The sequence below is a fragment of the Platichthys flesus genome, chromosome 6 (assembly GCF_949316205.1).
Source record: "Platichthys flesus chromosome 6, fPlaFle2.1, whole genome shotgun sequence".
NCBI classification, from domain to species: domain Eukaryota; kingdom Metazoa; phylum Chordata; class Actinopteri; order Pleuronectiformes; family Pleuronectidae; genus Platichthys; species Platichthys flesus.
The window spans coordinates 12,137,357-12,281,535 of record NC_084950.1 but is presented as its reverse complement, the minus strand read 5'-3'; the positions used below and the strand labels follow the sequence as shown (position 1 = coordinate 12,281,535).

Here is a 144,179-nt window from a genome sequence, read left to right as displayed (position 1 = left end):
TTCCAGACTCATTTATGTTCCTCATATTGTTCCCACGTAATACTCGTGAACTCTCTCTGACCCATTATTAACGATGGCATCTCTCTTGGAAATGGGCTGCTGCTGATTGTTGCACAAACACGTACAGATTGTGATTTACAAAAGGAAACATTTCAGCGCCTCTCATCCCTTCTCTTGTGCCATCATCCTGCAGATAAGTTTCATTCCTTTCCTTTGCACTCACCTCCTAATCCCTCTATCCCTCATTTACGAGTCTTGGACTACCGTTTTATCCTCCACTCCCACCACCGTACTACAGAGATGTGCTTTTTTGACCCAACCGCCAACCACGCCGCTTTAAGATCCAGCTGTTTCCCTTCGCCAGTTTAACTCCCTTTTCTTTTTTTTCCTTCTTCCTTCACGAGTATGTATCCTCCTCGCTTTGAGAGGAACTGTTTGTGGGCGGACAGCGTTTAAAACAATGAATTGTTTTCTGAGTCACTCAATGCACAGGGCCCATATCCAGCTGTGCTTCCTCAAGCATGATACACTTCACTTGTTAAACATGGTCATTAGTTAGTCAACACTTCTCGGGCTGCCCTGGCGAGGAATTAGTGATGACAGTCTCTCCTTCATGCTCCCTCCCACACACCCACAGCCTCCCACAATGAGTTTTCTCAGTTCCCCCCGCCTGCTGCGTTCATGGGAAAGTCCCAGCGCTGGTAAAGTTATGACAAGGTTGAACGGTTGTGTAGGAACGGCAAAATTTAGTTTCAGTGTTTTGAATCCACATAACACAGATGAGGACTGCATGCTTTCCAAACTCCAATCAGTACATGTGCTCGCACGGTTCACCAATCAAGTTGCAAATAATCTCCTTATTCGTATACTCCTTCAGATTAAATTTCCCCCTTTGTCAATCCTTCAAAACAGCTGGCAATAGTAGGAAGACCCTGATCAGAATTTGGAAATAAATCCGAGTGCACATTTCCCCTGTGGAGAACACTTTGGTCTCAGCTGTCTGCTCTGCGGACATGAAACTCAGATGTGGAGCGCTGTGATCCCAGAGGGGGAGTGTCCTTCCCTGTGACACTGAGGCAACCCAGGACCTCCATAGATCAAACATGCTCTGCTTAAAAAAAGCCATGTGTAGCGGGGCCCCTCCAACATTTGTTTTAGCCCGGCCGAGCAGAAGCGTAGTTGTTATCGAAATTACCTCCAATTTGCTTGAGTTGATTATTTTACTTAAAAAGAAGGTGTGATAAAAAGCAAAGACTCAGCAGGAGTTGTTTTTCAGCTGCTGGAAAGAAAGATATGTTCTTCTTTCACACGAAAAAAACATCACATGTGCATACACCACATACTATACATACTGCATATAAATATTTATATATATATATAAAATACATTTTTTTTTTAGTCACTGAAGCACTGTACGCTCCAGTGTTTCTCCTTGGAGTTTCATTTTAGGAATGCAAATGCCTTGATCCCAGACACCCGGTGATTTATCTCCTCATTTATCTTTGCACACATCTGCCTGTGCCCTTGTGTCTGCCTGTTGCTCATTCCTCCCTTCTTTCAGCCAGTGTGTATCCCGTGGGACCTGGGACTCCCCCACTTGCTCTTCTATGCCCCTTACACACACACACACACTCCCACGTGCATGAATATACACAGAGCCGTCGCAAGAAGGAGGGTGACAATGTTCAGCTGCGCTCGATGCTACTTTCACCTCGCCTCTGTCAGCTTTGCTGGGGCCCAGTAATCCAGTCCGTTCACGACCATGCACAGAGGTCTCTGCACTTAGAGCATCAACAATCTGCACACTGTCTCTCCTGCACTCTGTGAGCTGTGCTGGTGCATTACTGGAAGCCATAGAGAGTGACCTGAAACCCACACTTGCTTTTCTGTCAACAAAGATTACACTCAAACGAGCGCAGTGGGAGTTCTGGGCAGACCAACCTGCTGCTTTATGTCTCATGCGGACAAATAGAGTATGTGCGGGATGGGTCTGAGCTTTGTTTCTCTTGTCAGAAACAGGTATGAGTAACAGCAGGGCCTGCCGCAACACCCCCCGAGTGAAGTTTGGTATCTTCACAGCATTGCCATAAAGTAAACACCAGTGGTTTCTTGGCATGTCTTGCTGCTCATTCAGACGTCCCCCTGTCCTCTTGTGCTATGCCCTACACCCTTCTCCTGAAGTGCCCCACATCTCTGCCTTGATTTCCCATTTCCTCGCGCAAGCTTGTCTCGGGCCCTGCAGAGAAGCCGCCGCCCGGTGTGAGGTCAGGTGTTATTTATCACAACCGTCTGCGCGGGGAGTTGACATTTGTACAGGCATTCTGCTCTGCCATTGTAATTGACTCTCCTTGTCTTTTTGAGGACACCAGCAGATATAACTATGTCAGGACACCTCTCAGCTATATATTACCCGTCTCAGTGAGGACGACAACCGGTGAGTTATCATTCTGCATCAGCTAAACACAAGATGGGCAACGCGGCTGGTCACTGAGAAATGGCAGGATTTCACAAATCCAATACAGTTCTCAGCCAGATTCCTTCTTCTTTCTGTCTGTCTTTCTTTCTTCATTTCTCTCGTTCTCTCTTTCTATAAATAAGCATTAAACTGTTAATATAGCATCATTTTTATCATGACTGGGGAGGAATTATGTAGTGTTCTGTTTTCAAAAGAAGGTGGAAGCAGCTTTAGAGGAATCAACCTCCATACTGCACACCATGCTGCAGTTGAATGATTGTCGTCCCGCGTTCAAAGAAAAAAAAAAACAGAATCAGGCCAACTCATCTGATAGCGCTGACATTTGTGGGGCAAAGGCGGCGTGCACATTCTCAGAGGTCATCGGGAAGTAAACACTTATTAATGGTTACCTGCATGAGAATCAGATAAACGGGTCATGGTAATGATTAAGCCAAGGTTGGCCAGGTTATAGGCCATGTTTGCACAAAAGCATGTTGGATGAAAGCAGGTTCAAGCTGGTGCTAAAGAAGTGATTGTAATTGTTCTAGGACAGCGATCTTTGACCTTTGATGTGTGAATGCGGGAGAGAGAGAGACAGAGAGAGAGTGAGAGAGAGAGAGAGAGAGAGGAAAGAGAGTGAGAGAGAGAGATAGAAACCTCAGGATCGCTTCGGTAAAACAGAAATCGGCTGCACACACATTGATCGCTGCGATACACCTCAGAGATTTGAAAAGCCACCCAACTGCAATGCAGGTATTGTGTAGTGGAGTGAGTTGCATAAAGAAAAAAAAAAGAAAAAAACTGCCAACCAACTTAAGTTCACAAGGTCATTTCCAGCTCAGGGATTAAGTAAACCAAACAAAACTACACAAGCTGCAACTTATCAGACTGCTGGCATGCTAGGACGTTTTTTATTTCTTTATCTCCCTCTCATGAGTGTGAGTGTGACAGAGAGGGCCCACAGTCCTCAGCAGAGTCAAACATTAGAAATCCCTTCAGGACACTAAGAATTCATATTTGTTCTTTAATAAGGAACATTACAATCCTTTCTCAGCTGTGGGAGTAGTCAGTTATGTGTGAAATGTCAGAGCAGTGGCTGATCATTTGTTTTTTATATTTAATGTTTCTGCATATCTTTTTTACTTGGTCAGTAATAATTACCCTGCATATTTAACACTTTTTTTCTGCAGGAAGTGATGCGTGTGAGTCATGTTGGCTGGTTATTGAGTGTCAGGATGAGAACCAGTGAACACAGTCTCTAACCACAGCTCTGACCACGCAGGAAATAGCACTTTAACTCCCTGCGTCGGCGGAACATCACTGGAGCTTTTAAGAGGATCGTTTTGTTTATTTTGATGAAATGCAGGGGAACTATTTTTATTACTTTCTCACATTCCTCTGGTAACCAAGCAGAGGAAGTAGCGGAAAACTTGTTTCTCTGTAAATAACTTCAACATGTAATCGCTCAAAACCGCAGGGCAGCTCGGAACACCAATACCAAATATTTTTCAGTTTCTCAAAAAGAAGAGTTGTTGTTCTTTGACCTTCGGACTTCCTGTCATGTTTATTCATGAAATCCCTACTTTACAATTTCTCAGTAGTCACTTTTCACTTTCCGAAACTTTAGAACAGTAGTTGCTGCATAAAAAGTTTAGAGGTTTGACTTAATTATCTAACACATAAATGTCATACACATATATTGTTCTGTATGATGAGAGGCATCTGTTGGACTGTTCAGTGTCTGTGTCACTCCATGGAAATTCAAATTTGGCTTTTCAATAAGACAGCATAATTCATAATAACACTAAAGATAATATAGACCTATACTTTGCTTTCACCATATTTACAATTATTTAACATGGCTAAGGAATTGCTGAATGACAATACAACTTCTAAGGGTTTATAAGTGTCAAAACATCTTGAAACACTGCGCCTGGTGTACCTCAGAAAAATTGTGACATACCCTAACCTCTCAAATAAAGTCACTACCTCCATTTGTTTTAATAAATTCTGATAATGATGAGCACATCATGTTCTAAGGAGGTGATCAGTCATACGTCTCGGTAGACCGACGTACGCTTTGTTCTGGGGCTAAGAGGGTGTCAAAAAACACATTTGACCAAAGCCCAAATATGAAAGGTAGAATGAAGCTGCCAAGAGGCCTGGCATGAATTACATAAGCGAGAGAATACTCTGAGTAGGTATCACCTCACGAAAAACTTCGGCATTAAAAACAGAGGGGCGAAAAAAACAAAAAGAAAGGTCATCTGGTTTCCATTAAGAAGATAAAATGGTTCACTCCGAGCCTTTTACTGGCCGCTTTGTTACTGGGAGGCGTCCATGCAGCTCTCTCCATCATCATCCAGTTGACACAACATTAAAGGCTTCAAACAGCCGCGCTGGGTTCCTTAATCAAAAACTAATTGTAATAGATATTGAGGAGTGCTAACACTCTGACCGCTCAGCTGGTATCAGTGGTCCAAGGCTGGAGATACCATTAAACACAACAAAGGCATGATAGCTGAGACAGGGCAATGCAAGTGTGAAATACAACATGTGGCTGAGAAGGCACAGATACCCTGATACTATAAAGCACTGGTCCAAGGCGAGCCTGTCAAGCCTGGTTATTTAGAAACAAAACAATGGATCTGGAAAATTCCTGAAAGTGGATACAGCAGGGAGATTTAAAATGTCTAAAAGCTAAGGCAGGGATCCTGTGGCACAGTGCCAGGCTTAGAAAATTAGGAACATGTCAGACCTGATAAGAGTTTGGTGAGTTTTTTTTGTGTTATGACACATTTGTGTTTGTGTGTGTGTGTGTGTGTGAGGGGGGGGGTGTATGGGTGTGTGGGTGGGTGGGCCTGCAACACAATATCTACTCCAGCAAATTAATTCTCTTTAATTTGATTAGTTATTATCATTAACTATAACTCATGTTCAATCAGAGGCCTTTTCTCATATATTAACCTTCCGGACAAACTCCCACTTAGCATAATAGGATTTGAATCCAACTTTATGAACAAGGTGAGAGGAGCTCCTTCATCAGAATGATACATGGTGTGATCCTCCTGGACGACTGTGTAAAGAATTAAGGCGAAGCCTAGTCGTCTTCAGCGTGTCACTTCCTTTGACAGGGCTCATTCTTTTCCTGTTAGGGACGAGTCCTGTCCTCAGATGAATCTTAACAGACGCATGGAGGGCAGCGCTGGAACAGAGGACAGACTGTTGATATGGAGACACTTTTTAAAGGCACCTGATTGGCTGTTTTGGTTTTGGAGAGTAGTGATAATTGACCTAAATACAGGAATCACATTCCAGATTTTTATGTTCAGTGCCACAAGGACTAGAGCAAGTGTAGAACAGAAACTTATACAAATACCTCAAACTAGACTAAAATAAACAAAACCCAGCATTTGTCCAATAATGACATGCTTGTCCAGCTACTGTGTTGGACAACACAATGTCACAGCATTAAAATCAGATACATACTGTGACAATGTGCTTATAACCGTGGGTGAACACGTGAATGGAACATTTAACGGAGTCATTATGCTCATATTAAGGTTCAGAAGTTGAATTTGAGTTCATTGTTGAAAAGGTTTTCATGTTCTAATGTTATGACAACACACCACTTCTCTCATATTGTCGATTGCTGCTGAACCTCTTTTAGGTCTCTGTCTGTAACACTTAGGTTTAGCTCCTGTCTCTTTAAGGCCCCCTGCCCAGTGAAACCCCGGTCTGCTCTGATCGATGAGGCGTTTTGAGAGATTCTCTTACCGCAGACTTTGGGCTTTTTAACTTTGCAAACTTTTCTGTATTCAAAAAACTTATAGAACTCACTTAAATAAGGGAGAACCAGAAAGCTTATATATATTCTTTAAAAGGTAAGGTGAAGAAATTGTTTTAAGTTGAAGAAAAGGTTAGTTTTAACTTAAGTTTAGGGTTAGGCAAGTAATAGTTACGATTAAGGTTATAAAAAGTCTTTTGGAATCTAATGTGAGTACATTTTATGTCCTCTGAAGTCACAGTGACATGTTGTGTGTGTCAGTTTTACTCTTGCTCTGTTGGTATAAGCAGGGAGAATAATCAAAGTCTATATGGTGTGTCACTTTGGCTTCAGCATAGTCCGTTTTTCTCTGACCATAAATGTATGCGCGGTAATTGTCTGGAAAATGCATGAAGCCTCCACCTAGCATAACCACCCCTGCTGCACTCCCCTGTGGATAACAAATGGGCCTTTTCTCTGGGAATTGAGGCTAAACGATGGTTCCACTTAGAGAGCAAAGTGACTGTCCATCTTCATAACAGTGCTCTCCATCAAAGAGCAATGAATCCCATCCTTTCCCACTGGCTCTGATTAAACGCAGGCAATGGATATCCCCTTTATGAAGGCCTGCAGACCTGGCCCTCGTGTCAGCCTTGCACCTGCAACTATCAGCTTCTCCTTCTCTTGTAATAAAAAAGCCCCTCACATCTGGTCAGCGGGAGCGGGGCGCTGCTCCAGCAGGGCCATTCAGCTAGCGTCCATCTGAAAGGGACACACCTCCACTTGATTCAAATTACCTCAGGCATTTCTTATTGGTGGGGTCACGTAGAAGCCCCACAGGTCACAAAGTTCACTGGCTGAGGGGCTTTCAACATTGGTTATGCTTTGAACCTTTGCCTTGGAATGTTTTTCCATATTGTTCTAGGATAGTATCACGTTAAAGCAGCGCTCGCTCTTATTCACGTAGTGGTTATGATGTGCATTGATAAATTTTCATTTTTGTCTATGTCCATTGAACAAAATACTTATTGCACATGTGCTTTATGTAGCTGTGACAAATGGACACATCTTAATATGATCCAAGGCTTTAAATGTTGTTATCCGGCTGAACGAATCAAACTAACAGTAAAACAGAATCAAGTCCTCATACTGCTTAAAAAGTCTTGAGATATATTTGTCATTCATTTGCATGTTGGATGGAAGAACAATAGTTGAAAACAAAACTTTATAATCCAATAAGCAAACATTTTGGTCAAATCGGGAGTTTTAAAAATGAGAACATGTTAGTGTCTTGTAAAATGTTCTAGTTCTGCCTCATAGCCGGCACATTGGGGGTACACTGTCACATCCAATTGGTCTTTTGACCAATTGCTTCATGGTTTGTTAACGTTCTTTTTTTCAGTGGGTCACATTACAGCAGCGTCTTGGTGCCACCTGTGCTAATAATATAGTAGGCTCCATCAGTATGGGAGTGAGAACAAACTGGAGGTGAAAGAGCTAATAGAGTCTGATTAGCTCTGCCATTGGCAGGTTAACATCTATTTACAGGGTACAGCGTTAAATCACTTGTGCATCAAGTGTGACCTATTAATAGCACATACTGTACGTGATGTGCACATTTGAAAAATTCACACATTCACACCATAGAGTGCTCTGTCACTAATATAGTGCAGAGGAGAAGTAACCTTTTTTTTTTTAATCCGTCTTGAAGAACAAGTTCTATATATATGAGTGACAGCAGCGGCCATGATTGCCATTAGCTGATCAGGTGGAGACGTACATCTGAGAGAACAGGTTGAATCCAACACAAAGTGCTGGTGTGTGTCACTCTCTCTCCGAGGTATCAAAACACCCACAGTGGTATTGCATTGTTCATACATTAGCTAATGTCATTATATTGTCTGTGAAGTCTAAAGGGCTAATCTCATGTTATAGGATTTGCAGCCACCTAGACTGATCTCATTGGGTAAACGCTTGGCACAGTGACAAAAGAACAGGATGAACATCCAAGTTCTGTAAGTATCAATATACCAATAGCAACCTGACCCCTGTGACTGGTTGCTATAGAACGAATGCAGATGTGGCCTTTTTTTGTCTCCATTTTACTTCACCTTGGAGTTTGTCCCATGAATAACCTTTGACAAACGTGTTTTTGGTTTTGTTTTGCTTGGGCTTCACATCAAGTGTATTGAGACACATCTGATGTCATGTATGTAGTGCAATGAGCCCCGCCTACTCCGGAGCAGTGTGAACACATTGGTTATTGTTAATAAAGGCCATGACATTGGATTTTATACTTTCCCACCTCTCTGTCCAGTTGGTTTGTTTGTTGATTAGCATGATCACGTAAAAAATACTGATTTGGATTTCCATGAAACCTGGTGGGATAGATGGGACATGGCCAAAGGAAGAGCCCATTTCATTTTGGTGCACACGTAGGACTTTTTTTCCGCTTTCTTTAAGTGTGGGATCATTTTTCAGTGTTTTTCCCCCAAAAAAGAATGCATCTCATAAAGATCGTGATATCTCTGAGCATATGTGCAATGTCATGCAGCTTGATTGAATTTAAGGGGACAGTTGGGTCTTCTCTTGGTGGAGGTATGCGCTCCATTGAGTGACAAGTATTCGCATGTAAACTGTATAGAAAAAAATGTAACAGCTTACATCTGGATTTAGAATACTGTAGAACATATGTACAGATGGTAATCATAATCAGACATAAAGGGACAAAGTTGACACCAAAGCTAAGGAGCTTAGTCATAACGCATGTGTAACACCATTTTTAATATTTCAGATTCCTCCTCATCTCATCTTCCAGGACTGTGGGAAAGCAAGGTCACGTTCACGAGCAATACCTCCTTAAACCGGCCTTAAGATGAATATCTTTCTTGGCAGTCCTGAGACGGGCTGAGCTATTATGTTGATCTCTCCCCAGAGCTTCTTTTGAATTCATTACTCCCATAATGCCCATTTGCAATATTTGTTAACATGCTGGGTCACCTGTCTCGCAGCTGTCCATGTTGACTGGATCTGCCTTTTCATCGTCGAGAGCTACCTGCCATAATGACCCGGTAATAAAGTGTCATTATCTTTCCACCCAGTCTAGTGTACTGTACACAAAGCCACCGGAGGAATCCAGGTCCTGTCCAATTCATTTCTGCCGGGTGTGAATGTCAGCGTCCTTTTGTGAGGATTACAGACATTCCCACATTAGGGCTGGACTGATTGTTCTTTATGGAACGGTGGGAGTGGAATAGCGAGTTTGATTTCAGATAATGCAGAACGAGACAAACGCCACCAGACGGAGCGGGGCTTTTTGTGTCAACCTGGCTGCAGACTTGAATCCGAGACTATGACTGTGTCAAGCTGAGGTTGAGGAGATGAGAAGGGCTGTGGTGTGGATTACACAGTCTGTAATACAATTTGTCAGGTTTTATGATGTCAGTGACAGTTGGAATTTCTCTCTTCAACCTTTTATACTCCCGCTCATTGTGCCACCCAGAGCCATCAAAGATCCTAATTTGTCACTTACTACATCATTCATTGGTGGGTTCTGATAAACACTTAAACACGTGTAGATGAAGTAATGACACACTCACTAACACCTCAAATAATGTTTTTGAGAAACTTGGGCTCTTTGCTGAACTTGAACAAACATTAGGTTCACATTTAAAATATAATTACTTACACACAATTCAACCTGCTTCAACCCCAAATATATTTGATTTTTAGTCTCAATTCAATATTCAATCTCGATTTAAGGTATTTTATGAGACCTCTACTGATCGTTATATTAGTATGTAGCTGTTTTAAGTTTCCTTTTTTATCAATCACATTCCACTTGGAGTGAAAACCAGCTGTTACTATGGCTGTTTGTATGTTTGTGTGTGTGTGTGTGTGTGTGTGTACTTCTAAATTGCTTACTCACAGTTGAGGGATGAAATCCACCGCCTGGAGTCAGAGATCTGTAAAAAGGATAAGCTGCTTGATGGCTCTTCTCCGTAGCTCCTGACACAGCAAAAGCATATTTCTTGTATGCAGTCTTCCTCTCTTGATGTCCCAGCTGCCAGATCACCCACCTCCCTGATGTCCCAGATGGTCTCGGATTCTGCAGCCATGCACGCTCCACCGACTGGCCTCAACGCACACTGGCTCTGTACCGGTGTGGCTGGGGAGTCTTCTGGAGGCAGCGGTGGCGGGTCGACCACCCCTGCTTCGGACCTGGAAGCCCCAACACTGTGGACACTCACCCCTGCGGCAGGTGCAAACCCTCAGATCGAGCCGGGGCATTTTAATTGGAATGCGATTGTCTGTTTGGCTCATTTCAGTGCTGACTGGCCATCGCCATTTCCGTCTAACAGTGAGGTTTACTAGCTACAGGGCTAGAATACGAGGCGATATCTGTGTCTGTGATCACTCAGGCACAGGGGCCGACACAAAACGTCTTGTTCTTGCTTGAGAGGAGATGAGATAAGGCTAAATTGAGATGGTTAAACACAAATATGTCTTCTTTTGGATACAAAAACTTCCAATAAAACACAGGAGAAGTGTAAAACATGTGACCTCTAAACGAAACAATCCCTGTAATGCACGGCGTATTGTTTGTAATGACCATTGCTTTGCCGAACGTATTTAATATCTTGTTCGCTAACCGGTGTATTGATTGTTAATGTCATCATGATTTAGTAGAGAAGTAGTCTTGTGGCAGCTTCAACAATTCAAGGGCCCCTTTGTCCATTCATCAGCACCCCTGATTGGGCCCATGTCATGGTTAGCTGCAGGCCCAGCAGATAAAGATCAGCGGATGATTGGGCACACACATTCTTAACATGGCTGACCCGTGACATCTCAGGGGCAGGCAGGGAGCCCGTCATTATGTGTACAATGCATCGCTTTCTTCCCCCTTATCTCTGCTGATGACATTGAGAGTTTCTGCATTAACTCATTAACGAAAAGTCTCATCATTAAAGGCATCGCACAGGCGCGGTGCGGCGGCGGTGACACCACACCCGCCACCGCAAGCAGGAATGTGTCAGAGGCTCAGCGGCATGAGACCGTCTCAGTGTTTTACTTAAGATGTGAAGATTTCCAGATATGTCCCTGTTGAGATATGTCCCCCTGTTGTCTCATATATCACATATGATGTATTGCGTTTCAGTACCACTTTCTGATAAGACACTATTAGTAAGGTGTATGTAACTGGTAACTAATAGTTTTTTCAGTGTCTTTTCAGCTGATAAGAGCAATGTTTGGGTTGCCAGGTTGTAAAAGATGTCCTCCACTAGAGAGCTTTTAGTTCCTAAGTACGACCTCTCCAGTGAACTGTCCTGGACAGATCGAAGGTCTGGATTAAAACCTGTTTATCAACAGATTATTTACATATAAACTTCAGTCTGGATGACAAAGTAAGGAACACATAACCCTTATTATTACTTATATGATTCACATACCTGACCAAATGTATGTATTGCCAAATTCTATAGCAGCATTTTTTATTATCTTCACAAAGGAAGATTTGATTTGGATTCAGATTTTACTTTCTTTAACATTGCGTTTTCCAAAATTGTGATTGAAATTTAATTAATGGATCCTTATGAAAGAAATCAGGCATAACAGATATGTATGTGTGTGTACAGCTTTGGGCAGACCCAAATAAAAAAAGAACTGTTAAATTGAAATGTAGTTTTATAAGTGGACTGTTTGGCGATAGTGGGTATATGACATCAGTCAACAGGGTTTTTCAATACCTGGTAAACCAAAAACTGTTCAATTAACCTCTTTGCATTTTTTTGATTCAAGCTAGATAGTTAAATAAAATCGATAGATAAATTACAACTAAATGCAATGTTCAATACATAAATGTATTGATCCTCAAAATATTCTGTCCTGGGAAGTAGTCTTGATAACGCTCTACACACAGTAAGTGTCTCTGTGTGTATGTCCTATTCGCGTACATGTGTGTGAGTGCGTGCACGTGCTGGATGGGAGTGCTTATGTGCAGCTCATGTGTTCATGCTGTCATTTCCACAGATTCGTCACAGCAGCCTTTTCTCTGTTGTTTATGGTTATGTCACCACAATTACAAGAGAGAAGGGGGGCAGAAATAAAGTGTCTGTGAGAGATTGATAGCTTCGGTCTTTAGTTCAATTGTAAATTAGAATAGCAAGTCCCTCTGGGATACAAGGGCTCTATTTATGATTAAGAAAGAGCTTCCGTAATAGAGTGGTGGTAGAAAAGTTTGCTCCCTCTCACAAACAGGCAATTAGCTTGATGAAATGGGCCTCACTTTTTTCTCCCCGTCTGGTTATGTGAACCCATATTATAATGGGGATACTTATAGTTTATGGTTTTATTTTCACCTTGAGCTGCAAACAATGTGGTGTTTAAACAAACGGTAGCGTTTTTTTCTCTCTTGTATAAAAGCCCTGACACCACCTTCTTTATAAATACAGTGGAATTTTGGCATAAAAACTTTAAGGGGCAGATAAATAACATGGGTGCAGGCATACAGCACATCAATTTGATCAATATGAATTGAATTAAATTTGTTTTGGAATAAATTTTACCCCAATGCTTTTCTACAGCCTGCCATCATTAATGATAATACTTTTACTATATTGGCTGAAGATACAGATTAACTTAACTTTGCTTCTTCTCACAGAAAAGCATCATGTACACAGTGTTCAAGCCTTTACACCTGATCATATAATCCCTACAATCTGAGTTTGTGTACACAGTGTTTCCACCTTCCCTTCCTCTATTAGACCTAATCCCTGCATTGTGGCCTCAATGTGATGCCACTGATGCAACCTGGCTGCACAGATTTGTCCTGTATTGTGTGTTTCCTGCAGGAGATCAGTCACGCCCTGTCTTTCTTAACAGGCTGTGCTGTACTTATGTTTCAGTCATAGAGGGAAATCTGGATCAAGGAGAAGACGCCAGGAGCTGGTGTTAGTTAACACTCTGGAGCAGTCTAATGATCTGATGAGCTATAAATCCTTCTCTGAAATATGCTGTGTAAAAGATTATTGCCTGAACCATTACAGGTAGTGGCTTTACGACCAAAAAAAACTGATGACAATGCAGGTTACTAAAGCAACAGAATACGTTTAGTAGTGTGTCTACATACAGTTAAATGCAAAGAGCTATACGATGTAGCATTTTGTCTGTGTGTGTGTAGGGGGTGGGGGGTCCATCACTTGTTCTTAAGGTGTACACCAGCGAATAACTATGAAATGTTATATAATTAGATTTCCTTATAAAACCAACAATCACCCACTTTTCCATAAGAGTCTAATTTTAAAGCTGTGAGACGACTGAATTGCGGGTTGTAGAATTATAAAGACGATGGTTTCAGTTCAACGTTGTGACGACTTCCTGCCGCCCACTGTGGTCCTTCCTCCACATTACTGGTCACCACTGCCCTGAGCCTTCCTTTACTCAATAAGTAATTTAATGGCCACCGACTGAGGGTTTGTCCTGTTGTGGCCACCCTCTTTCTGGTGCTGTAGCTCGAGGGCACGCACTCCTGCACCAGCTGTTGTCATGGAAATTACACCGGTTTATAAGATTTGCCCTCAGCGCAGGAGACAGTAGTGCTCATCCGGTAGCTCTTGCCTAGCCGATGCTTACACTTTGCTAATAAGTTCATTTTTGTTCCCTGCTTAAATGCCTTCCTGTCTCTCCATGCCAGATGCTGTGTGTGCACGGTGTTTACGGCTCTGTTACGCCGGGCGATTGATCCACAAACAGATGCGAATGTTCTCCACCGAAGCTGAATCAGCCACAAGTGTTTTCTGTGCCGCGCTTTAATCACCTTCGAAATCCGAACGCCCCGTCTTTTAGACCGGTTTACCTTTTTTTATTTTCTTCTTCTGAACCTCTTGAACATTAAATTCACTTTAGGTGAGTCATGACCTATAAAACAGAATGTGAAGAAACCCTCAGTGTGTTGCCTGTGCTGTTCCAATCGTTTACAGCTTCTTCATTCCTGCAAAATGAGTGTGTGTTGTGCTGTTAAGGGTTGAATCACCTGCTGTAAATAGATAAAGAAGCTTTTATCCTTCGTATGAAGCAAAACTAAGACTCAAATACATGAGTCTAATATAATAATTTATCGTGTGTTACCTCAATTGAAGGTCTGATCATTTGGTACAAACCTTGTCCGGCCGTTCTGACAAAGAAAATATTTGTACAATGTCTTGTACTTTTGCCTAAATAACATTCATCACCTGTGACAGGGGGAGTAGAGGAGTATCATCATCAGGGATCTGTTACACTTTGTCTTCTTACAGTTTAACATGAGCCAACATAATCGCTGATGGATGGAAACCAAATGCTGCGACTCCAGTCGCTGACGTCATCCTCCGGCTTCTCAGTGGAGAGAATATTTACTTAAAAGTTACAAACAAAGTTTCATTTCACAGCGGATCAGGATTTTATTTTAACTGTTCACATTCAGATAAGGTACCAGGGAATTCTACCGTATAATCTGAAAAACAGTGATCATACATTTAGCAGTGTTAAATAGCGTAGGCATCCGGGCAAAAATATTTTGCTATTATCTAAGTGATGAATGACTTTTACAAACTGAAAACATCTGACCTGTAGCTGCTCCCTTTTTCTCCACATATATGAACTCCTGTGTTGGTCAATGTTCACTTGTTGAGATAGTAGCTTAATTTAAGTTTTAAAAGTAGTATACAACTCACTAAACTGGCTAAAGTTTATATTCTAGTGTTGCTCACACTGCAGACATATATGACAGATATTTAGAAACACAGACCGCAAACAAATCCTGTCATGTCTGTCTCTGGCCTCTGCGTACTATCACATGTCAACAAATCCTCTCTCCATTTATTGTCTGTGGAGCAGGTCTGAGGTTTGACTCTGGTGACATCATCCAGCGAGTATTGATTCTCATGCAGTGAACTCTGTGAGAGCAGCTCTGCATGTCCTCGTACGATGACACGGTAACCACCATCCTGTGAGTCACTTGCTTCCTCGCTGCTTTTCCCCTTTAGGGTCATTTTCACACCACGAACATCTTCTCTTCTTCTCTCAGTCTTCTCGCTGCTGTGAAGGTTTCACACAGTCCCATTCACATATTCACGTTCCATTTCCTTTCTTATTCTGTTCACTGTCTCCGTCATTTCACAAGGACCAGTGATCACACGGGAATGAGTCTAGAGGGAGATGTTAAGTACATATTGTCAATAGTCAGACTCTGCTGTTTATGTTTATAGTCATATTTATTACATATTTTCACAAAGAGTCATGCAAGTATATACAAGTTCAATCAATTTGGTTTAGTTACACATTAAAACTCCTGTATGCTTTGAATTACCCATACTGTTGTTCTCGTTCTTCTCAGCAATGCAGCTGAATGTGGAAAAAACAGACATACTTCTCAAACAACTTCTGTTTTCTCTCAGCTTATGTTTTTTATTAACTTTAATTACAACACAGTAAAGTAGTAATTTGTTTTTCAGACAAAATCCATTGGTCCGGATTTGCACTTACATACGTTTCTTTATAAGTAGTAAGACTTTCAGTACACAGGATTTTTTTCAGTGACAAAATTAAAATATATTTAATGTTAACACCCTCCAGAAACCTAAAAAGTCGTTTGATGAAGGTAGTTGTGGTTATGGATAGTTAGCCACAATTCCACTATTTCCAATCTGTCATTTCAGATGTTAATAGCACCTCTTAAAATGTAAGTGCGCCACACTATAACACTGCGTAAAGAAAAACAGGCAAAAGACACAGCTCATGTGATATCTTTAAACTTTTATTAGTCATGGATGTGGTCGGTGTAACACTGCAAATTGCATTTAAGCACAACATTGGTTAATTGGCTACTTCAGTCATTATCACATCCTTGGCCGTTTCATAATTGCACACGCGTCCCTGATACATCAAATCCCTGCGTCTCCAAAATGTCCAACAACATCCTGATGAAGTAAACAGTGTGCCGAGGCTCTAGCTGTTCACTCGTGGGTATCAGTTGATGCAGCATGGTTTAGTTGCTCTCCAAAGCATTTCATTCTTTAATGTAAACTAACTCAATACCTGGAGACAAAAGGTTTTCATGTTACAATACAGTTTAATCTAATGACGATGTGACACTGATAATCACCATTTGCAATTAAAAAGTGATAACATGATAGATTGTATCCGAGATTTAAGTCTATCTTCATCTCAACGCATCTGACATGAAATCACTGAAATAGCTGAAGCTGCATGAACACCACCACTACTCCAGTTTCTATACGTTTTATTCATCCCACACTTCTCCCACGTTACACCTTGAGTTACAGTAATTCAATACGCTGTCTGGTGCCTTCAGGGCCACATGTGAACCATGTCTGGTTCAGATCTGAACTGTGCCACAGCTTCCTCTCTCCTGTGGCGTCTCCCAAACTTTTTCTCTGTGAAACAAACAGTGTGAGGCGAGTGGACTGCCCACTCTCCCAGTCTGAAAAGAAGAGGGAGGGCAGGTCACACTCGGGGAGACACATTTCACAAGTGCCCGGTGCAAACCGCAGTCTCGTCCTTGTGGTTGCTCTGCAGCTCCACTGGGACAGATGGGGGCTTAAGCTGCTTTGCCGAAGGGCACTTCAGCACTAGTTCCTGAGGGTTACACAGCACTTATCACACCATTCTCCTCGCCAGACTTTACCAGTAAGTCCTCAGACTTAAACCATTGACCTTATGGCCACCGCTGCTACAATGCCTCCGCCTGAAGTAATCATCACGTACGCTCCATCAATGCAGCCTTTAGCAGCCAAAACACATCATTTATCATTTACAGCGCTCATTTCCCTCCTCACTGCAGTTTTGATCACTTTCAGCATAACAGCCATGATTCAAACAACCAGCATTTACAAATACATTAGAGCATGCTGGCAGTCGGCCTAAGGAGTGATCATTGAGACAAATTGATCCCTATCTGTTTAAATTGGCACTATAATCTATCATCAGCAAATTGAACAGTGAACTATCTGGGATCTATTGCCATTTTAGATAGTGGCCCTCAGGGCAAATAGACAGAGAGCGGGAGTGATCTTCATCGCTGAATGAGCTCTTTATGAAACTATCTCTGCCACAACCACATTTTCAAATAAAAAGAATCTTGTTCAACACCTTTCTCTTGCACTGTATATATGTGGCTTTGTGTGTATGCATACACTTGAATTGCTCATAGACTCACCACATTTACCAAAAGTGGGACTTGATGGATTTTTTTTTAATGATAACATTTTATTATAAGGAAAGAAAAACTGAAATGATAGTTAAAAAGTCAAGTCATACTTCACAATTCTGTAAATAAAACACTTAAGAATCATTTATTCAACCAGTAAAAACTAATTATTAGCTATATAAGAGCATTGGAAACATTTTGGGGAATTCAACATGTAAAATGAATTATCGTCAGTTATTGTATGTCTTCAAATCTAAAAAAAATATATTTTACCCATATTAAACTTAATTGTTAAAATAACTCTATACTTTTGCTGATGTGATATCTCGGTTATATTCCCTCCTGTATTATCATCTACATGATACGTGAGTGTATCCTATAAAATAACTCAAAACTGTGTTTTTCTCAACAAATATTATTTAGGCTTATAACTAAATTCAGCTTCATGTACAAATATACATTTAATTAATTGGTCTGTTTTTACTTTTTCCATCTTTTCCACAAAAGCAACATCCCCACATCACCATGAGGCTCTGAGGAGACAAGAGATCAAAATAAAAAAGACCTTTACTAGAGAGTTAAAGGCTACTGATTGATATGCAATGCAGCACATAAAAATGTCATGACATGTGGGGCACCGCCACCATCAATCAAGTGATCTTTATCAAGCAGGAAAAACACAATCTGGGTGTTAGACGGTTTTGCATAATGAAAGTAAGTTGGAAATGTTCAATTCTATGCCAGAAACAAATGAAACCTGTTGCGTGTTTAAAAAAGAGAAAAAAAGCAGATCATCTTCTCTGTTATCTACAATGGATTCCTCTGTTGTGAGATATATTTCATATTATCAGCTTCTCAGTTGTCAGAAATGACCGACGCTTCTCTTTTCTCGATGTGTTTTTTAAGTGGGACAATTAAGTTTCTGTGCTGAATCCGCAGTCATCTAATTCAATCAGACTCTTGAAGTTGATTAGCCTGGTTAACCTTTGCTCCCGCGCGGGTCTGGAGGGGTTAATCAGGCCGGGAACCCGCGGACCCCCGGGTCAGGATCCCTCTATCTGCATGAAGGACTTGCTGAAGGCAGAGATAAGATTAAAGTCAACTTTTATTTCACTTTCTGCCGTTTTACGCAAGTGTGGGAGCGGATATACCCGCCGCCAGCAGGACGATCTTTTCAAACATCTATGTCTCAATGCGCTTTTAGGAAGTCTCTTGCGTGCAGGATATTTTTACCGCCTCACGGAGGGTGTGAAGTTTTCCTCTGGAATCTTTTGACTCTATGTCTTTGTGACCGCTGCGCGCCTTTTTGCGCATATATGCGGATTTACCAATCCGGGTGCATGCGTCTCTTTAACCTGAAGCGTGAGTGAAAGCATTTTTTCCCCCCCCCTCTTCGTTTTTTCTTTGCACGCCCGCAAATCGCCACTGTTATCTCCGCACCATCGATTAATTTAACTGCACTTATCCCAATCAGCAACATCTCCACTCCTGTGTTCCGGAGCGTGCGCTTTGTTTTACTAACAATAATAAAGTGATTTAGTCCTCCCTCGCTCCCGGAGCATTGGGAAATCACTAAGCATCTAGCTATTTGTGTGTGTGTGTGTGTGTGTGTGTGATTGGTAAATATTTAGTGCAGGCGACTTCCTTCTGTCTCGTATTAATCGATACCAGCCCCGTTGTGCCGCGCGTATTATTATTGTAGTTGTGCGTGTGTGCATGAAGGCTCGCTGAGCACATTCTGCTTTTATTCTTGCTGCTGAATGGAGAACAAATCTTCACACACAGGAAAGTTTCAAATAAAAACTGCAGCAACGTTGGGGCTATTTAAAATAGCAAATCAATCACGATGGGGTGGAAATGCAGAGGCGTGAAAAAGGTGCAATTAATATAGATTTCTGTGAGGTTAATTAAGACTGTAATTCATTAATTATTCTATTCTTTTATTCTGTGCATAACATGTAATTCCTGGAGGTGTGCAGCTGGTAAAAAAATATATATTATTGTTTGTTTATATAATATATACACAGCAATTAAATATTGGAATTAATTACATTAATTTAATAAGAATAATAAGAATTTATAGGCTCCATCAACTGAATATATTTTTTCCCAGTTAATTTGAATTTGATGCCGTTTTAATTACCTCTCTAATCACAGCTCTGGTTGTGCCTTTACTTCCAGACTGCATTTAATTTCCAATAAGCACAATGTCATAACGCTCGCCATGCTTAAAGACAGGTGTCTGTTCTGACTGCAGCCCCCCCTCCCTCTCTCTCCTCCGGCAGCCCACACAAAGCAGTGCGAGCGCGCCGCGGCCACATCACAGTGCAGGAGAGGGGGAAAGACGCACCGGATCTCTGCTGCTGGCTGTCCTCACAGCCACCTCTCATCTCCAGAGGCAGTCAAATGAACCTCCCTGCTCGGCTCGGACGTCAACGTTGTGTTTCCAATTCCTCGCTCAACAGCACATGACGTGAATCAGTAGCTTTGGTGTCGGCTCGCCAAAGTTTTTGCATGATCAGACATTGCAGTTTTTCCAATAAACAACGTGCTGCTGTGTTTTTTTCTTCTTTTTTTTCGTGTTTGCCCCCGGAGAGGAAGCTCTGCCCGGTTCAAAAAGAGAAGACTAAATATATTCTGAATAAGAGAGTGAGAGGGAGAGAGAGAGAGAAGATGATGCATCCCGGTACGGACGAATCTGCAGCATATGCATTTGGTAGGTTTGTTACTATCAGAACCTCCTGCCTCACTCACACCATCAAATACACAGGCTGGCTTTATGAATGGGTGTTTGCAGACTATAGCCGGTATCGTTGTGATCATCGTATAAGTTCACACTCTGGTTAAAAGGCGATATTCTGACAGTCTCTCGCATTCAGCGCGCACTGTGGATGTGTCGTTTACGCACGTTATTAGACGCTGTCTGCCGCCCGGTCGCTCATCCACACGGGATGTAATGTCGAGCACGGGAATAAAGCGTGGGTACTTTTGCTCATTCATCATAAGAAAGTGTGCAAAATGTTATACTTACCGTTTCGGGGCCAATCCGCCTCCTCGACGAGTCGATCTCTTGCGCGCGTAATTGTGTTAATTATTATTATCTACAGACTGTCCACGCTCGCGGGATCTGTAAATAAAAAACCGACAAAATAGACATGCACACAAAACATCGTCGGCTAATTTGTTTTAGAATAAAAAGACACAATTGGTGTAAATACCACCGCTGGGCTTGCCTGAAGTGGCAAGGGGAAAAAAGGAAAAGTAAATCCAACTTTGGCAACTGTCAAAGCTTTGCCGTCCAAGTCATGTAAAACAGAATTTAAACAAACAGGCGTCAGTTTAAAATGGTGCTCGTTAGTTTGGTCGATGCGAGAGACGAGACTGAGGCGGTTTGCCTGTCGGATCGCTCCTCCAAATTGAATCTTATTTGAAAAGCAAAACGAAATCATACGCTAGGGGGCACCCATATACTGTAGTACATCCTGGGACGAAGATACACGCTGCTGCTGCTGCTGCTGCTGGTGGTGGTGGTGGTGGAGGTGGTGCTGCTGCTTCCTCTGTGGATTGACACACAGATCAGGCTCCATGCTCATCCGTGTGGAAGTTTTACCTGCGGTTCAAATTTTGATGGCCTCGCGGTGTGGTGAAAGTGACTGATTAAATCCAAGCGTTAACAACAAAAAAAGGATAAACAATGTTGGGCAGCTACTTTTACATGCATCCTTCACTGTGTGTTCATTACCTTTATTATGAGGCAACACCTGACAGCCATCACCGTTAACAGCTTTGTTTTACAATGTTGTTTATCAGAAAATAGCTCCGTGCATGTCATCCTAACCTTAACGTGAAGGGCACGGGCCTTTGACCTCAAGTGACACTTTCGGTGAAACGGTCTCTATTTAAAGCTATAGTGCCTTCACGTTTTGGCCACATCGGCTCCTGCGAGACCCCGATTTGTATTTATTCTATCCTTCCTGACCCTGCATGTGCGTTTGGTGTGTTTGTGGTCAGGGGGATTAGAAGGGTACAGCGGGCGGCCACAGGATGTCAGTGGACTATCATAACATTTATATAAGAGGTGTGGACTGTGATGAATGGGATCTGGTTTGATTAGAGGCACTAATAGGTGTATTAGCCCGTACATATATAGAGAATGCAGATGGCCTTCAGTATAATGGTCCTGATCACTCAGTGGGTGACCCTTCTCAATGTCTGGCTCTTAAGTGTCCACCTGCTGTTTTGTTTACCAATATAATTTCAAAATAATGTTTATAATCCTAATATAACGCTGTTATATATATAACAGCCTAATTTTCGCTCTTTTAGTGTGTATTTGTTCCAAGGTGTAGTTTGTCTATATAGCTGCCTAAAGGAAGAAAAATAAAGATACAATGGAAATATATATATTTTTATTGTACGAATGAATCATCTCCAGAAAAAGGATGTTGCAGATATTTACGGGGCTGCAGAATATACAGTGGCACGATATGAGGCAAATAATACAAATTAGATTTAATATTTCTAAATATTATTTCCCTCTGAAATTCTAAGATTTTACCGGGCGTGCATGTGAGTGCACAGTCTCGAGTGAGTGAGAAACCCATCTCCCTTTAGGACCAAGCGGCCCTCTCGACCTCCACGCTGGCTCTGGCAAGGTACCAAGTAGCACAAGTGCCGAGCAGCCAATGAGGAGCAGGGGGCGGTCCCGCAGCTCTGACCAGTCAAACACACTCTCCTTCCTTATATGGCAGCAGATCTCCATGGTAACGTGTGCTAAGTTGCAGCAGTCGTGTCAAAGTTCACTATATAGAGGCTCAGATCAGAGAGAAAGCATTCAGCCTGCCCGGCTCCAACCCAATCACTTCCTCACCTCCGCCTTTTTAACATATTCCATCACTTTCTATCTTTATTCTCCTCTCCTGTTATTTCTCTGTGCACGGAGGAAGGCTCTGCAGGTTGTGATCTCTGCGAGGCTTTTTTTGTTTGTGTTTTTCGGTGCTTTCGCTTTTTTTCCGCTGGAGAGAGTTGGTCCTCATATTCCCGGACTCTGAGATCTGTTTTTTGGCTTCAGCAGCGCGCTTGTCTGGCGCTGCCTCACAAGTAGAAGAAGAAGAAGAAGAGGAAGGAGGAAAAAAAAAAATCAGAAGAGGAAGAAGACGCGATTTTTTTTTTTTTTTTTTTAAACCCAGTTGGTGATTTTCTTCAAGACTTGTGCTGGAACTTGATAGTCGGCGCTCACCAGTTGTCCTGAGCTGCTGCTGCTGCTGCACCAACCTGCTCCATGATCCGCTGATAGTCCTCTGCTCCCTCGGCTGACTATCTCAATATTTGCCCTCCTCTCCCATTGATGGCTGTGCTGGATGGCTGACTGTAAGCGCCCCTGGACTTGGCCTTTAAGCGCAAGGCAGCGACTCAGCTCGCCATCGCATCAGTTTTGAAAAAAAAAACCGTGCTTCGCAACGTCTCCCACAGCAATAAACCGACAGTTTCCCGGAGGTTCACAGTGGATCCGACGTAGGCTAGACTTGACGTGTTCCCCCCGCGCGCCTGGCTGTTAAATCACAGTTTCCTCGCGTTTCCCCGAGACGTCTGTTCCAGCGCGACACCAAAACGGCAGACAAAAAGTTTCTTTACGTTGACTGATAGATATGGCAATGGTAGTGTGGAGAGGCTCCCAGGACGATGTGGCTGACACCCAGGGCTCCCTTTCCTCGCAGACCCAAGGAGGACTATCCCTGCCCACCCCTCAACCAGGCCAGTTGAATCTGTCATCCTCTCAGGTCGCCCCTCCGACCCCTCAGACTCCGGTGCAGGGACCCCCGAACAACACGCAGTCCACGCCGACGAACCAGACGACGCAGCAGTCGGAGAAGCAGCAGCCGCAGCACATCGAGTGCGTGGTGTGCGGGGACAAATCCAGTGGCAAGCACTACGGCCAGTTCACGTGCGAGGGCTGCAAGAGCTTCTTCAAGCGGAGCGTACGGCGGAACCTCACGTACACGTGCCGTGCCAACAGGAATTGTCCAATCGACCAGCACCACCGCAATCAGTGCCAGTACTGCCGCCTCAAAAAATGCCTGAAAGTCGGCATGAGACGGGAAGGTATTAGGATTTTTTGGTTTTCTCATCCGTGTATGTGTGTGTTAACATGTAGGCTCTCCAGCCATGAAACCGTGTCGCCCTGTAAATGTCGTCCTCCATAGCCCTGTTCCCTCTCCCTCTCTCTCTCCCTCTCTCCCCCGACTCTTCCCTCCAAGGCTCTGCGGCTGGAGCGCGCCATGGAGCCGCTCTGTGATGTGCTGGAGCCGGGGCTCGCCGGATCGTCCCTTTAGCGGCGCCTCGTAGCCGGTGCATTTCACAAATAGCTCAGAACCGACCCATGGCGATCGAATTCACATTCAGAGGAAGGCACGCGGCCGCAGAGGCACATCTGCACCGACTAGATTACACAATATACAAGCCCTCTGCGCTATTATGGCGAGTGTCGAATTAAGACATAGCGTGTTCGGGGCTGCATCTCCCCACGTCCTGCTCCCCCGTGACGAGAAGCCGGACACCGGCTCCACTCGAGCGCACAAAGCCTCCGCACCTCCGCAAGAATTTATCCGAATATCAGGGTCGAAAATAGGCCCGTGTGCCCGGCAGAAAGAGATGAATTGCTAAGTAGGTTAAGGGTTAAACATGCAAGGTCTCTCTTGCCCTCTTTGTGTTCCTGCACAGCCAGCTCATGTTGCTGTGGCTGAATAACATCATTTTCGAGCTATGTGTTCAACGTGTTCGGAGCTCATCCCCAGTGTGTGCCCTCGCATTCTGTGTCATTATTATCACCGTAACCCGTTTAAAACTCCTGCGATGATAGAATTTAAAGGTACATGTGTGTTAATGTATATATTCCAAGATATATGTGTGTGTTTGTCTGTGTGTGTGTGTGTGTGTGTGTGTATGTGTGTGTATGAGTGCGTGTGTGTGTGCGTGCGAGTGAGTGTGTTGTTGTCATATTCAACCCATGTGTCCTCTGCCATCTATTCCAACAGTTGTATGATAATTTGTAGAATTCAGGCTTCAATATCTGCAGTTTCTCTTTTTACTGCAGCGGTGCAAAGGGGACGGGTGCCACCCACACAGCCACATCATGGCCAGTTCGCGTTGACAAATGGAGACCCACTCCACTGCCATTCCTACCTATCCGGATATATCTCTCTTCTGCTGAGAGCGGAGCCCTACCCGACGTCCCGGTATGGCAGCCAGTGCATGCAGCCCAACAACATCATGGGCATCGAGAACATTTGTGAACTAGCGGCCAGGATGCTCTTCAGTGCCGTGGAGTGGGCCAGGAATATTCCCTTCTTTCCAGACCTCCAGATCACAGACCAGGTGGCTCTGCTGAGGTTGACGTGGAGTGAGTTATTTGTGCTCAACGCCGCGCAGTGCTCCATGCCCCTGCATGTGGCTCCTCTCCTGGCGGCGGCTGGCCTTCACGCCTCCCCCATGTCCGCGGACCGAGTGGTGGCCTTTATGGACCACATTAGGATCTTCCAGGAACAAGTGGAAAAGCTCAAGGCTTTGCACGTTGACTCTGCTGAATATAGCTGCTTAAAGGCAATTGTGCTCTTCACCACAGGTAAGACAATAGACCGGCACACTCCCAAGTTCAGCCTGTGTGACTGTCACTAACATGCACCCTGACATCAGCTAAATCATTGCTGACCTAAATATATCTGCACTGGCTGGAGGTTGTTGCTTGTCTTAGATGCACACGCCTGAACCCCTGCTGCCTTCATGGTCAAGGATTTTTTTGGGGTTCGGGCCCCAGGCTATTAAATTATAAAAAACACTTGGTTAATCAACTGATTCATCAGACACATACACGAGGCTAAACTGGAAATTGTAGCATGACCACGCAAGAGATTTCTTAATTAAACTGACAGCAAAACACAGGAACGTGCAGCCCGACTGAATAAGCTCCAGTGAAATAAGTCTGGTATCACACACACGCACACACACACGCACACACACACACACACACACACACACACACACACACACACACACACACACACACACACACACAATAATTACCTTGAGCATCATAAAAACAAACCTAGCTCTCGGCTCACTTTTTTTTCCTCCTGTTAAACAGAACCCAATAGCTCGCAGATGAATTGCATCACTTTGATTATTTTTTTCCGCCATTTATCAATGTGTGTATAGCCCACGTCTTGTTTGTATGGAATGACAGATATAAATGATGTCAGGCTCCGAGGGGGAGGGGGATAGAAGGAAAAAAAAGGAAAAAAGAAAGACAAGCCTAATGTCCCATTTGCACACAGTAAAAACAAGGCGCAGGTTTCAACGCTCTGCTGTCGTTCAGTGGGGGCCAGGAAATAAAATAAAAAAGCCAGTAGGACCCATGCACACCCTGCAATTGCAAAACATGTCAGCATCTAACAGCACGGGCTGATGCTGAGCAGTGACAGGAGAGGCGGCTTTCATTTTTATTTGCAGAAATATTCTCTCTGCGCCTTGTAAGGACTCGAGGCGTCTCTGGACCTGCTCCAGAACTGCAGGTCATGACCCAAACTTCCCCAGCTATTTTGTTACATTAGCTCCGCCATTACAAGGGGGGGGGGGGGCTGGGAGGGGGGGTGTGTGTGTGGGGGGGGATACGTGTGGAAGAGATTTACAGGGTTTCAAACCGTATACACTGAATGCATGTCTTTGAAATGATATCATACCTGCGAGCCATCAGCCTCATGTATTTCATTTGGCTCGAGCCAGCTCGCTATTGTTCTCGTGGTGGCTTGTTAGCCGATTCTAAAATAATCACATTTCAGGTCATTGGATTTCATGATGCAGCCTCTATAAGGCCACGGTGGCTTAATTTGTCTCGTCCACATTACCTGCGTCCCGGAGGCTCGAACATGAGAGCGGTGCGTCGGGGCTGCAGTGACACGCCTTTTCTTACTACTTTTTTTGGGTGGTTTGGTTGTTGTCGTGCGTAAACTTTACAAACTTAACCAATGCGCGCACAAGCGTTTTTTGTTGGCACACAATCAGCAGCCGCCCACATGCAGCAGCACAGATAGTGATTATGCGTCTCTCATGGTATACATGACGGCAGCTCCGTAGGCTATGGGCCCTTTTTTTTCCAAGCTAAATCTCTGCTCCACTAAAGGTCAGTAGGTCTCCCTGTCTCTCCCTCTCTCCCTCCCCCTCCTCTCCGCCTCGCTCTGCCGCTGACTGGGAGAGATACAGGCCCATGTTAAACACACTCTTGAGCTATGGATCTGCGTATTTATTCGCGTTTCGTGGTTTAATAGAAGGGCTTTGTCGAGAAAAGGCACCGAGTTACATGCGCCTGTAACCGCAATGAAACAAGGGGACACGGAATCTATTTGCATTTGTTTCTTAGCTGTGGCAAAAACATATATAATTATGTTTAATTTCTGTTTGTTTATATTTGAAAAAGATTATGTGTATTTTTATAGTTATATATGCTGCCACAAAAGTGTGGAGCTATAATTTTAACTTGATTTTTTAATAAATTGTCTACCGCCATGTTAATATATCGAGCAGTTATTTATACAAATTATTCCCATACACTGAAAAAATGTCTGCACATTTGACTTAAAAACAATATTGGAGATTTAATAAAAACAACTTTTACATATGTGATAGCAATAATAATTTGTGACCGTAATTGCTTTTTAAAGGCTGTGACAGGGCCATCAGTTTGCGCCATGTCTGTCACCGCATGGTGGATAAAGGCTCCTCGTGAGAGAAACACTTTATTAATGTTTATTTGCTTTCCCCCTCCCCTCTCAGATGCTTGTGGCCTCTCAGATGTGGCCCATGTGGAAAGTTTGCAGGAGAAGTCCCAGTGCGCCCTGGAGGAATATGTCCGGAGCCAGTATCCAAACCAGCCAACACGGTTTGGGAAGTTGTTACTCCGCTTGCCTTCCCTCCGCACAGTCTCCTCCTCGGTCATAGAACAGTTATTTTTCGTCCGATTGGTAGGTAAAACCCCAATTGAAACTCTCATCAGGGATATGTTGCTGTCGGGGAGCAGTTTTAACTGGCCTTACATGTCAATTCAGTAAACCAAGAAGGAGACGAACAAACAAAAGGTGGGGTTGGAGGCGGGGGGGGCGGCGGGAGGGGGGGGGGGGTGCTGCGAGACTACAATGATTATAGCTGCTTTTGTGGAAGGAATAAAAAAGCAACCGGCTGTTACACGGGGCTGGCTTTCATGAAGAAAGACATTGACGTAAATGACTGTGAATCCCCCCCCCCTACTCCAAAAAAAGAAAAAGAAAAAAAATTGAGACATCCACTGAACTTTCAAAATGGCAGATACAAGCTCCCAGTGTTCATGCAGAACAACCTGTGTCGATCCATTTTTTAATGAAAGAGGAAAATACGAGGGAAAAAAAGGAAATTTTGTTCATCCTCATGAGGAAAAATTTAAGTATTAAGTGCATTTAAAATGATGATTTGGGTAAAAGGAGAAAAAAAACTGGAGAAAGGGAAAAATACGAAACGTGAATTTTCTTTTTCTCTGATGACTTGTCCTGTGTCCATGTATAGCTGTGTTTTGTACTTTCTTTGTTCCTCCTTTCTGGTTCCAAACCGGCCTATGTGATTTCTGTAGTACAGGTGTTGTTATTTTCTAAGACAATGATTTTTATTTGAAAATGGTGAAATAATGTTTGAAAAAAAAAAGGAAAAAAAAGTTCTATAAAGAATTAAAACCACAGCAATAGGAGTATAGGCTTATAATCTAGGCTTAATGCTGCAAGCGCACTTATAATCTTAGGATGACCATTACCATCTAGGGAAAAAAGTTTTTGGGGAAGGGGGCTCATGTTCAACTTTATGATCCAGCGCAAACATTTTTGCTCTTTATTAATATGAAGTTATTGGACCCACTTTTATTTTCCACTACTTATTTAAAAATACAAAAGGTTAGTTTGACAAAATTTTAATTCTTTGGCCCCATGTCATTCAGCTCTAAATATTTGGCATCAGTTCCCCAATTGGATACAACTTAATAAAAAAAATAAAGTCCTACAAGTTGCATATACCGATAAAGTTTTAAGAAACATTTCGCCACATGTGCACGTAAGAGCGTTTGCAGTAGTTGAAACTGCATTGAAAGCATAAACTGAATTGTTTAAGGATCTTTTGCAGAGGTCAAGGGTCATAAAAGTTTGAAGCCTAGCCAGAGTAGTGTTTTAATAGCAGTATTATTAAAGCGTCCCTGAAATGTCACCCTTTATTCACTTCAAGCATTAAGTGCCTGACAAGCATGATGTGATTTCTTATCAAAACCTTGTTTAAAGTAGGCCTACAACATTTCTTTGGGGGGGAAAACAGACATTTAGATTTGAGACTTCAGTCGTGTGTTTGACTTGAAGAAGAGGAGGAAGAAAACAGACACTGATTAGAGGCAGTATTCTTGTAAATATAGGTCAATTCATTTCAACGAGTTTTTTCCTTTATACAAAGTATATGTGATTAAGAAAAAAAAATCTGTGGTTGCCATTTTTTTTTCTCGGTAATACAACGTCTTCAAAATTGAGTGGCAGACTTAGCTAGTAGCACTGAAAGTTCTGTTTTTAATGTATATACATATTACTACAAATGTTTTCTTTTTCATGTATATTTAGACTGTGAATGCATGGCCACAGGTCGCTAACCTATTTTACCTTTGATATATAAATGTAAATGTTTTCTCTCTCTCTCTTTTTTTTTTTGACTGTATAGATATAATCTGTGCATTCAGTACACTAGCCCTTGTATTTAAAGAAACAGAAAAAAAAGAAAGAAAAGAAACGACGTTCATTGTTAGGCTGCAGACTTAAAACAGGGTGAGCAGGTTCGGAAAAGGAGTATGATATTTTAACTTTAGTGTTATTTGCTCCTTTTTGTTCTGGTCTTTTGACAGGTGCCGTGGTGTGCGTGAGCGTGCGCGCGTGCGTGCGTGCGAGAATGAGTGCGTGCGTGCGTGCGTGCATTTGGAAGCTAGCAAAAAAAAAAGTACATTTCTTTTTTTTTGTTGTTGTCCTTGTTTTGGAGGCTTTTCTTCCACACACAGAGAAACACCATGTTGTGGTTGAATTAAAAAGGGATCACTGATTGAACACTGATCTTTGGCTGTTCGTGGCCACATATGGACCAGAGAATGATACATGATTGTAATTATGAACAGTTTAAACTGACCCACGTTTTTATATAAATATATAAAAATATATGACTGCAGGGTATTGATAACGTATAGATACTTTTTTTATTATTATTATTAATTGCAAGTGATATATGTGAGTGTGTGTGAAAGTTTATAGTTGAACACAATTCTTGTTTGTTTGTGTTAGCTTATTGTAAACAAGCATTCTGCTGTAAATTTGTTCTTGGTATTAAATTATAATTTATGAATTTGAAATCAACAGCTTTGCCATGTTTCCTTACTTTCGAACGTGCGTGTGAACTTGTCCTTGCGCGTGCGTGCGCGTGTGTGCGGTCGGTTGGGTGGCGGGGGGGGCGGTTGGGAGGAATTGGGGGTGGGGGGGTGGAGCGGAGTCAATTTGCTGTGGCAGGATGTTGCCCTTTTGCCCTATGAAAGTGATTAATGAATTACAAAATAATTAATCAATCAGCCAACAGGCCCGTCCAACGCCTTCACTCGGTGGTTTTTTAGCCGCAGAGGCTTTTATTACAATACATATTTTTATTAACACTGTTATTATTGTCTACAAAAAATGGCCGCTCAGTAATTCAGCTCATGGGGAAGATAATGGAGTGACGGTGGCTGCCTGTCAAACTGTAGAACTGCTCCACAACAGATGTAATAAGGTGCTGTGCCTCGACAGATAATACGATTTCATAACAGTACACACCCTCCTCCTCCTCCACCTCCTCAGACGGGACAGGGACTGTGCAGGACAAACCCAACCCAGCCTCCCCGCCGCTTGATTTGCGGAATACACTTTCACCTTTGAACGCAGGCATAAATATTAATGGGACGAAATCATAAATATAGTGCGGATATAGCATGAATGGAAGCCTCCAAATAATTGCAGTTATTCTAAAAGAGAAGGGAGGGAAGAAAAAAGTTCAAATTAAATTTTCGGAAAATCTAATTGCCTTCTATTTATATTACTGACTGGCTGTTATGTGCATTATTATGGTCTACAGATATTTTATTTTACTTTCAGCCGCATCGCTGAGCTTCAATAACAACACTGCAAGTTGCTGAACGCTGTATAATGCATTTTGCCTTCTGGTATGTGTACCATCCATATAAATAAGTACAAGTGTGTGTATATATAAACTTGTGAGGGGTTTAAATGTCAATCGCTGACGTGCGTGTTCTTGTCAAGCTATACACATTTGGCCTATCAGAAATTATTAGTAATATTGGCTTAGTTGAGAGTTAAGCTTGAATTAGCCTTGTTGTAAAGAGAGAGGCTTAATCAGGACGCCAACTTTACCACGGCTTCTGCTACTGCTGCTGATGGTGATGATGGTGATGATAATGGGAGTGTGTGTTTGTGTTGGTGTGGTTGTGTGCGCGGTGTGTGGTTGCGTGTGCTTCTGGTGCTGTTGATGAACATGATGATCATGATGCTGATGGTGGTTTCTGCTCGGCTCCTCGCTGTTTGCTCACGCGCTGAACGTCTCGCTGCCCCTGAGGTGTAACATCACACACTGGGACCAGTCTGAGGCCGTTTGATAAGGCGAGGTATAGACATCTCAGCCTCCGAAACCACCGTCACCACCAGTATTTCAGTGGAGCTGTATTTGCAGCATCTGCTCCATCGCCCTCCAGATCTTTGTTCCGAATCGTCCGCGGAGTTGCATGCAGCGTCCGGACGAGTTGGACCTCAGCTCGGCTCGGGCTGATCTCAGCTGACAGAGCGTGATGCTTGTGCTGGACTCTGTAATTCCTACTTCTACTGCCTCATCAGGGCTGCACACAGAACTAATGAGCTGGAACTCGTTGCGACGTCACTTATATTTACGTCCGTGTGACGTGAAAACTTTTTTGACACACGAGCCGGTATATGGGACTTCATGCAGCCACCCACTCACCCCAAAAACCCGCACGCGGTCCCTGAGGGTGCGGGCGTGCGGGGGACGCTGCGGGGCCGGGCTGCGCGTGCAGTCGAGTCTGAGGCTTTACGTTGGTTCAGGTTTACACACCGAGGCTGAGAACTTATTCAGAGCTCTATTAGTGGGGCTATTTGTTTAATAAGATGAGGATACGGTTTGCAGTCTCTGTCTGATACACACACACACACAAACACACACACATACACACGCACAGGCGTCTGCACAGCGACCAATATGCACATTATTTGCACCTTGGCATCACTATGACAAATTAGCGCATATAACATGCGTTTTTTATTGCATCTGGGCCGAGACACCGCAGCTCATTTACAATGTATCACACGAGTCAAACGTTTAGCAAGGTGGGACACCTGCTCTTAATGTGTCACTGCATGGCTTTAAATAACTAGTCATATTATTAATATTATTAGTAGTTTGTTATAAAATGCTGCTGAAGCCTTAATCAGCTGAGAATGCGATTCTCTGTGATGTTCTTTGATGTTTAAAAACAACTTTATATTCTTATTATATTTATAAATTAATAAAAAATGTCTGAACATTCTTCCACGTTATCTAAGGCCATTAAAATAAATTGCTTTTTCCCCACTTCGGCTCAGGGCACACACAGGGCTTTCCCTGCGTCCTGCCCGTAAATGTAAGAAAAATGTGCCATCTACCCGCGGTCGCTGGAACTGTAGCTTTATACTGAGACCTCGGAGACCTCGGCTCCTTTCTTTTTAACACAAAAGGAATACAGAGCAAGAAGGCGCCGCAGAAGCTGCCGCAGGCGACTACACTGTAACTAGAAATGATCGTTTCAAGCACCTATCATCCCTCTGTAGATCCACTGTGTGTAGATCCACTTTGTAGATCCACTGTGTAGATCCACTCTATAGATCCACCCTGTGTCTACTGCGTCTGTGTGTGGTGCAGCAGAAGGTTCGGGCCGGTGTGCGGCCACTGACCTGAGTGTGATGTGAAGTTTGACCATGTTCAGAACAAGAAGAAGCGAAGGAGGTTACATGAAAACAAGGGTTGTCTTAGAAACTTTATAACCATATTTTTTAATATTAAAATAACACAGCCCACCCACCCCATTCCTAAAAAGAAAGATTGTATGACTATTATTAAAAGAAATGTTAATAATAATAAAACAACATATATAATAATTGTATTAATAATGATGATAATAATTATTTAACCGCGTTTGAACGTGGAAAATAAAAATATTGTGGACACTGTCCCAACCAAAACATTCAATACTACAGCCTCTTTAAATAAGATTATGAAGTAGCCTGCTGGATTTCTCCTATTTAAAGTTTTAATTTATGATCCAAAAGGGTCCAATCAACAGCAAGATGGCAGAGTTTCTTAAATAAAGAAAATAATAAATAAATACTGACTTTAAAGTGGTGCAGCGCTTTGTGGAGATATAAATATAGAAGATAAACGATGTAAACTTGAGCTGAAGAGTGTGAATATACCTCATGTGGAATTTCTCCACAGCTATTTTAGTTTCCTCAGAAGCCAGGCGCGTTCACGGTGAGCATATCTCAGTGCCAGTGGAACACAACAGTGCCTGTGATCGTTTGAATATTGCATCCCAAGCAAACCCAATCACAAGCCACTAGCCTGTGTGAGCATGAGTGGCGCTTAAAGTCTATTATAGTGAGAAATGATTTTAGGACTGAAAGAGGACTAAACTCTGATGGAGACGCGGACCAGTGAGTGCAAATAGTATATCTGCCCAAAGCTCTACAGGAGGGAGACCGCACCTTCTCTACAGAGCACGAGCAAACACACGCACGCTCACACACCCGCACAGACACATACACACACACACACACACTCAGCGCTGAGCCAGAGGGATGATTTGAAGAGACCGCAAACACTCTCCTGGATATTAGACTGCAGCCCCTCAGCCTCCCAAACCAGAGCGCATTATTTCATCAGGACCACTTCATAGGTATTGATCGGTATAGGCCTACATCTTGTATCGATTTGCTACTATGGGGTACATAGATACTTTATTAAGATCCCCATTAGGTGCACCGCAGCGCTTGTCAGTCTTCCAGGGGTCGCGGTGTCAACGTTTCAGGCTCGTCGCTCTCGAGGAGTTTTGGAGCCTGGGAGTGAAGACACGCACGTGCGCGCACACACACACAAAGACCGAGTTTAAGTTGGACATCACGTGCTTTTGAATTGCATCGTGTGTGTGTGTGTGTGTGTGATTAAGAATCACCGATTGAGTCAACTTTATTGACAATTGCGCAGGTCTGAGTACAGTGTTCAGGTGCGTGTGCAAAACCCGATGATGATGATATTACACATTAGCTTATTCGGATAAAGTTACTCTAATAAAATAAACTTCCCTATAATAAACCCCACGAGGCCTTGCGGGTCTCGCTCGTGTCACTCCACAAACCACAATGCCCTCACGCGCTGATGTCTTTTTATTTTCTTCTTGTGCGTGTGCGTGAGCGTGTGCACAGCCTCAAACTGTAAAATGTATTTGTTGTAATTCTCGTTTATGCTGGTGGAGGCATTTACGGTTATTCTCCCGTCCACTCTTCATCATCTTCATCATCCTCATCATCATCAACCTCGTTTCCAGCAGAGCGTCACTCAACCACACATTCCACAGGTGAAAGAGAAAAATATATTTCCTGCAAATTCATAGAAATCTGATGCAGATTTTCTCCACTCTACTAAAAAGGGGGTCTGATCCTGACTGTTCCTAAAAGGCAGCGTGAGAGCGGTTTTATTTATTCTCCTCTCGTGGAGTTGGGTGCACACCTTGTTCCCTCCGCTCGTTTAAATGGCACCGAGGCTGCGTCTGACATTTCTGCAGAGCGGATCTGAACCACCCGGATAAACACAAAGGCCTCCATAGTCAGAGCTGCGGGCTGACATCACACCCACTGCGTCTTCACGCACCGTTTAGGCGCGTCTGCTTTCTGTGGCTGCACAAGTTGGATATTCGCTTTCTTGATAAAAAAAACCAAAAAAAATAACCTGAAGAGGACAACACAACAGAAAATAAATAAAAAGTTTTTCATTGACTACATCCAACATCCACCCACTGCTACAGGGGATTCATACAGTGAGGTTGGACTTGTATTTTCCAATTTCATCTGCTCTCACAGGAACCTTCTCCTCAATATTAAAATGTTTTTTTTTTTATCTCTCAGCTTATAATATACTTATATAATAAAAGTGTGAACTATATGCTCGGGTTCTTTCGTTCGGCACCCACACCTTCTCGTGTCAGGAGCACCCGCGTTACAGACCCTGGACCCCGGCCTCTTCGTCACAGCATAAAACATTTCTGCAGCTTGATGTGTTTTCTGTCCATGTGCACGGTCCGCACCCTGCAGACCAGCACATAGAAATCAAGCGTCGACAGTTTTAACACTGAACATTTTTTTGAACGCATCCTGCAAATGCGCAAAGGCCATCGAAAGAACGCGGAGGACAAATGAAATCATCTCTGTGGTTTTCTGCGGGAGCCTCGTTTATTATCATCACCATCATCTCCCCCTGCAGCGACCCAGGAGCGTCCCGGGACCTCCGTTTGGGAACCAGACGCTCAGCTGATAATCGTGTTGTCTTACATGACAGTGAAGTCACTGTACTGTACTCGAGTCGCGCCTCTCACCCACACAGCCCCCCCCCCCACCCCTCCACCCAGTGACCCCCGCAGGTCCTGGGACCCGCTCCGGGACCCCGGCACCCCTCCACCCCCTCCCCGCACTAATGAACAGCCATAACGCGTCTGACTGTTGGCCACAAACAGACCCGAGCAGCAGCAGCGGTGTCGCAGGCTGTTGTCGGAGCACGAACACAGAAGAGAGTTCAACCTCACGGAGGAGAGAGAGGACAGTCTGCCTGCTGCAGCGAGATGGCGCTGTTCTGCACGTTTGACCCTCAACTCTGCACCGGCGGCTTGTTGTGTGTTGGTGCTCCACCTGTTTCCACCCCGTCTCCTTTCTCTTCCTTTTTCTTTTATATATTTCAATCTAAATATAATTTTAAAATATATCAGAGCGATGCAGTGACAGAGCGGTTGAACCGAGCGCTCGTTTGAGTTTGGAATTTCCACTTATTTCATTCACAAATCTGATTGAAACTGTGCGAATAAACATTCAGAAGATAATTAGTTATTCTATCACTAATTTAATAATTTTAATAAAGTTTAATTGAATAAAAACGAGGTGTTTTAGCAGGGTAAATAATACGATGAAGAAAGTGCAGATAAAGTTGAGACATTTCATGTTTTGCACAATTAACTCTCAACACTTCACTCTGCCCCTCCTATCACTGATATTTCGATTTTTTTCTTTTTTGAAGAATCATATGCTCGTGAGAAATATTTGGTGAAAGGTGAAATCTGATGTGTCGCACGACGAGTTCTCTATCGAATTTTAGTTTCACCTCAAACACTTTTTTTCAGGCCATCGAGCAAATAGATGTTGAAGGGGAAACAGTTTCCTTTTTAAACCATCGATAAATGTGACCCTGTCTTTCATGATTCCATCTGCTCACAGCTTGTTTTCACTTCACACATCTCGAGCACGTTCTGCTGTCACCAGCTCCTTAAATGCTTCTCATTTATTTGTCACGTTCGTTAGTTCGTTTTGAAAAATAAATATATAGTCTCTTATTTGGTGATCATGCCTGCGGCCTTTTGAACCACGGATATTCGCTTTGTAAAAGTGTAATAATCTTTACTATTTTAACATGAACTGATTTTAATATGAATCAATACCTCGCAATACCAACTCTCTTCTGGATTACTGAAAACAAAAGAAGGTTCTTCAGATGTGTTTTCTGTTCATTAAATCGCTTTTTCACTGCAGGTGCTGCTCTTGTATTGACTTCAAATGTTCCGATGTTTTTAAATGAAATTAGCTTCATATTATTTTTAATACATGAACAATTATTGCGAATTAAAGCTTTGAAAATGCCTCAAATTGGTTTAATTAACATTGTGATATTGCATTTGATCTGAAATGAAGGAAACTGAAACGAACTTATCTCAGATCTTATCGATTCTTATATCATACTGGATAAGAACTGATTTAATAATATTTGAAAAATAACTAAATGAAATTCAGATTTTTATCATTACTAAATAATCAATATTATACAACAGACACACACATTCAACTCTATCAAAGCACTTGTGTGATTGTTTCCTTTCATAAATACTTAAATACTTAAATTATGAACGGAATAAATGAGGTAAAATGAAAACAAACACTTTTAAAACTGTTTGAATAATAGTTTGTTCCTCTTTCCGGGATATAAATCTGTATAAAGGTGAGTAACGTGAGTCGACGGAGCATCCACACTCGATGATCCTGTGTTCTCTGCTCCTCAGAACTTTTACAACCACATGTAAACAAGTTGTCAGCTTGGGAATAATCTACTCTACTCTTTTTTATCGGAGAGAAAATTCAATCTCCCAAGTTTAGCTCAGGCAGACGAGGGGTTTTTCTTTTTCTTTCTCTCACTCCTTCTTCTCTTTTTTCGTTCCTTGTCATTGGTGGGGCTGGACTATGGTGGACAATAATGCGGCAATTGTTGATGCTTTGTGACCCATAAAATTTGAGGGTGGCTATTCTGGCTTTGGTATGTAATTATGCAAAACACTTTGCATAAAGACTTGCCATCCGATCTAATGATAGAGCCTGCAGTCTCATTTCCAGAGAGGGAGGCACCGGCACTGCGAGCAACGCTGCAACGAGCTGCCATAATAAACCAACACAAACTGCACATATAACACACGCCATTGTTCAGATAATTCTGTTGTGGTGTGGACATTTATAATCCAACAAAATGGGAGAGTGTATTTAAATTTAACTGCTCCTGCAGATTGTGTGTCTTCATCTGTCTGCAACCATGTCATCAAGCAAGGATGCACATTTATACTTTTTTGTCTTTCTCCACAGTCAGTGGTGAGTTTTGAGGTAATTTGAAATGTAAAAGCTGTGGAGTATAAAATAAAATAAATGTAGGCATGGAGGATTTGTATTTGATGTGTCTGCACTGAGGAGCAGTGGAGCCAAAGGACACAGTTCAGGTTCATCTCTGCTGCAGAGGAAACACATTTCATGGCTCTGGAGAGACGATAAATAAAAACCATGGCTCAGGCAACATCTCCTCAGTTTTAGTTCAGAGAGAAATAACATTTCTGTGCAATAAAAATGAGGGAGAAGAAATAAAACCCTATAAAATACTACATGGTGTATGGTTTTTTTTGTGAAAATTTCCAGGATGTGTATTAAAAGAGCGCCGCATGCCTTTGAGGTGATGTGCACTATATGGGATATTCTGTGTATGCACATAATAAACACTTGTGCTGCCTGACAGAGGTGTGAATCTGAGAGCTTTTCTACCAAATGAAGTGCCAGCAGAGAGAGAAGTAAAGAGATCTGCAGCTGTCAGGGGTCAGCCAGGCAGAGATTGCTTCTAGAGATCTTTTGAAAAAATCACACGTTTGAAGGCTTAGTGCTTTGCTGTCTTCGCATTTCAAGCTCAGATCAGTGGAATCAAAAAAAGAAGAAGAAGAAGAAGAAGAGAAAAAAAAGAAAGAGGGAGAACATGGGTTGGAGAATTCTGATGTTGGGATGGACATGGGACGATAGCTGTTTTTTTTTGGAGACAAGCCTTTTACCTGATCCTTTACAGGGAGGGGGAGGAGGGGGACAGCCCAAGTGTTTTTGTTCTAACATTAAAACATGTATCACACAATTAAAGCTGCACTGTCTCTAATGTCCCTCTATGTGTGTGTGTGTGTGTGTGTGTGAGAGAGGAAATGTAATGTACAAAAGCTGCTCGGCACTACCATATGTGTGTGTGTGTGTGTATGTGTGTGTGTGTGTGTGTGTGTGTGTGTGTGTGTGTGTGTGTGTGTGTGTGTGTGTGTGTGTGTGTGTGTGTGTGTGGACAGTTAGAGGGAGTGAAAGGAAACAAATATGGAACCTCCCTTCAACGCAACTGTTTAGACACAGGAAACAGACAGAAGGAATTGAATTATTGTTATAATTATTAAACATGATCAAACTCTTATTCTTTGCTGCTTTGCTGTGGCTTTGAGTGACTTTTGATTATTTCCTCCGGCCTGATCCAAACTGAATATCTTGCTTTTTGGAAATTTAGTTCTGATAAACTGAGTGAACGATCATTCTATTAGTTTTTCACATGATTGAAAATAAGTTCTTCTCCATCACATGCACGTTTCAAGTTAAGTCATATGAAAGGAGGCGAGTGTGTTATATGCATTAGTGTGTGTGTGGCTCCTGCCGTGGGAACGCATGTCTCATGATAACCAAGAACTGGGGAGCAAAGAGAATTTAATCTCCACACTTTTAATTTACAGTGTTACAGAGCACACAGGCTCAGGTTTGTGAGCTGTGAGTCGCAGGATGAAATTAAATCAAAAATATATGAAAATGTTAGTGATTAATGTATCTGTTCACATGACCCTGGTGCAGGCGGCTCACTGTCTCTGTCCCTCCCTCCCTCTCTCTCTCTCACACACACACACACACACACACACAATAACAAACGACACAGGGCAGAGTCTGTTCAACGCTCCAGTGAGCAGTTGAACATTGTGTCAAGGTGTTTGAGTCCAGCTGCCTCAGCCAATCACAGCTCAGGATAAAAACACAGTGAATCCTCCTTTAAGTTTAGATCTTTGCATCCTTAGACATTTTCTAATATTACAAAAGACAGAAGCTTTGTTATCTTTATTCTTTTATTTGTATTATAAAGGAAAAGTGGACTGGCTTTTTGAAAACTTTTCTCCATTCATTGATTAATTCATTCATGTATTTATTTGGCCTTTTCAGTACAGTCATAATAATCTACTTTCAATTCATATTAATATCCAGTACACACACACACAGTAAAGCACGTAACTAATCCCAGACCTGAGCCAGTGAGACAGGATGTGACACTTTGATTCTCAGGTTAGAAGTGACAGACGAGCACTGACGTTATCCGACAGCAGCTTCTCACTGTACCTCAGCATTCTTTTTTAAATGCTGCTGGAAGTAAATCAGTTTAAAGATGAAACCAGAGAGAATTGAACCAAAGAGAAAGTGTTACAGTCACAAGGAACAAGGAACAAGGGTCAACTTAGCACATTACGACTGACGATTTGATTAATAATCTTGACTTTGAGTCTTTCAATAGTGGAAATTCTTCAAGCAGCTTTTTTGTTTCCTTCTAAACCTTGAAATCCTCACACTTTCAATCAGGAGTGAGTTGTGGAGAAACAAATCCGTCTTCACGTGAACCCATAACTTCTGAGTGTGTTTTGTAACCACTTCCCCCCCCCCCCTCACTCACATGCCATGTGATTTCTTTTGCCTGCTCGGAGGCAAAATATGCAAATCCCATCAGATTTATAACACTCGGCGGCTTTCATTTGTTCATGTGCTTCTGCTGTGGTATATTATTATTTTCAAGGGTTCTCAGCGGGACACAAAATGATCATAAGTTATTCTTCCACCTGACAAAAACTACTTCATCCCCCCCTCCATTTCAAAGATGGGCCCCAAGTAAAAGTGATAATGACGTGATTTATTATCGTCGGAACGGGTGACGGCGAGCTGATTGCTTCTGACGGACCTTCATGCAATGCTGCATATGAAGCAAAATATAAATTGACAGGGAGTGATTTGGATGAAGTAAGAAAGAATGTCTTTCATGTGACAGCATCACGCGCTCATTAAACCATCCGCAAAACAGGTGATACAAACATTTTCCGTTCAAACGACCACAAAGAGGAGAAACCGCTGGACTTTCATTCATCTGGAAGTGAGAAGTGAATCCTGTCTGAGAGAAGAAGCTGCCAGCGAACTCTTGCTGTTAATGGTGCTCCTCCATTTTTTTTTCAACTTCCAACTTTCTTCACGTCAATTAAAATCATTTGGCGTGAATCTCAGCAGAGTTTGTTGTCTGTTTCCAGATCTTGAATAGTTTTAGTCTGGTAAGTTTTTATTCTGGTTTCCTTTTTCATTGTCAGGGTCTTATTTGTCTTGAGATCCAGTGGCTTCCACAGAAAGACCTCTGATTGGGCCTGGTGTTAAAGAGCTCTGATCTCGGCCGTGACAGCTCCAGTCCAATCAGCCTGTTCAACATGCTGCTTTGACTGTCACTTTCAATTTTCACATGACCCCTTGGTCCTAGACTGGGGGATAAGTGGCAGAAAGTGGGACTGAAGGCTCATATTATTGCTCTGACAGCTTCACTCATCTGAAAGTAATGCAAAACGCAGTTCATATTTATACTCTGACCTAATGCTCAAACAGGGAATGTACTGTATCTGCGTCTTGGATGCAAAGACCAACACTGTGGACTCGTCCAAAAATGCACATTGTATCCGGAGAAAAGAGAGAACGAGAGGAGAGTTCCCTCCTTTGACTAACTGTTGTGCCGACAAAACAACATATGGAGGATTCTTTTTTTATGCTGCTACACGTGCACAGCTGATCATCCTCTCAATATCCCTCCTGAAATGTTCCCTCTGAGTCATATTCACATGTAGGTCAGAAAGAGAAGAGCGCTATCAGTGGCGGTGGATGTGGTCATTATCAGACATGTTGCTAGACAGGAGGGAGGGGTTCATTGTTCGCTGCCTGCTCGCTGACTGAATAAGGTGTGTTCATTGTTCACTCTCTCCGTGTGAAAGCCACTGGCTCCAGTGTTTTTCTCCTCTTTTTTCACTGCCTGTGCAAATAATGTGGGGACTATGAAAACGAGCAAATGAGACAAACTGAAATTGTTGGTTTCGCCTCCCACCATGAAAACATGCACGATATTTTGTCATTTTCTCAAAAGGCTTTCAATGAAGGATGGTGTTTTAAAAAAAAGAAAGAATGTTGGTAACATTAAAGCAGCAAACATGTTAGAAATCACCCAGAAGAGCTTTTAGGTTTGATCTTAATAAATATACATGGTATACGTGGTGTTATTTCCCATATCTAAAGGAGAATGTGATTTTTTTAAACCCTGCAAAGAATGTGGGGACTATAGAAATGAGTAAATGAGACAATCTGAAATTGTCGGTCCACCTCCCGCCATAAAAACATCCACAATATTTTATAATTTTTCCAAAATAATGTCCCTGAATGATGGTGTTTAGCATGTTTGATTAGACGCGAAGGAGCAGACGTGTTGCACAACATCCAAAAAAGCATTTAGGTTTGACTTTTAGAAATAACAATGTGAATAATACTAATATAGATGTTGTACTATTCAGAAAATCTCCAGCAGTTCAGGTTATGTTTTTTTTTCTACTTGTATAATCCACACTTCTTGTCCCCTGCCTGCCCTCCTAATCCCCTGGCATGTGTTGATGACATCACATGGCTACTGGCTCCAAGTTCTCGTCTCCCTGCAACTGTCATTAACTCTGGGAACAAATGAATAATGACTGGGAGACTCTCTGGCTCCCACCACTGACCTTGGGTATTATTAGAATGACCTCTCTTTGGCTTGACCAAAAAAACAGAAAAAAAAACCCTTTTTGATATCATTGCCGGTAGTACACTAGGAATGATGGCCCTGTCTGCGGGCAGGGGGGGGGGGGGGGGGGGGGGGGTAGGTGGGGGGGGGAGCGGAGCATTACACATGAGGGGGGAGTGGAGGAGGAGGGGGAGTCCGTCGGAACCACCAGTGTCGTGTAAGGCTATACTCTGCTCCCACTGGCTGCTTCATGAATACTTCATTAAGAGAGAGCGGGGCCTGAAATACCCGGCTCACAAGTCGCCTGACCTCTCTTTACAAACAACGCACAATATTTGGGTTGAGCCGGCTGACATGGTCAGATGACATGTTTCCACTGTAGAGCGGAGCCTTCTGGGACCCTCGCCTCCGTCAGCGGTGTGATATCATCTGTGTGGAGAGGAGGCGAGCGGTCAGGTGTGGCGGTGCGGGAGGAAGCATCTGTCACAGAGAGACACGCTGGAAGCCACGAGCTGATACTGATCACAACCTGCACACAGACGAGTGGGATGTACTGTCAGAGGTGGAGAGTAACCGAGTACATTTACTCTACATGTGCTGTATTGAAGTTACTCATCGTTACTTGAGGATTGAATATCATTATTTGACATTTTATACCTTTACTCCACTACATTGATTTGACAGCTCTAGTTACATGCAGCTAAATAATTGACATACTAATCACATTGAGTTGTATAATATGCTGCAGTGTTATAGATTAAACTACCTCAATAAAGTGCAAGATGAAAATACTACATTTAATGCCAATGTATCAGTGACGGTGATCAACAATACAATTTGATGTTTATGAAGTTATGCACGCTAATTATTACTCACATAAATCTCTGTAAGTAGGACTTTAACTTGCAGTGGAGCATTTTCAGATTTCTGTGTTGTTACTCAGACTCCAGTTAAAGATGTGGCAGTTCAGCAGGGATCAGTCCTTTTAAATCTAAGAGTGTAAAGAGAAAACAGAGAAAGAAAGGAAAGAAAGGAAAGTTAGATTTGATATATTTCGCCACACACATAGAGTGATGCGCACAAATATCATGAGGTAAAAGTGCAGTGTGACGTGGGTTTGCTTCAGCAATGGGGCTTTACTCTTACTTCCTCCTAATGCAACATGAAGTCAATAAGACAGGAAATAGTTTACTTCTTTAAACTGAACTCCATTGATTAGACGACTTTAGTTACATGCAGATAAATAATTCACATTTAAATCACATGTGTTGAATATTATGGATTGTTATAGTTTTAATGACCCAACAATATACAGGGAATTTCCCCTCAAGAAAGTGCAAAATTAAAATGCTGCATGAATGTCAAAGTATATGTGATTGTTATCCAATTATACAGCACACATTTAAATTTTTTTTATAAACAATATCCTAAGAATTACTTATGTAGAACTCTGGATGTTGTCAAAAAGAAAAGAAAAAATACAGTGGTGCAAATGGTAAACAGATAGACAAGGAAAATAACGATGGAAACAAAAGTTAGATATTTTATTAAACACATAGACCAAGTTAACTTGAAATATAAAGCATTCTTTTAGAATTAACTACCAATATGTCAATAAAACGTGTCAAAAGTGCTGTAGCTATAGACCAAGCTCAACAGCTGAACAGATGAACCGTTATAAAAATAAAGATACTGCTTTATAAATATCAATGATCCAGTCACATAAAAAATGAGTTTTTTTCTCACTTTTGACACTTTGACACTTCCTCATTTGAATGCAGAACTCCTACTTGTTGTTTGTTCATCCTTATTTTGGTCTGTCTACATGAAAGTGAAGGATGAGCAGTCCTCCATCTCCAGAGGAACTTTTCACGGAGACGTTATTCAGTAAAGTAGTGAGGAGGAGCCTCCCGCCCTCCACTCCCACTCAGTCAAAAACAGATCTACTCGCCCTGGATCTAATTACTGAGCAGGCAATAGGAAATTAGAAATGCATTTTAACGCACGACGTAAACATCTTCATATATTTTCCAATTAAGCAGCAACAAGGTAATCAGAGGATGAATAAAGGGACGAAATGAAAGTGTCAGATTGTTAATCTCAGCGTCAGTAATGGAGAGAGTCCGAACAATCACACAGGGGCTGCACCGTGGAGCCGTGACTCGCCCACTGCAGCGAGTAAATACCTGAGATGAGAAGGTGGAGACACGGAGACTGATGTAATCAGTGCTGCCACATCAAGGACCCTCCATCATTACAATCTGCACACTGTAACACAAGAGACACACAAGGGACACACGAGAGACACACGGGGGACACACAAGAGCTGCGGAGAGCAACACAACCTGCAGCAACACACAATCACAGCCTGTGATCTGCGTCTGAACGAGTCAGAAATTACATATAGGCACTCGGTGCTTCCTCGATCCGGAGTTGGACAGATACACGCGCGCACACACATGCACAAGCACGTGCATCAATCGATACAATTTTACACAAAATGGCTTTTGTCATTAACGACTAATGCGTGTTGTTGGTGCAGTTGTTCACAGGTTTGCATGAACACGAGGGGAATGAAGACGCTGTTTGAGGTGGTGACGGAGAAGCGAAGGGTTGAGGAGAGATGAAGAGGAGGAGGAGGAGGAGAGGAGAGATAAGGAGAGATGAAGACGAGAGATGTTGATGCAGTGCAGCTGACACCGATAATAACACACCAAATCTCCACAGAAAGTTCAGTGATCGTTAGACAAACACACACAGAAATATCTAATACAATAATCAGAGCATATCGAAAGACAACGTGTAAAGGTCCATTCCGTCGATTCACCACAGCACGCGTTCAGGGATCAAATTAACAAACTTCAATTATACGTGAAGGCGAAAATTGCTAAATTTAGACACAACATCCTCAATTCCTTGTGTAATTCAATGACTATTTAAAGATATGATACGGAAATAATTTGTCCAGTTGTTGAAAAATATGTATTTTATTTATTTGTTTGTTTGTTTCATTTAAAATTACATTTAGAAATCTTCGGCTTGAATCTAAGATTTTAGCCGGATTTCCAAGAGGATATATTAATCTTAACATAGATAATAATTTGTTGAAGCGTAATACTGATAATAACAATAATAATGATAGTGACATTAATCCCCTCCATGTAAAGTACTTTGTAAATGTGTTTTGAAAAGTTATGTATAAATAAAGTTTATTATGATTATTATTATCTCTATTTACTGTTTATTGCACTGACATATCTGTGTGTGTGTGTGTGTGTGTGCGTGTGAGTGCAATAGCAGCAGAATAATTCCCTCATGTCCACAGAGCCACACACGCGGCGGAGCTGGAAACAGGGAATCGCAGGTTCCCGGTCCGCACCGCAGCGGTCAGGGCAGGGACGCTCCTGACGAGCAGAGAAAGAGGAAGAGGAAGAGGAAGAGGAAGAGGAAGAGGGACGGAGGATGCAAGGGAGTGGGCGGTAAACGTGCGTAAATCTGACCTCGTACAGAGAAGTTAAAATGTTCTGGGCAAAGACCACGAGTGTGTGTGTGTGTGTGTGTGTGTGTGTGTGTGTGTGTGTGTGTGTGTGTGTGTGTCTGTGGTGGCCAAGACGATAGAAACGAGTATCAGAGCAGTAATTAGACTTTAGTTTACGGCTGGCTGCTATGGCCAAAAACAGTAATTGGAGCACATCTCTTCTTTTTACCCAGAGACGAGTGTCTCAGCCCGGAGGACGGAGCCGCTGGTGAACGCAGTGATGAAGACCATTGTCCAGAGTGCGACCCTCTATTAACATCTCTGGGCAGCATCTGGATGCTGTCACCAGGGCGAGAGGGACAAAAGTCACTTATTTATCAACATACTAAATCCCCTGTTTAAAGGCCCCGCCCCCACCCATCACCAATAAAAGGATGGAGGCCATGCTGCCCTTCATCACTGCACCTCTTCATCCTCCCCTTTGTTTTGCAGGTGTCTCCAATTACCTGCTAATTTGCCTCTAATCTTAGCACAATTCTTGTTAAACATGTTTACACCCCCACCCCCCCACCCCACCCCCCCAAAACTGAGGTCTGTAAAAAAAAAGCTTTGCAAGACAAAGCAGTGATGTGCTGGTTGTTATTAATTTCGGTTCAAGAAAGTACTGCAGCCCACGAGGGAAGCGAGGGGGGGCGTCTCTGGGCGATTCGCTCAGGTTGTTGGGCGGCTTTTCATTTACGAAATGTTTCTATCGGTGAGAGATGAGTGCCAAGGACCGATTCATCACATGCCGACACCGGGAGTGTTGCTAAGAGACGGAGATGCTGCACAACTTCCATCGTGGAGCTTGACTCTGACCTTTATGCTAATTAGCTTCTGTGTTTGAAAGCAAGCGTGATGTCACTAATATCTGGCCTACAAAAAAAAAAAAAAAAGCTTTAATATCTGGAGTCCTCTCAGGTTTGAGAAAAAAGAAATACACTCTGCAAGATAAATTGTAAGAGTGCAACAAACCCAGACCCCGGCACACGTGTTAAGGTTTTAATTGAGATAAAGGAATGTCTGAATTATAAAGTTAAAATACGCTCAGGGCTGCTGCTACAAGTCTTTAATTGAAATTTCTCTTACCTTAAAACAATGGCCTGAAAATGTTTGTGGTATTTCAGAGATGACGTGTTTTCTAAATATAGCCCCATATGAAAATTCAACAGTTACATTGTGAGAGGCTTTTCTCTCCAAGATATCTTAATACATCCGTAAAAAAATATAGAAATATAGTATGAACAACAGCAGCAGCATCAGTAAATAACTACTTATACAGAAGAAAGAACAAGCCTATTTACAAACAGTGCATCGTAACTGAACTCAGAGAAGGTGCTGCATCCTCCTTTAAGACACTTGTCATTTCCCTTTGTGCAAAAATCTACTTGATAAATCAGACGTGTGACATTTTGTCTTGCGTGTCTTACAGCAACATAGATTATTCACGTGTGTGACATCAACCACGGTGCATCTTTCTTGACCTGTGTGTCATTTAAGAACACAATGGTAATGATGGCTGGGGGGGGGGGGGGGGGGCTGGTTTGGGTGGAGGGGGCAGCGAGGTTGCGACCTGTAAGGGGGGCTGTATCAGGTTGTAGCAGGTTATCTGAAGTGGACGCTGATAATGGCCTTTCAGACATGCCAGGTTTGATCCTTTCAACGCAGGGGGGGGGGGGGGGGGGTTAATCAATAGCCTGAGTAGATCAGTGATATGAGGTTACTGTACGAGCAACTAGTAAGCAGCCAAACAACAACAGCAGTTAATTGGTCGGACAGAGAGAAAAGGTCCTGGTGTCAGTGGAGAGATGTTATGAGCGTCATGTCGTCAGGCGTTAAAAATCAAATCAATTGCGTATTGATTGCACATTATGTTATCGGCTCTTTATGCAAAAGAAGCATCTGGGAATTTATAGGTTGTGATCACAGCCAGAGCCTGCACCGATTCACTGGCGGGTGCAATAAACACGACTTCAAGGCACCGGCGCAAAATGACCATTTTAATCAAAGATGAGTAGAGTATATGGATCTCTTTTGTCCTGTGGTCCTTACACACAGGGCGAGAGAGCGCGAGAGAGAGAGAGAGAGAGAGAATCAGAGGAGAGAGGGAGAGAGAGAGAATCAGAGGAGATAGAGAGAGGGAGAGAATCAGAGGAGAAAGGGATAGAGAGAGAATCAGAGGAGAGAGAGAGAGAGAGAGAGAGAGAGAGAGGGAGAGAGAGAGAATCAGAGGAGAGAGAGAGAGAGAGAGAGCAGTGCACTACCGTGTTCAAAGCCAACCTTGTCAATAGTACTCACAGTGGGCAAGGGGAGTGTAATAGCACTTCCCTGATTCTACATTGATATCATATAATCCAGTGTGCCCTGTTTCAGTATCATATTTATCTAACCTGCTGGGGGACAGGGTAAGGGGGACAGTGTCCCTGCTGCTCGGAGCAGACACATTACACACCGCCTCGTGTATTCTTATTGATTACTCCCACCCCACAGCCCAGGGACCATAATTTAACTCAGCAGGCATTACAGTTAATACTGGAATTCAAACATTCCATCTACACTTCAAGAGACAAAAACAATTGACACTTTAAAAATGTGCAGGGCCTCTCTAAATGGGATCTGAAGGGAAGGGATCTCCATTTTCTGCTCGGTGCTTCTCTTTCCCCTCCTCTCCTCTTCCCCGGTCTGTGCAGCTCCTGTGTGGTTTCTGAGGAGAACCGAGGAGGAGAAGGGATTTGAAAGAAGGAGGGGCACGCTAGTCCCAAGAAGGTCATTCAAACTGTTTCATATTTTTAATTTTACAGAATATTATTTAAATAAAGATTCAGTTTGACAACGAAAGGGAAATACATTGTTATGGTATATTCCCTTACTATAATAAAGGGCTGGGGATGTAGCACCTTGTTAAACCCCATGAGGCAAATAGTGGTTTGTGATTAAGGGCTATAACAATAATTAAATTACTTGTCTGCATTGGCATGAGGTGCCTTGCTCAAGAGCACACGGGCAACAGAAGAAGCATGTTTCTTATGTGTTAAGACTATTTGAACCTAAAGAGTAAAGAAAATCACTGAACATCTGTGAGATTAAATAAAAATAAAAATAAATTCAGTAAAGAAATTGTATCTGATTTCTATGTTTCAATACGTAGGGCTGGATGTAACTTTCCAGCTGCTCCTGCATTAGAGCCTCTCTGTCGCCTTCAGCTCTGAGTCGTTAGGATCCGTGTTCTCCGAGGGGTTTTAAGATCATCTCATTATTCTAATGTTTGAGTCGGTTAAAGAGGCGTTCAGTGACATCCATAAAGTCATGTTAAGAGCGATAACAGCAGGGAGCTGAGCTGGTCACTGTTAGGATAGAAGCTTCAGAAGGGGGGGTCAAATTAATACTGTGATAGTTATCACATCATTTTAATAGTGGTGTGTTCGTTTTTTTTTTTCTTACAATGAATGTATTGATGATTTGTTGAACTACTATATTCCATGATTTTAAAATATGTGTTCCCAATTAAAAATAATGAAACTGACTAAAACATACTCTATGCAAAATCTAATGTGATCTTGTCTGCAGGTAATCCCCTCACCTAAAATCCAAATTAAAAATGTAAGGATTATGCAAAATGCTGTCAAATCCACATCATCATTTCAAATCAACAATCCAACCTAATTTTTATTTTTTAATAGACGAACGGGAGGTGGACGGTGCCTCGCTTCTTCTTTTTTTTTAAAGCTAAAATGAGCATCAGTGGGGATTAATATGCATTAATTAAATTGACTCTGTTTCCTTTAATGAGAGGGAAAAGGATTTGATGTTAATGCTGCTGATCTCACGGAGGCTTCAATCCACCTAATTAACCGGTATTTCTGCAACACACTGAAATAATCAATAAAAAAGATATATCATCACCGCTATGGATCATACGCTCAGATATCCAGATAATTAAATGCATCACATGCGCGCTCACCTCAGCAGTAACAGAAATGGGCTTTTACGGTTTGGGAAACATGTTTTTTTTTCTTGGTGGAGCAATTAAAAAAAAGAAATAACCGGCTCTTTTATCTCGGCGCTTCCTCCTAGCGTGGCAGCACTCACTGTTGCATCTGTGTGCTGTGCAGAGATAGAGCGTCTGCAGAGGGCCAGACTCCAGAGATCCATCCATCTCAATCTGAGGCTACAGCTGACACCTTACAAAGAGGTACAATTAATAAGGGCATTATCCAGCAGTAGGCAACAATGGAGTCCTAACGCAGAGACACCAACCTCGGGAGGCCCGCGGAGGAGAGAGCGAGGGGAGCGTGTGGGTTTATGGGTGGGGGGGAAGGGCGAGCCAAAGTGCTTCAAAATGGGATGCATTACAGCCAATGTCTTCGGAACATGTATTGCAATCTATTACAACTGAGCCTTGTGATAGATGGTGCCAGCTGCCTGGTGCTAAATGGGTCACTTCCAGCAGATCATCGCTGTTTCAGCAAAGTGGGATTTTAGCTGCAGAAGTTATTTAAATGATCCAGGATCTTTTCAAGAAACGTTACTGAGGTGCTGCCAGACTTGAGGTTAAAATGAAGTTTTAATAAAGTGTAGAAAAAGGTGACACTTGCTGCTGTTTGTTTGATGACAGTTGTTCAGATTCCAGCGGTGTCAACAGGAGGAAATGTGAGATATCAAATACAGCAGAACTGATAATGGCGCTCTCATGAAAGTGTCCTATTAGTGCAGGTTGAACGCAGCCCTATGGTTCACAGGGGAGAGGGCGGAGATACCGCTGCACTGACATTTACAGCAATCCAGGAGTTGTTTGTGGTCACTGGACTGGAGACAAACGCTGAACCCAAAGGTCAGAGGTCAGGGCTACATTTCTTCCACAGTGGAGGCCCCACTGTTGGAAAAGACAAACACAAAACGCAGCTGTGGCGTGAAGTGCTCCTGCTGTGCGGGAAATCAATCAAGCGTCGTGTCCAAACACAACCGGGAGCAAATACAGAGCAGGATAAATGTTGGTATAAAAATGTGAAAAAGAATAAACACCAGCGTGTGCAGATCAATACGAAATGAAGTGATCAGCGAAACAATCGTCTGGAGATGTCTTCTTAAGTAATGAACCCTAATCACTCTTAAGTCGGCTCCAGTGTTTTATATGGAGTCGAGAAAAGTCGTCCACGGTGATCGCTTTATATTTTCCTGCTCGTTCCACAGGGGAGAGGACGAGCTTGGTTATGGATTAACACTGGAATCAATAACAAGATAGGAGTCCGGCTCTCTAAGCTCAGGGAAATTAATTCGAAATGCAGTCAAACTCTTATCGACCCGCAGCCCAGGGTCGCTTTCATTGCAGGTAGAGTTGATAATCCACCAATATTGTGATGAGCAGCTAATCTCGTGTTTTAAATACGACCTCGGTCGCTCCTAATAAAAAAAGTTAAGACTGGTCGACCACTGGTTCGCCCGTGCAGCGAGCTCCACTGGTGGCGTTGTCTCCTGATCCATTATTTCAGGTGATCTTAAGGAGTTGGTTTCAATCAACTTTGATATATTGGTCATCGATTGCTCTGACCGTCGTCGAACTCTCATTGATATTGATCCCCCATGTGAAGCGTGTGTCAGAGCTCAGATCAGAAAACTCTTATTTTGAAATATACATTTGCTCTGTGTTACACATTTTTATGCTCTAAATAAAAATAAATCACTCAGAGAGGTCATTGTAAAAAGAAAGTGTGTCGGTGGTAACTTTTTAACACTTTGTTGATGCAAAAAGATGTTTAACTGACTTGTATGAGTAAAATGCTAATCTTTACATTACATTCGACAAGGGGGGGGGGGGGAGTGGCGTGACGTAAGTTTCAAACCAGAAAGAAAACAAAGCAGGTTAATTGCTGATCAGCGGAGTGGGACTGTAATGAGGCCCCGCTGCCCACGGCCGGGGCTCCGCTCACCATATATACCGGGGACTTCCTCCATGGCTGGCTCCACTCTACTTTGATGCTTGTTTGCTTTTTGCACTGCTGGGACCCGTCATTGTTGGTTTTAATTACTTCACCACCGAATGCTACAGATGAAAGAAAGGTGTCGGTAATTAATAGAATTTCCATAAATTTGAATGACTAACCAGTCTCATTAGCCGGCCCCTTTTGTCTCGACTGAAGTTGCCCATGTCATCTTTCTCCAGCTCCAACTATACACGGTGATATCACTTAGGGCAAGAATCACTTGATACGCACCCTATTCCCTGATAATCAAATATCGCCGCAGGCTGGTGGATGCTGCACATTGTGAAGTCCTGCTCTGATGATCGAGGTCAACCTGAAGATATATACGCCGTATTAAACTATATAAAAAACTTTTTTCAATTATTCCTTTCAGATGATTTTTTTTTTCAAAGTCAAAAAATCTAATTGTGGGAGAACTGGTCTTTGATGGTGTGTAATGGGGATCAGGGCTGCGTGCTCGTCTCCGGGCCTCTAACTAAATGAGTTGCAGTGCTGCTGGCACTTCCTCCTTTGGATGCTAGTCAGCTTGGCAGTAAGAGAGCTGTGGTGTGTTCACATACCGACACCAGAGAAAAGGACAGTTACACAGAGGGGCATCTCAAGGAGGAAACACCTGTTGTTTGAACATGTTTGCATTGGAAAGTGCCGACTGGGGCGTCAACTCGGGTCAGAAATATGTTTTAATGTGTTTTTGACATGAACATGTATGTATGTAAACTTTAGATGACTTTCACCGATTTACAGCAAAACTCTGGATTAAGATTGTGCATATATACATCATCTTGCCTATAAAAAAATCTGTTTTCATCCAATCGTATTAATAATTCATCACATTACACCACAAAACCCGACTACTTTAAATATAATAAAGACGTCCTTCCATCAAGATTGTGTTTTTTTTTCTTTCTGTTTACCTACATGGTAAAGATAAAACTATTCTCAATTATAGTAGACCAGGTCAGACGCAGGAATGCAAGTCTTTGTTGCTTTGTGACGGAGCTCTATAATCTTGTGGGGAACAGCCTATCATTACCAGGCAGTGTGGTAATAGACTGACATGGATGCCATGGGGAGTAATTGAGTCCACACATCAATCAGCAGGGAAACTCATCTTAACGATTGCAGAGAAGTGGCTTGTTTGTCCTCAACACCACAATAAATGCTAACATGGAAGCAGGCGCACAATACCTGCAGCTGAATGAAGGGGTAGTTAGCCATCCTGAGAGATTCATTAGTCCGCTCCCCTACTTTGCCCGTGTCTCTCTGTGCCTTCTGATATGCTCAAAGCGGTTTAGTACCTGCAGATGTATACTGATGTTCTCCGGCTCGGATGAAATGCTGAGAGGTAATTACCCCTGGTCCGTGGAGAGGGTTGGTTTTCAAATTCACACCATTCAGTTTGCATATCAACACTGTGTTTTCCTTTCAAATGGGACATTAATGAAGGACATTTTTTCATAAATGGGGAAATGAAAGTATCAAAGGGACACGTGGATTATTTTACTTTAAATCCAGTTCTTTTAAATGATCCACGACCTTCTGTTTTATTTGCAGACTTCTGATGATTTGATTGGATTTGGAAACACACTCTCTTCCACCAGAGTTTCCCTGCGACGTCTCTGTCCGCCGACTTCTGTGCCAGTCGGTATAAAAGACGCAGCTGGATGCAGAGAATATACCATCTTCCACTCTAAAAGGGAAGGGTCCCAGCTGATTAAGGAGGGCAGGGGAAGACTTTGGCAGGCCAATGGGAGAGGTCAAGGATAGACCAGCCGGCTTCACTCCCCCACCACATCATTTTTGTATGACAGCACCATACCGAGGTTGGAGTTCACCGAGACTTTTCATGAACAGAGCGCTTAACGTCAAACACAAGATTAAAGCGGGGGTGTCGCATCTCGGCAGGACCAGATGAAAATATCAACTGCTAAGCCCCCCTCTGAAAAGCCAGGGACAGGTATCTAATATTAGAGAGTAAAGCCTAGTTAGCAGAGGCGGTCCGCTGCTTTCCACGTTCTCAGTGCTGGTCAAAAGGCCAGGCTGGCTTTGGGATTGCTTTATTGGTGAAATATATTACAGTAGAGGCCTGCAACTGCCTTATTAAGGAGGCAGGGGAGAGATGCCCTCGTGACATATAGCAGAGACAGAGGACATTTCCATATTACAGAATAAAACACAATCTGAGATTCTCTTTTATTTCACGTGCACCTAAAGTCAAGGTAATCTAAATTTCTGCACCTACATTTGCTCTTTGGTTAATTATTTAGAAATAATGAACCAAACGGAAAAAAAAAAGAATATTTCATTAGCAGCTAAAGGCAAATTAAAGTGAAGAGTAGAAAATGAATCAAGCAAATACTACAGTGCCATATTTTTTCAGGTTTTTATCCATTAAAGTGCAGTGGAAGTAACATTTTTAAACGGCATTTAAAGAGACATTTTGTACGACACAATCGACTTGTTTTCTTCAGGAGCAACAGAAGCTGGTGCCACAGCTCTTTAAGTGGCTTGGACGCATAAAAGAGGTTTATCTGCTCCTCTCATTTCTTAAGCCACATAATCAGATGACCTGAGGAGAGCTGGAGAGAAACAAAGAACACCTACTGCACCGTCTATCCATCTATCTATCTGTCTATCTATCTGTCTATCTATCTGTCTGTCTATCTATCTGTCTATCTATCTCTCTATCTATCTATAGGTAACATAATTCTCTCCACACTTTTAAAATAAGAGACAAAGTTAGCAAGCTGAACTTAACAACCACAACTTGATTTGTTTTGAAATACATGAAATATTCACTTTTTTTTTTGTTTCAAGCTATCAAACGAAACTTTCATTAAAGAGAATTTTATAAATAATTAAGTACAACTTATTGTACACAATAAAAACTTCAGGATTTTGATCCGGAAGAGAATCCAATTTGTTTCAAAGTTGGAATGTCCCCCACACCATGTCATTCCTTTTAGGCTGACATTGTAGGTAAATAAATGGCTTTAAGATATTTTCTTTCCACATGATCCTTCACAATACCACGTTTTTCTTTTCCTGTAACATAGCACTATTTATAATCAGAAAGTCTAGTAAGACATGAAGCTGATCTCGAAGGCTTTTCTATAATCCCTCCCCTGGAAGTAGTCTTTACTGGAAGGCTAGTTTGTGATGGGCTCACCCAGTAGCACAATGTTGCATTGGGAGACAGCGTTCAGCTTAAGCCAACTTATCAACTACATTCAAAGCACATCCATTGAGCTATGTGGGGAGACTTTTTGCAGATCTATTAAAAATACTCTTATCTGTATTTAGCATATGCTGTGTATGTCAGTGCTGGCAGCTTTAGACGGATTTACACTCAAAACACCTCAAGCTATTCTTGAGCTGAAACGGCCGATAACATTCGCAAACTTCTGCAGACAAGCAGGTTTTTACGAATAGATAAATTCATTCAACACATTTATATCATTTTATTTACTTATTGTTATTTTCGGGGGGGCACAGTGGCCCTGTTTAAATGCCATTTGGCCCTTTTTTCTGCACTTTTTTTTGTCCTCTTCTTTTAGAAATGATTTTGCTTTCCACCTGCTTCTGAATAAAAGCTGATTTAAATATTAAGCAGGAGTTTGTTTATTGCCTGACTAGAGAATAAAAAGTCACACTGAAGGATGTGCCCTCCTCACATGAACATAAAATAGCATCTCGCAATGTTGCCACAACACGGGAGATCGTTTTTTTTTTGTGAGGTCTTTTCTAACTGTTGGAGAAGGAATTTGTTTTTATAATATTTGTATTTTCAGTTGTAAGATTGTAAACAGAGATTGAAAAAAAAAAAAATGGTTTTGTGGCTTTAAAACAAACAGTGAAACATGACAGTCAGTGTAAAAGATTTCGTTGTTGCTAGTTAACAAGAACTTTTGGAATCCACCAGCAAATAATGTGGAAATAATCCTTGCGCGGGGCTTTCACCGCGTCTCAGTGCAAAGTCCTTCAAAGGAAAACGCTGGGGCAGCACAGAGCCTCACAGTCGCTCTTTCTCTCGCGTCTCTTTCTTTGCAACACACAATCCCTATTTACTCTGCTGAGTAATTACTATAAGACTCGATATTTACTCTGACTAAAATGTAATTTAAAACATAAAATTGTGGAATTTTGAAAAACATACCAATTAATTTGAGTTTTCTTGTCGTACAAGATCTAATTTCCCTGCTGGAAACAATGAGTTTATTCAATAAAATTAATCTGGGCTATGTTTTCCTATTTGTTGTTCTGAAATATCTTTAATTTTAATTATTTTTCCCTTTACGTGTGAGTGTGTCAGTGTGTATTTTGTCAATTGCCAGCAAACCTTTATTTAACTCTGCTCTCTGGGACGTGGAGGTTTGGCCTTTGAAGCGATTGAGAAAGAGCTCCGTTATTCATGCTGCATTCAATGCTGAGAACTGAGACTCCAAAAACAGCAGTATCCTCTCGTACCTGTTGAGAACACTTTCATCCTTAATGGGCTCATTAGCCACATTGTTAATTGAGTGCTACTCAGGCCAACATCAAACCTAATAATAATTGTTTACTTACTTAGTTACTTACTTATACTTTCCCCAAATAGATCCAACTGTGGCTCAATGCTGCTGCCTCAGAAGGTGCATGTTTATGGAGGGACACACATTAATGAATGAACTCAAACTAACTAAAGGAAAACCCTCATCATTAAAAGTCTCTACACTTTGCATTGTTGTGATTTGTGTGGAGATTTTCAAAGAACTTACCTGCTGCAATTTGGTTGAAAAGAATGTGATTTTCTTTTTGGAAGGTTGTGAAAAATATATATTTTTAATTATAAATCACTGCTTAATTCAATGTTTAACATTTGAAACTTTTAAAACAATTTTTGACACCTTCTATTTAATTTTTTGCAAGATTATAAAGCAAAAAGACAGGATGATAGCGTTATTTTCCAAGGAAATAACACTTTCAATTTAAATACTGCAAATATACAAATTATAAAAATGATTACAATAATTTAAATAATAATAAGACACATTTAAAAACATTTATATTTATACATTAAGACATAGCTATTTTATTTTCCGAGTTCTTCTCCTGCACGTTTTCTCCTCCCCTGCGCTGCTGCCACATTAGTGGATAATGGGATCCGAAAATGGAAGCTAACTCATTGGAATTAAATTTATCAGCATGTGCTCAGAGGTAATAAGCTGTCAGTTATAAAATGAAGATTTGTATTTAGATATATGATAGGAAGAAAAATGAATAGGCAAAATAAATGAAGCTGCTTTACAACTAAATTACTTATTTGGAGCCAACAGACCAGGAAAAGAATCACGATGATGACAATGATTATTGGAGATAATATTTTCCCCACAGAGGTGAAGGTAGAAAATTTGAAATCGTTATGTAACGCGGGCTCAGAAAGAGTTACCAGGAGGGAGAGCGATCGCAAGAAAGGTTTTGATGGAAGGGACCAAACCTGGAGGCATCATCAAACATTATGATGTGGGGAATCTAATTAGTACTGAGGGAGGACGTTACACCGAGATACACTGATAAAAACTCCACTTTATTAAACTGCTCAAACTGACACACGAGGAGTTATTGTTTATATGCAGAATTATTAAAAACAGCTCCACTAACCAGCCCAGAGAATTACATGTAAAAAAGTTCTGTTTACAATCATCCGTCTCGACCAATCTGCAGTTGCACAGCAGTGGGGAAGCTGAATATGCATTTCAAACTGGAAATTTCATCCAGGAAGGATTTTTCTATCTTCAGATGCCTGCAGCTGATGAAAGCTGGTCTAAGTTACACCTAAGCTTGGGGCTAAGGCAGCTGAATTTCAGTTGATTAGGAACCCATGCATGATGAAAGTTTTCGTAAATGACACCATAGTCAAAACATTTCAAAGGGAACAATCCCTGCAGTATGCCAGGATCCTGCTCACGTGCCAGAAATCACATGAGAGGAGCAGATGAGAGGAAAGTGAAAATACAACTGGGCAAAACACAGGCAAATTCAAACACATGAAATCTAACGATATGTGACAGTAACTGTCTTATTAGTACTTACTCTCCTCTGGTACGCCAATGACTAATTTGTTATTTCTGTAATGTGACATGTTGTTATTTACAAGTGACTTGACGGCTGCGATTGCTGCTGTTTGCCTGTTTTGTGTGTTGACACAGTTTCTGCGCGAACAAAGACTTTTTGCAGATTTCTGGACGAGATTCACGCATGGACACAATTTTTAAAAAATGTGTCTCCGTAGAAATAAACACATTCGAAGCAACAGAATTAAAATCCTCCTGGAGGGTGGCTGCTGCCGCACAATCGATACGATCAGAAAGCTGCTGTAGGGTTTAATATATATCACTTATTGAGAGAGAAAGAGATGATAGATATGTTCTTTCATCGGAGCGGCTCGGTGTAAACAAGCAAAGAAAAGTGTATTAAAAAGGCTGTGTCTATAGGGCCCATGTCTGACGCCTGTCAAATCATTAAAAGGGAGAGGTGCTCTTATCAAATGCTCGGGATCAGTAATAGTGGTGGCACATCACTGAGATGAGGTATGTCTTCCATGGGGGCAACTCGAGGGCCTTTTGTGAATTTATAGAGTGCGATAAAATCAGCTTCATATTTCTCCACGAAATCGGCTGATGAAAGCAGCCGGCGAGAGAATTACATGGCAAGAGTTTTGTCACCAGACCCAAAGGCTTTATGGGCTAGGAATTGAAAAGGTAATGAGAAAAGCCATGCTGCAGGTTGGCTATGTTTAATAAGTCATCATGCAGCCTCCATCTATTGTTAGCCGCACAGACCACCGGCGAGATTGTGTTTCCACCGGAGTTAATTCTCTGCAGCTCGCAGGCATTTCAATGGATATAATATGAGCAGCCCGGTGGAGCCGGCTAGCAGCTCCTAGACATTACACAGAGTCGTGTGATAACAAAGAACAAAGTCTTCAAAATGACTGTGTTCTTATGGTTGCTTCTCTGTTTTAAAGAGTAGGTGATTGCAATTAAGACAGATGCCTTCATGAAATATTAGGGTTTATTTTTTAAAAGGTCTTCAAAGTGAAATCCTCCTGTCTCGCATTATGCATGTGTGCAGACGCATTGAGGCGGCAGCAGCCGTCAGCCTGATAGAGAGTGACGTAAACACTGCGATGATCAGGATACTGAGCATGATACTTGGCAGATTTATTTATTTTTCCTCCTTTTCTTTCCTGTTTTAAAATTGGTTCAATCCATAACTCATCAAACAAATTTTCCAGCATCCCAGTGATGTCTTTATTCTCCTCACAGACTTCCTGTCTCTAAGTAAACTCGGCAAATAGGCACAAAAAAGAAAAAAAAAAAAAACACTGCCTGAAGGAAAATGAATTTAAATGTGAGATGATGATGAATGGCTGGACTGATTTTCTGGCGAGTATTAAAGCTCCGCGGTGACACTTGACACACATTTGATGAAAGGGAGAGTGAAACTACAAACATGAAAAGCACTACTTTTTTTACAGTTTGTGTAATTGCTGCGTGACACATATAATGGGCCATATTTCCCATTTTGACAGCACACTCCAGAGGCATCTTTTGTCTTTATGTCATTGCCTCTGGGTATGCATGAAAACAACATTATCACTACACTCAGAACTGGCCGCAGCGTTTGTTGTACAGTTGTACACTTCCATCTCCTAACACGAGCAGACCTGTTCTGAGAGACAGGCTTGTCACACACTCTGATCAGCGAGAGTCAGTCGCAGGGATTTCTGAGGCGTGGGGAGTTTTTAACATGGAAATTGGCTGTGAACCCCATCTGCACAGGTCGGCACATCTTTGGGCAAAGCTCTGCTACTGCTGACAGGGAAAATGAACCATCAATTCCTTATAATGTGGCCTGATTATTATCCTACTTACCCCCTCCAAACTCAAACTCAGGGAATTTCTGCACTCTATGAAATCTGTAAACTCAGAGACAGGAAAGACCTAATGACTCGATTTTTTTTTTCCTTTCCCCACAAATGGCAGTCACACAGAAGCACCATCAACACAGCAATTCCAAAGAAAAATAAACCCATCGATTCACCACTTTTAGAAAAGGGAATGGGTCTATTTTTTGCCAACACACTTCAACACATTACACAATGTCCAACACATGAAAAACCACGTGACAGTTTTTGCTCTGAAAAGCAAGAACAAGCCACATAAGGAAGTTTGACTATCAAACTCATTCTGGTTTAAAATTTTCCTTTTTATGACAAAGAATATCACTTTAAAGATGAACATACATTTCTGGCACCATACAACAAATAAAAAAAATATATCCTACCTGAGGAGAAATGTTGATTTCCCACCCAAAGAAAACAAGGGAAATAAAAAAATAAAAAAAAGTAAAAAACAACTTAAATACAGATTTATATGTTAGACTCTTAACCAGTGGCAGGGAACTCTGACTGTGACACATGATACAAACCAGAGTTTGGATGTGTGGAGTGTGTTCAGCAACTTGGGGAAGGGATCTGTCAACGATCTCGGATGTCTTTATTTGACACGATTGGTTTTTGTTGGGTTTCTTGAGCCAGTCCAGCCCGCTGGTGTCCCTTTCACCCCTGAAAGCAGCTGGGCCCTGACCCCTGCAGCACTGGCCCTCAAAGCCGAGCCCCATTCAGCTCGAGGCTGCACGGAGGGAACCTCCCTGTTCCCTCCCACCGGCAACATCCCATTCAGCCGCAGAGATAACTTTATTCATCTTGTGCATCATTGTATCCAGTTGAATACAGAAACTATGCAGACACTCGAGTGAATTGAACTAGCGTGCGTGCATGTGTTAAGGAGAGGAAAGAAGGAGGAGGTGTTATGTCTTAATTTCTTCATTTTGACAGAAAAAGTGCACGCATGGCTTCGCTTCGGGAAAACCACGTTCCTGCGTTTCATTTCCGTACGAGAGCTCATGGTCTGAAGCGTCACACGTGAGGAAGACGATGTTCACACGTTTAAAAGTCTAAAATGTATAATCAAGCCACAGAGATCCAGTAGAATTGGAGACAGATGACTCCTGTGTGTCACTGGAGGGAATTTACATGAAAAGTGCCTCACAGGTATTATTTCCCCCCCCTCCCTCTCTCCTTTTCTAAAATTTGGTAGAGTCCGCTCTCTCATTTCTGCTCCAGCGATGGGCAGCTGGCAGGGACAGTTGAGCTTATTTTCACCTGCCTTACACCAGAACAGCGCTAGGACCACCCTGCTCTTCTCTCATCATTCATATTCAAGCCAGGGCCTCTTGACAAGTCTGCTGATCTCACTCAATGTTTTGTGATTTGGACAATACGTTTTCACTGTGTGGGCAAAAAATGCTGAGGCCATCAGACTACTTGAGGCCGGTCTTGTGAGACTCAACTGAGGCAGAAGCTCTGAACCATTCTTCCTCTGTGTGAGTTTCGCCCGTCAGTGGATCTGCCTGATCCCGACGAGTCTGATGCTGCAGTCAAGATCCCCTGTTTCTATACTAATACTTTCTTTAAACTATAAAGCTCATTGTTAAGCAGTACAAGTACTTGGAATGTATGTAAAAAGTTTTTTATATGAAATCCCACACTTTATATTATGTTGCACTCCTACAGTTTTAAATATATTTTTTAATATTGATGGTTTTGACATTTAATCTTGTTGTGAAGTTTTCTATTTTTGCTTTGTTTTGAATAGGATACAATATGGTCAACAAACAGAAAGTTTGCTTTAAGATTGACACAAATGATATTTTTCTCTGAAATAATGAAAAAATATAAATAAAGCTTTAAATTACATATTATTAGAAATATAGCAGCGAATCGAAAATTATACAAAGATATTTTGAATAGACGTCAGTTATGTTTGGTTTAGTGTTTAGTCTTAATTTATACTGTTCAGAACTTTTACTGTTTAATGACTTGTGTGATTTTATTACACTTTAAATCGAAAAAAAAACACACAAATCTTTGAATAACATCTGATATAAATGTTGGAAACATCTGTCCCATCCTCACCACTTTAAACTGCCCTGTGCTTTTCTGCTACACGAAGCGCAATGATACTCACTAAATATGATTCTCCGTAAAAAAGTGTGAATATTTGTGATGTAGCCACTGCTAAAAAAATCCTTTCGGGGATTTCAAAATCTAAAAGAGAGCGAGGTTTATACATTAGCGCTGTAGTTGCAAAACACTGTTGATATTCAAATGATTATTGTGCAAAATCTGGGATAAGCTTCTGTGTGAGAGCTCTTCTAAGTGCCTACAACTATTGCTAATTCCCCTCACTATTGTGGGCCGAACAAAGGCCCTAATCCCATTTCACTTTTGCAGAAGGCTGGGGCTATTTTCCCTCTCATAAACCAACAACACTCCCCCTAGCCAGAGCTGAGAGGTTCTGAGAAAGGGGCCAGTGTGTGTATACTTCAAGGCTTTTTTGTCCAACTTGGCTAGTGCTCTGCATAAACTTTTAAGTGGTCCCAGTAGGCCTCCGACACCTTTTGGCAGAAAAAATAAGCTACGAGGAACTGTAAAAAGGAAACCAAACACTCTCTTAACCTGGACAATACAAAAGAAAATATATGAAGTCTTTTATAACTCTGATTGGGTCTGGGCTGCAAAGAGTTAACATGTTTTTTTTCAGGCACTAGTAAAGGAACTTTCTTTCTTCTGAAAGCAGCTCTCTTTCTGTGCATTGTAAATCCTTTAATACATTATTTATAACATGGTGGTCCACTATCAAAGCGAGTGGAGGAGAACAGGACTCGGTTCTTGTACTTTGTAGTTTTAGCTTCAGCTCGCAGCGGAAAAATAAAACCACTTCTGTGACTTTGACATAATATTTCCCTTTGTTATTCAACCCACTTCATTTCTACCTTTCAAATGTTATGCTTTAATTAAAATAAGAAGCTGTTTCTAGGATTATTTTGGGGCTCACTCAATTATAATTACATCACAGAGTCCGAACAGCAAATGTGGACATCAGCAAGAAATAAAATAAAACCCACTTTTTCCATTTAAATGTGATGCATAAACCAGATTATTTAATCTCTATTATTGACTTCTCTTCTTTGAATAAATAGAGAGATGAATATGAAACATTTCGCCTGTAAGACTGGATTTTAAAACTTTCTATTCCACTTTTTCAAATAATAGCCAAACAGGAGTTTAGGTAGAAGTGGAAACTCTCTGGAACAGGCAGCAGCACCACAAGCCCAGTTGTTTGGTGAGTAAGTGATGGCTTTATTCAGCGGCTGTGTCATGTGGTGCATGTGAACCAGCATGCAGAGCAGCATGTGGCCCATGTTGGCTCATGTTAGATCGTCTACTTGCACTTTTAAAAAAGAAAAGAGAAAGAGGGGCATGGCAAATACCAATCAGCCACGTCTCCTCTTCTTCCATCCGGCAAAACGTTTTTCCCTTAATCTTAATCAATGAGACACCCATGAAGTGCAAACAAATCAGAAACCTTTCAGTGTACACAACACAGTGTGATCTGAGAGGTAACACACGGTGTGGACAAGCTGCACCTCCTCTTCCTAAAGAGCTGCTGCAGGGATGAGACCTAAAGAAAAACAGAATCCTATTTGTGCCATTGACTTCCAGTGTAATAAAGAGCATCTCTTTGCTAAGATGCCCACTGGAATCCAGAGCTGTTAGCTTAATATCCACTGGGATCCACTGAGGTGAGTGTAGCCTTTCACATACGATACTCAGTCCTGGAAAAGTGATACGTCTTTGCTTGACGTTAATGGTTTGTAACATCCCCGTTAAAACCCGCCCTAATGATATTTCCCCTGCCAAAGTTGACAGAGAGAAAAGCCATGGTTAAAATATTATTTGATTTCTTTACATGTGCATTCGGGGAGTCATGTATCATGTTTACTACTATTTGAGCTGAAGACCACCTGAGGGTCTTAGTGGAGGGGGGGTCTGGGGGAGGGGATAACTCGTTTTACCTGTTTTACACGAACTGGTTTTAAATGAACATCAACAAAACAAAAGAGTTTCGTAAAATCTAAAAGATACAACTTTTACATTACTATATACAGTTGTAATACAGCAATACTAATTTGTATGATATTAAAGTAAAAAGAGAATCACAAAATCCATGTTGAATACGTTCAACATATCATCAGTATGAAGCTAGTATCATTTAAATCTATTGCATTTTAGTTTTTCCTCTAAACTGCAAAAACAATGTTGAAATATCAAACATCAAGGAAAAGATTAGAGTTCAAACTTCATGTTTTTCTTACCAAGCATTAGAAATGTTTCCCATTTAACAATTTCTAACCATAACCCTACTTAAGTAGGTTTAGTTATCTACCAAACCAAACCAAACCATAGCATGACGAGATAATTATGGGATGAATCAATTGAAAACTTTGTTCAGTCCAGTATCTGCTCAATGTGGGTATATGCAGCATCTTTATTCTGCCTCACTGCTCTGTGTAAAATATACGGACACGGGATTGTTCTGGCAATTATCTTGTAGTGGAGGTAGGAACAGAGCTGGATCAACATCTGTGCAGATGGAAGACCTGGCATGACGAGACAGAAGGTTATGTTACACGTCATGCCTTTGACCCTCGGGATCGCTGACATACTAACTTATTATATGATATAAAATGAGGGGTCACCTTAACGACAATAGAGCAGAGTGTTTAAAAGGATAATCTGATAAAACAATAATCACTATGAACACTTATTGAGTTTCTTTTGAGTAAATTGTTGTAATTGTGTTTCGACAAGACAGGTTAACAAATTAAATACTAAAAACTAACACCACTTCTGATGGGTAGCATTAATACAATTATATAATGAAACACAGAATCCAGAATAACTATGTAATAACATAATGTTAGCAAATTTTAATCAAAACCACTTGTAGCTTAAGGGATTCACTTTACTTTGCCATCTATACTCACTTATGTTAACTTCTACAGTTGGACTGAACTGGGAACATGTCTTTAAACCGTTAAACGAGTGGCCTATTTATGATGTTTGTCACTAGCTAGATCATTGGTTACTTCTCTGTGGAAATACAGCTGATAGAGAAGAATTTATGGGAGAAAAAGATTCCTTTCCCCCTGTGCTCGGGATCTTGTGACTGTCTTGAAAATACAAATAGGTAGTCATCAGCCGCCATTTTTCATCCGCCTTAGTAGTTTTTTTTGGACCAAAAGGTGAAAACCCACTCAAGGGTTATCACACCCGGCTCGTCACCATAACCAAGCAGTCAGATCTTCTGATGCAAAGACCAGCTTCACACCTGTGAGTTTGAACAAGTGAGTGTTTAAGTCCATAAAACACTTTTGCAGTTTCAGGGGTAAACAGCGTTGCAGCCAAATCCAATACAACTGAAGTAAATGGTGACCACATCTTTAATTGTAAGAAAACAACAGAGACAAACATGAAAGGCCTCCACATTGCTCCTGTGGTTTCATCCAAGTGCCGGTAAGCCCAGACACTCAAAATCGACTTGAAACTGTCATTTACACCATGTAAGCCTAAATGTCCACTGTTATACGCTGAGCCACTTGACCACATCCAACAGTGATGGTGCACCAGCACAAGCTGGATTGTATTTCTCAGTGTCTCAACGTGATGCACTGAGCCGATGAGGCTCCTGAAGACTAATTTTGACTAATGTAGAACTTAACATATAGAACAACTGAGACTGATGGGGTTTGTCATTAGTTTTGGGAGTAATACTATTAGTTTTTGACCTGATGATGACGCTACATGAAAGTCTGGGGATCACTAAACTCAGTAGGATTCTGGTCCTCTGTGGAACAGGAATGTTTATAGAAAATTTCATGGCAATCCATCAAATAGCTGTCATGGTATTTCATTCTGGACCAAAGCAATGGATCGACCGACCAACCAACAGACCAACATCCACGTCCCCAGAGCCATGCTGCTAGCAGACTAACAAACTGTGTCCACATGGCCACATTTGGGCTTTTTGCCGCTTTGGCACGTTTGATAGCAAAAAGCTGGCGGACAAGTAAATAACACAGACAGAACGTTCCCATTTCTATACCTTTCTATATCGTCATTATGGTGGAAGAGTGTTGAGCAAAGCCTCAATAATCACCCTAGTTTCTGTAAACTTTGTTTTTTTTATCTTCTGTAATGAGTTGGACTTTTCAGATTGCTGATAACTAATTACACAGAGTATTTGTGTGATTTAATACACAGATTTAGAACAATGTTTGATCAGAACTACGTCTGATTAACTGCAATTTTCTATTACAACCTTCCAGTCGAGGAACATTTACGTGCACTGCACTAACCCATCCACTTTCAAATCCCTCCACAAAACTCACCTCTTCAGAGCTGCTTTCAAAGTATAATGATGTTTTAATAAGTTTATGTCTTTATATTTATCTAAATTCTATGTAGAGTGTTATGGAGTCTTTGAAAAAATCTATTTAAATAAATTCTTTATTTTAATTATAATTATAATACACTTAAGTGAAATTTAAGTTTTCTTGCTTTGCTGATCAACTTTATCTTTGGCTGCATTGTCGAGTTGTTTGTATGATTAAAGACCAGAGTTTGTATTTGTTCTGTTTTTTTGTTGACATTTAAAACGACAGGTAAAATTTACATTCTTAAGTGTGATTAGATTAATTGGAGCCGGTCGGAAATAATTATCAGTTTGTAAACTCAAAATTATCAGTTGGGTGAGTTTTGCCATATTTCGTTTGTGAAAAAGTTATTAAAGTAACGGACACTATTTAAAACTTTAAGTTACACAGAACACACACAATGTGGATGGATGACATAACACTTGTGATAGGAAGACATTTCTTGCCCTCTAGCTATAAACCCATTAAAATATTTCAAACTTGTGAAAATAACAAACATAAACACAGATCAGGGTAAATACGGAAAAGGTTAAAATAACCAAATAGGATTCGGGCTGGTCAGAAATAGTTATTGACTGACCATTCAAATAATATTCTTTAGAAACTGAATGAATAATGCTGCGAGTTGTGTTTGCCAATTTGAGAATAGCATTAGCAAATGTTATCTATATTAACATTACACAAATAAATACACTATGTATAATGTAGCTTTTTCGGGACTAATCCCTTACACAGGATTAGTCTCGTTTGACCTCTTTACGTTCCTTGTTTAGGTTTTTAAAGCTGCACAGTTACTTTACGGTTGAGTCTTACAGCTCCTACTAACTTATTCCATTAGGTAGCTGTTAAACCCGATGTACAAGGTAAAGGACAGGTGAAAAGAACTAAAAGATTTTGAAAGACCCAGATTTACCTCTAACTGCCGCTTGATCTGTCGACTATTAACCAACGTTTTATTCCTTTATCTTCAGGGTCTAAAATACAACAGCTGCATCTGCCAATGTATAAATACATTATTAAACAAGATGATTGAATAGCTTATATATTACAAACTTTTTTTTTTAAACTCTTCTAACTATTTAGGAAAACACAAATACATTTAAAGATATAAACCCATTTGCAGGAATAAGTTGCTATTGTCTGTGCGAGAAATAAAAAGTGAGAAATAATAATTTGAAAGATTACGATTTTTCTTTTCTCCGGCAGAGTTGTATGAAAATGCGTTTGCCTCCGAACGTGTACAATACAAAAGAACCACTTAGCCCCAGTAGCTTATTGGTCTTATTAAGGTCTTAACTGGTGTGATAAGTTGCAACATCCAGGTGGTCATTAAATAAAATCTCTTATCTGGTGCTCACTCCTGGAGGAATTAAGCAGTAGTTTGGTAAAGCACATTTTCACCTCAGAGTTTAATTAATATTAAAGCAGTGGCAAAACAATAGCCCCACTGCATTTGAAATCTTAACCCCAGGTGCCCTCATTTGGAGTTGCTAGCATATCTCCATGCTGCACAAGTCTAATCTCTGGCCTGTCAGCGTGACCAGGTGAAAAGTGGCGTTAATTCTATATTGGAGCTGGGCATGTGTTGAGAGCAGCAGAGACAGGTAGAGCATGCCATGGGATTTTGCGTGTGACCTGACAGGGATTGGCAGGCGGGGTGTTAATTGGATAGGTGCGCCTGCCCATTTGTGTTGGCCATCCCATCGCAGGAGACATTGTACCGAGTTCCTGACTCCCAAGACAAGCTGCTGTGCTCCTCTTAGACATGCTTTGAATACAGCCTGCGAAATTATTTGTTTTACCCAGCAGCCACGTGACTTTCCCCAGACACAAAGACAAGGGGATGGGAAAGACAATGCGGCACTACAAGGCAGGTTATTTGGACTGGTTACAAGTCAGGCTGTGTGTTTGTGTGCACTTAATTCAATAAAATAGTATATTTATTTATTTAAGATAGGACGTTAATTGAAAGTAGCTGTGAGGCAAACACTGGTAATTACTGTAGAGCTTGCTATAGGTGTCACATTATCCTTGACTATTACTGACATAATACCTGACGGCTCCTGTTGTTTACATTGCAGTGATACACATCAAAAATGATCTTTCAAGTTGTTGCATTCCTCTAAAACAACTCTTTTTTTCAACTCTAAAGTTTAAATGTTTCCGTCCTGCTGAGAAAACGGGTAAAAACATGACATTGATAAAATACTGTTTGTAGAAATGTCAAACAAACAAATTATTCTCTCCCTGTTGCTGATGAACAAACAGTTGAAATAAAAAACACTTGGGTTATCAAAGTCAATAATCATTGATTGAGTTTGCTAACCAAGATTAATATTGATATTTTCTTCATTGCTCTGAAAAGGAAGTCAAAATAAGGAAAATAAATGTTGGTTGAATTCAATTGAAAAGATTAAATTTGTGTATTTTAGAATTGCCATGTGAAGCTAGCATGTCTCTTCATGAATATGCTATAAAGGCAATATTATTTAAAGGGAGACTTAGATTTGTATAGTCTTATCCAAATGTTGAAGAGCTCCTTGGACCTCAAAAAGACTAACATCGCTTTGCTAATTGCTAAAATAGTTGTGATTGATTTTAAGCATCCTCAATTGTCAGGTAATAAGTTCCACTCCACACGTCAGCTTCTAGTAAATCCAAAGACAATTTGGGTGAACTTCGTTTTGAAGCAAAATTTTACAAATGCCATAAATCCATTAACAAAATGCATTTTCCCAACATGACTGAGATCGGGTGAAGGGACTTAAACACTGTCAGATCGAAGGTTCATCAATAGCACCTGTTCACCAAGCTATACTGGTGAAGCATAGTGGCCAGAGGACGTGACGCTATGTTCTCAGTTACACATCTGGTATTAATAAACATGGGAGAAGAAACATGTTTTTCCAAAGTATAGATATAGTTTTCTTTCTTAATGTTAATTCAGTAGTAGATGCAGAAGTAGAACAACTTAGAAAGGCATGATGTACTTAATAAATAACAAACGTCTAAACAACTGCAATGTGAAAAATGGGTAAACAATGTTTTCAATATCAGAAAACAGTAACTCTGCATTGGATTTTTGTACAAATGCAGGATTGTACATTGCTATGCAACATGAACTAGTGACGCCTGCTTTTATTTGAATATGAATGCTCTTTTAATACAGCAAAGGGTTATACACAACCTCCAATTTAACCTTAGCCATTGTGCTCCATGCAGACCAGCTTCCCCATTGTTAAAGATGCTGCATCTTATTTTTTTAATAAGCAAAAAGGATTAAATTAAACCCCAATGCAATCCAAATGAAATAGGGATTTCTGGATGCATTCATACAAAATGTGTCTGGAAAAGATAATTCCACTTAATGGAAGCATTTAAAGAAGTTGGCCGACGCCTCCACTGCAACTTGGATGAGATCATGTGTTTTTTTTCTTTTATTGCCATCATAATTTATCTTAAAAAGCTGGACTCAACATTTATATGAATGTTAACCACCATTTATACGTTCACTATTTACTATTTACACATTTTATATAGGGAGTATTTCTACAATGTATTAACATCAAAGTTTATCTCTCTTCTTCATATTATTATCATCATCCCTAATTTGATTATTTCTTTGTTATTCAGTCTTATTTTTCTCCCATCCTTTCCTCTCCATTTCCTGTCTCTGTGTAGATCTCTCCCAGTCGGAGTTAGGGGCTGGAGGGAGCTGTCAGATTTGCGGCTGATATCTCAATTAAGCAAAATAGGAAAATCTATTGTTTATGGGGGTGTGAGAGGGTATTTCTAAGCCGCGGGCTTTAAAACGGGAACAAGAATGTGTTCGGTCAGCTTGAACAGCGCAGGAGGATTTCGGGGAGGACTCCTCCTTTGTGACACATGCAGCATAGACATAATGAATTATATTATAATTACAAAGCACAGTCTGTAGAAGTGGACAATATAGATATTTGGCCAGGGGGTGGAGTGTGCTGCTCCACAGAGACCGGGCCACTCCAGACTGCATTTCCATTCAGATCACTTTAACTTAGACAAATCTCAATATAAATGAATGGGGCTTTGTCCGCAAAATAAAAACATTTGAACAAGGACGCCTCATCTTCTCATACGACGGGGACACATAAGCAATGTTACACACGTCTGAAAAAGATATGGAGTTGCTAAGATATGTTATTTTTTTTTGACTTTGTGGAAAAGTGCTCATGACATATTTATTCACAAATAATCCAAAATAACAGACACAGAACAAGCATGTAAAACTCTGACGTTAAATAAATGTTTGTAGGCAGACACACTTCACTGGTCTGTGTGTTGTGTGTGTGCTGATGGTGGAGTTACTGTATACTGTGGAGAGACTGTGCAGGGCAGAGCGAGCAGAGAAGCAGAGGGGAGGGAAGCTGGCAGTGACTGAGAAGATGAGGATTTGACGGCAAGGTGACAAAGAGTTCAAACAAAATGAGGCTTGTAGATTAGCTGCACTCCCCTCAGTGACAGGTGTCATCTCTTGGGGCAGTCTGTCACTCTGCCTGCTGCCACTCTTTATAATATGAGGAGAGAGAGAGAGGGAGAGGGGAGGAAGAGAGGCAGGACCACTTGCACTTCACAAGGCACGGCCTCGCCTGCTCTACCTGCCAGCAACCCAGATTAAAGCCTAAGTGGCAGAGGGAGAACGGGACGAGCACCAGTACAGTTTATTTACCTCGCTAGTGATTTTACTTTAATGGTTTCATCACAGTCTGAAACTTCACTTAAAGTTGAGAATCAAGGACAATATCTTTTCATAGGGAACCCATAATGTCCATGATTACCCTTCATATGCCTGTGGGTATACTAATCTATATTGCTTCACATCTTTAATCTGTGCCTTAATAATCAATCACTTTTCATATCACTGGATGTATTAAGACATTACAGGGAAATTTGCAAATCAGTGAGTTGGGCTTCTTCGCAGCAATACTGGATTTTCATATAAATTTCATCAATTCATGTGTCAGGGATTTAATTAGCTGCGTTGGTCGGCCAAGAACAGGTAATTCCATCTGGTTAGCATCATGTAATTTTCAATAATGTCTGCAATATTGATTCCATATAACTACCTCTGATTATCTTTGTCATTACTTACGATCGCCACTTCTGTTTAGTATTAGTTTAGCGTCTTGCGTAGCTTTTTATTTATATTGTTATTTCTTGTCTTATCCATAGACTGTTTCTCAATGATATTTACATAGCCTTCCTAATATCATGATATACAGCAATAATGTGGATAACAATCGATGTTATGTCATTTACAAATTCTATAATTATGATTGTAAAAGATAAAACAACTCAACCACAAAATCAACACATATAAATAGGTAAGAGGAAAGCGTTACCAATAACCATTTACTACAGGGAGAGAGAGAGAGCAATATAGATACAGAGAGAAAGAGAGAGAGTATTGTTTTTAGCTTTTTTAATAAAGAGTCTTGCCCAGTGAGTTTTGCCCAGACCTTTAACAAGTCTTTGATACATGAAGGTATTAACTGCAGCTTAGAGGGAGCCAGCTCACATCATCCCGGTGACATGCAGGCTGAGACCTGCTGCTCTCTGCCCGGGACTCCAGCCATCTGCTCCACAGATTGCACTGAAACCGGCACAGCGAGCGCTGCAGCCACCCCTCTGGGTGAGAGAGTCACCAGAGGGTCAGCGACGTCCTCACGACTTTCTCCCTTATACGTTGTGACTGCTACTGCTTGTTTATGTTGACGCGGGTCGCCAAGCAACAGAGTTAATAATCTCATAATCTGCGGCGAGTGACAAACTGAGGGTTCGCTGCGCGGCGATGGGAGACTTCACAAAGAGAGGGAACGGGAAATTAAGAAGAAGAGGGAAAAAAAGCATGAGAAGTTCTTGTTTTTTGGTTTTTGACAGATGAGGGATGCCCCCTATTGACTTTGTCAGGAAGCTGGAAACAGAGTAAAACCAGGGAGCAAATGGTGATTGCAAATTGTGTGGGGAGATAACCCGAGTGCCAGCATTCTCACTTACAGCCACAATGGAGGGAAACAGGTCCCTATAATTTTATACGGACAAAGGAAAGACTTGGGTGGAGAATTCAGATGGCCGGTATACATTAAGGTTTTTAAATATTCATTGCACGGGTTGGTAGGGAGAGAAGGTTATGTGTGCGTTTGGTGGCCTCCCTGAATAACAATCACGCTGCAAAGAATCCGACGAATAATGAAATCGACGATGAGTGGTATAATTATAACAGTTTAACCATTCCAAGTTAGAAACTGAATAAAACAATAAACATTCTATATACATTTTCTATAACTCGATTCTGTGTTGGGCTTAAATGAATTTCCCCGATAAAGCGATGTCACACACGTGCAGCATGACGGCATCTGCGCCCTTTGCATTGAAAAACAAGTCCTGCGCCTCACAGTGGGTCTCTGGTCTGTGAACCTGTGTCCGTTGGGGAAATCGACCACCCTGGGCACAGTTGTGCTGGAGTGAGTAATGAGGCAGGCTTTCCATGATGGCTGATAGAGGCTCCCATTAACAGCCACGCTTCAGGGTATTCTCTGTGTTGTGGAATGGAAATGAGATCTGATAGAGCCATGTATAATTTGTTGTCACATCAAAGTGACACTTATTAGCTTTATTTCCTTATCATTGTTACATCTACAGTACCTCTGGGTAAATAGCTCAGCCCGGCACACTGCTGCTAGCATGCGTTTGTGATCTGCCTCTGAGTACAGCCAGGATAACTTCCATTGATTGCAGGTCTATAACAACTGGCTGTGGAAACTTATGTCTCCTATCGATGTGTTTTCAAATTGGACGAAATGAGTGGACTCCACTCCACAAATAGATTTCCTGGAAGCTTAGCGTCTCTCTCGGCTTAGAAATGGTTTGGGCATTTTAATTCTTTTGGGAGAGCAAACATGGTTGTCATGTTCCTTCTTTCCTTCATTCCCTTTCATCGCCGAGGTTGATAATCTTATTAGTAATATCTTCTTGCAGGAGGAAGTTTGCTGTGCCACACTGGTTTTTTGATATATTTTATTCAGCAGTCATCATTTTCACACAGACACACACATTCGCTCGCGCGCACACAAGCAAACACACACATTTTCCATTAATCTCACAGCCATCCTGAAGTGGATTATTTTGAATTTATCCAGCAGCCCTCTTCATATCATTGTGACTTTGAATTGGGATATAGCCGGATGGACCAATATCAGAGCAGAATTATTTCCCCAACTCCAGCAGAGAACTGAACATTGAGGGGCTGTATTTTACCATTGCATCTATAGATGCGCAGCATTATAACTCATGAGTGGCACCTCATTTCACACAGCCTAATGGCTTGACACTGGGAGCACACTGGGGATCCAGACAGGGGAGCTTCCCTTCGTTTTTTTTTTTTTGGTCTAGGTTTTATGAGATACCAGGATTAGGGTTGATTGAAAGTCACAGTGAGCTGCTGCTCAGCACTGCAGCACAGATACATATGAGGTTTTACATTCAACTTTTCCATCTGATAACTTAATTCCATTAATGAGACACAGGAAGAACATGTCGATTCATGTTTTGGTAAATTCAGGGGGCTCAATTTGCTGTGCGGAGAAAAAAATCTGACAAGTCAAAGGGAAGTTCAGAAGTGGCTCTCTCTACTTTGCCTAAAAAAAAAAAAAAAAAAAATATCACTGCAGCAGTCTTGTGATATTGAACAGATTCAGATAGAGAGAAGCCGTCACCGAGGCACATTCTACTCCTCAGTGAACTTATCTTACCCGCCTGCATGTGACAGACAGTGGAGCCCTCCAGCTTAGTTGTCATACACCAGTGACAAGTCAGAGCTCGTCAGGTTGCATGATTGTATAATTGTGTTGTGACACCTTGAACCCGCCGGTGGTATATAACCGTGTTAATTTTCTGATAGCACACGGTGGGATGTTGGAATCAGAGCCATGATGGGTGTAATTTGTGCCTCTGAAGGCAGAGTGAAAGGAGCCGGGTCATCAGCAGGATAAATACAAATTAAAATTGATGCAGGTCTCATTTCTGCTTGACCAGTTTGTGTTGGGAGACTGCAGAGAGCGGGGGAATGGTGCACTTGCCATTCCTGCCTTTTGCCCCCTTCATTTCAATTCAGGGCCTGAAGGCAGAAAAGCTCCAAGTAAAATGCACCTGCCCCGAGATGCACTGCAGTATCACAGGATTGATAGTGAAGCTCAAAGGGCTGGAAATACAGGATGCTTTTATAGTTGGCAAATTCAAGCTCTGCTACGATGTGGATAAACGGTTTCTATCCCGTAATCTCATGTGTCCAAAAAGAAATGCTGTTTGCAAAAATAAAAGAGGAGGAAGTGGAGGGGAAAGTGTTGATGTTCTTTTTTACCTGCGGCAGTTGGAAGACTGTACACTTCAAATGAAAAGCTAGGGAATGTTGAAACAATAAATGAGCGATGGCTTCATTTGGATTCCTGTATTCGCTGTTAGTTGCTCTCTTGGGCTGTGTATTGCATATGTGTGTGTGTGTGTGTGTGTGTGTGTCTGTGCGTGTGTGTGTCATACGTCCAGCAGAACCAAAGAGGAATCCTCGTGAACTCCTGTCACAGCTTCTCTCACCGCGAGTTCAAGAGCTCTTCATTACAGCCTGTGCGCATCTGAGGGAGAGGGAAACAATGCTTAGAGCCCGGTGCACATAACCTTTCCATTCAAACAGCTGCTCAAACCGTCTCCCTCCACTGCAGATCATTCGGTTCCTTGCTAGTCAAGTGTGCGCCACAGAGTCAAAAAGCCTCCCATCAAAAGTGGATAAAAATATATTTCGCTGTGTTGACCAGGGAAGGAAATGGGCATGATCATTTCCGGAACAAAATTCATATTTTCATAAGCGATACGGGAGCTGTTATTGAAAACGATAAGCACAACATTTTAACCGCCGTCTTTAAATCACTCATCGCCGGCTGTGAAATATGTACATTTATGAAAACAAGCGGTGAAACTGGCCCGACAGTGCAATGCCGCCGTCAAACAAAGGCTCGTCAGTAATGTTTCATACCAATCCACTGATATAATAATTATACTATCCCCAGTCTTTAGTGGAGGTTGATTGTTCTTGCTGTGAGCTAACACACTTAATTGTGGTATGCAAATGAGAGCAATTACAAAGCTTTTAGGTGAAGAGATGACAGCTGAGGTTGGTTTTATCGGAGGCCTGGCCCAAACAGTCGTCATGGAAACCACATAGAATAACGCAAACTGTCAAACGGATGTAATCTCCTGATATGTACAGAAGGGAGAACTTTTTGATTGCCGAACAAATTGTCAATTTGTGCCGCGCAAAGGGAAAGAGGATCCGTTTGAGGGAAGGAAATGTTGGAATGGATTCAATTTCCAAACCAAAGCTTCATAAGAATGTAAAATGTGCTCTCATACGCGGCGCGAGACGCTTTGAGCTTTGTGTCGTGTCAACAATTAGTAATAAGTATCAAAAAGGATTTTTCATTTTTTTTTTTTTTTTTTTAAATAGTCATCATTCGGCACACGTCTGTTCATACTGTTAAGATTTGAACCAAAAACAACCACCATTTAACATCTGTGCTATTGATCAGGAATCAGTTATTGGCAATTGATAAGCAATAATTGTATTTAGTGGAAATCTACTCTTACTCTCAACTGTCCAGTCTGTATTTAGAGTTGAGCTCATAGCAGTGGCTTTGATCATTGTCATTGTGTGCACAACATTTCTGTTAAAATCCTCATCATCAAATCTTTGTGAAGTTTCACATATCTTTTGTAAATATCTACCTCTTGCCACCTGATCCAGCTGTATGATTTCTTTTATTATATATTTTTTTTCTAGGATTTAGTTTTTTTAATCAATCCCAAATTAGGCGTTCACCATCTTTGTTTATCCCAAATTACAGCAAATGATACAATCACAAATGCAAAACCAAAAAAAAGTTGCGCTCTAAATTTTATGTATTACAATTACTCTTGTGCAGGCTTTCATGAATTAAATATGAGTTGTGTCTGAGAATGAGATGTTATAGTGGTAAATGACAAGAGGCAGCCTGTAATTGAGGTGGTGGCAACACGGGCCTGCTGAACTAATCCCTGACTCGGTCATGTGACGGGCTGCGCACCAATGGCGGCAGTTCTTTTCACCACAAAGCCGGGGCAGCTGGGAAAATTGATTTCTCATCTGAGCTGTATTTGATAGCTTTTGAAATCAAAAATTGAAATGAACTAACCTACGCCCCATCATTACAAAAGAGCAAATTAAAGTGCGCTGCAGCCGGCTCCTCTGAGCGCTGGAAGCAGAAACAAACCTGAAGATGCAGCCGGCTCCTCTCGGCCCGTGACTGTCACGCTCTCTGCTCAGTGTAACACCAGGAACAATTTCAGAAAGTGCTCTCTGGTTTATTTCTAATACAACCCAGCAAATAAAATTTTGAAAATAATTCTGAGTCTAAATAATTGTTAAATGCAAATAAAATATTATGTTGTGTGGTTGCTTTATGCATGCCATTCTGTTTATGCATGCCATTCTATTCAAATTGGATTTTCTCCAAATATAATAATATTACATTTTTTAATTAATGATTCAGAATAAGATAATATTTAACCTGTAATATACTGTGCCTAATAAAGAGAAACGCATTAAATGTTCAGTTGAATACACAACTTCTAAATGTGTGTTGGTAATTTGTGATTAAACGTTGATTTAGAAAAAATATATATTTTAAGTTGTAGGTAAATTCCTCTTTAAACACAGCAATTAATTCTACTATACCTGTAAAAACTATCATTGAGTGATTCCCTATTCATTACTGGAACAATTCACACAGCAACCCAACACACACACACACACACACACGGGACTGGAGTCTCTTTGTGAGAGTGAGTGAAAGTGGACAAGACGTGGAGCGAAACAAGGTAGCTGCTCGCGCTGACAGACGACACGCCGAAACAGATGTTCCTGCAGGTGGACGAGAAGATCAATAGGCGGCGGAGAGCAGCGAGATAGTTACCTGAGCTGCTGGAACTTGTAGCAGATGCTAAACAGACTGATGCCCTGAAAGGCTGATCAATGGACAGGAGGCAGATGGAGGAGAACATGGAGGAGTGCTGGGAGGCGCTGTTAGCAGAGCGGCAACATAAAATAATGGGAGTCACATTTGATATGCAGATGGGCGCCTGTCCACAACGTTAACCCATCAACACTGAAATAATAGGCTTCAACTTTTTTTGGGGTGGAAACTACAACTCCAGCCAAAACTCCCTCCAGTCGGTTTCCCCGCCCGACGCTAATTACCGGTGGATTTACCGCGTCAAAGTCAGGACCACGTAACGCTGATTATTTGTCCCATATATCATCATTCCAAACAGGTAGGTGAGGGCGCTGGAGTGACCAGTACATAGTGTGAGAAACTGGAGATTCAGCGGTTTCACTGGGCTATAAAACTTGCCTAATTAGCAGTGGTAAGAGGAAGAGTCAGGCTGTGATCTAACAGACTATCACCTTTACCTCCCATTAGTGAATTAAATACACACTGAAAATCCCACAGCATCTTTTGGCCACCACGGCTGGGTAGAGCTAGAGTGTTGTCAATCAAAAGAAAGCACGTGAAGGCTGATTTGCAGTGACTTGGCTGAAATTATATATACAATTTAATAAATATAATCAGCAAGAAAAATCAAAAATAATGAACATATCAATTACATTCAGAGTGTGTCACAGTGTTCTTAATGCTGTGTAAATTAAATCTCTGAACGCCCGCAGCTTTGAAACATGTGCGACGTCTCTCTCAGCTGAAAACACTGCACACCTGCATGAGCACAGACCTGCAGACACACACGCTCACTGTTCACACACACACAGACACAGACACACACACAAACACACCGATCTTCTGACATCCAGCATCCCAGTGGCCCCCGCTGTCCGAGAAGCAACTTGAACTGGGCGATAACCTGATAGACTTTATCTTGTCGTGCCTGGGTCTCAGTGAAGCCTGGAGAAGACACTTCAACTGCACAGCATCCCCCCCCCAGAGTCCTAACCTTCCCCTCATCTCCCCTCGCCGGGATCGGTGCCGGAGAGCTGTCAGCGGCCTGTTGCTTATTGATGTTTCTGCATGTTTTATGTCTTTTGGAGATATGACGGCCCTGACACAGTGCTGATTTCAATCAGCGTGCCACACACGGCACAGAGTGACAGCTTGGGAAAGCAGGGAGGACAAAAAAAAGAGAAAGAAAGAATTGGTGGGGATGTCATTGGCTCGGATGAGCTCCGGCCTCGTCTCTAACCAGGGATTCTCCTCCCTTCTAATGAAAATGTTTCATTCACTCTCATCTCATGCCTCTCTCGCCGATGAATTCAATAGAAGAAAAAAGAGAAACGAATGGTGAGGGAAAGAAATTCAGCTTTTGTCAGATTGGGGAGGCAAGAAGAGAGGATGACCCCTGAGCCAAAGGTTCTGACACTGCATCAATCCCTTTAGGGGCGAGGCCTGCTGGACGAGCTCTGGCTGAAGATTACTGCAGCACATCTGAGGGATGGCTGCTCTATCTATTTCACACATTCTATGCAGAGGAGCGCCTTGTATGCTTTGGATCCTGAGCTGCCCAGTAAATTAGGTCTGAGATCATTCCATGGAATGAGGGGAGCCATCCAAGGCAATTCAACTCCAAACCATTGACAGAGAGCTTACCGAATCCCTGGAAAAAAAAACACACAAAAAAAAAAAGAGGAAAGACGCATCCACTCCCTCTTTCTCTTTATGATACCAACTACAATGTACCATGGGTAATCCCAATAAGGCTCTTTACTTGCAAATTCAAGTATATGCACACATGTACCGATAAGACGCTCCCACGCAGCTTTCTCACATACGTGTTATTGACAAGCATATCACATCTGTTCAGCTCGCGGCGCTTTTGTCCCGATCTGAAGTCATATCTTAGACTTATTAGGTGGCGCATCGGAAGAATTCGGTGCAGCGATAATTGTGAATTCTTGTCAAGATTTCAGACGGCAGTGGGAATAACGTCTGCTGACCTGTGTTTAAATCTATGTCTAAAAACCTAATTAAACATTATACATGTTTTGCTGGTTTATATCAATTTTTTCTTACTCGGAAAAAATTTATAAAAAGAAGAGGAAAATTTAATATATATTCTCCATTATAAAGGTTCTTAAATTATTCTATATGTTACACCTTGTTATACACGTGTAATATCTCTGCTTCACTTTTTTAATGATTGTTTTTCTTGGCTCTGCTTTCCACCGTGTGTCCTCTGACTCTAACTTAATCTACACCGGGCTTTAAAGTGAAAAAAAAAAAAAAAAAAAAAAGAATCTCCGAGATCTCATCGTCTTCTCAAGCTTGTTTTTGTCTGAATCTGATAAAGCACAATTTATTCCCTTCTGTTTTCACTGAGAGATATCAAATTAATAGCCCTATAGTCGTGGAGCTTTACTTTGAGTGCGTAGTCATATTTCACTTTCAGTTTTTTTTTCTTCTTTTAACGGCACAAAATTACCGCAGCCATAATGAGATTGAAAATAAAGACTAAATTAGCTGTCATTAAATTATTTCAATTTCCCTCGCCTAATAGGAGATTGTGACAGGTGTCATAGTTGCCGTTCTGTTTGGCTCCGCAACATGTTACAATGGATAATTGATCCATCAAAAAACATCAAGCCGAGGCAATAACTGGCTTGAGACTGGCGTACTGAACATGCAGAAAATCGAATTTAACCCCGTGTTGACTGAGACACTCCCCTGCTCTGTCGATCAAGCATGTCTCTCTTTGACAGCTCTGTTCGCATGTTGTTAAATAATCTAAAGGGGGAAAAAAAAGAAACATGAAAGAAAAAAGAAGTCTCAGAGGAACTGTCACAGAGAAAGGAAAATGCCATGGGGGGCGAGGAATGCCTTCAGTCAGACAGCTTTTCACATTTTAATTTCCGTCTGCGGGACTGACTCATGGTAGCGCCTGAGTGAGTGGGTCCTGGGAGTCAGGGCTCGCGCTGACCCCAGAGCATAGACAAACCCAGGGAGATGTCAGCTGAGAGCTCCCGAGGATCACCAGGCTGCCAAGCGCTTTGAAAGCTGCTGCCAATTCAGCCTAAGTTTCAGCTGAATGGTCGCTGCAGAGGAGGGGAGCGACAGCAATAAAAACAGGTTGCAAAAGGAAGAGAATTTGCTTTCAAAATGTATTTGGCCTTTGACCTTGCATCCAACCCCAGTGGCCCCCGCCTTTGAAGCAGAGCATATTTTTTTTGAGGGACACTGATAGAGAGGAGGGTTTTAGGGGTGGACTTGGGGCCTGTCAGTATAAATATATTAATAATCTGACAGCTTCATCTGCTTTTGAGGGCCGGACTTGACAGCTCCACAATGGCCCGCGCTGTAGTCCTCCTCGTACACGTCTAGCTTTCCTGTCTGAACAACACAGAGAGTTTATTAAGACATCACACTCCTGTGAAGTATTGATTTTACACCGGTCTCTGTCACTTACTGTATTCGCCCAAGCAGGAGCTCCAAAACAAACTCTGACAGCTGCGTGTAACCTGCTGAATGTGTGTGAGGGAACTGCTCACTTCGGATAAATGTGCTTTTTATTTTGTTGTACATCTTTAATCTAATACTGTCTGGCCAAGTCCCAGGGAAAAGGCTTCCCCCCCCCCCTGGAAAAAGGCTTTGATTTGTCTTTTTTTTTTAAAGGTAGAATTGAAATATCTGACAGTGATAAATAAAGGAGAAATGCATTAGAGAAGAGATTGTTGCAATTAAGTTTCTGCAGCTCCGCAGAAGGAGCGAATGCTATCTCGAACAAAGGAGGGGGATGTGCATCTGCCTGTGGAAATGCGCCCCGCCTCTCAGACAGTGGGTCTGTCCATAGAGAGACAGAGGGAGAGCAGGGTCAGAGGGAGCACAGGTAATTGAGGTGTCCCCTCCCCTCCCTTTTTTTCCAGGGCTTCTCACCCCATCCTTTCACCCCCCCCCCCCCCCCCACCCTATCCACACAGCGGGCACAATTACGCTCCCCATCACCCCACCAGCTGGCCCCCGTGATCCCACACTTCTTACTAAACGCGACTCCAGCGGCCCTTTCCCTCTTAACCTCTCAGCACCCGCTCCGGGGGAATGGTGAGGCTGCACACAAAACCCGGAGAAAGAACTCAGACGGTTCTGCTACTTTTAACACTTTGCAAAAAAATAGAGAAGTTGAGTTAAATGCAGGGCTGTGCATTGAGAATTAAACCTGGTTTGTGGCAGGTGCACGGAGCTGACACTTGCTGTATGAGGCCACACACTGCAGCTCTCACACATGATTTAATTGCACCAGCAACTATGGAATTTAAGTGCTAATAATAGGCTGTGGAAGAGCTCGAGTAAAATATTGTCATAGTGGGTAACGAGAAGTTGTGAGTGTTATAATAATGAACTGTACACTTTAAATCCGACACATTCAAATAGATTTGAAGAAAATGGAAATCCTTCTTTCTATACGGAATAGCCCGTCCTACATCTCGTCTGCTAACAATTTAAATCAAACTGTAAAAGCTATCAACATGCATGTTAATTGAGTGGCTTGAAATAGATTTCAACACCCGAGCATCAGTCTGATCGTATTTCTCAAACATGCTCCGGGTGTCTCTTGATAGGCAGTGTTTTCACTCCATCCCTTCACGTTAATGAGCGGGGAGGCTCTCTTGTGCGTTATTACCTGAAATCATACCATATGGCAAAATGTAAACAACATCTGCATATTCATGTCATAACTTCATCTGTTTAATTAGTTCCAGCAAAGCAGTTTACCCTCTGAGGCCCTGGCTGTCAGAGCAGTGACGGTGGAGCCGTGCCCTGCTGTCGGTCCTGACAGTCCTCCATTGTTCGGCTGACGCTGCTGCCCGCTCTGTTTAATGCCTGCTGCATCTTTGCAGGGCCACGGATCAGGTGAAGGGAGTTAGGGAGCTTCTTTCACGCTGATGCCAAACCTGACACGTCCCTCCTTAGCAGGGGAGATCCGCCAATTATTTAAGGATATTCCGTGGTACGTGAACACGGCTTGGTTAAAAGCCAAACTCTCGCTAAATGACACCGTCTCTGACACGCATGCGAGTACGCCCGCCAGCAACGTATATATGTGTACGTGTTGAAGTTGCTCTGTTTGCACAATAGACTAAAACAGTGTCCAAAAGAATGAGACACACACTGTTCAGGTCAATCGTATTTTCTTATTATAATCGCAGATACTATTTCCTTTTTTTCTAATTAAATTCTGGCAACGACTAAACCAATACAACAGACTTATATCATGAAATATATGCACACAGACATATGCTTCAGTTATAGGTGGTATTTGCTATGTAACACTGCGTCGCAATATTTGTACGCATTTCATTTGGCATTCAATATTTCTGTATGTTGTGAAAACAATGCCAGGAATTTTACTCGTTCAATTTTATGTGGTGTTTTTCGTCTCTTTCTTTTTGGGACACTTGTGATGAAAAGTCCTACGTACAAAGAAAAAAAACATAAAGAAAATCAGGGCAATGTGCTATGAGAAGCTTGAGTGGGCATTTAATTAAATTCTCCTTCATCAGGCGCTCGTTTGTGCACAAGCATTAATACTTTTGACCCCGTGCAGCCCGAACACTAACATGCCTGAGGAAGGAAAAAGAGGAGGGAAATGAAAGAGAAAAACATGAAGGAATATCTTATTAGGGGAGTCAGGCATGTTTTGGCCCTCGTTTCTTGATGGCTGCTCCTGGTGTCGCGACCTACTGGCGTCGAGCTAATACGACAGTGTACGCCATGCCATTGTTCGCAATCAATAACTAATTATCAAAGTACTGGCTCCGACTCGTATTGTCCTCTTTGCTTGGAGCCCCTTGTTGTGGACTGAAAGACAGAAAGGGGGAAGAAAGGGGAAAGGAGGGTGGCTTATGGCTGCACAGAGATGCTGCCGCCACAACATCCTCGCAAGCCTTTCAAGATACCCTGTGCCGTCAGTTTGAATTACCATCGCCTACTAATGGATTTGAATTAGAACAGAAGAATTATTGTTGCTGCTGTATGTCATAACGATATCCTCAAAGTAATCATGAGAGACAAAAAGAGAACAGCACAAAACACACAAGCAGACCAAATAAGAAAAGACAAATTAAGCAGACTCCTGCGAGGGACTTGGCAAACGAGGCCGTGGACAATGGGGAAAGAGAATTAGACTGCTACCAATCTGTACCTTTCATTATTTCAATCTTGTTTGCAAGTATGAACCATGAGTTTAACTAAAGAAAAAAGGCTTCTTTTCCCAGAAAGGCAGCATGAAGTAGTGCTTTATTTTGGAGCCATATCTTCACGATCAACAGGTTCAAACGAAGCCCTCTAATCACTGATACAATGTCCTTTTATCACCTTGTCATTGTTAGTTGGTTTTTACAAATGAGCTGACAGAAATAGAGGAACCCAGTAATTCGTAGCTGGCAACACAGGGTGGATTGTGTGCTGGTGCCTGCCTGTCTCTTCCTAATGGAATGGCCGGTCCTGTCATCGGACAGCACAGTTCACTTCTCCGCAGTCCTGTTGGTGCCACCGGCACCGGAACTGAGGGGCCGAAGCCCCCAGGAGCCCAGGGGGTGGCTGGTGCCCTAGCGGCAGGCAGGGGTCAGCCTAGTAAAAGTGCTGCCCCGAGGACAGCGAGTCTAATCCCACAGCAAGAGCATGGCAGCTGGAGCGGCCCATCCGTTCAGACTGTGTAATGATATCACTTGCACTGGATCTGATGTCTGACCTCATTACCAGAGTTTAATTGCGTTGCTAACAGAGTTTCAGTTCTTCTTTCCTCTGTCCTCTTTTGGTTTTTGACAGCCCTCCAAAAGAATTTCTGTGATACCAACAAAACCAAATTAATTTCTAATGCATTTGGATCTGTTTACTATTTGGTCATTATAATTAAAATCAACAGAACTACACAGGTTAAATATGTTTATCAAATGTAATCAGCAAAAGGAAAAATATTATAAAATGAAATCAAAGAGTGACATTTGATCATTTGTGCATTTTGTGGGAGCTCCATGAAAGTTGGGAAAGTTCAGAACTATAATGCACACACACATATTGCATACATTTCCTGGTTAATTACAATTTCAAGTCAATCTGCCATTTCAACTCAAACAACAACAATAAAAACATTTAAATGTGAATTGTTTGTGTAAAAAAAAATGACAGGTGGTTATTGAAAGGGGAATAATCTGAAATGGAAAGGAGTGTATTAAACCCGCAGTTAATTAACACCTTTTAAATATACCTGGTCCTTATCACATTATGTACATTACAGAGGAGTGTGAAAAAGCTTCACTTCATATGTAAATAATGATGGCGCTGTTCACACTTTTAATTAGGTAATGTTTTTTGTTTTTTTTACACTCACTGCACCATTATAGGCAATGATTTAAAAGTGACAATTTTACCATTTCATTTTATATTGGTATTTTTTAACTCATCAAATTTATGTCAAGCTTCATTTTATATACATTTTTTGGGCTAACCATAGAGCAAAGGCCATTACGTCTCAGGAGAAATATTTATTTTCTATTTGTGCAGCAGTGTTTTGATGCTTTGAATCCAAAAAGCCGCCCCCCAGCCCCAACTTGTTGAGAGCCGTGTGACCCGAGAACCAGCCGTAACCTGCCCTCCACCGGGAAGAAAATAACTCTTTCATGCCACGATACCACATGAAATATGAATAATGAAAACAAACAGAGTTGTGGTGTAAATAGGAAGCCTGACTGGGGCTCGGATGCTGCAGATAGTGGCTCCGTCGCTGCACTATCACCAGCCCTCTCCCTCCCACACAGCTCAAGAGGTAGCTTCATCTTAGCTCCCGACTCGCCGCCCGAGCTGCAGCCCTCCGTAACCCGCGCACCCTCAGGAAGCTAGCACTGGGTCGCGGGGAACAGGCCACCACTGTTAATGGGGTTACTCTTTGAAAACATCACAACACAAGTAAACAGGCCACTCCGTTGTGTATTAAGTGCAGTGAAACTTGGAGTAAAAGTATCATGGTGGGTAAAGGTTACTGGCAGAAGGTATCCGAGTGTGTGTGTGCAAACAGCGGTCTTTGTACAGGTGCTGGGAAAGAGAAAGTGGGCTGTATTGAAAATGCCTCATTACTACCCTTCCCATTTCTTGGGCTCATATAGTGTAGCAATGTGCCCTTGAAAACAGACCCCAATTAATTATTTGCATTGTGCATGTGGATAGATTTTCCAATATTCTCATCATGAAAGAGCAATTATAATTCCATGATTCATATGCACACTCCATTTGAAGCAGCTATCCTCGCCCATTGTCAGTTGTCAGAGTAGAGGATAAACCATGAAAAGGCCTAATCCTGCTACGGGCAGCAGGCTTTAATGAGCAGCGTGTCTCAGGCAGAGCCATGTGATACCCTGGCTGGGGCCAGACCAGTGCAACATGGAGGTCAGCTCCTAATGGAGGGTTCCATGGCTTCCCCTCTGGAGAAGGGCGGAGCCCACTTACGTTGACCTGTTAAGTCAAGTTGTTCTCCTCTGACCCCCCGAAAGATGCCTGGATGTGGGAGACTGTCAGAGAAACTAAAGCAAAAACAGCCATCCCGCCTGCAGGCTACCAGACTCGCTGGAAATGAAAGGAGGACAAAAAGAAAACGCCAGCTCAGAACAAGAGACTGGAGCCTGTGAAAGATGTAAATTCAAAGCAAAAGCAGTAGAACTTTAACCTATGGGCTATTATACAGCAAGTGAAACAAAGCTGCCTCTTGGAATTAGGAGGACAATAGGGAGTTCAGGCCAGGGGCATTTAACCATTGGACATCTAGTGTATCAGATCCCAATCTTAATGACATCAGTGACCGAAGCTTTGCAGAAACTCTGATCTCTGGTGGCATAAAGAAAGGGCCACGGCCAGAGGGGATTAGCAAAATATATGGGAAGAAAAACCAGAAAAAATATGAAAAAATAAAGGATAATGAAAAGAGGTTATGAGAAACTAGGGGAATATTATTGCTGGACTACACAAAGATGCAGAGGGGAGGAGAAAAGCTGTGCAAATAGTCACGGGATTGCAAAGTCAATAATACGGGCAATCTTCGCAGACAGAAAGCTATAATCAAAAAAAAAAATCTATATTGAGGGTGAATGCCAGAGTTTTTCAAAATGTCAGTGGAGTGTGTTTGCAGAAGGGCAGGAATGACAGATGAAGAGCAGGGAGGTGAGTGGCAGGGACAGGAGGACAGGCGGACTCTGTGCTGATGAGGTCCTGGACACAGAGACCAGGCAAAGTGCAGCCCGGGGGCCAGCGGAGCACTCTGCCTCAGCCTGCCCCCTACAGAAAAAGCCAAGAGGAGTCAGCGGCGCTACTGCTACCTAATGGGAGCCATTCACTTAAAATCCAGAGGTTAACAAGACAGTAGGCAGTCTGGATTGCTAAATGGTAGCAGGAGTGATTTGTGAAGACACTTTAAATCGACAATTTTGGCAATGATAAAATTACTTTTCCTTCCCCGGTGCGGTCCTATGAAAACACAAAGCTTTGTGCGACCAGGCAAACACAGCAGCTGCAAAAAGCCGGTGATTGTTTGGAAGAAATGCAGTTGTGTGTGAATTTGAGCAGTTGAGTCATTTTAGAGATATAGATATTTTCCATTTTCATCTCTTGACAAAAATGCAGTGAAATGGAGGGGCCACTTTTTTTCCCCCGATTTCCATCTTGTGAAATCCTTTTCATACGCAATTTCTATTCTTCTTCTCAGGGTCTTTTTAAGCCATTATAAATGTTTTTTCTCTCTCTCTCTCTCTCCCCCTCTGCCTGGCTTTAGTCGTCTTGAATAAAATAAGTGCAGATTTGCTGGAAATCAGTGGCTTTTGTGTGTGGCTGCAGGAGCATGGTGAAATGTTTGGACACTAATACCCATTCATTTCGCTAGCTCCATAAATAAAAGCTGCCAGCTATGCGGCTGCCGTGAAGTGGTATTCTTTGGTGCCCAGCAGGATGTCCTGTTCACATTAGCGCAGCGGGGAAAACTGGCCGGAACAGCCAGACAACTAAATCAAGACATTGTCAACTTCTGACAAAATTGCTATGGGGGGGGGGGGGGGAGAACCGGTTTTAAGAGCGGTTGTGCATGTGTGGTTGTGTGCATGTTGCGGTGCGTCTGTGTGTGTGTTTGCAAGAAGGAGAGATGCGGGGAAGGAGAGCAACAGAACGAAGGGAGCGTGAGGGAGATACATCTTTTCAAAATGCTGTATGTTCTGTAATATAATTCCTAACAGAGTAACAACATGGGGCTGAGGTGGATGAGGAAGTGTTGCTTCAATGGAATTGACAGTGCTAAGCTCAAGAAACACTCATCTCCTGCTGTGTCCTCCTCCCCAAACCAGGCCAACGTGCTGCTCAAGGATCAATTTTCCAATATGTTTTGCAAGATTTCTAATTTTTGATATGATAGAAAATCACCTGCAATGTAAGTCTGAGCTGCAGGTGGTGGATTTCGACTTGTTTTTTAGGTGACAGGGCTCCGAGCTCCAGTCGTTTCGAGCCACCAAATGAACAACTGAAAAAACAAGGCTCCCCCCTATCATTCAAAAGAGCGAAAAAGATCAGAGGTAAATCTTTGAGCATCTGTGCTAAACACCAGGTCAGGGCAAACAGCACACATGTGACTGTGATGGAGCAAAGTCCTTTTAAACAAAAGTCCCAGCCCTGGGCAAGATTTGCAGGTGGTCGATTGCCTGGTCTTCACAGAGGTTAGCTCCGAGGGAGGTGCTGACGTCTGCATGTCTGAAAGAGGGTCTCATCATCAGAGGAGGCCTCAGTGCCAACAAGACCCAGATAATGTCAACTCTGACCCCAGTTAAGTACATAACACAGCAAGAGCTCTTGGATGTGCTGCCCAGAACAATGTACGGGGAGAAGGGAAATGCAGCGCCAGGGCCACAGCTGGGACATACCATGCCAGTGGGCCTGCCATTTTGATTAGGGGTAAGTAAGCCTTTTAACTTAGTTAGACTGAGAAGGGGAAAAAAGACAGGGTGGAGTTTCTATTCATATCTTTTCAGCCTTATAAAGCCTACTTGACAACACAGTGGTTCAACACTTCCTTACAATGGGGAAGTGAACCATTACGGTGGATGTCAGAGGCCTAATGTGTGCTGCAGATTATATGTAGAGAAAAAGAATGCAATGAGGTTTGGCAGTGTCACTGCGAGGTTGCGGCTGGATTTTGTTGTATCTTGAGGCATCCTGGAGCCCATCCAGACTGCCCCCTCTCTTTTGGAGTTCTGTGAACTGGAGATGAGGAGCGCTGCCTCTTTCTGCAGGCTCCAAGTTGGGAGTCCTTGCTGTAGGGTTCAGTGGACCTTGAGAAAACACCAGTGAATCCGTCACCATCATCCCTCCTGGGACAAAGCTGGCTGGCCACTTCTGAAGCTCCAGTGACCCAAGGCCTGAACCCTGCTGCTCTCCATTCCCTGCCCTGCGCAGCCACTGGGAATCTATGACCTCAAGTTCAGCGAGAATCACACACTTGCGTGGCAGCTTCAAAAGCAACGGCTGGCTCTGTCGTGTTTTTAAACTGTGTTGTGCCCTTTATGAGCTTGGAAGAAATTAACAAAACCTAACGTTGATAAGGACACTATCTGTAGATTGAACGATTTTGTCTCAAGCAGCCGTAAACATATAGCTCTATAAACTCTGCATCAAAAACATATCAGGAAAAAAAAAATATGAAAACCGTTTTTCCTGCATCCAGGCCCAGATGGTTCTTAATTGGTTGGCAAAGGGAGCAAGAGGTCTTTTTTTGAGGCGTGAGTGTGTGATTGTTGCTGCTGAATTGCTGCTGTGAAAGGCTGGCTGCGTGATGTGGAGATGGAACAGTGTGAGAACAGGTCACACAAAGGAGCCACCAGCCTCGCACGCGGGGGGATACTGGGGGTGCATGGTGTATGTCTGTTAGAGGAAGGAGGGGAGTGATGGGTGGGGGGCATGAGGAAGACAGCTCAAGATGAGAAAGTGGAGACATGTAGGAGGTGTGGTCATATATAAAATCTGGCAAGAGACGGAGGAGGTCATTAAGTGTTTTATCCGGGGATAAAACAGCAGGCATAGTACTTAAATTCACAATTAATATAAGAAAAAGTTGTAAGAACTAAAATTACTTATAAAACATATGTCTGATTACTTTTAATGCACGTCAATTTCCTTTTTTACCACTTACTGTATTCACCACAAACCAGTTCTGGTTTACTGCACCCCATGAACCGAACAATTAGTGTAATACACTCTAATTAAAGTCTACATCTTGGAACATGCAACACATCACAACATGCAACCCAGGCAGGTTTGGGAGTGTGCCAATTGTTGACTGCTACAGTGACAGCAGCAGTGGTATCAGGTCAGTTTACATTATTAGCTCACAGAACATACAAGACTAGTATCGTGTGATGAACGTGAGTGAAAAGCAAGAGCACAATGTCATTAAAATACCACTATTAAATTATTAGTAAATTCTAAGAAATCCCTCATAAGAAGTTGTGGACAAAGAGAAATCAACGTGAAAACTCAGTAGACTCTCATCTCTGCTAAAGGATAAAGGAAAGATTCATTAATTATTCACAGGGAAAATCTGTGAAAATGTAACAATATCAAAATTTCAAAGAAAGTGATACAAATATTCTGAATCCTCAAAAAAATAGAATGTGTTCTACCCTGACCGGTAAAGATTCCATTCACCACATGTCGTTGATATCTGTCCAGTAGTTTTTGCGTGATCTTGCTTACGAATAAACTAACCAATAAACAACAAACATGGGTGTAAACATAACCATCTCGGTGGAGGTAATACATTTTGACTTTCTGCCTAAAAAAAAATGTCATCCCGAAGATCTTCCACAGCAAATTGTTTTCCGTTCCATCAAACTCAAATAACTTAACCTGATATGAACACACTGCTGACTTCCCCACTTATATTATTACACATATTCCTTGCAGGTTAAAATATATTTAGATGGGCTGTCGTTGCTTAATAAAACAGGCTCTGAGCGGTGAGATATAAGCGGAGGACCACAAGGCCCTAACACTTGTGCAACACCTTCTAACAGGATGTCTTTATGAGCAAGGGGCAAAATTAAGCTGTGTCAAAATGGCAGGCCATGGGAGAGGTTGCGGTAGACATCAAATCAACAGCGGTCCAGTACAGGATCCTATTATCAATGACACTGTATGGGTGCCCCCTGGCCAAAAGTCCCCTGCACTGCAGAAGTTAAGGTGTTGCTTGATTCATTAGTGCCTGTGTCTGTACTGCGGTGATGGCTCCCTCATTGTCTGGAGAGGGGTGAGAACTGGAATGTCTTCCCTTCCTGTCAACACTATGTCACTTTAATTTCTTTTTCTGACGCCCAGTCTTGACACCTGCAAAGGTTTGACCGAGCATGGTAGCAAGGGATCATAGGAGAGTCCTATTTAAAGGGAGTGGTTGACACTGTTGACATTTCATTCTCCTCCTTCCTTGCCGCCTCACCTTTTCTTGAGAGAATAAGAAAAAAAAACGCATGGCATTGCAGGCAGATAAGTTGCTCCTTGTTTGAAAGGAGCAGATAATGATCAGTCATAACTCAGATGTTCTTTAAAACATTTGGCCAGACAATGACACTATCATCAGCGTGTTGGAAACTGATCACAGATGGCCAAGGGAGGGATTCTGGATATTAAAGTATCTTGCCGCAAATTAAATTAAAGATGCAATCTCACTCAGTGTTATTAACATGACTAAGAAGCAGTGAATTCCATTGATTAAAATGTACCACAGTCACAACTAAACAAAATTGTTAAAAGAACGGTTGCTATGCACATAATTGTGGAGTGCATGTGTTGAAGTATTTACAGTATGAAGTCACCCATAATACACTCGTAGAATATAATAGCTGTCAATGGATGCATAGTGCTAATAATGTAATGTCCCCCTCCCTGAGGGAGCTGATCTCCTCATCTGGGTCACGCTGAGTATTAAAAGGGTTAAGGGTGCACAGTAAATTTATTGTGGGTCTTCCAGCACCAATGGGCCAGAGCACTAATGGATGACCTTGGGGTTTGGCTGTTCCAGACTTGAGGAGATCATGTCTCACCACCTCCCCACCACCAGGATGACCCCAGCCCTCTCTGCCCCTGGCCTCAACCTTTAACTCGCTGATCTTTGACCAAATTATTAAGCAGACACCTGCTTTCCGGTGTATGGTCAGGGTGGGGGGAGGACTCGCTCTAGGGTGCTCTAATTTGATGTAGATGTGTGGTGTGACAGTATCGCTCAAGACAAACCCATATGTTAGACTTCCCAGCAGAGGGACTCTCACCGACACCTGCACGCAGCCTCATCACGTGAGCCTGTTTACACCGGTGTGATATAACTTTAAAAACCTAATTAGCCCCGATAATCTATTTTTCAATCTATAGCGTTATTATTTGAATTTGTACAAAATGCTTGATTTATGACCACATTATCACCACACAATGCTCGCGTAAAATTTATGAGGACAGGTCCCCAAGTGAGGGGACTAGTATTTTTGGGAGGTAAACTTGGGCCCTACGGCAGCTGGTTCTATGGGGAAAAAAAATGTCCAGTTTAATATGATATATGTACAATAACTCTCAGGTACAGCGCTCTAGGGCAGATCTAGCCAGTGTGGTAACCTACACTCACTAGTAGATTTTAATAACAAATGAAAAGATCAGTCCAACGAATATTCTACTCATGTATTTCACCTTAATAGCTCATTGAAAAAAAGGTGAACTATCCACTTCAATGCATCATTCACATATAACTTAAAATAAAAATAATTTGTTTTATAACTATTTCTTTCTTTTACGGTCAAATCAAATCACATATTCATTCGACACACACACACACACACACACACACTAACCCTGAGAGTGGAGGTGAGACAGAAAAATATTGGGAATTTATCAAATATGAAATATAGTCCTCCATCAAGGGCACTGATGTACAGGGACCCGGCCCAAAGACCGCTCCGGACCTCGGGGACGAGAACGTGTCAAACTTGAGGCAAAAAGGGAGCGAGAGAAAAAAATGGTGCCATTAAGGTATAGCTTGGAAATGACACTGACCCAGGTCTGCCATCGTGCATTGTCCCACCATCTGCACAAATGTGAACTTTGCCTTTAAATCCTGGCTTCTCAATTAACATGTCCAGCTGGGTGGAGAATTCCGTCAGCTCCCTAATATCATTACTGCTACACCAGACTGTGATATAAATATTAAAAAAAGGGCCCAGAGCTCTTTGCCTGCAATGTGAGAGCTTCCACTTCTTGTGTTATAATGAAGTGCACCCACGTAACAGGGCACCGGCAGAACACGTGGTCTTATTAGGGCTCCGGCAGACCGTAAGATAGAAAGGATAAATGTCTTGGGCCACCTTTCTTTGTGAGTTCTTATTCTCTCCTACTAACGGGGGGGATCTTAGACTCAGGGCTGCACCTACATGGCAAAACAACATGTCCTCCAATGCTCCACCACGGCAGAGACTCAAGCCTCTTTGAGACATTCTAGTGGTCGCAGACAAAGAGGGTTTAGAAAGCATCAAGTCTTCTTCCAAAATGCAAGCTGTGTGGTCTTTGTGATAGCCCCATTACAGCATGAAGGACTCTTACTTTAGGCTGTATGTCTGCATGTCTCTGTCTGTGTTTGCGTGTGTGGATAACTGTACTTTCCAGGAAAAGAGATCTTAAGAGGAAGTCTTTGAATGTAGGACATTGGCGCTGTAGCAGTTAATCTCCCCCCACGGCTTTACAGACGGATGTGGATTTAGGAGTTGGCATCATAACTGACCAGTGCTGTTTGATTAGATAACAGGGGATCTACTGCAGGCATCAGTGGTCCACCGTGCTGAAATGAAACAGTTTGCTCTCCACCCGCTCTGCTTAGAACACGATGGGGGTTATTCTTCAATACGCTGATGCCACAAGCTGCCAAGCAGCGTCCACCGCAGCGCTACCACGATCACGTTGATACGATGGAAAGCACCAGCTTGTACCAGATGTTGGGAATTAGCGGTCCCTTTGGCTGTCATGGCTTGTGCCCTGCAGCTCTCCTTGAGACTCACCGTGTGGGCTTTGCAGGTGCTGAGGAGCTGCCAAAAAAGGAGCATGGAAAGGTACTTGGGTTTAAAAGGAATGGTAACTGCGCTGTAACAGCTAACACTGTATTCCGCGCTGACCATGTTTTTGGCATTTAATCCAGTCACAGTGCAGCCAAAGATGCAGCCTGGCTCATTAGGCCTGGGTGGACACGCTGACCACAAGATTCTCTACAGTGGATGCTAAAAGAAGACGAGTTCCACATGGACGAGTCGTCTGAGGGGACAGACTGAGGAACAGGAGGCTCCACATTCGCTGCGAATGCTGCACACCCGAGCTCGACCCTTGCCTTATGTGGTGGAGGGCCTTTGTTCCCTAAAACGAAATATAGTCTGAGTGCATAGGGGTGGGTGTCACTTCAGATACAGATGCATTTGGGGTCTGCACGGGGGGGAAATAATGTGCAGCAATGATATCTTTGATCATTGCTAGAACTCCCCAACACAGGAACTGTGTCGAGTGTGGTTATCATCAACCCATTTCTATTCCCCCAGCACAAATCATTTCATGGCTCCTTCATCCCATGTGCCAGAACTGGGTTTCAAAAGCAATTTCAGCTGAAAAATAAGGTGCTTTTCTTCAATTTCAAGCCATTTGTATCAGGGTTAGTGTTGTTTACCTAGCTAGTACACTGGTATTTACATACCTCTTTAAAGGAAAAAATGTCCCGGTATGATTTATGGACTGCAGCAGGAGCGCAATTTTCTGTGTCGTACACCTAATCTGAGAGGGTATGGAGAAAGGTCACATTGACCATACAAATACCATGGCCCTTCCACAGAGAGTGGGTGGATATTCATTCTCTTTAAAAAAATGTCAGTTAGGTCTGATTTATGATATGCAGAGCACACCGGGCTCGACAACCTCTCTGCTTTCAGCCCCATGTCTGGGTCGATGTTACATAGAGAATAAGAGAATTATGTGTCCTAAATGATTGTCTATGATAACAACATGGATATAAATCTATATGCATTTAGGTGACAATAATGAAATGGTTGTTTTGTCTTAGTTTTATTGTCTTTTCTTTAGTTTGTGTAAATTACAATGAAAAGAACAGAGAAATGACATCTTTGTTATAATTTCAAAGAGAACAAAGGGAAGCTGAAAAAAATGCAGGGAGATGCTGTCAGGTGTTAGGATCAATGCAATGTTTCAGAGTTGTAACCTTTAGCCTCCCCCTTGACTCTAGTGTGATATGATACCATGAGACTGGGAGAGATGGAAAATACATTTTCACGTGGATCCCTGAACACAATACCGCTCCGAGGCCTTCTTTCCTTTCCTCTCTTTAATTTCCCAAAGACATCTTTCCTCTGCGGTGCAAGGCATGAATTTGATCTGCGCGAGAGGAAAGAATAAACCCTTTTTTTTTTCAATCCCTCTTATGATTTATTAAATTATCATCGCTTAGGACGACCACATCCTGCCTCGGCTGATGTTTATTGCCCACACAAAGTTAACAGTCAACGAGAACGCCTTTAATTTATTATCCATTAAAACCTGACATTGTAAGGTGTGTGTTCATTAATATTAATATCCAGTCTGTGTTGCATGGTATAGCCGTGTGTGGCAAGGACGCTTGTCTCCGCCGGAGAGAATATAGGGGAAGACTCCAACAAAGGTCAGCCAATTCACAGAACTGCCAAAACACAAGGCAAAATAATAAAGGGCATCACAATCAAGATATCATCCCGGGACAAACTGATGGGTTGAAAAGACGCCCACCAAAACAATGAGAGGCTGACACAGTGTGTGCAAGTTGCAATACAAACTGCAGCAATTACCTAATGAGAAAAGTGACACTATGAATAACTGTAGTGTATGTATATCTTTTTTTTTGTCAGGTTCAACTATTCATCAAATCTCCTGGTTTTCCATTCTCACAGCAACAGCCTGCACAAGCTGCTTCTCTGCTCCTCGTGTGTTCGTGGTTTCAGAGTTTTGTTCTGGTGCTGTGGCCCATTCGACTACATGGGAAGAAATGGATCTATATGATATAAAAAGAAGAAAAAGTATTCAGTGTCAGTTTTGAGATTCTGTTTCATGTTCGGCATTGTACGCTCATTATTTACAGTCTGCTCGCTCTGTGCATGGACGGACCAATTTATGGGGAAGTAGGGGATCAAGTTCAGGCCTAATGACGACCCCTCGCTGACCTCTCCAGAGAAAACAAATGGAGCCCCAAGGTGATGTTTCAATATCACTAACTACTTGGGTGTCCTGGGGAAAGGAACAGATGTAGCCCTGAGGATGAGGAAGGGGTGAGGTGCGGGTCAAGGTCACCATACGCCAAGGTTAGGGTCAGATAAGCACGGCTGGCTCGGGGTCTTCACATGCCCACGGGCCATAAAAGGGAGGCGTGGACAGTGACTCAAGAGCTATGGATCAAGTGTTATTCCACAGAGGGCCTGGGGGGGTGGGTGAGGGCAGGGGCACAGAGGTTCGGCACTGTCATATGCCTGGGTTATACAGTTGCTCTCATTGCCTGCATGCTCTGAGCTGCTGCTGGCAGAACACTTGCTAAATGATGTGTTTATATCGAAGAAAAGCAAACGCGTGGTTCCTCTTGTTAATAAAATCATTTTCTACCTCTGCCTAATGTGTTTTATATACATACATACAGTATATTTACAGTATATGTGCTGTGCTGCAGTGACTATAATGATCTCTAATTGGAAAAAAAACCTAACTGAATTACTTCAGGTTATTTGTTAAGACTATGAAATGTCAGACTAAGCCATTAGTTGCAGCGGGAGATCCCATGGTATTTGGAGGGAATAAATTAGCTCTGGCACATTTATTTTGACTTAATTAATAAGATAACCTAAGTGATTTATTTGATTCCCCAGACTGTATGGCACAATAATAACCTAGAGTACGCGATAAATTTGCTAAATGTGTTCGACGAGAGAAGGACAACAGGAACAGAGTGAGACTGCAATTACTGTCATATTCATGGGGAGGAGGATGCTAATAGGGAGATTTTCTGCTCCAGATCAAATCAAATGTAAATGTATCCTGGTGGGTTGTGTTTCCTTTAATTAGAAGGTGCAAGTAGTTTGATAAACTCTTAAAGATTGTGGTTCTCCTGGTTGTCAGCTCATTACATGCATGCTCAGTCGGCTGTAGCCTCAGCCTAAAGCTTCTCCATGTATATAAATATATATATATATATATGGAATACCATGCAGTATTAACAATACTATAATATGTGTAATACGCCCTCACTGAGAGGATATTAAGAGATTTAATGTCTTCGTAAGTAATGAAGAGTGTTGATCCTCTGTTCATTTATTATTCATTTTTCACCAGGAAAACAAAGTGACCTTTCATATAATGAGCAGATTAAAGAAGATTCTACACAGAAGGAAACAAAACAAAGTCTGTTGCATTCTTCAAAAGCTTAGGAAAAATTTTTTTTAGAAACTTTTTATTTTGAAAGTTAATTCAAGGAAGTTACCTCTTCCTTTTTTGTCATTTCTCTACTTGAAATCATACTAATCCAACAAAACCGGGTTGTACATTCCTGCTAATGGAAACAGAAAAAAAAACAATCACAGTTTCTTTTTTAGTTTTCATGATGTGTAGAAAGTTATCTTATTATAATTACAAAGAAAGTGTTATTCTCTAAAAATAAGAGAGCTTTGACAGGTAAGTTTTACTGACACAATAGGATGCATTCACAGTGAGACTGTTCATTGATAAGAGGATTTCAGAAACTGCTCTGATGGATGAAGGTTAGACAGGTGACAGAACACGCTGTCCAATCAGTAACAATGCAGCATCTTTAATATCACAACTTAAAAGCTCCACTAAAAAAGTCTCTCTTTTTTTAAAGATACACAATACATCTAATGTACACTATAAAGGTGTCTGCCTCTTTTTTTTATCTAACAGGTAAATTTCATTGAAAAGTTCAGGGTTGAAAGGAGTTTACACATTATTATTTCTTCCAAATGCTCTCACTCATCAGTTTGTGTATTGTATGGAATTATATTGCTTTCTTTTTTTCTTTTCTGTCTATAACAAAAAACAAAAAAAACTATACATTTAAAACAGTTTTCTAAAAGTGATGGATATTCTGTACAACACCTTACAGTATGTAGTTTCATATTCTTAAATAATATATAAACTGTATTCCAAAATTATATATACATATAATGAAGGTTAATTAATTACAAAATTACACCAAATTGTTGTGCATCAATTTAAATATTGCAAATATTCTGTGCAGAACAAATCTTCTACAAGGTGTTAAAACTAAGGCTGATAAATCCATAATTTTGATTGACCACCATATATTTATTAACGAGCAGGGGCTCAGTGCATGGATTAACTACAAGACTAAAATATCCGCAAACATATCCAATATAACTAAAGCTGCTGGTACCAGGTCATTACTGATCATTGATGATGTGTTCATTCTGTCATTGTTGTGGAAGCCTTCTTCATTAGAGCTGTTGTTTTAATGAGATCTTGAGACACACTGTTGACAGCGAGTGTATTAACATTAATAACCAGATGAAAGTCAACTGACTGTTGTGCTGATCGGCTCAGTCAGTCCACATGTCCCTGGGAGAACAGTCAGAGGACCCACATAAGACATGAGGAACAGATAAGTCCATGGCTAGAGAGCGAGACAGGGAGTGAACTGAGGATGGAGCAGAGAGGGAGAGGGAGAGATGACTCCACAAAGGTCGCTCATTTTTTGTAGTCAATAATTGACATTTAAACACACGTTTCAAACGTCACTGATAAAATTACGTGAGATAACGGAGAGCGAGCTGCTTACACTGGCATGCAATTATAACCCTAATGAGATGCAAAAATGCAAATGCCTTTGTGCATGCTCCAGCCTCCTTTTGTGGGGTGCCGCGGCGTCTGTGGTGGATGATAGATGCCACGCTGGTGGTGGTAGACAGAATGGTGACATGTGGGAGTGGGAGCAAGCAGAGAACAGAAATGGGGCAAATATGCCACACACCCTCACAAAAGTAAATCCCATAACTGCCCCAGTTAATGCTTCCCTGAATGCTTTCCAAATCTATACAGTTAATTAATTGATACGGATATTCTTCCATTGAATGGGGACTTCTGTAGTTTACAGGCTGTTTGTGACTGTTTTGAAAAAAAGATTGACATTAAAACATCCACCCTTAAATAAACATCCATCCTTGAAGGAAATAAAAGATAATATAAGAGGAAATTTCTGCCGCCTGCTCCCCTCGTTTGTAGGTTCATGCTTTCCAGACCTGTCGCCCACCCCACTACCTCTGGAGGCTGATAAGAATGGGACACAAAACATGCTAGCAGTCATGCTGTTTGTTAGAAGCAATTAATTTCTCGGTGGCCTTCATTCCATTCAGGGTAAGCTTTTGTGCTCTAAATCCCACTATTCTGAGCTTCTCTTGTGCCACGTAGGAGGGTATGAGAGAGTGGAGGATCGGGAGAGAGAGGGAGAGCCCGAGACAGAAGCTTTGGATGACAGATTATCTTGGGCCAGTTAAGCATGTAATTGCTCAAATGAGTTAAAATCCCTTCAAATATCTGTCTCTGCACCTCATCACACCACTTCATACACTCAAATATTTGACAATTGACAAAGATAAACCGAAAGGGGTCTTCAATAGCCAATTGCGAAGACTTTTTTCTGCAGATAAAGGAATAATATTATTCACTAGATTTCTATATGGGTTTAGAAAATTAATAGAAAAAAAAAAAAAAGCAGGCCTTCGAATCTTGACTGACTTGCCTTAAACTTTATTTGTTAATTAGTGCAAAGCCTCTAAAAACCCTCTCTCTCCTTCTGCAGTGATATTCTGGGATGACGAGATTTACATGCTGGAACCTGCTGCTTCAACATGCAGTCCATAAACAGTAATGCTCCAGATCAGAGAGCGGGCTGGACATGTCGACACTAAGGGATTGTTTTAGAGAGCAACAGACACAGCAGTGCACAGATTCAAATCTGGAGAATGTGTGCCTTCCTCTTGCCAAGCCTTTTTCACATAGCCACAGTTGCTCCAGACTCAGGCTGATGGATCCATGCCTTAGAGGGAGAAGCTGCTGCATGCCAGACTTCTCAGGGTCACTGAATGGACTGTTCTCTTGTGCTTTCATTTTTCAATTTAATCATTAGTCTAATCGCTGCCTTACAGAGATGTTCCCCACTGTATCACATCAAAGACTTTCTACGAGTTGCATTGTCTCCGGCATTTAGATGGGACTCTGCAGTATTAAGATGTGATTATAGCTTGCTTTAGTGGAAAATAAATAATTCTTTATGTCAAGTAATCATCCCTCGAAAAAGATTTGGGATGAAACAAAGACTGCTTTTGTGTGCATGATGGAAAACAAAATGTGATGAACATGATAAGCAGGGGGAAATATGGCGGGACTTTTTGCCAGGTGTATTTGGCCCTTGCCAAATGCCACCCTCAGAGCAGAGAGGGTGTCCTGCATTGCTTCCCTGAATGAATGCTAATGAGGGCGTGTGTGTATGTCTGAATGTTATTCACACCACATCAAACTGGGCCTGCAAAGAGGTGCAAAACTGGGGCTGGCAGCCTCCCAAACCAAACCAACCTGGAAGAATGTCAGACGTTACATGTGCCTGGGACACAGAACATGCATGGATTATTGTAAAGAAAAAAATAGACTCGGCCGTCAAACAAGGTGTAGCTGTCTCCTGGAGAACCGCAAATGTTTACGTAAAAAAAAAAAGCTGTTTAATTTTACAGCAAGAAAAATGATTAATGGTAAAAAGCGTGAATGTGGGAATAATGTTCCCATATTCAGTTTTGTGGCTTTGATTCACATCTTAGACATCTCAGTATTTTTTGGATTCCTCTCAAAAGAAATTGAGGTGTGAATTTTTCTGTTGAAAGTTCTTATTTACATATAATTTGACATGAATTTAGAGAAACTGCTCCATGAGAGGATCACCTGCTTTCATGAGGTTCCAAAGCCCGTCGTTGATTTCTGTCAACTATAATTGCCCAGTCCTGGCTAACATGTCCATGCATGAAAACGCAAACTGGGCTAAAAAGTGTGATGGAGATTAGATTATATGGGAGATTGTAGAGATAAATTCAGAACTTTGATTTACATTCCACACCAAGAGTTTAAACAAAACTTTAACCCGCTTTCACCATGCACAGCACAACGCAACACCAGATAGACCCGCCACCCAATTACAATCATTTAGTGCGGTCTACTTCGCTAAGGTGAGACATTCACTGGATTGGCTTCACATTCGCTGACAGCTGACGGGCAGACAAGGTCACTGGATGTACAAGCTCTCATTTAAAAACATAGACACAAGAGCAGAACTGAGGTTAGATGGGTCTATCAGAGCTGTCAATCAATTAATGACAATTATTGAGCAAGGACACCCGTGGGTGGTGAGAGAGGGAATGAGAATGACCAAGGGGGAACAACACGGCAACGGGACAAATTATGGAGATTGGAAAATAATGACCAAAAGTGAATGATATTACCGGCCCACACATGCAGATCGCTTTCTTCCCAGCATGTGTAAAGTGTGTCAACTTAGCATGGTGACAGGGATATGAACCTGGCTTTGCTAATCAAACCATCAAAGAAGATATTCAATAACTTATTAGGATTCATATCAAATTCCAATGAGTTTCATGATCTTAACTAAATTATGCGCAGAATCAAATGAGCCCTAAATCATTTCCTTGGGAGAGATGTGCCTGCTGAACACGGGTGTTTTCATAACACGTGTGTAGTAAAGTTGGTGTAACACTGCACATATCGAAAGAACAACTGAGGAATGACACGTCCCTCATTGAGAAGGTGGTGGTGCCGCCTCTGTGCTCATATAAACAAATACAGCACAGAGTTGTTCTCAGTCTTAACTAGGAGAGAAGAGGGAGAGAGAGAGAGAGAGAGAGAGAAAAAGGAGGGAGGGAAAGCATTTTGAAATTCTCCAGCTGGCAGGCTTTAATTTTCCACCATTCTAATTAAAATGCAAATTAAATTTATAATTAGCAACCACAGTATCCGAGAAACCACCTTGTGTGCAGCCCAAACATATGGGGCAACCAGCGGTGGGCAGCACTGTCTCTAGGAGACAACAGAGGTGGGTGGCTGGACCGGGAAGTGTTTGTGGAGGACGGAGCTACTGATCACTGGGCTGGTGACAAGGGAGCAGCGCTGTGCTTTAACCTGCTCCTCTCAGCCGGGAGCCCTCTAAGCTCTCCAGGCCCGGAGAGGCAGGGGAGCACGTCCCAGTTTACTTTGCTGTCACTGCCCATGTCACAGGTCATTGCTTGTATCACCTCAGCGAGGCACAAGTGCGGCGACCAGCACTGCTGGGGTCAGCTGCTCCCGATCGAAAGGTTTCTGACAGAAAATTAACCTTTGCTGACTCTCCAATAATTAATTTTTCATCGATGGCAATTCTTTGTAAACACAACACCACAACATTTCTCCACCCAGGGAGGTTTGAGCCACGACAACTTTGCATGTTTTTTTTTAGTATTATAAGTATAAGAGTCTTGCTATGATAGTTTGTGAGGTGAGAAGCAACAAGCAGGATTTAAAAAAAAATAGAAACCTTTGCCAAGGCCCAATAGTCCCTTAAATCAAGCTGAAACAAATTGCAAAAAAACAAAAGATATTAATACCATTTTTCATCAAGATCCATGACTCAATGAATGAAAACAGAACCAAAAAAAAAACCCTCTAACAACACATCTGAACATGCTCAAGAAAGTGATTTCTTGAGCATGTGAAAAAGTGAAAAAATTCCAGTTTCCACCCTAAGATCCAGATCATCACTTTAATGGAATTGTTTTTTCTCATCAAGTTCTATGGAAATCCTTCCAGTAGCTATTGCATTATCTTGCTTCCAATCGAAGAAACCAACCAAGAAAAAAAATGGTCAGGGGTGAAAACATAACCTCCTTTTGGACGAATACTCTCTGGACAATTCTCAGCAGCAGGGACGATGATGGGCATAGTTGACCATCTTTTGTTGTTGGACAGAAGTTAGAGCCGGGTCACTGCGGGTCAGGGAAACACTTTCTCCAAGGTGCCCCGGCTTTTCCACCGACACTGCTGAGACGGCACCATCAATCATCCATCAGTTGTCACAGCCTGAAACTATAAGGTCAGAACAAATCCATGTCAAAAGAAAAAGGCCACATCTTACCATGCGCTTTCACTCAACTGGACAGTCCGCCGGTGACACTGTGTCAAGAGACTGCTCTATAGTCCTCCTCTGTGACTGACTTAGTTGATGAGAAGGTCTCGCATGCCCTCTTCAACACCCCCATCCCCTTGTCACCTGAGTTGGACCACCAACTTCCATTACGCAGTTAAGTGTCTTGACCAGAAGACGGACTTATCTTGGAAGCTGTCAGGTGAGTTAACTCGTAAAGCATTTGGGTCGACAATTGGATGTGTCCTGGTGTCACGGCTGACACGGCTCCCTCTTACATTCTAGAGTCAAGCAGGAAACATGTCTGTGGTCATGTGTATTCGTAATTACATCAACTTAAAAAAGGATTTCTTGTTTTGAAGCAATTGCAAACAACCTTCATCATTCGTTGAATTTTGAGGCTCTCACTCTTTAGGTTTTCATAGACCAAGGCAAAAACTGGGACCAAACATATGATGAGTTGAACATCACAGGATCCACTGGATTAACTTTGTGTTCAGCCACATTGTCAGTGTATGACGTCTTTCTGTGCGTCTGACTGGTCTGACGAGTCGGGCACAAAGGAAACCTTTCTGTTAAGTTATCCGAACTGCAGTGGTGGACAAAAAAGTCAAAATGATCTACGACTCAACCAAAGCAACAGTCATCGTGGCACAAAACACGGTATCTAAATATAATCCTCCATTGTTTCCCTTCTCTAAGAAATGTTCCTGCTAGCTGTTTGGTTGTGCCACCTGTTGCCTTGTTAATCATGCCGAGAAGATACTCATAAATCATAACATTCTTCAATTAATCAAGCTGTCAGCTTCTAGGTGAGGGGTCATGCATGGCAGAGACAGAGGTCATCGGTGTGGTGTGAAAGGGTCATGGCTGCGTGGCATCTCTTATTCTTGGGAAGTGTCAGTAGTGGAGCCAGTGGAACAAAGGAGAAATCAAAGTCCAAGGGACACGAGAGAGGGGGGTGGTGGCGGCGGAGGCGGCGGGGGCAGCCAACGCCAGAGCCAGAGAAAAGAACCAGGGTGCAGAGCATAAAGCCAGTCAAATTGACCTGTCATTACATCAAGAGAGCCGTGCCAAGCCGCTACATTATCGCACTCGCCATACCCTTTTAGATGACAGAGTTCCCGCAACTTACCAGGTTCCTGCAGCACCCCATTTGCATAATTAACAAGTCATTCATGTGTCATTCATTTGACTTCTATTCATTTGCAGGAGACTTCAGATTAAATAGGACGCACTGTATCTGGAGATTTCAACGTGTCACATGCTTATTACTCCAAAAAACAACAAATTAAAGTCCATTACTAATGTGTCTCGTCATTTCAGGCTTAATGACAAAGGAACACGAGCAATCGTAGGCACAAAACAAGGGGGTTGTATTCACATGCTTTTGTGTGACGGGCGAGTCCATCTTGAGAAATGCCTCAGGTTGAAACAGATCTGGGAGAACAGGTTCAACAATGGTGGCTTGACTCAAGTCAGTGGACTTCCAGAATGCCCAGTGGCAGAACTGACATTTCTCTTGTTTCAGTGAAATTGCTGCAACCACACAGAACTGTAGAGAAAGAGATAACTTGATGAGCTGCTTCTCAGTGGTGGAAGGAGAGTTCAGAGTTTTTTCTATGGAGAACAGAAGAAAGACCAGACTGTTAAACTACTAAAGAAAAAGTCTGACAAAAAACTTTATTCTTAAAGTATTAAAAATTAAAACCGCTCATTTTTATTTAGAAATATGTATTAATTGGACAAAAAATCCCAAATGTAAATACACCAGGATCCATAATACAATTATGAATCCTGGTGCATTTATGAGTAGGTATTAATTTACTGCTAAAAAATATAAAATATTTAAATATACACATCATATATATAAACTCAATTTTACATATACATTTTTAACTGTAAAATAACTAGTACCTAAAGCTATTAGGTGGATGTGGTGGAATAATAATAATTAAATAATGCCTCCTCTGAGGTATTGAGGAGTAGAAGAAGACAGCTAAAGAAAATACATACTATAAAATGGAAATACTGCAACAAAGTACATCAAATTATATATTCTCCAGAGATGTGATAGAGTCAATGACAAAACAAGTATGGTGGGTCGAAATCCTGTGCACTTAATCTCTATGTATGTATGATTTCTAGGAGCCATATGGCCTCCATGGGTTTCCCCCCTGCAATATACTGTTGTTTATAATGTATCGAGTATTCTTTTATTTATTTTTCTGACATAAGCCACAAGGAAGACATATATGCAGGTCTGAGGTCTGTAAATAAGCGGAAGACAATACTTGTCGTTTTCAAAGTATGACGATTCCTTTGTTCAGCAACAGAACATCAACCTGAATCTATGTACTAAACGCAGATTGTGAAAACAAGTGAAAGAATAAATGCGCCTCTTCCCAACTCTGCAGCTCATGAGGGTGAATAAAAAGCATAAATTTCCGATGTGGAAATTATTCTTAACATGACTTTTTCCCAAATTGCCCCATTCATTTCAATAAAAGCATGCCATTTGCAGATAGGCGCCAATCTTTTCTTGTGCTACACATCTTAAAAGCAAAGTACAAGTACTTTAACCCGACACCCTCTTACGCATGAGGTCACTCATTGCTGATAATTACAACATCTGTAATTTCCTATCCTAATGTGCTATACATCAAGGCTGAACTTTAGCGAGCCCGGCGTGTCAATCTGTTCTATGTGTTTCCCTTTGCATTAGTGACTTTGAATGACATTTAAGTCTCACAAACATCGCTACCTGCCTGTCACTGCCCACTCATCCGCCACCTTAGAAATTGCACAAGATTTGAGTCATTGATTACTGAGAGTTAGGAAGTCTAATGCGAGCGTATGTGGGCATATTCAAGACATCTGTAATGAGTCCATGTTGCCACTTAAGTCAAGCACTGCTCTTTTGTCTAAATGGGGAACTAATGCTGCAGAGACTTGAGAGAGTCGCACAGTCTCAGCATCGGGGCAAACTTCTGATCGTTTATGTAAAGACGTGAGAGCACTGTTACTTTTTAACCAAACAATCACACGTTTTCAATGCTTCAGATCAGAATAGCTGTGCAATACGAGAAAGGACCAAAACAATGGCTAGGTGGCGTCTTATACATTTAAAACATGCAGGACATCCATGCACCGTTGCCAATGGTCCTTTTTTTTAACAGTTTGATTAAATGCTTTAATCAATCACAATCCCGGCCTGTTTATTAATCACTTTATCAAGCAGTTGATGCATTGCTGCTTTTAATGGAGTCCATTTATTTTGATTTCTCCTCTCTACATCTTATCGAAAGGGCTCTCCCAATCTAGACTGATAAAAGGGGGGATGCAAGGATGCTGGCCGCAGCAGCGAGAGCTCAGATGAGCCAGTCCCTTAACTTCATTACAATCACTCTGCACAGACTTAACCAATTTATTAGTGGCAATATGGGCCCAGAGCAATGGCTAGGTAAACCACAATAGCTTAGCTCAGATAAACAGGCTCCTCATTTGTCTCTTCACCTGACATCCTGGTGATGTATGATCCTAATAAGATTAATATCCCCTGGATTTATCCCCTCTTAGTTCCCGCAGGGATCTTTTAATGTAGCTCCTCAGTGATCCAAGACGGTTTCCCTACCTCTGTGCTGAAAGAAGCAGAAACAGAAATAAAGCAGTTTGGATAATTCTGTCCAGGCTGGTTATAAACTCCTCAGATGTAAATGTTGACAGTAACAACCAGTTACTGCACAGAGACGTGGCGGCTTATTCTTACACTTGAGCAATGAATGAACATTCCTGCCTCCCCTGAAGGAGGCTGGAAACCAATCCCCAAAACAGAAGCATCTCTCCGTATGGCATTTCAAGTTTCTGTTGTATTCAATAAGGTATTAAAGTAGCCATTGAACCTGTCATGGTCTGGTCAGAAATGACCACAATTAGCCAACAATCCATCTCTTTTTAAGCCCCCTTCCACCCAGCCAACCCCTGCCACGGCCCAGCCACTGCCGCCTCTGGTTTGGATTCACACGTAGACTTTCTGTCTCATCCATATTTCCCCCTGTCTGCCCTTCAGCTTCTCCTCTTCTCTCCATTGTGCACTAAAAAGCTATTGTCTGCATCATCTGAAACTCTGTTCACTGTTACAAGGCAGCGGAGACAAACACGAGAGTGCACAGGTTTGGAACGCTGAATAGAAAATTGTACTTAAGTGGTCTTCTCTTGCCCATCACCTCTAGCCTCTACCCTCCTCCACAGGAGAAGGGCTGCTGGGGTGGGCTGCAAGGGGAAGCCAGCAGGGCAATAGCAAACTTGAAAGCAGCCAACATTTGCAGCACTCTTGAAAAACAAGCATTTCACACCTGAAGCCTTTCATGCAGGGCCCCGAGGCATCCCCTTCAAGCCATTTAATTGGCTATTGCTTCAGAGCTCGTTCAACGCGCCCATTATGGTGAGGCGACAAGCAGCCAAGTATGTCGAATGAAAAGGGTCCTTCTCCCAGATGGGCCTGGTAGCATTAAAAACTGCCCGATCACTTCTTGCTGTTGACTGGCAGAGGCAATTCTGATGTAGACATGTCTGCAAATACTTGCGATCAAAAGAGCGATGGAGACAAAAGACCGGCCTTCACACCGTCTTTGAAATTCAGAACTCTGCCACGTAGATTATAACGTGTAGAGATCATGCTGTGATACTGACGTCCGCATGATATAAATCAAACTTATCCCACAACAGATAGCTGTTGCAATATATGACACTCAACTTCAGCAGTCCCGTTTATCAATGGTGACATTTGAACAAGCTGTGAAACATTTCCGTGGTTATTGTCAATTGGTGGCAACATGAAAATACCCTGCAGCATGCCTCCGCACATCAGACACTTTGATCACTTACAGCATTTGAAATGAAGACATTTGTGGCTCCTCTCAACATACATTTCATGCTTTAATCTCAGCCCCGGGACGTGAGGCTCCAGGATATGATGTTCCACTTTTTTTCGGGGTTTGGCAGTTCTACCTTAAAGATATGCTCCTTTTCTCTCCCTATGCCATCTGCCATCTGAAGTTTCACCCGCACCAGCCTAAGGCACTGGAGCCCTCGTTGGCAATGTTTTTGAGGGCACCCTGACTCCCCATGGATGGACAGCCTTGGGGGAACCAGATAAAGTAGGTGTTTAGTCTCTGGGCTGCTGATGAGGAAGGGATTGGCTTTGAGCTAGGTTGGGACTCATGGGAAATCTGGCGTGCAAACTAATTACGTTGCACTGCCAAACTGCCTGTGATTACAAAATGGAGAGGCGGTGAAGGTGGCGCTTAGACTTTATCAATTGCCCAACTATTTCTTTCTGAAAGAAAACAGCTCAAACTAATGAGATTATTTAATGATGTTCTTTTTGTAGACTGAATTGTTGTCTTTTTCATTCTTATTTATACCAATTGTCAGAGATGGACGGATGGCTAATAAATAAATGAATAAATAAACAATCCCTATAAAAGAAACGAAGAACAGACCAGAATCCGTCGATTTAAAATTTGTGTCACCTGAAAAAAAATCTGAATTCTCAGGATGGTTCAGTGGCAGCAAATACCTAATTACTTCTTCCATGTTTCCCCACCTGCCTGTCACACTTTTGGAGAAAGCCACTTAAAAACCGGTTAGTTCACAAATGATCTGCTATATTTGTATTAACGCCTCAGCTGGTGACACAGGCAGCCCCTGAAGATACACACCACACAAATCATTAAAAGGTACAATGGGCTACTAGCACACTTCCCTCGTCATGGACCAAATCAGACTTCAAAATCTATACTTGATATTTATACACTAAACCAAATCTTTAATATTTTTTAATTTAATTAATTAAAGTTTGTAAAATAATAAAAAATCTTTTTTTTATTATTTGCCCAGTTACACTTAATCCTGAACTTAAAAAACGAAAAGACAGTTGCAGTGCAAGAAATAATAAAATGCAGTTAAAGCCCCAGTGACAAACTTTTTCTTTTTTTCTTCATCTAAATCTACTTCATCACGAATAAAGTCGGGTAATAAAAACATGTTTCTGAAAGGAAACAAATGTAGAACCTTTGACAGCAGCGATATGAATTCTGCTGCTGAGGACAGCTCTCCTTTTTCAAAACTCCTCTTGTTGTCAGGCTGCAGGTGGAAGGTGGCAGTAAAGCAGAGCAAGGATGCTCATAATGGCAGATAAATCTTCTGCGTTGCCTCCATTATTTGTATTACTTTATGTTTCATTACATGTGAATGTGCTAAGCAGATGTCTCGGAGCATGGTGACTTACATACCTTAAATTCTGGCTCATAACCCATTTATACAGTGGAGCAAGTCACCAGCTCGGTTGAGGAACATTTGTCAAGGTCGGAGTGACAGCACACAACAAAGCAATATCATCCTTTAAAATAACTTCACTCATTCAGTCCTCTGATGGAGGACTCGGCGTATGGTGGGTTAAAAGAAAGGAAGTGATTTTATAAGGGGAACTGTGGGCGCAGTCATGGATCTAATCATCGCGGGGGGATGCAGGTAACATCAGTCAGTGACAAGGAGCAACATGATATCAGACACAGGATAGATCACTGTCTGTGTGGTATACATAGCACCACTCTTCCTGAGACCTCATCCTTCAAAGGGGCAAACTGGTTGTGGTTAGGGAACTGAACTTGGGACAAGAGGGCTGCAGGTTCAATATCTGCAGTCAGACACCGGGCAAGATACTTAACCTGAGCTGCTTCAATGAACATCCCAACTAATAAATAGATGGCATATAAAATGTCAGCACACGGCGGCAGATAGTAGCGCCGCAATAATAACACACAGCGTCTGCTCAGACTCCTACACAATCTCGATTTATATACGCCAATACATTCCCGGAAACTTGTGCATTAAATATAGTATTATACAATTTAATATTAAAAAAATTAATATGTGAACACTTTTACATGTTATCAATGATTTATTTTTGTTTCATCAAAAAAACTTATTTTCTTTGTACGACAGATTCTTTTAAATTCATTCAGATTTTCTTTCATATTTGGGATATCTGTTCTTTCATTCGGCAAAAATAACTTTGTTCTGAAATTACGAATGAAATGTGCCCAGAGACAAATATATGTCCCTGTTGCCTTCATGTAGAATACCTGTCTGCTGGTTCATGCCTTGAGTAAGGTATAGTGTCTTTGCTGTACCTTGGCTCTCAAGTTTCTGTCCAGCGTTCAAAGAGCAATGGAGGAAAATCAATAAACCAACAGGACAGCTAGTCTCAGAGGATTTCACTTTGGATTAAGAGTAGAGGGGGAAAAAGGCAGAATGCGATACTGAGATCGCATTATGACATTATTATCAAAATCCTCATTGATTACTGATGTGTAAAAATAAAAGGTAATCCTACAAGTAGTAATTGAAATGAAATCCAGCAGCTCGCGGTTCGACTGGGAATGATAGCCAATGACATGACATTAAGTAACGTGAAACAAGGGGCAGTGGTTTAAGTGATCTGGCAGGCGGTACGATGCCCTCCTGTCAGGATCGATCAGTCCTGCTGAAATTTAGAGCAACACTCTAAATTGGTCTTAATGGTGTGTTTCATCCTCCAGTCTCCTCCACACATTGACTGGGAGCCAGTGTCCTTCATCACACCGGGTTCCTGCCCTCGCTTTCAGTCTGGGCATACCACTGATCTCTGCTCAATGAGGAGAGGGAGCAAATCAGGCCAGGGGCACCCACAGCATCGAGTGGCTTATATCCCACCTCCAATAGTCGGGGAGGTTCCCCCTTTAAAGGCGGTGAAATAGGCTGCAAAACAAGCCCCCAGCCCCCACTGTGTGCCAAGCAATTTTCTGATCTGATCATAATCCACTTGGTGGGTATGTGAATTATCAAATGGCATGGAAGAGCATACATAGAGTCAACAATATGAACTAACTGCATGGCAGGGGCCTCTGTCTCCAGCTTTGATGGGGCAGACCCGTGAGGGGCACAATGAAAAAAAATGGGGAAAAAAAGCCTCTATGCACCTCTCCCACTCTGCAGGAAAGTAATCTGCTTACATCATTAGGCTAAGCTTGCTGAAACAAATTACCAGATGTTGTGTTCCTTTTTCTCCCGTCCTTTGTGTTAGCATTTCGAAATGCTCGCCGCCATTTTTCCTCACTAGCGCCCCCCTGTCCGACACCTCCACACAATAAGGCCATTTGCAAATAACAACAATTGGAAAGAGAAAAGTCCCTCCTAGCATTCACGGCCCCTATCTGGTTCTGTTCGCGTCCCTCCGTTTTCCGAGTGATCCTGTTGTGTAGCGGCTAATAAACTGAACAGAGAAGAAGAAGAAAATACCAGGGGGAAAAAAGACGAATGAACTGAAGCAATTGAGGTCCCCCACCCGCGGTTGCACTTGGTAGGGATTTTTGAGGGTCTAGTTTAGCTTATCACATTATAACCCGTTTAGAGATAAAGACATGTCCCAGCGCTTATTATAACTCTGTAGCATGCTGAGCATGCAAACACACATTTTCAACTCGCCTCCTTTTTCAGATATTTCACAGAGCAGTTGTAACAGTAACTCCAAAGTCAACAGAGAAGAATTAGACACTGTGTGCAATGTCCTTGAATACTTTTTAACTGTAATTTGGATATTTACACATGAAATTCTGTATTATTTCTGAAAAACGATGACAACATAATTAATATTTATTTTTCTAAATTACTAATAAAATGAAGACTGAACAAGCAAAATACAAAACAAATGAACTGTTCTGTTTTTCCATAAATAATTTAAAGATCAAAGTGGTCAGAATATTGGGTTTATACTAATTCAGTTCATTAAAAAGAGATTGTTAATTTTAATAATACTTTTTGGGTAATTGTGAACTATTGAAAATTATTAATCGTCTTTATTATTATCATTTTATTTTGTGTGACTTTAAATAATGCCTTCTCTCTAATGGATTATTAATCTTTATGTATACAAATTTAAAATTGTCCTTCTTTGTCTTTTCAATGACACTTTACTACACTGTCTACAATATTTATAATTGATAAATTAAATGCAACTTGTTATTTATTCTATATGTGGGCAGTGGTATAGCAAACAGAGAGTTCAGTCCTTACAAGACAACCTGGACATTTAAAGAAACGTCTGTGCGACAAAGCAGGAGAACTGACCGCCCGGCCCTGACCTTATTTTTCCTAACACACAAAAGAATACATAAACAGATATATACTTTAAAATCAAATTGCTTGTGAATTTACCTCTTATCAACAGCCTGGCAGCGAATGTGATTCATAGCAGTAATTTAAGTGATAATGCACTCATTCACTACACTAACAAACACATACCTCCTGGTTATCTGTGTGTCGGCGTTGCCGCAGTGCTAGTCGCCAAACAGGAGGCAGAAAACTCAAGATGGTGTTGATTGATAAATTGACAGGTTAATTTTCGGATGGATAATGAGAGTAAGACCCTGGGAGACGGTGGAGAGAAGTCTGCAGCCCTTTGCTCTACCTTGGATGCAGTGCCATCTATCTATTACTGGTAGAACAGCAACTGGGAGCAGGTACAGCCGGGCCCTGTCAAACGTCTGCACCATCTGGGTTAAATGAGGTGTGCATTTCTGCGTCTTTATTTTCACGTTAGTTTTCTTCAGAACACTTCAACGATAGCTTCATAGGAAATTAGATCATATTGAATTTGAGCTGTGGCTTAAAAAACTAATATAGTGTGTAAAGCTTCAGAAAATATTCTAACATCGAATAAAACATCCAATCGTCAAACGCTAAATTGTATTTTACAGTTAATTACATTATTTATACACATTTTAGAGACAAATAAAAACTGTGAAAGTAACAGATTCTAAGGCTTCAGTGTGAATTTTAAAAAACTTTTCCTGAAATCTACCATTCGTCCTTACTGAGACTTCTTTCTAGCATGAGCGCATTTTACACAATATTGTGATATTTGAGAATAATGTCATTTTCTTTGGCTGCAATTAGCAAAATTGCCAATGAATGGTTAAAAAAAACTTGACAACCCAACTCTGGAGCTTAATTAGAGGGCAAACTGTTAGAATGGAAGAGAGGGTTTAACTAGAGGTTAGAAGGGTTTCTATATCTTACACACATTTCTGCTGCTTGTCACTGCAATGTGCCAAGTCTGCAAGCACTCTAATTAAGCCTCCTCCACCGGCGACGCTATATAGCTATTCCCCATGAATCAGCATACAATGTAATGCTAATCAAATGCCACTATTTTTCTTTCAGACCTAATGCCCATTATTTCTATCTTGTCCACTCCACCTATTAGTGAATTTATGTGTCTTCATTTAATAAGGCAGTCGTAGAAGAGCAGCATTCATCATTCAGAATAATCCTGTGTCAGTGCATTAAAATAAAACATTGTATGAAAACTGCAAATCACAGACAGAGGCAGTTAAGTTAACTTCGGATAAATTGTTACTGAGTTGACAAGTGTAGTTATTTTTCCATATTCTAGTACAACCGGACAGAAAGGTGACCCAGTTTATTTTTTCCCCACTGGCTCTTGTTTTAAAGACGCTTCCCCCTGGTCTCTTCTTGATTTACCCTCGAGTGAATTCTCTGGATCTCCTTCTCTTTGCTTTCTCCAAATTGTATGAAAGTTGTATATAAAAATATATTTTTTCAAAATGCATAATTAAAAGTAATATATTGATTAAAATATAAATCAATCCTTTAACACAGAATTGAACAAATTCAGGATGAAAACACATGTATTTATATGATCTGGTTTCAGGGTAGATTTCCCATTGATTTTAGGTTGTAATTAACCTTTGAGATTACGTCCAGCCTTGAAACCTACACAAACAGTTTGTGTGTAGAACAATAACCAAGTGTGTCTCCCGAGCGGCCGCGTTCAGCAGAATGTTCAGAGATACGACCGCGGCCATGAAAGAGGACAAGTCGGCGTTGCCATAGAGGCAAATATCGGGAAATGGGGGGAAGACACAGCATCTTTTTAAGTAAAACCTATAGTTAGTAACAACTCATTTAGTAGAAATAGTAATAATGAAAAATGTATCATGATAATAATAATAAAAATAATAATAATAATAATAATAGGAAATTTAAGCAAAAATCAATCAAACAGTAAAATAGGTTGTTGCAATATATAAAAACAAAGCTGTTGTACAATATCTAAAAAAAGATGAAAACCGGTAAAACACTCGCCTCACATTCCTAATTCAACACAAATCATTAAGAAAATGAATTATAGTTAGCACATCTTCAATGCTGCTCCACACTTTTTGCTTTTTTTCTGTGCATTTTGTCCTGAGCTATTCCCCGGGAGGACGAGTTACGGCTTCGGGCGTCATTGAATGGCCGCGATGGCCGTTGATTACCAATAACCACATGGTCACAACTCGGGGTGCCTCACTCCTCCCATTCATTTGAACAGTGTTCTGAGCTCTGACAGACACCACGAGAACGAAAGGAAGGGTGCAGAGGACAAATCTTGGGGGATTCACCCCATCTGAGGCTCCAAAGAACCCAACAGCTTGATCCCGTGTCACTCCGAGGGCATGGCTTGGCTCTCCCTTGATTTGCCTTTGAAATCTAAACGTTTAATTGTGGTCAATGAAAAAGGGTTCAAGCAAATGAACGGTTGAAGAATATGAGCGGAGGGAGGGGCTAGTTCGGAGTGTCAGGCTGTAAAATGAGAATACATAAAAAGCAGGAGGGTGAAGAGAAAGAAAAAATCAAGAGGGAATAATGAAATTAGGGATGGGGCGAGAGAGAAAGAGAAAGCAAGCGCCGGAGAACTTGAAGCACTGACCCCTATCGTCCGTGGTGAAAAGCAAGAGATTAGAAAGTGTTTCATGCTAATTTCCATGGAGATTTCTGTAATTTCTCAAAAATTACTTCTTCCCGCTTTGATTTGTCCACACTGCCTGGCCCCCTGCCACTGTTGTCGGGGTGGTCTGCTCTATCATGTCTCTGCTCTTGTGGGCCCCTCGATGGCCCCTCGCTGCAGCCAGCCGTCGTGAGATTACTGAAGCGGCGCTGACATCTCTATCAGCTCGCGCCACCGTCATGCCCTCTCCCAACCCCCCACCATCACCCGATCCCTTTGCCTCGGCCTGGCTTCCCTCCTGCCCACCCACCACCACCAACCCGCCCTCTGTGCAAAACTCTCCCAGATCTGTCAGATGATGGCTTCATTGGTTTCCACCGCTCCCCGCAAACTCACACCACTCTTTCTCACACTCCCTCATCCCCTTCCTCTCATCCTCATCCCTCTTCGCTCATCCCTCCAAGAAACCTGCACCAAACCCCCCCCACCACCCCGTCCTCCCTCCCTCCCTCCCATTGTAGACTGCGTCACCTTTTGCTATCCCTCAGCCTTCTCTCTCTGCCTCATCCTGGTTTTTGCTTCTGCCTGCCACATCAAAGAAGAACCAGGGGTCACGGAGCCACAGGCATGGAATATAAATGCAGCCAACTGCGTGGCAGTATGGGAAATCAATCCTCTAAAGATAGCTCCATACACTTCATGAACCCATCATCAGTCTTTGATACGTATAGTAGCATATAGGAATTTTTTTGTGGCCTTTTATGCACCACATCGTATATCGCACAGTAAGTTTGGTCTTATTAAAAGTCTTATTTTCAGCAAAAAATCATTGGACCATTTTATTTTGAAACCAAATGTACTAGCATTCAAAGAGGCAATGTATGTTTGTGATATATGATGAATATATGAGGACTCTTTAAATGTTTCTTTATATTGTTTAAAAAGTGTTTAAAAGTTATTCTACAAGGATGTATGACACATGCTTGGATCTGTATCTGTAAGAGTCTGTGTGTGTGTCGGTGTGTGTGTTTGTGTGTGTGAGTGTGTGTGTGAGAATTTCTGAGAATTACGCTGCTGCAGAAATATGTAAACAACTTTTGCCCGAGGCCCCGACCTCAGAAATTCCCGCCAGCATACACAGGTGATGTTTCCTGCAATAAGTCAGAATTTGACTCAACTTGGTCCAAAGCACCTGTGAAGCATGAGTCGCGCTGGCGGCCGAAGGGATATCTGGCGGACTGATAAAAACCAGACATGACACCGAGCAGCAGCAAAGTCATTGTTATGAATTCTTTCAGTCTTGAGGGATGAATGGGAAAACTGGTGTGATCGCCAGACACTGGAGTCCGCAGTGGGGTTTGATGGCTCCATGCGGGGGCAACTGGCTCCGGTTGCTTAGCATTAGTATTAGATAAACACTCTGTCGGAAGATGTCAATGTCTCCATTAATGCCGGAGCTGCCACGCGGGCTGTGCTTGAGTGACACAGGGTTTTGTGGAGTGTGACAGGGGTTGTAAGTGCTAACTCTCTCTGGCGGCATCTCCCAAGCCTGCTGGAGCCAAAACCCTCACGACACCTGGGAGCGGGGAGGCACTACACTCTGACGCGCCGTGGAGAGGATACATGGCGACTCCTCGCCCCATTATTGACTGAACTAAACGTTTATTAATCAGACTTTTTAAAGATAATACTCAATAAAGATGCCCTTGGGAAAGTCAGTATTTAACTGCTTTCAGTATTGTCTTCATTTGTTTTGTTTTTTTTTATATCTTAATCATTACTGAGTTTGAAACACTATAAAAGATATGTAGAAAAAAAAACTTTGCTCGCTTATCACTCTGCACCGACCACAAGCCGATTAGCCGTATCTGGAAGCGTGGCTACCCCAGAAGGCTTTTTCCAGTCTTTACAAACCACAATGCGGAAGCTGTGTGTCCAGCACACATCTAATGCACTTAAAGCCTGCCACAAGTACACACATCCAGCCACACAATGAGCAGGATATGGGTTTTTCCATGCTTTCACCAAGTGGACGGAGGAGTTTTCCAGTCAGTAATTATGCAGACAAGAGGATTCCAGTCAAAAATATAAGTTGATTTTAGTTTTTAAAAGATCCTCTTGAAGGAAATTCGAGATGTCTAGGCTATTGTTGTCCCATTAGATTAGCGATATTCTTATCACTACTTATCGCACATTGTTATTATTTATCTGTCTGTCTGTGTGTGTGTGTGTGTGAGTGTGTGTGATACAAATTGCCTTACAATTACGACACAGCTAGAGTTAGACTGCTCAGTGTTCATTTTTAAAATCTATTTGTCCTCTAAACCAGTTTTTCCTCGGGATCACAACTGTTATGGTAGTTGCTGTGTTAAGAATAAAAAATAAAAAATAGAGCTAGTTGTACAGAGTATACAGTTCATAGTATATTTCATCTTTATGTTTTTTTCCCTCCAACACATTTTGCAGCCGGAAAGGTTGGAATTCTTCAGTCTGACAAAACAGCGTGGAGAATTAAACCGCCTTGAGCTCAATAACACTGGCCATCTAGGAGCGGCTGGGTTGCTCTGTAGGCTGGAGGGCTGGACAGTGTACTCTTCCCCCTAATGCCCTGTCCATTGATCTTTCCCGTAACTACAGCTCCCCACAGAAACCCACACAATCTGTGCAGAGGAGTGCTCCTAGGCACCCCCTACTTCAAAGGTGCATATTTACTCTTAGAAATTTAGAGAAAGTGCAGCTGTGGATGCATCCTCCAACCTCAATCAATGACAGGGCTGGTCCTCCTGACCCCCCCCTGCTGGCTAATAAAGTGCTTCTTAGGCTCGGTGGTTTCCCTGGAAGCCTTGTGGGGTTGGTTCAAACTAGCACTTAGGTTTGTTTCCATTGTCTCTTCTCGAAAATTGATTTTTGGAGAAATACTTATCTTGTTGCTCAACAAAGTTCCAGAGTGAATAACTGTGGACAGTTTTATTCCGTCCATGATTGTTTTTTTTTCTTCAATTTGTTGCATTTAATAATGGAAATGAGCAAATATGAAGTTAATCACCAACCACTGGAGAGCTCAACTGTATAACGAGGCCGCATTAAGTTTGAACTTATTCAAAGGAATTGACATTTTTCATATCGGAGCTGAGATCTTTTACTTCACTGTGAGTATTATAACCCACACACTGTCAGGGCGATTAAGACACAGAACTGATATGACACTCTCATAATCCTTTTGGGGTTTTGTCTTTTTTATCCTCGACGTGTACCCTGTCACACTCCTCTCCAGTAGAGCTGTGAAAATAATCCCTGAATAAAATACTTTGATTTTCAAATTACAAAAAAAAAGAAAGTTGGGTCTTTAATTAGCCGCGCATCTTTCACAGAATCTCCATATGTATTACGTCCACTTAACGTGTCCCGTTTCCCTGTCCTTGATGAAAATATTTCATGCTGGGATGCACATCTTCATAATTGTCAATCCCAATCTTCAAAAACAACAGTGTATTAAGACAGCAGCTAAAGTAAGCCTTCTGCTGGAAATCAGACAATCAAAATCTTTTGTAATTATAGCAATATTATAATTACGGGGGATTCTGGCTGCACCGTGCTGCTTCCTGTACAATTAGGGAAATATATGTCAGCTCTGATTTTTTTGATTTTTTATTTCACCCCACGATGTGAATCCCAAATCCCAAAGTGGGGGATTAATTCGAAAACAATGATATTTATATATTTTCTCTGGAAGAACTGGATTATTTCTCTCCCCTGCATGAAAGCCTGAGTTTGAAATAAATCTGCACAACACTGTAAAAACTTTAAAGTAGAAATTCTTCCATGTATCATTACTGTATGCAAATTATACTTATAACAGAAAGGGAATAATTTCTCGTATAGTCACATTTATGACTTCACATGTATACACATAATAATAATGAGACACAGGAGCTGTGACCTCGGCTACGTTTGAGTTTGATCATCACTCTGGAGGTGAGTGCCTGCCTAACCAGCCTTTTCTGTATGGTGCTGATTGCATTCTTCAAGTCTGTCACAACAGCGTTAGTTTTGAAAAAGTGAAGGAAAAAAAAAAGTTGTTTCAGTGTCATTAATCCAAACTTGTTTGGACTCCTCACGTTGATTCTCCCACACACCTCTCTCTGTCGTCTCTCAGCACACACCAGTGCTCTCACTCTCGCTGCCTCGCTAACATGTTGACAGCAGTTTGTTAGTAGGTATCAGTTTTCAGCGAGCAGCCTGAGAGGGAGCGAGGGATGTGGTAATCATCTCTATCTCCGGCGGCTTGGCAGAGTTCCCTCTCGGCATGCTGGCAGACACTTGCCATTGAGCGGCTGTCAGGCAGAAAGGGTGTGGGATGTGGGCTCAAGCTATACAGGTCATGGTCATTTCTTTCCAAAAGCCATTGAAGCTAAAACCCTAAGTGGCATTTGAGTTACCTGCACTGTCAGTTCTGACACTCACAACACTAACAAGGAGACCACCGCTAGAGAGTCAAACTCGATTATGTCTCCCTGGTGGATTTCCTTAATATATAGCTAAGCTGCCGCCAGGTTTGTTTTTCTAAAAGAGAGCACATGCTCTCAGTACCAGAGAGTGTTAGGCAGATGTTTTGTGGTAATTTAGCAACAAATCTAAAGAACGCAGAAGAAATGTTTTTAATTAATATGAGGAGTTAATGTGATCTGTATATAAATGCACTGCACAATGAGACAGAATGTCAGTTAATGGATCGTTATCAAGGTCTTTAATTGCTAATATTGTAGTTTCTATTGAGTGAAAAAAGTAATGGGGTGATGATGATTCTAAAATCTTTATACCACGACTTTCTATAGGTTCAAGATGAACAGTTGTTAAGCAATGAGTGTTACATTTCTAACTATTGTAATTCTAGTTGATGTCTTCTGAGATTCAGTGGTGAAAATAACGTTCAGCTCATCTCACAGTGCTGCAAAGCTGTGTTTCTTTTGTTTGTTATAAATAAATATATGTATATGTTTATTTATGGTAATTATTGGTATGCTTGCTCTCTGTGAAAACAGTAAAATAAAAGTAGTTTTAACTTACATATAATCATTATTCTAATCAGATATTAATGTGTGATTGTTGTTATAAAGGAAGTGCTTTTTTTCTACACATCAGTACCACATTAATGTTCTTCATCACAACAAATGCTGCATTAATTCAAAGCTTCAGTTCACAAACCAAAGCCCCATAGTTTATGCTGAATATCTGGAAACATAACTAATCAGCAAAAAAGTAAAAGGAAAAAAAGCAGAAAGGTTAAAACTTTAAACAAAACTGCAGGAAAAAAGTAGTCTGACTTCCACGGCTGCAAACTGGATAGTGCTTGATAAGTTGCAGGCTCTCACAACCTGGACCTGTGATCTTCGGAGTGATACCCTCAAGTTCATGGCAACAAATACACTCAATCACTCAGGGAGATCCTCAGTCTCTCAGTTGGCCAATTACTGCTTTTTAAAAGCCCGGGGCATCCAGGAAACTTTGACTCCTGGAAATAAAGACCAATCTGAGAGAGAAACACTGCAGCTATTAAAATCTTTATAATTCTGCAAATCACAAGTGATTTGTTTTGCCCCGTGGCTTGTTCCGATACATCCTTGCTGCTATTGCAAAGGCCACGGGGTGACTGCAATTGAGGAGAGCAAGCTTATTTTTACAACTAAGCTCTGAAAAAAGACATGCCTTTTTTCTTCTTATTTTCGAGTGCAGAAGGCAAAGATCTTCTCTGTGTCATAATTGCCTGAAGTTAGAGAGTAAAGGCTCTGGACTCCTGATGTTAGTGTGGGCCTTTCATCAGGGGGGTTGGAGTCAGAGTTGCTTTCAAAGATCAGGGACTCCTGAGGATCAGACTCTGTTTTTATTTATGTAATAAAAGGCATTTAAAAAAAGAAAAGAGTGAGAGAGAGAAAAAAAATGCTCATCACTTATCTATTGTTGTGTTGGATGTTTCCCCTCAACTGCTGCTGCTGCTGTCATTGTTGGGTTTGGCTCGGGATTTAGGCTCCCACTATTCAAAGCAGATTTACATTTTCTCAATTATTGTATTTTTGAACTTCAATATTAAGTATGCTATACTGATTAATTTTGAGGATGGAGTCCCAAATTAGCCTGCTTATTCAAACAAAGTGGGAGCCAAAAGTGGCAGAGAGGATCACGCAATTACGGGTAAAATCACTCCAATTAAACACTGCCATGTTAACTTTTGGAGAGCGCGCACTCCACATAATATAATTACAAATTGGGGATGAAAAAAATGTAAAAGAAAACACCAACATTATGGGACGAGGCATTTTCAGCTGATGGATTCTCAAAAAGCTCTTCTATCTTCCCAATGCTCAGGGTTAAGAATGGCCCTCCTCTGCCGCTGCGAACACTCTCCCTCCCAACTGCCACACTCCCCATTCAGCCGCGCAGGGCCCTCTGGTACGAGACAAGGGCCCTGACTGAGGACGCTTTGATACTTCAGCCTCTAATCACCAGAGTATCCTTATAGCGCCGCGCTGATGGACGAACAGGTCAGAGGAAGGATGTCCCGACCATAAATCAGACTACAGGGGTGACAGCACACAAAATAGGTGGATTGTCCTTGGGTTCACGATGATGGCGGCATCCCTTGTGTCCCCGGCTAACACCACCCTTTTTATTATTTGGGAGCAAGTCAAACGGATGCCCCTACCAGCCATCCTGCCCTCCCCCTTGTGATTCTCCCCCTGGTCTTCCAGCCTGGACCCTGCTATGAACTGTTTCCAGAGTCAGTTACTGGTGTAATTGAAAGTGCTTTGTCATCGCTTTCAGCCAAACACTGATGGATGTGTAGCTGAATGAGGTTTGGGTTTTAGTTATACGAGTGTGCCTGTGTGAGATTTATCACCAGAGGCTTAAGAGGCTACAAGGGACCATTAAAGCACCGCCGGCGTCTACATCACAGTGAACTGTTCATTATTATTCATTAAAATAGAATGCCTTTAATATGTTTAGTTTCCCATGTGAAAAAAAAAAGAAAACAGTCAAACATACATTTATTTGGGATGATCGTCAGAAAAAGACAATCCATTCTGCTTTAACATTAAATCAGTTTAGTGCAATGAAATATGTATTTTTAAAGTACAGGTAACATATTTGTTAAAAAGTAAGCTGCATAAAAAGCATTGACATGAAACATTAAATGGTTTTAAGAAAAATACAAAACTCCAGAAACTCCAAAGCCTTGTTTTATGCCTTCATGTGTAATGAGGGCATGTCCTTTCCAGCTTTGCTGACTCACAGCAGTGAACTGAATAAAACATACTTGGTGTCTGCTGTGTTAAAACTCATAACCTTAATGTATATCTGGTCTAAGCCCAGTGGTTTTAATCTGTTTTCATAATTAGTGTGGTCTATCGCAAGCCTATGAAACCATTTAATTTCAATTCTGAATCGACTTCCACATGCAAAGCGTGGGCGGTGCACTGCTAGTTCTCATTGTCTCCCACTTATTATAGGCTGCCCCCAGCTGCCTGGGCTGTGAGGGCCTGGATCCCGGATCCTGGCTCCCGTCCAGCTCGGCTCTGATCTGGGCCTCTTTGTGATTTGACGAGTACAGAGCTTTGCTGGGCTGCTGTCCTAGAGCCATGTTGGAATGCATGAGCAGTGGTGGAGGTTCAGAGGGAAGTGACCTCATTGTGTGATGCGAGCAGGAGTAAGGGGCAAGAGTTACACACTGAGGTTTGTTGGATTATAAATAAAGTAGCGTGTGGTTTCTGTGCTGCAGCTGGGAAATAGGAAAAGGTGAATACCAGAGCTCACAGAGCAGTTGTAAATGGTGCCCTATCCCAACACTGGCTCAAGGCTGCCAACACACCATGGCCAAATAAAGTTGATTCAACTGCATTCGATCTCGACTAGATTTTACTTTTCTATTGTGCTTTTACAAGTTTTCTAAACATTTTATTGTCTGACTAATCATTAAAAATGTATTTCAACCTAACAGATTATGTCAGTGGGTCCAGGATATTTTCAGTTCCGTTGTTTCTGTTGTGTTTTTCCTCTGCTTGTGTTGCCTCCTATGATGTTTGATTTAAAAGTTCATGACAAAGAAATATATTTTTTGACATATTCCCCCTTTTGTCACAATTAAACTTGTGAATGCAACATTGCACAAGAGCCAGTCCTGCGGGCTCCTGACTGCATGATGATGGATACGTGTGACTGACCTGTGTGAGGTCTGTGTGTGTGCGGGTTCGTCTTGTGGAGCAGAGAAGGACGTGAGGAACCACTGAGAGCCGGCCACAGCCACCCTACCTGGGAGAAGAGGCAAAGGCAACTTCACTTAAACACGAAGCCCAGTGACCATGATGAACAGTGTTTAGCGAGATGCATCGTCAATGTGTGAAATGTTACTGCTCTTGGAGTTTCCTGCTTGTTTTCACACCATACTTCTTAGTTTACCAACACAAGCTGAAGTTATTATTACTTGAATTCAGGTATCTTTAACTTTTTAATTCCACACAGACTGAATTAAGCTCATATTGTCAACGTAGCCTCCAAAAGAAGGTGTCGCTTTCTATATTAGGCATTTCCTAACGCCTAGTGCGAATCCATCTCTTTAGAAGATATCAATAGATACGCTGTTGCCTATGGGAAAATTAGCATGGTAAATGAACATTAACTCGCAGATGGTTGGGTATGGGGCATCGCTGTGGCTCCTAACAAACAATTGATTAACTTGTAAATTCCCATTGCCCAGCTGTTATTCAGGCTGTTTTCCATAAATAAAAGAGGGGGAGTAGAGAAAAGATCCAGATGCTTTGAGTGCGGTAGAAAGGCAATCTGTCATTGTTCTCAACTAACACTGATGGATGCCGCTTTGAATGGGCATTGGTTTTAGTTAAACATGACAAAGTGAGGGATGACACGCCAATGGTCACAAAGGTCTTGAGGTCCAGCAACGCCTCGGCAGTTGCTTTTTTTTTTTTCAGCCAAGACGACCTCTTGTTCATGTATCAGCTGCCAATAAAGGGGGAAAAAGTTGTCGTCCCAGTCTTTCCGGTTTGTTTGTTTTGTTGTGTGTTCATGTTGAGGATGAAAAATGGAAAAATGAACAAAAGTTCCATGGAGACTCTAACAATACGGCACCCACAGCAATTAGAGCATCATCTTTCTTGACAAAGACTTAGTTTTGGACATGTCTAATATTTGGAAAAGCGTTCTGACTCCACTGGGGCCATCACAGCTCATGTGTGAGACAGAACAAATCCTCTTCACAACCGACTTGATGCTTTAGTCAATGTAGTTAAATACAGCGATGGTGCAGCACATTTCAAAGATAATGGTGATCCCTGTGTCCACTTACTCGTGGAATTATTCCAACAAATTCTAGCCAGTGGATGTCTAACAAAGTTACTGTTAAAGAAGAAGTGATCATTATCCCTTTATTTCTTCAGAAATCTCTTCAAGATACTCGAGCAAGTCCAGTTGTCTACGAGCACATGTAAAACTCCTGAAGATACCCGGACTTGGATGAGTGAGAACCTTCACAGATAAGTGATCATTATGCGATGAACCATATTGGCAGTAAACCCAACCATCAGGTAAAACCATCAAATGCATCCAAGTCAAATAGTGGAACACGGTATAAAAACTTTAAGACCCAATGTGTTTTAGGAATATGGCTGTCAGTGGACAGGAACGCGGGAGGAAAAAAACAAACTCCGCTGTGATGTCAGGTTGTGAATGGTCCAGTAAACCCAAGAACAGCTAAGAGTGATGGAAAATGCACATGGGCTGCTCTTCCAGCTGCAGATGATCACATCTATGTTCTCAGTAAAGGATGATATCAGAGAGATCTGGAAGAAACAAGACGAGTCTGTCTTTGGACCGGAGACTTGAGGCCACTGGACCAAGAGGTGATCTGGTTTCCCAGATGCAGGGAAACCACTGAAGTATTGTTTAAGTAGACGTCTGCAAAAGTCATCAGTCATTGTCAAATATGGTCGGGGTTAAAATCAAGCCTAAAGCACAGACTTCTTTCATCTTCTATCTTTGGTCGTTTACGTTCTGTACATAAAAGAGCTAAACCATAAGCCTGCAAAACGATGGGCAAGATTTTAGGATTTCAGGGCTCTCATTTTTTACAACCAGTCAGAAGGAGAATCCTTCCCAGTCACACATATAACCACCACACACATGCAGTCACATTCAATATACATTTAGCTCTCTGGAACGAGGCAAATCCCTTAAGGTTATATGAAATGATTGAGAAAGTCAGAGTTAAAACTTTATAAACCTAGAATAGATAATGGCACAGAACAATACATTACATTACATGTCATTTTTTTTTAGATATCAGTAACGTAAATATATCCGATTTTAATACCATAATCGACGCTTTTCAAGAGTTAACACTGGAAAATGCCCTTCCCTACAGAGTTAATTTATTTGTGTTTATGTAACTTTAGTTAAGAAGGGATTCAGAACTTATTGTTTCCTCTGATTGAATGGTGTTTGTATCAAGTTGAGTTCACAAACAAAACAAAAGAACACAAAAGAAAGTGCTGAAATCAGCCGTTCCCATACGATAACCCTTGCTGGCCCATCATGACCAGTTTAAACTTGTTTTGCCGCCTCTGCAATTTCTTTGTTTCGGTCAGTTGTGCACGTAGTCTCCGCGGAATGACTAACGTAACACATGTTAGCACTCTGTCTGTTTTAGAGGAGTTGAAGAGGTAACATTGCAAAATGGAGCTGCAGGTTGGTCGAAGGTATCGGTAGAGAAATATGTCTAGGTTTGGTTAATGGAGAATAAAAATACCTTACTGAGAAATTACTGCAAGATTCAGAAAGTAAATCAGGGTGTGTGTTTTTAACTCTGTATAATTTTTAACTCTGTATAATTTGATGCAGTTTGTAAATGGTTGGAAAGATGATCGTGATCAGTGGCCAAGCCATGACTCACGTCTGCATAGTTTTTCAGTTCAGCTCCAGGAAGCATGTGTATGAGTGTGGAAAAGCTCAAAGGTTATTTTCTCAACTGAATAAAAACAGTTATTATTGGGCTATAAGGGAAACCCATGCTGGCACTTTTATATATTTTTCTTTATTATTACAGGGAAATAGATTGAACAAAATATTATACTTTCTGTATAATGAAATGAAGTTCATCAGCACCAGCCTACACAATATTTTACACAATACTTTCTAAAAACAATTTTGACAAAGAGTAAAACATTATATTCTTTGTACTATTCTGACAGAGCAGGACACACAAGGAGAGAACAGCATTGCTGGTGAACATCTTACTTATAGAAGCTATAAACACAGGTTCCATTTCAGGGTGCATTGTGATTCTGGCTCTGTAATATTGTGACTTGATATTACATGCATTTTGTAATGCTAATTTGGAGAGTTCTATAAAGAGGACAATGCAGAAATGTTAATGAATATTTCATATGGTATTCAGAAGCTTAATCAATGGCTGGTTCTTTACTTCTGAATAAATGGAGAGCACTAAAGAGCTGTGCACACTGTGGAGCCCACTCACATGGCTTCAGGTTCTGTTAGGAGAGGCAGCCTCTCCTCTACATACACAAATCAAGAGTCCTTTTATCTATCCCTCTTTATATAAATATATCTATTTTTATGCTATCTTTATGGCTTTATATATTGAGCTGATAGGGTCTCTAGCGTAAGGGTGGGACACATTTTTTATTACTGTTGGCTTCTGTAAATGCCACTAAATAGCCACAACAATTCCTTCCATAGCTTTGTGTTTTTAACGGACACGTGAAAGGCGTTAAAATCCTAAATAGAAAATCAGAAAGCACTTTGATATTATACGTTCACCGGGTCTTAAACAAAATTCAGTGATTCCAATAATACTACAAAATATATAAAATATCCAAGACCACACTGAAATTACTGGTATTACCTGTATCAAAGTGTTTACTTTTTTGCCCCTGTCTATTGGTCAGTTGTTTGTTTGTCTACAGAATTACCCAACAAGTACTTTCACTTAACTTGCTGGAAGGTTGGGACATGGGACACTTTCACACTATCACTGTTGATGACTATGTTAAGAGCCAGGGTATATTTTTGTTAAGTCAAAGGTTTGAATTGCTCTCTTAAGGTTTGCTTCGACTTATTGATCTGAATATCATATGAAGTTGAATATTGACAAATACTGTATTGAATACTAAATCTAAAATGCCATTTTTTTTATTCAAACAAATGTAAGATGAACCACAGAACAGAACGACATGACTCCTCCTCGTGAGGTAATTTCCTGTCACAGACTGGTCTTCAACTGCGGAGAACCAATATGATTCCAGTCATCCCTGGGACAGAATGTCAGATCAGCATGTTTTTTGTGATGAAGCTTTTAGTTCTCTAATGTGGGTCCATGCGGCCAGACTGCTCACAGACTTGGCCACTGGATGAAGCCAATTGTCTGAGTTAGGCAGAGGAACAGAAGACTCCCCACTTGGAAGAAGGAGGAAAAAACCATGGAGGAGGTTTAGCAGTCAGCCCTCAGACAGGGAGACTCTAGAGGAAACACCAGAAAGCCATTAACTAACCGCAGTATTATGGTCATCTATTTGCTGGAATGGGCTACAGACAGCTAATGAACAAGTCCATCACTCTCACACACACACACACACACACTCTCACACTGAGAAGCTACACACACTGAGAAGCAATGCTGAAAGAGCTCTTGCTTGTACAAAACAGTGTGACAGATCAATGCCTGAATCCTAAATCAAGAGAAAAGGTTATTCTCTGTCTCACTGGGATTCCACTTACTACCCCCCCTATATCTAAGACACTCACATACCCTTTTAAACCAAACAAGTCCACCAACCCCCCCCTCCCAAACAACCAACACACACACACACACACACACACACACACACACACACACACACACACACACACACACACACACACACACACACACACACACACACACACACACACACACACACACACACACACACACACACACACACACACACACACACACACACACACACACACACACACACACACACACACACACACACACACACACACACACACAATCTCCTAATTAAGAGCGAGGCGGTGGGGCTTTTTTGTGTCTGTGGTTATGCTTGCAATGTTAGTGTCTGGAGTGTGAAAACAGATCTGATGGACTGGTGCCCTCAGCACTCCCTGATCAGGCTCCAGCAGGTATCCCCCATGATTGACAGCTCACAGGTCAGCCGCCCATCTCTCAGTCTGTTAGAGGGTGGGCGGTAAAGAGATTTGGAATGCCTGGGACCCTGATTGCTTTAATGCTCGCCTGTCAGAACCATTGTACAGCTCTGTATTATTAGGGCTCGGCATCTCTCACTGTCTGGAAGGTGTCGCGTCTCTGCTCTGCATAGAGAATCACCACTCCATTCAAAATCCCCTTTCTTATTGGCTGAAAGGAAGAAAGCACAGATTTTTCCACCAAATCTCATGCATTGGGTTTTTTCTTTTTTTCAGATAATGCAACACGAGGGTCTCAAGGGAATGGTTTGGATGGTGCTGCTTTACACTCGAATGCAGAAGATTTGAGATCATTTGGCAATCATTTATCCCTGTGATACCAAACAATGGTCTATAAGATTATACGGGAATTACTCTGATGTTGCTGATTATGTAGTTAATCTCGTTGAGGTTTCTTTTTTACCTCTGTTGTGTCCACGCCCCTGGAGCAGCAGATGACAGCTTTCTTTAATTTGCATTCTGCTTTTCTTTGTTTCTTTTTAACTTTATAAGCCAAAAAAAAAAACCTTGAAAACCTGTGATATTCTGGCGCAGCTGAGACTAGGGCTAGGCGACATGGCCAAAAATGATATCAAGATAAAATGTCCATATCAGTCAATGTTGATAATTATCATGATATAATTATTTATCTGTAAAGTCTGTCTTTTGCTCCTGGGTGAATGTTTCGGGTTTAAACTTGGCTTTTTCGCAAATAACACTTGATAAAGGGAAAAACATATTGGACTTCTTTTTGTTGCCATTGATGAAAATTATATTGAATTATTGATATAGTTTTATTGCTCAGTCTTAGCTGAGACTCAGACAGAAAAAACAAAACATTAGTACAATAGGGTAAATAAAAGATAACAATGGTCACTTTTCTAAATGTCGGTCACTAAAAGCATCTCTTAAAAGAAGCCTTTGTTTGATATGGTTAGTTCTGTGGGCTGATGGTGAGTACTACTCAGATTGTCAATGAATAGAAAATCAATTGGCAGCATTTCTGATAGTTGATCAAACATTTTTGAAGATGTGCTAGATGTCTTTTTTACACATTTAAATATTATTGGGTTATGAACAGCTGGTCAAATAAAACAGAAATAACAAATTTCACCTCAAGCTTTAGAAAATGATGATGGGCATCTTTAATTAATTATGATTAAGAAAATAAATGAAAATGTAATTGTAAGATTTAGTCCAGTGAGACACCAATATATGTTGCACATTATTAAGTATTTGGAGGATTTGTATGATAGTGAGCAGCATAAATCTATAATCATAAAAGGTTCAACAGTGTTAAATTCAATACATTTCTTTTACAGTATAAATATTGACAGCTAAAAGTAAGTCACAACAAGTACAACAACCAGTTAATGTCAATTATGTTAATATTATTTATTCTTTGTGTAACCCTAAGCCAATGTGTGACTACGACAAACCAATCTGAAAATACTGAAAATTCCCTTTATAAACTTTCATGTCAAGATAATTAAGAATATATATACACTATACCATTATAAATAGAACCAATCAGAAAGTGAAAATGTATAGTAAAGTCTATATGATCTTGACATGAAAGGGTAACACAGGCAAAGGATATAAACAAATATTAAATCCTGCCGTGAAAAGTATTTCTTTCCCTATAGTTCACAGAGAGCCTCCTCTGAAGACAAGATGACCCAGTAAACAATGTCTCTACACGAATCCCTCGCTGGCTTTTCTGTGTTATTCCCCAGGCCGAGATGACAGACTGGCAGGTTGTTGAAGGTCATCAGAGCAGTGCCTCCTGGGCCCCTGGAGCCCAGGTGATGGTCAGGTCACATCCCCGAGTGCTCTTGCTGCTCCGGGCCACAGCAGAGACAAGTCCGCCGGGGTGCCACGTCGCCGTCTCCATGGAGATGAGGCGACAGGCTGGCCGCGGCTCAGACTCACACCTTTATGGTCAGTGACTAAGTGTCTCAGAGGAGACGTGCCTGCCTAACAGCAGTCGCACACAAGTTGTGATGGTCCCCTCTCCCACCCCAAAACTATTCACCCTCTCTTATTATTGTCTTCTTTAAAGCCGGTGAAAGCACAGCTCGGGACAAACCCCCGCCCCCAGCAGTCCAACCCCCCATGCCCTGGCAGTGCTACCCTTGTGGGGCCTGCAGGGAACAGTGGTGAGATGTGAGATAAGACCTGCAAGTCTAGGCAGGGCCTCAGAGGGGATGCAAGCGAGGGGGCTGCCCACGCTGTCAATGGCTCACGATCCATGTTGGTTTTATTCGGGGGGTGTGAAAGTATCATTCCCAAATGCTGTCTCCTTTATGATCTCCCGCACAATTGGCTGCTGAAGAAAACTGGCTCGACTACAGTAGTTCAATGTTCCTGTTGATCCGCATCCTCGTGTCTTAATTAGACCGACTGTATCTGACAGATAATTGAATAGCAGATGTATACTTCCAAACGTATACAACACTGACAAGGAGCTTTCAAGCTGGTAATCACACTGACGATATAATTCCTCGTTGTGGGTACTCGTCCAAATCTGAGAACTGAATGATAACCTCTTGATCACTCTACCCCCTGAGTGTTCTTACTGGAAGCCATATTGATTTTGTTAGTCCGCGAGTCCTTGCATTGCCTGGCCTTTACCTCAGGGACAAATCTAATTGTTTATCTCTGGACAGACTTCAGCCTTTACTCCCTTCTGTCTCATTATGTGCCAAGATTTGTCAAGTCAAGTCTCTCCACACTCTCAAATCTCACTTTACAACATGTCGTTCGGCAGAACACTACAGATGGCTTACTTATCAACAGACCCTCCCACATGGAATGCTACAAGCATGACAGCACAACACACTTGCAAAAATATACACAAACTGACATACAATGTAATCACACTCCGGAGACACGATTACACACAAAACATGAGTCACTTTTTTTTTAGGAAACACTTATTTTTGATATCTTGGTGCCAGTGTTCTTGTGGACGATAATGAGGAACTAATGATTATTTTTGAGTCTACAGCACAACGAACAAGAGCAATATTACAATAGTTATCGCTCTTTAACAATTTGTCATTTCTTATTTCTATTCAATGTGATCACAGATGACTTATACACAGCAATGATGACAACGAAAGTCCTCACTGAATCAAATGCAACTGCTAATTTCACCAGCTGGCTGAATTCAACGGAGAAATTCGTCTCACAAAATTCCACCGGTTTGATATTACAAACAATGTATCTTAACAATTGGGCACTTTTTAAGTAAAAAGTGTAGATGCACTGGATTATGTGATACTAACTCAGCTGCAAATACAAATGAAGGAATGAAAAAGACTCTTTACATCACTACAATCGAATGTTCTGCTCAATAATCTCATAATTATTGTTCAATATAAACCTAGACTAGGCAATATGACCAGATTAGTCCATTTCATATCAGTCAATATCAATAATTATCACAATAAATGTAATTTTGTTAAAAGTCAGATTTGTACTCTCAAGTGAAGGTTGTGGTTTGAAACTCTTGTTTATAGGCAGAGAATGATGACCACGTGGTAAACTGCAAAACATTTTACAAATCCTCACAGTGCTTACACATTCTTACATATTCCATAAGCAATATATTTTGTGCATTTGTTATATTGCTATTGATGAATGTTATATTGTAATGATGATTAACATTATTTAACTGCACAGCCATATTGTTTTCATTAAGTTCTGTTTAGTTGAAGCCCCATGGTGTGAGCTATAAATAGCAAGAAAGTGAACAAATGAAAAATATACTACTCTTTTATCTTTGAAAATTCCAACAATCATTCAAGACTACGTAATGACTTATCAGACTACTCTGTCTGTAGGTAAATCACATAAGACAGTATTTGCACATATATATATATAAATATTACTGCAAAGGTGCATAGGGTAAAATCCTCATTCCATGGTCAGATAATAAAATGTTGGAAATGTCAAAACTAGAGTTTAGAGGTTGACAAACTTCTAATTAGGACAAAAACTAATTGTGACAAGTGTTTTTTAATCACCTTGCCTTCTTACCAGCCTTTCAAACTCTCTCAGGCCACTGGAAGCCCTTGGACAGGTTTTTATCAGCGAGTTAACTCCAAGGAAGTAGGCCAGATCGATAAGTACATTTTCAGAGAGGAGCCAGAGCAGAGAGTTAGAGGCGCGGGGGAGAGAGAGACGCGAGAGGCAGGGAGCAATCAGAGAGCTATGGATGTGCGTGCCTTCAGGAGCGGATCGATGCGCTGACAGGAGCCCTGCTTTGTTCTCACACAGTTCTCAGATGTTAGGCGTGCTTAACATGATTGCTTAAAGGTTTTGTTTGCCTACATGTGTTTTTGTTTGTCATTTCGTTACCGTTATAGTATATCCTGCTGTCCGTTCAGTCAGTTACTTAGACACGTGGTTAGGTTGGCTAGGTTTACATACCATTTTTTCAAATTGAGGTTGAGCTTACATTTTATTCTTTCAAATTTTACAAATTTCTGGACGTTAAACGATGGAAAAGTGCATGACAAGGCAAAACAAAACAAAAAAAACCCTGTTAACTAAAGGTAATTAAAATGTGATTAACAATAATCTAAAGCATGCCTTTGAACCTATTTTAAAATTAACTGGTGAAGTAAGCATGAACAAAGACTCCGGTGCCCTCTGTTCTTTTAATACCAGGACTATTTGCTTTTGACAAACTGGTCTTTGACACTCCTCCGTCATTTCTCTATAGTTCCAAGGAATTTTTTATCATTATAAAACTTCATTCTTTATCTCCACACCACATGGCCACCCGAAGCGAGTTAAACACTTTGCCTCGCTAAATACTCCGCCAAGAACTACTTCTAACGAGAACTTGGGTGTCCTCGCTTCCTCACAGAAAGGTGTTGACCGCAAAGGACAAGTAGGTGTCAATAGATGTGCTCCCAGCGCCTATGGGACGCTGAGACGCATGAGCTCTTTTCCAAGGCTTAATAAGATGGCACAGATGCGCCCTTGTCTGAGCACAGCCCTGTGTCTCATTGTACTTTGGCCTCCCAACCCTGCCATTGCAAGACCTCTATTGCATTGGCTGCATGAGAGGGTCTCATTAGGACAGGCAAACGAAAACCGGGGTCAAGGTATATAAAGGTAGCCCCAGCTAAGGAGCATGCCTCTAAGACGAGTTGGGATCTCCACCACGTCCCGGGGCCACCCCTGCGGACCTCTGGCCCTGCCCATTATGACCTCCGATATCCACCATTATTTGATGAAGCAGAGCTTGATAATTATTTTGCGTGGATGAAGAGGGGGGCACAATGTGAATGGAGTGTCTCACTTTAAGGGAAAAGATAGTAGGGGATGATAGGAAAAAAAGAAAAAACTAACAAAAAAAAAGATCAAAAGCAGGCCTTTTCGCTTTTCATGCCTCAGAGGCTCCAAAGAGGATAAGGAACAATTGGGCCCTGGGTATCCTGTCCTCTCTGGCAATTAGACTCAGCTGATGAAGTGAAAGGGATGAATGGCAGGGTTCAAGGCCTTGTGGAAAGATTCACACAACAGGGTGTGTGTTTTTTACCTTCTCCTCCTTTATCTTTGTCTCCACTTAGACTGGCAGCAATGCAGACGGAATATTTCCAGAAGAAGACAATGCGATTCAAGGTGCCAAAACTTAATCACGGGGGCTGATGAGACCGAGGAGGTGTGAGAGGAGCAAAGGGGGACAAACAGACTTTCCTGCAATCACATGTGCACACACACACACACTAACCCTCATTTTGGAGACGATGCACAAAAGATGGCTCTCTGTGGTCACATCCAATTTTTATTACATTTGATTCGTAATGTATTCATCAGCAACAACTACTAAATACGGCACTACAGGTTGTATATAGTTTTCAATAGGATGAAGTAGAAGCTTCTGACGTATGGGTTGTTTGTTCTGATTGTGTTCAACCTGTTCAGGAACACTCCAGATTGTCACCAGCCTAAACAAAGCGCTTTACAACAGTTGAGTTCAGACAAAGACGATGGACCTCAACAAAACAATACAGCGTGTGCTCATTAACATAAAACTGCTAAACATTGTCAAAATTCAGACTGATCCTACTAATCATGTCAAACTTTGCATTTATATGTGAAATTTGTGATAAGATATCTTTTCTACCGATGCTGTGAGTGGGTTTGCTGCTTGGAATTACAATACTGAGAGAAAACACAAACATCTACTGGGTCAACTGAGACAAACGCTACAAAATAAATGAGAAATTTGTTCTGCAAAAACCGAAGTAAAACAATCACCAAGCTTGACTGACATGTTTCAAAACTTGGGTAAAGCATTTATTATGCAACGCTTACCATCAAGCAGGTAATACAGAAATCTGACCTCCTCATTTCCACTTTGTATAATCTTTGTATAATATGCATGTGCAGCATCGCCCTCTCAGAAGGTATGCAGCCCATGCCAATTTCTTGACAGTAATTGATAAATTATTTATTAAACTGCAGCATTAACAGTTGACAGTAAACTTCATGCCAAGTTCTCTGATGTGTAGGAGGAAGTTTTAACCTGGCACACGGAGTAGGCAAAATGTTAAGTTATTGATTAACGCCAGCGTAGCCATTTCAGTGAATCCAGTTTTAGTGGTATGGAAATATTCAGTTTGGAGACTGAGAATGAGACAAGAGAAAACTATGAGTGACAACCTGTTCATGGCTGGGCAGGCCAGAGATCCAATGGTGCACTTTGAAGGCTGTTGGATGATATTCAGAGTTTAATAAAATAAATTAAAGTTAATAGATATTGAGATTTCTGTATTAAAAGGTTGGGGAAGGATACTACAAGAAGTCAAGCTACACCTCACAGATATTAGCTGCATCACACTTATTTAAAGTGCTATCTTTCCCACAAACTTGCACCGACCTTGGTATAACTCCAACATTACAGGTTTTTAAAAGAATTTGTTTGATTAAATGTATAAGTTCAACAGTGAATTACAGCAAAGTGTTGCTTTGAGATGCTTTAATCGGAAAAAGCATAAAGTTACAGTCCACTTGCTGCCATTTACTGATCCTATATTTCACAGAAAGTGTCTTACAGTGCCGGTGCGAGCAAATGGGGCCCAAGGCTTAAACGACACTGCCACACTGCACTAAAACCTTAAGATGATTAGTGATATTCTTAAAACCTAGCCCACTGATAATGTGTTTAAAGAAGCGATACGGCTTTTCCGAGCTTTGAGTTCAAAGTCTGAGAAGCATGGGGTCAGAATGCCAATGGGCTAAACAAAGAGTCGCCAAAATGGGCTTTGAGGGATTTGAAACTTAGGCCCCTGAAGCCTTTTGATCAAAACAGAGCTACGGCCATTGAAATACTAAGTATCAAGTGCCTGCATGGGACTGTGCTGCTGCCAGAGAATGGGGGGGGGGTTCGCATGTGGGATGAGAAACTTTATGTTCAATAACAGATACAAACGAACGCTCCACTTGGAAAGTAAAATCAGTTCTTTTGTCACCGATGGGCACCTTCACAACCAACATTTTTCCCAAACCAAAATTCTACTATATATTTTGACATTTCTAGTCGTGCAGTATGAGTAAATATAAGTACTATACGTAATATACACCCGCTCTATACTATACTAAAAGTAGTGTTTATTGTAAAACCAGAAAACATATTGACACCTATAATTAAAACAAATTTAAGATTAATGTTTGGATAATAATTTTTTCCCCCCATTATAATTTGTATTTCATAACATATGAAGAATACATCAGGCGGCAAACACATTTTCACACCATCTGCTTTATCCATGATGGTGTGTCTTAAGTGGAAGTATTCAACTAGCTCGTTCTACTCTCAGCGACTATTTGAGTATATGTTTTTGATGAATCAAGAAAAAAAAATGAGGCAGAAACTTGAACATATTCCCTCATCTTGATCATCTCTGAGCAATTACCGGAGCATGTTCACATCTTATTCTAATAATAAATCCATTAACTCCAAAAGAGTCCAACATTGTCAATCACCACATTGACAATAAGGCTATCAATGTAACCTGTCCCAATGTACAGTACAATTAATACTTCTGCTTTTCCCTGTGATGTCAAGATACCGGAAGCCGTAAAATGGAAATGAGCAAATGATCTAAAATCAGATTCAATCACAAACTCAATTAAGTGTGTTTATCATCATCCTGGCAGTTTTAATGCAACACCTCCCGGCAGCTACATCAACACCTGACGGGAACATGTGACAAAGAACATGTGATGGAGAATATGATCAAATTGAGGCAATTTCAATCAGGCTCTTACATGTTTCCTTGTGGCACCGGTGGTTAGCGCTACTGTAAGCGTTTAGCATATTTTAAAAAACTATCAACATGTTTAGGTCCAAGAGGTGCACGATGGTTCATACAGTGCGATTGTTGCATCACAACAACAACACACACACACACACACACACAATGCAGTGAAAATGGCTGCAACTGAAGGACATGGAAAAGCAGAACATGGCACAACATATACTTTATGTTTGATGATACTTAAAATATGAGTGAATCAACGCCTTCCCCTACTTCTGCTCAGTTGAGTGTGGTATCGGACACATTATCAGTGGCCTGTTTGCATGTAGCTGAACACAGCACCATTATGCTCGCGGGCCTATCAGTTGGGGTTTACAACACTCACCTTAAATGCCATCTGGAGCTATTCAGGTTTACTGTGTCTGAGAGGCTTCATGGGACCAACATGCAATACGATGTGCTGAGTGTGACGCAGAGAGAAGGCAAACAGGGCTGAGGCTAAACATATCTTCATTAACCATTAACCTGCCCACGGTTTTCATGAAGCTCGTCAACTGCGACCTCCAGGAGCACGAGGGGACATTATGGAACGACTTGATTGGTCCAGACAACAATTCCAAACCCAAATAGTCACTTTTTTATATAGATTAAGATGGTCGACACAGCATGTTGGAATATTTTAGAAGCTGAAACCATCAAGTGTTGAACATTTTTCCTGGGAAATTAACTTGAACAATTAATCATTTATTCTATTTTCTGTCCACTGATCAATTGACATATATTTGCAGCTGAAGAGTTGAAATTAACTGGAATAAATATTGATGAGCATGAAACAAAAATACTGCATGGTCGATTTTACTCAAAGTATATCACAGTACAACGAAAGGGGAAAATACCATATGTGCATGGGTGCAAGTGGAGCAGCCTTGAACGCTCGTTATCACCTTCTCTATACAAATCTTCCTTATCAGCCAAACTACAATAAAACTGACATATATATATATATATATATATATATTCACATTTATGCTTACATTTTTTTCTCTCCTGCCCATCTCCTCCCTCCCACAGCCTGTAAGCATTTTAACTAATAATGTTCACTTTGTAGCAGATGAACATATATCAGGAACAAAAACTCGGTCCATTATTTAGTCCATTACCACTGACAGATGCTGCCAGATGACACAAAGACGTGGGATGCACAAAATATAATAGGCATCTTGTATTAATTGTACACATTTTCTGTCTCTTTTTTTTTAAGGTGACAGGGCCATTACTCCAAAGTCACCACTTATCAGCGGTATCGCCGAGGATTAATGGTTTCACTTGAGCTGGTGAGAAATGTTTAAGTTGTCCTGATTATCAGTGCTAGAAAAAGAATAATGGTTATTTGTCATTGTGTTAAGCAGTTGGAGGAGGACTAATCTAACAAAACACTCAGTTAAGAATGTGATTAACCCTTTCTGCTGGGACCGAGTAGGACGTATACTGGACTGTGCTAAGCAATAAAGAAGAAGAAATATGAGGTTGCCTACATGAGAGCTGTGCCGCACCGAATCATATCAGAATAATCAGCAGCTAGAATATTCTATATTAGAGGTACAAATAATGTCCAAATGAAAGTAGCAAAGGCAAAAAAAAGCCATTAAGCCATATAGCTCTAATGCCTTGCCAGTCCTATGTAATATTCTATATTCTATTCTATTCATTGGATATTATTTCCATTGGTTTGGTGCAGAATTTGGACTACCACATGGTTAGATGACAATGACCTACAGGTTAAAAATGTAAAAGTGTGACTCTTTACATAGAAACAAATGATCTAAAGCTTTAGAACACAGACGGAAGCAATGACCTTGAAGACGATCCATAAGGAGCTTACAGCCAAAGAACCACCAACCAAAAAGATGACAGAGAAAAAAAAGGCCTACAAAATGTTCAAATGAAAATCCAAAGCCAATAATATCAAATCCGAACAATATTAGTCAAAGACAAACTGTGATGGCAGTTTAAACATTTAGAATTTAAATTTAAATTGAGACTTTGTTTGCAACAACAGCAATTACCACCACCACTAGCAGCCATACAACCCATTTAACACATTTGTCTGGTGAAGGATTCCCCCACCCCCCCTCCTGCAGTAGAGTCCCTGAAGCTTTTGTACTGGTTGTGCAGGCTTGTTCCTGCAGCCCCAGTAATCTACTACATTATTTTCCTTGTCTGTCACCTTTATAGTATCTATTAGCCACTCTCTGCTATCTGTTTGTGGAGCATTTTCCCTTCCTTTTCCCCATGAATGTTTTATATATTGGGGGGAGAATGATTGTTCTTTCGCAATGAGGCCGGCGCATGGCCTCAGTAAGACAAATTGCTCCAGAACGTCTAAATGGCAGTCAATGATAACTCATTGGAAGGAGAGTAAGTGACTTCCAATGGAGTGGATAGGGGACAGAGAATAATGGCAGAGCACAGGTGAAAAATAGATGTTTGGCTCGGTGTAATTCATCCATTAGGGGGCTCTCTGTTAATCTAGCAAACCACAGCAAGTGTTTTTACAGCGATGAGGAGGTGATGGGCGAAAATGACTGCGACTGGACAGAGGATCCCCACTACCTCCCCAATCACAACACACACTATGAAGTGTTTACTAATGGACAAATGTACTCTCCGTCTGCTGCTCTCCGCTGCATCCCACATGCGCCGCTCCAGTTTCAAGTTAAGTGCGGTGATAGATGCATTGACGAAGTTCATCACGGTGCCGACATATTAATTACCTGCAATATGGTTCCATGCGTTCAGAGTGCTTTAACCTCCCCTGTCTCAATGGTGTACCAGCGGGTGGATCAGCTGTGAGCCTGTTCAACGTGAAAATCTGGGTTAGAACAAAACAGAAGAAGGGGGACAAAGGAAAAGCCCACCCGCTGGAAATCAACACCCCCATTCTGCTGATTTCCAGACAAACATAATGATAACAATTTTTTGACCATTTGGTGTCTGCTGCTTGTGCCTGTGGCAATCTAGACAAAAGGAGCTCGGGAGGAAAAAAATGGACCAATATGGTCTTAAGAGTTTATTCTGACCACACAATCTGTTTTTCTTAAGTCAACTTTTAAAACACTGCTATGAGCACTGCCCACAGCTTTATCACTGAAGCTCAGATTGACCTTGTGTTCACCTTTTTTACCATCTCCCATCTGTTTAGGTTCCACCCTAGAATCCATCCCAGTTGGCTGTAGGCCCACTTTGCATCGGGCTTTCTCTGCGGAACCCTCAGCAAAACCCTGAAGGAGCAAGGGATGGGGGGGGGGGGGACTTTGTGTTCGGACTGTTTCAGAGAAATTTCCGCTCGCAACTCTGCGTTTTTTATTTCCGCGCTCGGCAAGCTCGCTGGGTCTTTACAGGCCGTTTCCCCTGTGCACCATAAAGAAAAGACTTGGCCCTGTTTTCACTGCAGCCCCTCACTTGACTGGAATCCTGCAGCACATGGCAGCAGCGTAGAGAGGATCTGAATCATGTCGTCAGTTCTGCAGTTTAGATTTTTTTTTAATAAATGCATTTTTGGGGGTTATCAGGAAAACACCCACTTATATATAAACAAAACAAGTGGTTACATTTACTGGGCAATGAATCCATTCTTGTTTCTCTACATGACCCTGCACTCATATTGAATGTGCATTAGATTAAAGGGAATTCCAGCTTCACATGTATGTATCTTCATCCAGGATTGGAGGCCTGCTCGTGCAGCCCCTCACAGCAGCTCATTAAGGGGTTAAAGTGACCTTCACCTGGATTAAAAGCAGCGATCAGCAGGTGGACACAGCTCATAACACACAAAGGCACCAACAGGGGGAAAGACAAGGCGTCCAGCTGGACACTTCTCGCTGCCTCTTCCCCAGTAATAATAATAATAATACATAAAAAGGGAGCTACAGGTTGTGGTGAGTGGACTTCAAATGCTAAGGACAACGAGGTGGTGCCATTATCACTCGGCGCTGAAAACGAGCACGGTGACCCGATTAAAGCGAGAACTTCTGGGTCACGGTCTTGTTTTTCAACGCTTCGTCTGTCCATCGATAGTGACACGGCCCGTGGCTCGCACCTACCTGTAATACTATCTCCCCAGAAGTCGGGCTTCAGTCGGGGAGGGCGGAGGGAGGCTGGCCTGGTGGCTGTAACCCGACCCGGGCGGCGAGGCAGCGGGTTGGCCTGCAGCGTGCAGCGGGGAGGAAGCGGCGGATGTCAGGCGGTGGAAGTTGCGGGCTGCGGCGCCGCTCAGTGGCCGCTCCGGTACCTGGAGCTCCCGCCAACCCGTGCACTGTGTGTGCGCGCGTGTGCGTGTGCATGTGTGTGTGGCTTCCAAACCACAAACTTTTTAAAGAATGTTTTATTCTTTTTATTTGTTTTGTTTAGTTTTTTTCAAAGACTAAACTTTGAATGTGAGAAAACATGGTGAATCATCCATCCCTTTAGACACACACACACACACATACACTGTTCTTCACTGGGCTCACTTCTCTTCCACACTGCCTCAGATCACTGAGTATTATTTTGCAACTGAGCATGTAGATCAATAAATCATTCATACATCATTGGTATATAAAGTTCAAAATCCTTCACAATTGACTGATGAACCAAGAATAGGAAACTCATTTTAAAGAATGCTTACAATGTAATACCATTGATTTGTTGATTTAAAAAAGTATTTTAGAGAACATTGAAAAGTAAACGAATAAATGTAGTAAGTAAGAATAAGTGAATGAAATGGGATAAAAAAAAACTATACCCTTAATATTGATGGATGGATCAAATTAGATGCTATAAAATAATGTCTAAACCAGGCGGAAGAGGTTTTTAAGCTTTAAGCATCTCAGGTATATAAGGGCTCTAGCAGCTAAGGGACCAAATGGAAACTAAAAGCTGTTTCATAGAGTTTTTGTGTTGCACGTACAGTGAACTGATTCTAACCAGAGAACCTGCAGAGCCGTACTGGTTCTCACACAGTCAGCATGTGAGACATGGATGCTGGTGTGCGACCATGAAGAGATTTGAAAACAAGTTAAAGATCTTATCATGGTCGGTGTACAGGTCTTTTGTCTGTTGAGGGTCCTCACTTGTAAGTCAGTAAAGAAAGCAGATCTTTGCTCACAAACACATAACTTATTATTATATAATTATTAAATATATGGACCAATTTATAGGCCTTTTTCAGGAAAACCCATCGCAGTCTGACCCACAAATCATACACACAGTAAAACTCAAGTGCCACTTAGAGTAGCAACTAATACACAAGAATACGGTGGACTTACACATTATATTTCACCTGGGCTAAAAACTGGTGAGTTTGTGTCTTTGGCCTTTGGTGTTAAGCAACAAACAAGTTCACAGTGTCTGTGGTCCAGCCTTCTCGGGGCTTCCTTTGCATCAGACACATACGCCCTTCATCTCATGCTAATGCAGTACAAAAAAAGATATCCAGCTTTAAAGACATGGCAGTCAGTTAAAAGAAGGCTCTGCTTAGTGTTTGAAGCCATAAATGTGACAGAAGACTTCAAGAGGAAGACCCAAGACTGGCAGTCTAAAGATGAGTGAGAGGCAGACAGGCAACATGTTTTTTTCCCATCCAGAGGGATAGTCTGTGGCCAAGCTTGATTATTAGAGATGAAGGACAGGCTGAGAGGATGTGGGATTGTTAAATCCTTGAATCCTTTCACCAAAGCCCCCTCCTATAACATTCTTCTGCACTCCATCTCTCTGCATTTATGGTGCGCTCTTGATTTTCCTCTCTTTTCTTTTTAAGGCTGAATGAAATTCAGATTCCCTGATGATATGCAAAAAAAGGAGGGGGGAGAAATATGGAAATACAATTTGGCACTCCACAGGATCCAAACTAAAGCATTTAGGAATAATATTGTGATATAAATTTGTAAAGTTTATATTCCAAAACCCAAATAAGCCTCGTGCAGTTTGACTGGATTTCAAACATTGGCAGGAATTCAGAGGCTCATCCCACTAATACTGAATCACTACACTATACATGTAGACGGCACTTCAACTGTCTATGCTGTTATGTGAAACCCTGGCTGTGGATTCAAAACCTCTGCTCCCCTCACTGAGAGAGGCTGTGCTTCATTTGATGCCCTGTCCATTATTGCCAGCATATTTGAAAAGTGCTAAGCCTTGAAACGAGTCCCGTATTATTTCAGGCCGGACTGAATATTTCACGGCGGGGGGGCAGAAAATGAGACCTTCCCTCAAGAGACTGCCTGCAGTGCATTCTTCCTGGTGCAGCAATCGGAAGGTCTAATACTGTGCAAAACACTTATATATTTATCTGTCACATGTGAAGTGAGAATTTTCTTTATATTTTGTATTAGTGTGCGGCAGTATACAGGAGAAGGGAAAAAGAAAGCTAATGCAAAATTGAGTGAAGATGAGGGAAAACGAGGGTCCTCTGGTTTTGTGCTTTCTAAGATTGGTATCAGCACACACACATCGGGGTAAGGTGAGTAATCGGCGACCCTTAAAATAAGGTGTTTTATCACCACCTCAGGAGCAGGAATCCCAAGGAAACTGAGGATCCCTTTTTGAGTTACACCCAGAATATATATATATAACAGCAGCAGCGGGCTAAAAGCAGAACGCTAACCAGATTGATGCTTGAGTCACCTGTGCCTGGTTGAAATCGGATGCCGCACTGTGAGACTGTAGCCAACAACACTCTCTGTGTGCTGGTGCATCTGGTTCCATGAATGTGTGAGGGAGTAGACGGCGGACTCAGCTGTGCGCTGCTAACAATGCCGTCTTTTGACTGATTCAGGAGCGTGTTGTTGAAGTAGCTTCTAAAATGCTCGCAGGCATAGTATTCATGGGTTCAAGGCGGGCAAGGAAAGTTCCTGAGAAAGCCATCACCCCTGACTAGGAAAAAAAAAACTTAAGGAACATATGTAGGTGTGCTATAGTCACCCACTCAATCTACCCTCTGCATATTTATCATTACTGCGCGAATCATTTGCTGCAGTATTTTTTTCTTTTTATCACAAGCAACAATAAAACTATACATCCGAAAAACCATTTGTGGTGAAAAATGAATCTCTGTGAGGATTATGTCTTTTTTATTTTTTAATAACCACCCAGAAAATATATGTTTCCTCATTGACCTTTGATTTAAATCATCCATTTTTAAATGATGAAACTGTTATCAAACTGAAAATGCCCACCCATCAGAATTTAAAGGTGACATATAAAATGTGATTCAGTTTTATTTCATAATATTGAAAAAAAATGAACTAAATTTGCACCTAAAAGTAGATTTTCCTGCGGGAAAAAAGTCAAACAACAAAGCCTTGCTTAATCATTGGAACTTCAGCTGGCAGTGACCTTTGGGAAGGATCCATATCTCTGTTCCTGGAAGAAATGATGTGGATGGCAAGCAGTTGTGTCCTTTGTGTTTTGTGAAGATATTGAGTGTTTGAAGTGTTAACACTGACACTAAGCCTTTGGGGCGAGCAGGCGAAGGAAACATGTCACACAATAGGATGGGACTTGGATCTTTGCTGCCCCTCCTCTGACCTCTGACCGTGACTGGTTTTTCAGGGTTGCTGCAGCCCAGGCTCCTTAGGGGCAGTGTCTGCGTGGATCACATCATCACAATGTGCGGAAATAATAATAATGATATTAATAAAGAATAGTCTCTATTTCCAGTGCTATTTTCAAAACTCAACTCGCAAAGTGCTTCTCTGAGGGAAGCAATATTCAGAATATTATGGCACATGATGTAAAAATTTAAATGTAGTGAGATATACTATAGGATTTTAAGATGTCACTGACCCGGCCGGCCTTTGCTCCTCGGGCAGGTCATGCCAGAGCCTCGGCGCACTGACTGCAAACACTACTGCCCCCTATAGGACAAGTAGGAGTATCATGAAGCTAATACTAAGCTGATATGACCATTTGATAAAAAAGTAGGACTGGTTCAATTCTCAATCAAATATTTAAATTTTAACGGTTATTCAATTGCTTGAATGTCATGTGAATGAGACAAACTCCATTTGAAACTTGTATAAGCTACAGTACAAACCTTTTTTCCCAAAAGTTCCAAATGACATTTTCTTTCAATCTGTTTTTGTCTTCTTAGTGGCTCCAAGGGTCTTGGCCGTTTATTAGGCATTTGCTGTCATGGAAATGACCTTTGTTAATGAATCTTCGAATTTTGGTTGACAATGTTTTTGGTTGATCTCTCCATAATATATGCCTCCAGTCGCTTGGCTGACATAATCCATTGAGGCCACACATAAAACAGTGTGCCATCTGCACCTGGAGCATGGCTATCAGCTCAGTGGTTTTTTTCTCTCCCTCACTCTGCCATTGCTTGAGCTCTTTCCTGCCTGTGTGTAGCCTGACCCTGCTCTTCCCATTCCAGGCTACAGAAGCCAAACCAAAGGCAGCTTTCAAGGGGGACTGTCTGCTCAAATCAAGTCAGGGGCCTT

The 144,179-nt window shown here is 41.7% G+C and overlaps 1 protein-coding gene and 1 long non-coding RNA gene across 4 annotated transcripts; one reads left to right on the top strand and one right to left on the bottom strand.

Moving 5' to 3' along the window:
- The first annotated feature begins 19,751 nt into the window (after nucleotides 1–19,751).
- Nucleotides 19,752–27,572, top strand: nr2f2 (nuclear receptor subfamily 2, group F, member 2). Of its 3 annotated transcripts, none has more exons than XM_062389450.1 (3): nucleotides 19,752–20,143; nucleotides 24,521–25,048; nucleotides 27,253–27,572. In XM_062389450.1, the coding sequence occupies exons 1-3, from the start codon at nucleotides 19,942–19,944 to the stop codon at nucleotides 27,525–27,527; spliced, it is 1,005 nt and encodes a 334-aa protein (XP_062245434.1). In that variant the 5' UTR covers nucleotides 19,752–19,941; the 3' UTR covers nucleotides 27,528–27,572. The 3 variants fall into 3 exon arrangements, with proteins under 3 accessions (XP_062245434.1, XP_062245432.1, XP_062245433.1); XM_062389448.1 differs by lacking the exon at nucleotides 19,752–20,143 and adding an exon at nucleotides 22,209–23,529 and having other exon boundaries at nucleotides 24,503–25,048; XM_062389449.1 differs by lacking the exon at nucleotides 19,752–20,143 and adding an exon at nucleotides 22,212–23,529.
- Nucleotides 27,573–42,183: 14,611 nt separating this feature from the next.
- Nucleotides 42,184–139,985, bottom strand: LOC133954609 (uncharacterized). Its single transcript, XR_009920806.1, has 5 exons — nucleotides 139,797–139,985; nucleotides 138,468–138,548; nucleotides 74,476–74,567; nucleotides 42,898–43,012; nucleotides 42,184–42,550 (listed from the first exon to the last, which is right to left on the bottom strand). It is a non-coding gene; the product is annotated as an uncharacterized LOC133954609 (long non-coding RNA).
- Nucleotides 139,986–144,179: the final 4,194 nt, after the last annotated feature.

What these genes read in the sequence shown, in the direction of transcription:
- nr2f2 (XM_062389448.1), top strand. Translation starts at nt 23,076, where the DNA reads ATGGCAATGGTAGTGTGGAGAGGCTCCCAGGACGATGTGGCTGACACC. An exon ending in AGTCGGCATGAGACGGGAAG is followed by an intron (nt 23,530 to 24,502) that starts GTATTAGGATTT and finishes CAATATCTGCAG; the next exon opens with TTTCTCTTTTTACTGCAGCG. An exon ending in AATTGTGCTCTTCACCACAG is followed by an intron (nt 25,049 to 27,252) that starts GTAAGACAATAG and finishes CTCCCCTCTCAG; the next exon opens with ATGCTTGTGGCCTCTCAGAT.